Raw genomic sequence first — 109,927 nt, 5'->3', positions numbered from 1 at the left:
CAAAAAAAAAACAACCAACCAAACAAACAAAAAAATACAAAACAAACAAACGAAAAAAAAAAAACAAAAAAAACCAAAAAAACAAAAACCAAAACAGAGTGGTGGGATGCTCAGTCGATGTGGGCAAGAGCAGCCCCACCAATTTGAACTGTTGGTGGCTTCAGGCTGACGTTGGCAGGAAGGGAGCTGGGGAGGGAGCTTGCCCTTATTTCTGAATTTCGTCCTAACCCAGCCCTGGCCTGCGACCTCCCCTGGCACTTCGGCCAGGCTGCAGAGGAGGGAATCAAACCTCACGCCCCGAAGCTGAAGCAGCCTAAGGAAGGAGGGCTGCCAAGCAAGGGCAACAGCAGGGGCGGCGGCAGCGTGGGCAGTTCAGCATCTCCATATCCCTTCAAGTGCCCAAAATAAAACATTGTGTTCCAGGTTAAGTTTCCAATTATGCAAAGGAGGGGCAGGGGGGGGGGAGGGGGGAAGGAGAAAAAAAAGAGAAAAAAAAAAAAGAGGAAAAAAAAAAAAGAGAAAAAAAAAAAGAGAAAAAAAAAGGAGAAAAAAAAAGAGAAAAAAAAAAAGAGAAAAGAAAAAAAAAGAGAAAAAAAGAGAAAAAAAAAGAGAAAAAAAAGAAAAAAAGAGAAAAAAAGAGAAAAAAAAAGAAAAAAAAAAGAAAAAAGAGGAAAAAAGAGAAAAAAGAGAAAAAGAAAAAAAGAGAAAGTAAAAAGAAAAAAGAGGAAAAAAGAGGAAGAGAGCAAAAAGAGAGCAAAAAGAGAGCAAAAAGAGAGCAAAAAGAGAGCAAAAAGAGAGCAAAAAGAGAGCAAAAAGAGAGCAAAAAGAGAGCAAAAAGAGAGCAAAAAGAGAGCAAAAAGAGAGCAAAAAGAGAGCAAAAAGAGAGCAAAAAGAGAGCAAAAAGAGAGCAAAAAGAGAGCAAAAAGAGAGCAAAAAGAGAGCAAAAAGAGAGCAAAAAAAAAAGGACTTGGTTTGATTCGAATATTAGAAGTGGGTGGGTTACATCAGCTTATGTTTTACCTCTGTGTTCCTCCCCAATAAAAGTTCTTGCAACTGCTAAGCACACGATGGATCTATGCGATACCGACCCAGCCCAGCCCTGATTTCAGGGAACAGGCTATTTTCTCAGCTGCTGTGCAGTGCAGAGGGACAGGGCAGGCTCCTCGGGCAGGAGCAGCGCCGGCTTCACAATTTCTGCATCACTACCAGACGTTCTTCCATTCTCAGAAGCAAGCGATGTTAGAACGAACAGATCTTACATAAACACCCTTGCTAGCATATACATTTTTATTAAGAAAAAAAATGAACAAAATACATTCTCTCCTTATGTACATTACATACAACATAACTACATTTGTAGATATTCCTCATAGCACTCATTCATTTATGTACAGCATGGGGCTTACATATCAACCCAGAAATTATCAGAGATGATTTATGCCAAGGAAGAAAATTAACACTCCAGGCTGAATAAAGACCATCCATTTATCTGTAAAGAAAAGGGCAGGATGGGGAATCATCAGAGACCGTGGGCTCCAACATAGGACTAGTCAGTATTTGACTTGCCTATTAAAACACACACATAGTTCACAGCGTCCGTCACCCCACGGATGCTCCTTCCCAGCCCGGGGCTGTCCCACCCCTTGGTTCAGCTCTCCTGTGCTCAGGGGTCCGAGACGACAACGGCAGGACAGACACCGAAAGGAATTCAGACAGACACCGGGGTTGCTGTAGAGGTGCAAAATGCTTCAGGTCGGATGCCAGAACGGGAAAAAAAAAATGGCCAGATTGTGGGCAGGGAGTGGACACTCGCAACTCCAAGCACTGCGTAAGGATAATGAGCTTTTTGGGGACCACACAAGGGTGCAGAGGATGAGACAATGAACACTGAAGGTCCAGACAAACAAACCGTCACACAGGATCGCACTAAGAGGCAACAGCTCAAAGAAACAGCTTGAAAAAGCACCCCTAACCCAGCAATGGTGTCCAGCCAGCCAGCTTATCTACCCGCGTTTAACCCCAAGCTACCCAGATCCTGTCCACGCTATCAACTCATCTAAGAGAGAGGCTTACTGCAGCAGTTTCAAGGTACAATGTTCAAAAGGAAAATGTTTACCGAGGCTCAACACTTCTAAAAATGAGGCACGTGGCGTCTCAGCATCCAAACGCACAAGATGCCCGTTGCCACCAAGCCCACAAGGATGGGAATGTCATCTCCCATTAACTCAGAATGAAACCAACGGGCTTTAATTCTCCGCCCCGAGGCAAAGTGGTCTGCGAGGTCGGGGCCTCCAAGACTCCCATAAATGCATTTTTTTGACTAATTAAGTTCCTTTTCTCTGGCTTACGGTCTCCCCACCATCCCCTCATTTCCTGCTGTGGAGGAGGGTATGCTGGAAGACACAGCAGAAAATACAGCTTCAGTAAATAGTAACAGCTACTAATAACCAGGGCTTTGTTTTCTTTTCCACTACCCAGCCCAAGCAGCTTCTGAAGTGAAAAGTGTTTTGCACATCAAAATATCGACGGGAGGGAGGGAGGGTAGGAAGGATAGGAATGATGAGGGAGAGATGAAGGCAATATTCAGCCTCCAATGCTAGTTTGCCTCCCCAATTACCACGGCAGGCAAGAGGGGAAGACAAGCCAGTGGCACAAGTGATCTCCTCCACGGGTAGATAAAAGGCTTCTGCAGCACAAGAGTTGTCTGCACCGCCCAGGGAAGGAGAACAGGCTGTCACCTTCTGAGCAGCACGTGTTGCTGCAGGGTAAGCAGAGGTAGGAGGATCAGCCGCTGTTCAGACGGGACTATTTGCAGGAAAGTCATTGACTAAGGAACCACAGGTTGGTAAGAGTCATTTTCCCCTTTTAAGAGCCAAGTTTTTTGTCAAAACCTCAGAAAAAAACCAAAAACAAAAACAAAAAACAAAAACACTTTTCAGCCTCGAAGTGGCTTCAATGAACAGACCCTGTTAACACGCTGCAGCAATTTTCTATTCAGTGAAACATGAAGTAATTGATCGAATCCCTTGGGCAGCTAGTAACAAAGTTGGGATTTTAAAGTCTATTTTCTCCTCACTGGGGAGAAAAAATTGTCCTTTGGTATTTGGGATGTAGAGAAGACTGCAACCACTGGAGCCACTGTTGTGGTCTAGCCTCCCCACCATCATATTAATTACAAAGCAGCTAATCTCCCTTAATTTCACTGGCAACTTTCATTGCAAAGCTTAGAATATTTTTAGGTTTTGACAATCTCTTAAAACTGCCAGACCTGGCCTGACTGTGCTATACAACCTCCAGTATGTTTGAATGGTGTTAAGCCCAGCTGGCTTCCTTACAATCGCTACAGAGGGACTGGGGAAAAAAGAAAAAAGAAAACAAACAAACAAACCAACCAACCAGTATTAGTCTCTCTGGTGTCTTTGGGGTGGAGAGGGCCAAAGCTCAAGGTGAAGCTCCAGGACAAGAAGATCCTGGTACTGCATCACTTCTGTTTGAAACAGAGCCAGAGAATCCATCTTGCCTAAAAAAAACTAAGCTCCAAACAGCAGACCTAGCTGTTAAGGGAGTCTTCAAAGTCCTTCCACAAACAACAGATCACATTTTAATACCATGCTCACATGAGCCACCACTACATTATTCGCATTTCCCTTTCCATTCCCCCTGCCCTGCCACACAGCCGAAATAAACCCAACACCCCAACTACTAGCTGTTTGCCTCCGCTGCTGAAAGATTTAGGATGATGAAAGCAAGCGCCAGAAAGCTAGGACAACTTGAGGGTTGGTACCATCACCTTTTTCTTCTGTCAAAGAGCTATCACACCCCTGGGGCCACGCAAAATAAACCCTGCTGAGACAGGAGGGAAGGCTTATCGCAGCGCCCGGCACCGGGTCACAGAGGGGCACAAGTAAATAGGTGAACGCTGCAGCGTTACGCTGACAGCACACCGTGCTGCCGCTGGGAAATCAGCTCTGCTTCCCCGTCCAGACCCCACAGAGGAACAGCCCCCGGGGAGAACGATGTGAATGACAAGGATCCCTCCCTATTTCGGAGGTAGTGAGGAGTTTTTCAAAGGAAGCAACAAGAGTGGGATGACGTGACATGGAGAAACTGATGCCTCAATAACCACCGCACCACTCCAACGTTTAACTCTTCAGCAGGGACTCCCGTTAAACTTTGAGAAGTCTGAAGGCACAGCATTTTAATAGCAGTGAACACAGGGAAAGAAAAATTCAGAGTAAATGGGGGAATACCCAAGGGACCATGCTTTGATCATCATGCTGGACAGCATATATGCTAGTGATAGATTTTACTTTGAAATTAGCAGCAAACTCAAAAATCTAACCTGCTGGCAGTGCCGGTTTCGAGCTATTCGCTCGCGCCACTCTTCCCAGGAATGAGCTGCAACGCCACGCTAGAGCTGAGCAGAGTCAACTGATTGCTGACAGCACTCAAATACTTACAGTCTGCAGGTCGTCAGTAAAAGCTGCGCTGACTTGCAGCCAACAGCTGGAAGCCAAGGCAGCGTGTACCTCTGCCTGCACCAAGTATAAATGAAGATTTCAGGGTACAGCAGCGATACACTGACAGCAGCTTAAGCAAGTCTGGAGTTGTAGGGATTCAGAAGCAGAGCACTGAATTTGGATCACAGTAAGTATCCGGAGTTCACCGCCAACAAATCAAGTTCAGGTATACGAAAGCAAAGGAGACAGCAGCAATATGTTACCCTTAGGACCTGCGCTAGGGGAAGATGCTGCCTTGCAGATCTAAGACACATAGCTGGCATTATATACAACCCATGCAACCACTGTCCTCTTCAGAGGTTTATGTATATAACCAAAGCACACGCGGGTAACCCCAAACCCCATCCAGTTCTTTGGCCTCCACCAGGAACGCCAGAAGTCTACCTGCTGGCATCGACCGGGACGTTTTCTTGTGGGACTCTCCAGCAGCAATAAGCAGGTCATTAACCGGCCTTCACTCTCCAACCGCCGTTGGATCTATCGCCTACAGATAAAAGCATCTGGAGTCAATCTATCCAAGCGCTGAGCCATGTGCTATTATAAGTGTTCCAGTACAGTAAACCTACTTTTTTCCACTCCAACTTTTCATTATAATAGAGGCTTTCAGTAAAACAGATTTTGCCTCTAAGTCATTACCACAACTTGAATGATTTCCAGCATAACCTTTTCCATGACTGGATCTGATCGAGTCTACCATACCCACAGGCATTTAGATACACTAACAAGCTTCTGATGGCACATTTGCATTTCAACAATATTTACAGCTTACATACTACTATCAATCTGTAACAAGTCATATAGTTCTTAAACTCTTTCACAAAATAAGGCCCATCTCCAAATTATCATGTCTACTTAATTAAAATTAGCCAAACTCAGAGTTTCTATAATCTTTCCCCTCATCAGAACTGTGATTTTTTTTTTTTAACTGGGCCCACCTCTGTTTCTGTAATAACTACGGCTATAAAACAACACAAGCACTTCCAGAGACATATATGAACTGCTTTTACTGTCAGGACTTCATTTGCCAATACCCAAACATTCCTTAACCCCAAGCCAACCACAACTAATAAGCTAAAATGTGAAGCATATATGGGGACTCAAGGTTTCACAAGACATTTTTCCACTTCTAAAAACAAAGGTACCAAATGGAAATATATCTGGTAATTTTCACCATTTTCCCCAGCAGCAGCACAGCATTACATCAACAGATTTACTGCATGTACAAAGATGTGGAGGCATTCAAGTTTAAGGTTGCAAAGAGCTAATTCATACTAAGTGTCACGTAATAAGCTCTACAAAAGTATTTCCTTCTCAATTCTGGAATAGAGGAGGCAGGCAAAAGAATTAACAGTATTGGTGTTACTATCTACCACCCTCCTGCATTTGAAACAAGCAGCATTAATGCTAATCTTTCTTACAGTAAGAGCAGCAAGTAGGCTTCAAGTGTTTCTCCAAACACTGCTCTGAATTTATCACTCGCTGTCTGCGGCACTCACGGGTGCAGGTTTGCACAGCAGAGCAAGATCCACGTACAACTTTTTTGACAGAGAAACTCCCTTCTAAAAATTTGCACACATCAGGGAAATGATTCAGAAACCAGCTGTTCCACAAAGCACTGTGGAAAACGCTCTTCCAGAGTCATTACCCGGCTTTGGAAGGAGGCTCTTCTGGAAGAAGAAACAGCTAATGGAGACCCTGACGCTTGTGGCTGCTGATTAAAGAAATACACAGATGAAGCTATCCCGTTCCCTTGCCATTAGCCCCGTACCTCTGCAAAGAGCCTGCCGTCTTGCAAATAGGTGGGTCCAATTAATTTGCTTACTGACTCCTCAATCATGACATTTTCAGGCTAGGTTATTATAATCAGTGACCAAAAAGTTCCAGTAATTTAATTAAAACTCATCACTGCATCCTTACTCCAGTACAATCTGCATAAAGGGAAGATTTAGTATGCTCTTCAGGAAAGTTCCTAATTTCACTCCAGTTGCCACTGCACGAGACAAATACCTTAGAAAAGCCTTTCCAATTGGAAGTCTTCACAGATTTGATTTTCCAAAATGGGAGTATGATTTTGCTAATTGATGTTCTGGTAGGAACCTCCCACCTGACCTCTGAGCTAGCACGTACCTGTGTGCACACAGAGCCATCCTGGGCAAACAGAACCAAATCCCAGATATTTATTTACACAACTGGGTATGACTACCTAAACTGCACATACCAGGTGCTGTCCAGAGAAAGGGCAAGCTAAACTTTTCCAAGACCAAGTTCTCCTTTCTCATCATACTCAGCAAAAGGAAAAGATGCCTAAGAATAAATAAGTCACTAACGTTATCTTTGAAAGAATCAGAAGATGAAAACTACAACTAATTTCAGTAACCACTTGGCATCACCCTTCTGTTCTCCCTAGGATCAATATTAATTAATGGGATCCTCCAAAAAGAAAAAGGGCAAGAAGGTGGCTATAGTCTTCTCATTTTTAACAGCATCATCTAAGAAGGTCCTTCTGCCCCATGAAAACACGCTGGGTCACACGGCAATAGCAGCACCTGCTTGGAGAAGTCATTTGGCGAGAACTCTTAAGGACTTCTGCCTCATGACTACTAGGAGGGGTTGTATAAGACAAACATCAAGAAATTCACTAAATTCTGCCTAACCCAAGTGACCAAAAATCAAATCTGAAGGGCTTTAATTATCTAGGAAAATATGTCACTTGATAGGATCAACTTTGCATAAAGAATAGCTTCGTGTTTTCCAAAGAATTGATCTACTGAATAGTATCGTAAGAGCACTATGCTGACAGCCAGTGTCAGTAAAGAGCCAAACCCATGGATCTCAAAGGGATTTTTTTAAAAAAGCAGCTGAATCGGGACTGAAGTATTGATGTCTGTATAGAGTTTATCCATCCCTGACTTCCTATAGCTTTATAAAACATACCAGAACCTTGTAACTTTAGTTTTAAGGACCCCCCATCATCGTGAGTCCCTCTCTGACGAGTAACTTTGTTTTCTTTTGCAATACCATATTTACAAGTTAACACATAATTTAGAAATAAACTAGTGCAAAGATTACGCAGTGTTAAATCCATACAGAGTCACCTTATAATATAAAGCAAATATAGCATGTTTGTCTTGTCTAAGCTAAAAAGCAGTCTCTACTACAGCCTGCAAGCAGTAAGGGTGAGGTTTGAAGACTTTTCACACACAGCTTCTATAGTCATAACATTGCATGCACTGTGCTGTGAAGAATTTTCAGCTGGCTGTTTTCAGATCAAGTGGGCTTCTTTTCAGTTTGTACTCCAGTATTTCTGTAATGATCACATTTAATGCTTTCCTGGAATATCACCAGTATCTTTAAAGATCTGCATGTAATTAAATTAAAACTCTCCCTGTAACTGCTTGTCAATAACTGGCTTATTTTGAAAGGAAATTTATGCTCCACTGCTTAGAATGTTTAATTAGTTTTTAAATCAGGTAGTGTAGCATACACCAATGCGAAGAAATCATTTTGACTCCTAGCTTTAAGGACACAGAACCGGGAAAGACCCTTGGCAAAGGCACAAGAAACCTTCACTTTGGATTAACCTCTCTGGCCACAGGGTGCCTCTGCTGCTCAACAAATACTCCAAAGCTGAGCAAATAGTTTCTGCTGGTTAATCACCAGCTGTAATCCATAAACTGTACTCATGCGGGCTGAAATCGATCTGCTCAGGATAAAGGTAGGTCAATATTTGATCGTCCTGAAGTGCTCTCATTAGCTGGGATTGTCAGTCCTGCAGAAGCAACGTTCACCTTGCTCAGACAAATCATTCGTTCACACTGTGCTACAAAAAACTGAGCCAGGCGGTCAGGCTTTGCATGCACCCCCGACACAGAGGACAATGAGTTTTGATCGAATTTCTATAACACAAATCAAGCCTGACACGATGCACTGCTCACCAGCAACACCGCTCACAAAGCTTTTGGCATTCCTAAACTTCTACTGCCTGCTCACGGGGGCTCCTCCCTCTAGTTGTATCTTTTGGGATCAGCCTCATACGTAGTCAAAGGTGTACACATAAAGATTTCTGAAGAGCTTGTCTGATTAGAAAACTGTCACAAAAAGCAATTAATCATCTGACTGAAGTTGGAGAACAGGCAGGAAAAGAGATCAGTGATAAGGGAGCACAACAGCCGTAAAATTTGAAGTACTAGAGGGCTGCAGCATTTTGGCTGGTTGCATTTAAAGTGCTCAGTTCAATCTCAGTGGAAACAATACCTCAGTTGGAATATTCCCCCAGTATAGCACCGCTGGTATCCACATTTGTACCATGTAAACTCTACTTTAACTCATTAACAAAGCGCCAAAGGTAGCCCATCCTAAAGCCTAACAGTGACATCAAACTTTCCATGCCACTGGAAAAAAAAAACTGCCATGTTTCAAAGAAACAATTTCATCAGATTTCATTTACTGCACTATGTACCAAGTGTATTCTTCCACAGACATCTGATTTGCCATCCACTGAAGTATACAATGTCTAAAAACAGTCTCAAGTTACAGGTTACTTAAAAACACTGTATTTGTATAGTCCTCCCTGAAGACAAAGCAAAGCCCAGCCTCTAACACATTGTTCTTTTCTAAGTGATTAAACATTAGTATGAGTTTTTAAATTTATTTCTAACGTACCAAGACTACAGAAGTCACACAAAGAACATGATAAAGAGGCAATACAATGCAATCAAAGCAAGCAGACACTCGAGCTCTGAAAAAGACACTTCACTAACTCTTTATTTCAAGAGTCCAAATCATCTTTGCACACACAAGACTTCCATCAAGTTCAACAGGAGTCGTGCAGCCACAGTGGGTGCAGCAATGAAACCCTACCGGCATGAACATTTCTGGACATAAAGCTTTGCAGTCTCGTATAAATATTTACATCTGCCAGTTTGTACTGAATGCTCACTGACACCAAATGCAGAAAGTTTCTAATGCTGGGTATGTGTATCCTTCATTCCACTTCACAGCGCAGCACCAAGCCCTTACCTTATTTATAAAGAAGGCTTTCAGGGAGGAAGAATATATTTTCTATACATATGCATCAGCTTGCTTTCAAAGAGATTTATGCGAAAAAGGCCTCCCTCACATTCAGATCTAGGTCTAAAATGCATTTAAAAGTGAATGAGCTGCACTACATAGGAAGGAGGCAAGCTGTTCGGAGCAAATCCTCTTTACATTTACACATTGACAAAAGCACACAGAAGCATAGGCGCATGTAAACGAGGACAATCTGCTTCAGAAATCCTACACCCAGCCCGGAGTCAGGTTGCCGAGCTCGGGTGTGCGGGCGGTGGAAGGCGCGGCTGTGCCTGGCTCTGCGAGGACCTGCACGGTTTCTCATCAGAAGAGCAGAGAAAACAGAATAATCCCCCAAAAGGGGCCCGTGCAGATGCCGACTGCGCTCCCGTTTCCCAATAGTTCCTCTGAGGCTCCCACTCGCCTGTCGGGTTTAAGTGGAAGGCTCCAGAGAGCGGAAGACGGGCATGTAGGTATTCAGGTTTAGATTAGGTATCAGGTGCAATTTGACACTACTGTCAGCCCGATTCTGGGGTGAGGAGACAGGCAATTTGTAACACGCGCTCCCCTTCACATGACACAATGCGATCACGAACTCAAGACACATACATTACTATTACCTCAACGCATGCCAGTGTCCTGCCGCCAAGTTATTCAGCTGCTGAGGATGAAGTTGTAGGGTGAAGCAATACACCGTGACTAGCTACGAATGAGCCAAGAGCAACCTCCCCCCGCCCCTCCCTCCCTTTTCTCACAAAAACCCAAAATAATCCCCATCGTCTTTAATGCCAGACAACCCACAAATCTCAATTTTCCCCTACAGGCAAAAATGATCACCGCACGATTGTTTTGGTGGGTTTGTTTTTCTTTTTTCCCCTTCCCCCCCCCCCCACCTTTTCATCTTACATTTGCCAACTCAAAATCCAAAGTCAGAAAAAATATATATATTTAGTCAGAAGTATGTCAGTTACATTTTATTAACCTACTCCAAGGGAAAAGCTTCAGGGATTCACCATACAAGTATAAAACCCCTTTCAAACACCTAGGGGTTACTATATTACTTCATCCCAGCAGTCAATCAATGCAGTAAAAAAATTAAAATACTGAAAATGGATGCTTTTCCCCTCTTCCACGTGTCCAGTGATTGCTCCGTTACAGCGTGATGAGGTCCACCAGGTTGCCTTTAGGAGGGGTCATGTTGTCTGGAAAGAAGTTGACTAGAGTATCAAACAGCTGAGTTCTCTGCGCATACGTGTGGTCAACATCTGAAAATCCTGGGGAAGGAAGAAAAGGGGAAAGCAAGTCAGCGCTCACTACTTGAAACCCTCAGTTAAGCTGTGGAATATGCCGGTTGTCCATTTCGGACAGATGTTAACTGTTTGCTGCTTCTGCCTCAAATAAGTACGGAGCCCGCCAGCTCTGTCCCACCGCTATGTGTGTATACACAGAGATCATGTCACCCCGAGCCAACACTGCAATCAAAATGCCATAAAAACTAATAAGCAAACGGCTGCCAAGCTCATTGACAGTCCTGAAGAAATGGGGGAAGCAAGAGTCCTCAGGGGACTGCTCAGATGTCCCAGAAAACAAAATCTGTGTAGCTATTTTTATTTGGTGCCTCATTTCTTCTGTCCTCAGGCTTTCCTCATTATCTTCACTACTGTCTTAACCAAAACTGGTACTTCTATTGCTTGCAGCTTTTCTTGAGACAAGCTCTGCTGCTGGTACGAGTCCCAAGTCAGCGTTGCTATTTAGTCACTGGACTTGCACTGCGGACCCGGGTTGCGTCTTGGCACAGGAGTGCTGTGCAAACTCGTTTTGTTGCCTCCCAACAGGAGAGGGTTTAGTCTGCATTGTTTATCCAAATCCCCATACTTAAACCATCGACAGCAAGAACAATAGCGTGGGCATACGGTGGTTTCCCCTGCTTTGTATTACTTCAATCACTGGTATCTCAAAGGAATGCTTTTTATAATTTAGTGAAGTTACTCTTCAGTTAATCAAGGTCAACCAAGTTAATCAGATCAAGGAGGGCTTGGGTTTTTTGTTTTATTTTAGAAGCCCCACTTCATGTATCCATCCTCCTATCTGTAAAACCAACCTCCGAATAAAGCATTTGCTTGTGTTAAGAACTAATTCATGTTTTAGAACACTTAAAAGTATGAAAAAAAAACAAAACAAAACAATTTTCTGAAACTTGGGTTTTCTTTCTTTAAAAAATTCATCTTAAAGCATTAACTAAGTCTTCCAAATCACACAAGCTCAGCAGAGCTTCCTCATCCAGCAGGGCAGAGAGTGCAGTGGGCTTTTTCCTCTCCTCAGTTCCTTAGATTGGGAATCATGTGTTTGTCAAAAACTGAAGTCATCCACGCTCCTAGTGAGAGCTCGGTAACCTGAGGACACCACATCCTTACAAGAATGTAAATTATGCCTATAACCAAGCTACAGCTTACCCAGGATTAATCTCTCAACTGTTTAAAAGAGTTAACTGGACAGAATAGTGAAACGAATTATGGCTTTGGCTCAGACCTCCTGTTTCCAGCCCTACACGCCACTGTTTTATTCGCTCTTGACATTCTGCCCAAAGAACTAGTTCTGCAAAGAACAGAGCGAACCAAACTACTCCAGGAATTGCAGATATCACAGCAAACAGAGCTGTAGCCATGCTGTGAGATTCCAAAGTGACATGACAGGAGGTGCTTTATTCTGACCAAAGCTTCTGTTTATTTGGGTAACAGTGAAGCATCAGATGTAATAAGAGACAACAAATGATCCTGGTAGGCATGGGTTTAAAACCACTGGTGACAGATGTTTTAAGTATCGGACCCAGGCATGGGACACTGGTCATTATAAATAATCTCTCAAATGTCTAAGTAAGGGCATTTTGCATATTCAAACTGAAAAGGGCCTACAATATTCATATGAACTATAACATTTCATATAAAACCAGTAGAAACTAATAGTAATGATCTTTATCAGAAGGAACATACTTAGTATAATTATTCTAATACAAAAACTCACCAAGAGTGGTGAAATCCGAGCCAGACTTAAATAACGCTGAGGCAAGAAGCTGAAACTGCATAAGAGGAGGTGGAGGGACAAAGAAAAAAAAAAAAAAAAAAAAAGTGTTATTATCTGCACAGGAAAAAAAACGAAAGATTCGTAATAGTCCAAGTGGCTTTAGAGTTGCTGGGTTTTCTTTGCACAATCTTTAGAACTACTGTGCCATACACACGAATAACAGCAGCCGACACTTTCATACGAGCAATACAATTTGTCACCTTGGCAGAGCAAACTGGATGGGTTTTCCTAGAATTAGAGCAGCATTGATGCAAAGGTAGGTACTTGACTGGGAGCCCTAAAACCTAACTTTATATATATGCTTTTTTGCCTCTCTGCCAGATATCCTAGTGTAGAAGTAAACTAGAGCCTCTTCCGCACAACAACACTGCCAGGGATGAGCACGGTACAGTCTCTGATCAAGGATTAGATGGCACAAAAACAGGGTAACTGCCACAGTGCAGCATGAACTTCTTGAACACAGAGAAAGCTTTAAATGGCAACAACCTTCCTGAACCGCCAGAGGAGCTCATATCACCAGTTTACAGCAGTGCCTTTTTAACTAAAAATAAAATTCTTTGCTTGGGAACATCAGAATCATGAGTAAAAACGTTTTAAGTAACACATTCACGGCTTTATTCTCCCTTAATGTCTTCCTGATAGACAGTGAACACAGCATCTTCCTCTGCCCCTGGCCGCTGTTTTCAGTTACCCAGGCTGTAACAAAGCTTAGTGCTTTGTCATGTTTCCTTAAAGAATTAGCCAATCCCTTAAAGGCTTGTAATCTTTTGTCTCCTGTCTGTGTGTCTTTACAGTACACAGCCCAAAGGAAAGGGGAGAAAAAAGAAACAGAAGAGAAGTAAGTATGTTCAGGGAAGGAGTGGGAAGAACAGCCAGGAAGTACATATCCATTAGTTTAATTTCAATTAAAAAATGGGATCACAGACAATTTGCAGGCAACTAGGAGTGGAGAAGGTGGTGAGTAGCAGCCAATGGCAACAAGTTGCATCACATCACTCTGATTTCTTCTACGAAGCAGCAGGCCCTACGGATGGGACTTGGCAATAGACATTGTCCATTGTGACTTTCATAGGACTTTTTGTCCTTTTATACGATATTTAAGGCAAATTATCAAGGCATCACCTAGATTAAGCTAACAGGGAATGGCAAATAGGTCAAATACCTTTACTGTGGGTAGCCATCAATGGTCTGACATCAAAATGGAGCCATGAATCAGAAGTGATTCATCTGTGCCCCAGAGTCTGCATTATTGTGCGTTTTCAGTGATAACCTGCTTGACAGAACAGGACACATTCACTGAGTCCACAGACCTTACACCACACTCGGACAAGCTACCAGCACAGTAGCAGACAGGTTTCAGACTGTTTTTTCCATTTTATCCAGCTTATAATGAAGGATCAAGGTGCAATTCACATCTGCAAATCAACCTAACTAGGAAAATCAGCTATACAGAACAGGCTGGGGTACATAGGCTGAAAACACATTTAGGAGTTATAATAGATCAGCATCATCCTATTGCAAAAAATTTAAAATGCACAGAAAATGCATGAAAATGAGTAGGATCTTCAAATAAATCAAGTACTCCTGGTGTTATCAAGGCTCCCTTAGTCTCATCTACAATAAGGCAACCACTTTTGGATGCTCTGTATCAATTAGTAACGTATGAGAAAAGCACTAGAAAAAAAATCAAGTGGTCTGAAAATCAAGCTCTGTCACGAAAGTTCAAAGGAGTAAGGGTTGCAGAGCCTCCACAGGAGAATGTCCAAGGATGAAACTGCAAAAAGTTACAAATGTAGAAGGTTGCTACAAAAAGGTGAATCTACAACTAAGTTCAATAAGCCACAAAAAAAACACTTCAGCATTATCAGTTCTAACATGATATCAAGGAAAAAAAAAAATCTAAAGTAAGGACCGTAGTGCACTTGAATAAATTTTGGGAAGGCCACCATGTGAAGCTAGCTCTGGAGGTATTTAAGAACAGGTTAGAAAGATACAGGATTGGCAAACTGCAGGACTGGGGGAAGAGGTTGATTAAGTACCCTCTTGAGTGCGAGGTCTGGTTATATGAAACCAAAAGGGATTGCAATGCTACCCATGTATTTCACTGCTAGCGTAACTTGTAAGAGTTGCTTGGCTCCAAATCAGCAACGTACTTAAACAGATGCCCAGCATAAAGAGCTCCAAAAGTTCCAATAAAACCAGTGGCTAAATCTGTGCTGCTTCTGATAGCAAACGCCACGTCCTGGCCATCTTTCCCTCCCACACAATTGCCTTACGGGCCTGCTGCCAACTGCCTGGTAGCACATGAAGCCGGCTATGCCGGGACAAAGCGGGTGCCACATGCTTCAGGGGGTTCCCTTGCCTCCCCCAGCAACGCCGGCAGCCGTCCCGCTGCAAACAGAAAGCAAGCCGTGCTCAAGGCTGGGTCTCGGTCTGCCCAACTATGAGACCATATAGGCAGGATCCAGCCAGTAGCTTGCTGAACTGAGACCAAAAAGCTGTTGAAAAGACCCTCTGCCAAGTATTCCAGCCTCATCTGCACCAGGCATGATGGGTTTTCATGGCTACGAGTTCCTTTCCAGCTCCGTGGGGAAGGAATATCTTGTCTTCTTCACTGATGACACTGCACTTCAGTTACACTTGAGGTTTGCTGTTTGCTTGTTTTTAAATTATACTTTATGTATCATCTCTAATTTAAAAAGCACTTTCTGATAGAAAAGTCAAGCACATAAGAACATCAGTTACAGACAGCCTTGAGCCTAAGCTGGTTCACTCTGCATTTGCATTACAATGCCAGCTAACAGCATGATGTTCTCCCAAAGGACTCCTACTTGTTTGGTTTTTTCTGTTTGTTTTTTTTTTTTTTTTTTCCCCCCCCCTCAGTGCACAGGTCAGATCCTGCTTACTCAAGACCACGTCTCCTACACACTGTTCACAGCATATATCCAATGCACTATTTTCTTCATGAAGTTCAAACTCTGCTCTAAAGGAGGAATTAATTTCTTCATCAGTTTTCCTATCGTATTAATTGTTATCATAACAGACAGCACTTCAAAATGATTAAATTTGGGTCCCCTATTTGAAACTACCAGAATCTGATTTTTCAAAATACGCAGTATTACGCAGCAGCTTCCGAATTCACTTGCAGCCAGAAGAGCAAAGCCCTCAGGCAAATCACACCTCGGATCTCTCCCATCAGGCACCAGAACGAAAGACCCAATTAATGACCATCTAAGAAAAACTATTTGCTTAAAGTCACATAGCAACTCTGTTACATAAGCAGGATCAGAATTCAATTACCCAGCAGAAGCATCCAACTGCTTTAATGACAACACCACCCGTTTCCTTCTGACAATCCCTCTGGCTCACTGGCTTCATCCATTCCAAATTAAGCCTCCGTTTAAAAGATAACAGTTCCCTCCATTATACAATTAACTTCTCTCTTGGAGATCCAACCCACCTTCTGGACTGAAACAAGAGTTTCTTAGGGATAAAAATATATGGTTAGCTAATATAAGGCTACATGAGTTACATATCTGGTGCATTAGTTATATATATATGGCTAACTAATATAAGGTTAACCGATACGATCAACCTCATTCAGAGAGAGGCCAAATCAAGACTACATGGGTAACATTAATTCTGGCATCTTCCAACTTGTGGCTTTCATGTTTCCAATATTACTGTTCTTTTATCAGTTGTGTGCACTTGATCTGGGTTCCTACCCACAGCAAAAAAAGCAATTCTGCTACGTGGCAACCCATGCAAGTTTTCGTATATTTGCTGCCTGCCTCTGCCTTTTGTGCAAATGAAAAGGTTAACACTAAGGGGGAATGAGTAACTCCTGTTTGGGATACCCGGCAGGTTGTATGAATCAGACATCATTCCTCCTCCGTAATGTCTGTTCGACAAGTGCTCAGGTCACAGTGTAAAACAGTTTCTCAGCTTTGACCAGTTCTGTTGGGATGGTGCCTCGCAGCGTAGGCTCAAAGAAGCAAAGAGAAGCTCTAATTGTTTGAGGACGGAGCCGTCACTAGCTGAAGTTGGGAAGGCTGAACACTGTATCTGTAAAGGCTCCTTGGCTCCAAAGCCTCTGCTCCTGCAACATTCAGACTCTGAGGCTTTACAAAGAATCACAGCAGGACACAAAGAAGAGAAGCATGCTTTTCTTAGCTCCTTCCTAGAACTACTTTTCCCATTTGGGCTTCAATTTTCCCAGAAATATCAGTCTAATGAAGACTTGAACAATACTTTTGGGCCCTGCTGGCTTTATCTGGCAAATTTATTAAAGACAAGGTCTTAAGAATGGAAAGTATGAAGCAGCCTTGAACAGGGGCCTCCAGCCTCAGTCTACAAGCTAGTCAGGCCTCAAACTGGCCTCCAGGTCCTTGCTCTTTTTCATACCAGGCTCCAAGAAAAACACACTGCAAGTTTTACTTGCACTTTGTATCTGTTTTACTTCACCAGTTGTTGAATCTCAATCTCAACGTACAAAATCATCTTACCCTCCTTTAATTGGACAGCACTGGCCGTTATTTATATCATCTTGATTTCTTCTATAGCCTACTAAGAAGCTGTAAAGGTCTGGGTACTATTACTCCAGTGGTCAAGGAACACCTTTAGCTTTGTACATGATCTGCTGATGGTGCTTAAATAGCACCTGTTTTTCCTTGACGCAAGTACAAAACTTGGAATTAATTTTGATTTTCTATTTTGACTCTCCTTTTATCTTTAAAGGCTTCTAGCTGTAAACTACCACCAGATACACGTCTGTGTGTACAGGAAATAGAAGAACACCCATGCCACCAGAAATTTTTCACACCAACAAATGCCAGTCTTTTATGCAGCTTTAATCTCTCCATGAACTAGAACACACGGGCAAATCTCCATGCACTCTGGGGATCTACCCTCCTTTATATACAGTATTGGAGCTATTGATGCAGAGCCAGTAAAAAATAAATTCACTGATCAGAAAACACTGAACTAACTGAAGAGGTTTAAGTCTTTTCCAGCAGTATCAGTTAAAGAAAACTGGATCTGTGTTTGTGGGCAATAGCTGAGAAGGAGCTGGCATACAGCCTGTGGCTACTAAACCAAGCCCCCATGTGGTACCTGTTCCTCGCAGGCATCTACTTCACTTGAGAGTAATAAAAGAAAGAAATAAAACTATAATCCTATTAACATCCCTTAAATTCACAACAAAGGAATGAAAATCTGGGGCTATGTTCCTACTATCAATCATTCATGCTACTTTAAACAAAATTGGTTTCTAATGCCAAAGCAAGTTTCAAGAACAGTCTGTTTATTTTCTTTGGCATCCAACTCAAAACAGCTGAAGATACTTGCCTAACGAAGTTATAAGAGATTACTTGTATTATAAAGCAAGTAAACCTTACCTCAAAGTGAAATTCTGCCTGTAATACTATATAACACTACCCATATCTCAATCCATAAAACACAAAACCTGTCTCCAAGAAAGCTGTAGCACAAAATTGGGGATAAACCTGTTCATCTTGGTCCTTCCTAAATTTAAAGTTGCCCTAGAGAGAAGGAAAAGAACAGGCAGAAACCAATTCCCTTAAGATTTGTTGCACTAAGAAGCCTTATGACATTCAATGGCTGTAGCCAGCGCAGAGCAAGCTGATCAGATATATAGCCTTTGATATTAATCACGACGATCTTACCTACAAATAAAGACAGAGTATGTAGGTGTCTGGGCTGAGATACACAATCAAACTGCTGCTTGAAATTTGATATGGAATCCAAAAAAGCCTGCGTCAGTCCTTTGGAAAGCACAAGAGCTATTTGAAGATGTCATGCCAGAGCAAAAAGCCAACTCAATGTGATAACCGGAAGGTAAATTGACGTCAACTGGAAATACATCCAGTCAGTACCAGCTCAGTACCTGGCTCTATGCCATATGCCAGGCAGATATGTTCCAGTGTAAAAGCTTTGGAAGTTAAAGCTTTTTGACCAGCACTATTAAAAAAATTTAAAAATAAAATAATAAAAAACCAAACCAAAAAAAACAAACAAACAAACAAACCAACCAACCACACACACAAAAAAAAAAAAAAACAAACAAACAAAAAAAAAACCACACTAAGTCCAAATAAAAAAGCCTCCCAAAAAACTGTTACATGGTTTTAGGAGACCACTGGAATGGAAGCTTTAATTCGGCTGAATGGTATTAAGTTGATCCAATGGACCAGCATGACAGACAGACGCTATTGAATTTAGTTTGGATAAGGCATTGGGCCTGCAGAGAAAAGATTCACAATATATTCACTCAGCTGGACTGAGCTACCTAAGCTCATATGCTAGATCATTAAAGTGCAGGACACACTATGCTCTATGAAAAGGGATAATTATTTTTTTTATTCTGTTTCTACCTTGTGCGATAAAGCTATTACTTTTCCCCAGTATCTCAGAGAAGCCCATGCAGTCAGGTAAATTCTTCATTCTTACAAGGTGGACAAGTTAAATACTACACACTGAACAGGGAAAAATCAAATGTGGAATATGAAAGGATTTCCTGTGCCAGATGTGCACAATGTGCAGCCGTCACTGCAGTTCCTTAGGTCTGCTGGTGACAGGAGGCAGCATGAACTAAAAGGAGAGGCGCTTGCTGATCACACAACAAATGTTTTCTGTTCAGGCAATAAAAAGGCACAGCCAGCCATGAGATACAGGATCTGTTTAGGAATAAGAGGCCAAAAAGAGAGACGGCTTTCACGGGCGTGAGGGGGCTACCAGCAAACACGTATGGCATGGAGAAAAAATGAGATCAGAGAACACAGAACATGGTCTTGTAGTGAGTAGGAGGGGGAAGAAGGGGAGAAGAAAACAGCAGAGTGGTTGTATATTATAGGTTATTAGAGGTTCAAACAGGAAGAGGAAAGTGCTACCACACTGGGAAGACGGAGCATAACTGGGGTGAGCCTCCCTGAAGTATGCTGCATGGTGGGGAAAAAAAAAAAAAAACAAAACAAAACAACAAAAAAATCTCTTTTTCTACTTGAAGAAAAGCAGGATTATCTGCTATTTGTCTTCCCTATGCTAGAAATGGCTAGAAGAATGTGAAACTACTCGATAGGGACTATTTAAATGAGAAACCATCTAACAAAGAACTTACAGGCACAGCACTTAAATATTTTATTGTTTCAGATGTTTAGAGAGGCTAATCAGAATTCATGACAAATGTGATCGGTTCCAAGATCCTGTTATGAGTAAATAGTTTTCCTTAATTCTTCGAACCCTAAACATCTACACTGAGCATATGCAAGAACCATATCCTCCCCCAAAAGCTTTCAGTGTCTGTGTAATGATCTTTTTATCTAAAGTAACAAGTTAAAACCACCAGATTAAGTGATTTAGTCCAGAGACTCAGCATGGAGTAACAGCACCCATTCTCCTATCGCAATTTTATTAAAGAAGCTGTCGAATCACTTCCAATGTCATTAACCCAAGAAGAGATAAGAACCATGGCGGTCTCCTCCTCATCTACCTGTCAGGAACTGAACGCTTGCACATCTAGCTGGCTGACCCAAGTTCCATGTGGAAATCAACCACCTTATCTGACTATCACCATTTCTTTAATCCTTTTTGTAAAGCAACACGTACTGCGCTAATGAAATCAAAACAGGAAAGGGGAACAAATTCCTGGAACAAATAAAAGACCACGCCTACTGGATAATATTCAAAAGGCAGAGGAAATAAGATTTTAAGGTTAGCAAGCAATATATGTGTGTGTGTGTGTGTGTGTACATATATATAATCTACTTCTAGAAATACTTATAATCTAGAGAACAACCTCTTTCCCTTCCCCAGGGCTATTTAATAATGACAAGCCAAAAGGCAGCATGAGTAAGAGTTTCTATTCACTTTCTACCACACCACCAACTACAGGCTCGTGACATTTCAGAGAGTTTACATTGCAATTAAAGCTCCCAAAATACACACCAGTACACTGGAATTAAAACAAAGATCTAGTCTTCACTATTATGAGTACAAAAGCTATTTTATCTGGAACTGCAGTTGTAACATGACTGTTTCTAATGCAGTATGATATTCTAATGCAGTATGGAGAAATATACAATATAGTAGTGTCATGCACCTGTAGAGCTTTTCCAAACTGAATAAAAACAAGGTTTAAAAGGCTCAAAACTTTCACGAGAACAGTTTAGGTTTCTTTATCACTAAGACAAGAATCATTCATAACTACCTCTTTTGTCTCCTCGGGGTCTGAGTGATCCACAGTTACATACAAATCATTCTGCAGGTACTTCAGTGCACTAAGAGGGTCAGTCTGAGCTTTTTCTTCAAATCTGCAAAGACAGAAAACTTGAGTACAGCCATTTCCTGCAGAACTAACTACTTCTACAAAGAGCAAAACCCATCTAACAAAACCTTCAGCCCAATATTTTCAAAGAAAACAATGTTAATGACAGCTCAGCCTCATAGCTGCTAGAGTAGATGCTTTCAAGCCAGACTGAAACATGGAAGAGGTTCTTTTCAGGGGCGTAAGGGAGTTACAAGTATTACGCTCTTAATAAAAATATTCAAAAGCATATGTACAGCAACTTCTTAATACTTAAATATAAAACATTTAGTGCATTTTGTTTTCCACAGATAAAGTAAGGTGTGAGGAGCAGAGTTCAGACACAAGCAAGCCTTGAGCACTTCAGTCCCAAGGATATTTACATTCCTGACTGCGCAGAAGCATAACTGAAAGTACAGGGATGGAGAAAGTTCCCCACTTCTGCCAGACAACAGAAAAAAGAACAACAGGGGTGAGAACCCCCCGTATTCAATGAATACTGCACCTCTTGGGAAGGAGCACATGTACGTAAAAATCCCGTGCACCACCACCACTATTTTCTCATTTTCTTTTAATTAGCAGAAACTGTAACTTCTGTGAATTCCCTGAACTTAATACAGCCCTCGGAAAATGATTCTGGGCTCAGTGTCCTCAGTGAGCAGAGCTACTTCCCTGCAGCACTGAGTTGGGTGCATAATCCTAGAAAGAATGCGGTTTAAAATTATCTTTTTCTCCTATCACCTATCCGCCAAGTGCAGAATCACTCTCTGCCATCTTCTGAATCACCAATACACAGTATTAAGCCTTCCCAGGAAAACAGCTCAGACAATTCTGGATTGCAGAGACGAGGACCCTAAAAACCCTGTTCTCGGTTAAATAACTGCCTTGTATCAACTGCCTTACAGGAACACAAGATATATTATGAATAATATATTTCAGTTACCTTTAACAGGGTAATGCTTGTCAAACCGAAAGAAATCACATGGAACAGATTTGATCGTATTGTAATTTTTTTATTTGGGTCATCTGCTTGGCTATTTATACTCTAGTGGACATCTGTAGCCCAAGTTTTTAAATAGTCTAAAGATATAAATCATTTAGCCAGTACATGACATTTTGGTAATTAAGCATGACTTCTTCCAAACATTCACATAGATTTTCTCAGATGATATCACGCTGGTCTAGAGAGCTGGAATACCTTAAATAAGTGGAACTACTGACACCTTGCTCTTCCACACCTGGCCAGACTGGGTCCTCTATGGCTGACTGGTCCTAAACAAGTTCACAGGCCAAAGAGGACTGCAGCTGATGCAGTGGATTTGCAGTGTATGCAAGCCAAGTACCTGGTCCAGCACCTCAAGCTCGAGGGAATGCAGATACTGGGCAGCCAAGTGACTCCCCAGCAGCTCAGCTCCAGCCCTGAGCGACATGGTCTCCAGCAAAGCACCCATCGTACCAGTCACTATCTGGTCACGTTTGGCTCCCTCATATGGACCTCAATAAATAGGAGCATGGTGCATAAACTCCAAATTATTGCCAGACAATATGCAGCAACATTTCCTTTGAGCATAATTTAAGCAAAGTAAAAAGAAGTAATCCAGAGCTATCTCTGGAGGCTGTAAAACTGCATTTGCATACAACCATAAGTGGGTTTAATAAACCTCCCAGATTACTGGGCAAGACTTTTATTCATTCTTGTAGGTAATTCACATCTATTGCGTGACTAATCTGCAAAAGGCCTCGTCCAGCCACAGTGATTGTGAGCATAGCAATTTGCGTGCTGCCTCAGAAGTAAAGTAACATCAGTAAAAACTGACCTCAAACTCTTGGCAGAACCTGATAACAAAGTATGCTCACCAAGAATGCAGAAAGAGCTATTTATTGGCTTCAAATAATTTGCTGGGTCTTGAAAGGCTGTCTCGCTGCTGCAATTTCTTGCCTAAGGCAACATCATGAGCTTGATTTTGAAAAGCTGTTGCCCTAAATAGCAAATATAAGGCATCTCTGAAACATCCAGAGTGCAAGAAGCACCACAGCGTAGCTGAATTCTGCATAAGTGAGATCTTTCAAGCGATTCAGAATGAGAAACTGATGACCTCACCACAGTTGAGTCTCAGATGTGCAAAGGCATCCAGCCCCCAGACTTCATTAGCATCCTTGTGAGCTGTTACTATCTCCTAGCACAGTTTCAGAAACATACTCCGTTTCCTTGGGAGGTGACAGTACCAAAACACATGTTGATGAGCAGCAGAGTGAAAAGGGAATCTAAAAATTCCCCATGGCTCCCCACACAATAGCCAGATTTTTCTAGTTTTAGAGTAACTTAGTAAAACCAGAATTAAGTTAATTTTGTAGTTTAGTCCTGCACCACTGATTTTTATTATTAAAATAATTTTTAAAAAATTAAAAATAAGCAAGAAGCCTACAGACCGTCATAAAACCAACGAAGTGACATTTCCCAAAACCGTTTATTACATAGTCAAGTTTTAGCAACTTAAAAAAGACACCTTGGAAAAGAAAATTGCAAAACACTTTTTGTTTCTATACCTGTGCTTTCTTATGAGGTATTTGCAGTGTCTTAGCAGGTATTCCTTTGAAGGTCGACAGAGCTTCAGAGACCAGAAATCATCTAATCTCATCTTTGGAGAGCAGGACTTACCAGGATTCCCTCCAAATAAGTAGTGAACCTAAGCAAATGAGAGGCAGATCAAAAAGTTGACTGTGTACATCCGTTAAACAAAGACTATTTACTATGTCAGCATCTTCAGAGAAGCTTATTCTGGAGGGAGAAAACTCTGCCTTTTAGACAAGCTGCTCCATCTTATTATTAGCCTTACTTTGTCCCCTAGGAGATGAAGAAAGTTCTCTTAAACTGCTTACATTTTAAGATAATAAGAAAAGCTGCACTGTTAGAACCTCCCTCTAGCAGATTCCCAAGATATTTATAAACAAACATCCACAAACCACAACATCTCTTTCTTCAGGAAAAACCTACGAGCATGATAAACCCTTAAGCTATGAGCAGAAAAAAAAGGATCTGAGCCAACTCTTTTTGCCTTGTTCAAAATACCTGATGCAAACAATAGACAAACTGATGGATTACCAACCTTTTCTCCAATCTTGTACTCAAAGACTCCAAATTCTCTTTGTCATGAGAAAGTCTAAATTAAGGAAGCTGTATTAAGGCCTTCTGTAATTTAGGGATAAGAGGATTACACCAATATAATTGAGAGAGGACTCTAGCAATCACGCATTTCCTCTGGAGAAGAAACATTTATGTTTATTAGGAAGACTCAGAAAAAAGGGACTTTGTAGACTAACGCTCCAGCTCCGGTCAGAGCACTGTTGGTGAAGCTACACTACTAAAGCACCACAGTCCAGATGAGCTGCCTTTTCCTTGAGTCAGCAAAGACCGTTACCTTCCCCAATGGCAAGGGCCACTGGGAAAGTGAGGGGGAAGTCCTAAAGATGCTCAAAGTGACAATAAATCCAGTCCAGCATAATCTTGGGAGATGACCAACAGGCCTGTGTCCCCACATGTCCCATAAACTCTACAGAGCCTGAATTTGATTTGCAGAGAAAAGTATTTCCACGGATCGCTGGAAGGACAGATTTGTTTCACCTCAATGCAGCAGCCTAGCTGCAAGACATTCAATACACTGCCTGGGCACACAGGAAAGAGCTAACTGAACACAGAGTAAAACAGAAAGCCAGAACTGTAATGTTGAGAAGAACTGAGGAAGAAAACAACCTTATCTAGAATCAGAAGTCACAATCGTTACTGTGATTGTCTTCAGAAAATATTCCAGCAATCCTGAGATGCCAATCACGGAAATATTAAATATACCTGTATGCAAAATTCATTTCTTTTGTTCACAGTAGCTCAAATGAAGTAGTCTAACAGCCATTCTGATAGGTTCAGGATATAACACATTTGAAATGCAAGACTAGACTTATGGACAGAAGCAAATCTCAAGAAAAGTGGAAGTGTTAAAAAAAGGACTGTTTATTTCTTCACTTTTTTTTCTTCACATCATTTGGTATTTCTGACTCTGAACTGTTGATATTAAACATGCCACAAAGGGTCTTCAAATACTCAGGTTCAAGAAATCCAACAGGCTACCTTTCTCCACAGCTTTAAAAATAATCACTCAAAACAATATATTCCACATCCCACTGGTGTAGGCTCTCCTTATTTATATCAGAGGAGTTTAGAAAGGTCATTTGAACAGAGGTTTCTAAAAATAAGTCTCTTCAAAACAAGCACATCAAATAGCTCTTCAGATAAAGCTGGGCAACTGCCATGATTTAGCAACCTTCACAATAACTCATAAAATACTACACTCAATCTCATGGTACCTTGCACTTAGAAGTAAGCCATTAAAGGCAGAACAGTATTTACTGTCTATCATTAAAGCCTGTGAAGACAACAAACAAGTTCTCCATACAGAAGTTGCAACTATTTCTCCTTAAAATCCTCTTTATTCCCAAACTTTTGGGCTAGTTGGGTTTCCCAAAAATGATTAACATCCTGTGGAGTGGTAAGACTAAAGCATATTTGCCTTTTTCCATTCAGACTGTTTCAGACTAAAAAAAAAAAATTTAGAAAACGTTTATTTTAATTGCTAAATATCCGTGAAAGGTTAAGTGTGTCACAGTAATTCAGATTCACAGGTTAAGTTATGGTAACCTAATCTGTAGGTTTCTGCTTTACTGGTTAATATGCACAAAGCCTTAAGTTTACTGAGCAGTCATGTACACTACAAACAATTTTAATTCTCTTTAAGCATGAACATGTCCATTAAAGTCAGATAGTGCTAAAGAATGACAGTTGCTTCTGACATGCAGGGCAAAGCAAGGCACCTCTGTTAGATCAGATTCTCAGCAGTGATTAGTTCAAAGACATTTTGTCCTAGAAATGTTGGTAACTATCTATAATCATTTAGTCACTGAGAGGTTGTAAGATTAAGTCCCTGAGGATAATGAACAATGCTTCAAGTGTTCTCAAGTATGAGAACAACTAGACGCTTGACAACTTTGTAGAGGTTTAGTATATCCCATAGTCTGCATTTTGATTTCATCTAGGAGCTATCATGTCTACTTCACACTGACATAAGATTAGCTCAGCACCTTTTGAAGAAAGGCAGTAATTAGTTAAATGAAATTTACCCACCATGTTAACCCAAGCATTAACACTGTACAAAAACCTATCTTCGTTGTACCATCTTTGAAGAAGCAACTATACCTTAAGAGCAGTAAGACTTAAAAAAAAAAAAAAAAAAAAAAAATCACCATCTATGTATCTGGACCCTCATACCTTGTGCAACTCATCGTACACCAGCTGATGGGCAAACCTTGGGCAGGGCTCCTCTTCCTGAAGGCTTTTACCTGGATTCTCTTTTGCTGCTTGGTCATTCTTATAGACACAAGACCTGAAATACAAGGCAGTAAGTAATGATCAGTAGTATCTACTGGAAGTAGAAGGTACTGAAAGGCTATAAAAGGTACAAATGATGTCAATTTGAACTGCTTGGCATATAACACCAAAGACTTTCTTGCTTCTCTATATATTGCCTTCTATTATCCCATGCCTATTCTTAGCTCTACAAAGAAGCCCATCCAACAATCAGAGAAGGTCATTTTGGCTGAACACAGTCCTCAATCACAAGCCAAACAGGAAAAAAATCCAGAAAATTTTATGTCATGAGCTTTGGAGGTATCTTTAGATGTTGCATTATTTGCTACCAGAATTGTCAGCATTAAATACGTCTCGTTATGGAGAACACCATCTTGGACACAGTAGAGCTACAGGCCACAGACTACAGCAAAGCTAATATTTCAATCACTGATTTCCAAGCAGACTTAAGTTGTAACTGAAATGAATTTTTAATAAACAACATTCACATCTTTCAGAGTGATTGGCCCCACATCAGGACAGACCTTGAACACAAAATGCTGCCAGCTCTGGGAAGGGACAGTGGTAACCAGCTACCAAATACAATACAGTGAATAGATGAGGAGGTGTTTTCTCAGAATACTGGATGTAGCAGCTACCTGAAGTACCACTGCATGCAGCCTGGAAAGAGCTGACAGATCTAGCATGAAGACTTCGCCATCACCATTCATACAGCAGACCAGTTTCCTTAATTTCTAATAACTAATACCACGTACACTGCTATTAACTTACATTTGACTGAATCTGCTACACTGATGATGAATCCTGGCCCTGAACATTTCCTACAGGAAAGACTTCTTATAATGGCTTACTTCCCCTCACCCCCTCCACCTCCCTCCAATAAAGAAGTTCCCATAATTTCTCTCCCTCATTTGGCTTACTGCCAGGGTGTCTCTGAAGACTATGGGTAAAAGAGAAGGGAACTTCAAGGGAACTCAGTTGTCTTCAACATTACCATTCCATGGTTATAAGAGGTTATACAGTTACCTGGGAGACAGGATCGTGTAGGATTGCCTTCTAAAGAAAGTCAGTCTAGATGTCAGAAATAGCACCCCTTTCATCGACTTACCAGCTGTTCCTCACAATGTCATAAATCCAGAAGGAATTCCTTACATTCTCTTCCCGTTTCTCCTTATCTTTACTGAGCCCTGACAAGACATGGATTTCATTCAGTTCTGGATCAATAGTAGCCCTTTGAGTGAAACCTGTCATCGGAACTGACAAAAAAAAAAAAATATTACACACTGAAAACAATGGAGGATACAGGAAGGGATCCAAGCAGATAAAAAAGCATTTCCCTCCCCCTGTAATTCAACAGATTTTCTAATATCTATGATGCAAGCATGAGAATTCACATTACTACCTCTTCAGTATTCTGGGATAAAGACCATCTTAAGTTTAAACTCACAACCTAGCTTCCCCATTTCATTCTTTTTAATTACTTGCATCTCTTCATCTTTCATATAAAAACACACCCAATGGACTGTGTGACCCCAAGCCGTTTTTTAATACAACCTTTCCTGCACAATGATCTCGTTATTTACCATAATTTAAAACTGAAATGGCACATCTCAAAACAGAAGGGATGCACAAGTCGTCAGGCAAACAACTTGCTTCTCAAACATGCCCTCCAAAGCAGGGTGAGAGGGAGAAGAGGAACAAACATCAGAGGCTGACTTCTTCCCTGCTAAGGACAAGTCCAATGCAAATTCTCTTCTTGCTTTCCTATTTGTGACTTATAGAAGCACAAAAACCATTCTGAGTGCTGCTGCTTCCTAGGGAAAGGTATGGACAGAGGTATTTGGGGAAACTACCAACTCAGAAACGAGGAGTAAACTCCGTAAAGATAGAGTTAGGTGGCCCTTGCAGATATGGAGTGATTTTGTTATCATCTCATCTGTAAAAGAAGCATTAATTCAAAAAAATCTTAATTGCAAGAGCTAGGAAATTCAGAAAAATTCAGGATGAACTTGAGATTACATAGCGCACAACCCTGCATTGCTTCCTTTAGGACAAAGGTGTCAAGGAAGTTTCTTGTATTTTCTAAATAGTTGTGGTGTAATTACCAAGCTATTCTTCTGTTCCACTGTCAAATTTAGAAATATGGTGAAATACTAAGGATTCCAGAGTTTTCATCATAATTCCCCGAAAAAAGGTCAGCAAATTTGTTTGGCAGTCCTTCTTGTTTGTTGTATAATTCTCCATTTCCTGTTTCCCTAGGCAACCATCCTTCCAAAATGTATTTGTGAAGGGCACGTGATCTTTGTTTACAGATCCTGTTTGTCTCATTTTTCTTTCTGGGTCAGTTTACAAAGGCTGGTAAAGGTTCCTGGCCTTCGATCAAGATTTTGGCATGAAAAATTCTCAGAACTCTTGTATTTTGCAAATTCTTCCCTGCAATTAACAGTGAACTGCACACACAGCCTAGAAAACAAGCCCTACACTAATAAACCATTTAATATGGGTGTTTAAGAACACACAAAACGGTATTTTGCAAGCCCATTCTGCAAGAGGTTTTGGTCTCGTACTTCATTCTTCTCATTTGGTAGGCCAGGAAAGTAATAAACATCGACTAAAAATTTCTGAGCAGCATTTGGTTTTTTACAGCATAAGCCCCTACTGAACAAAATATTTAGCAAAGCCAAAAAACACAAACAATTCTTAAAAGAAAAAAAAAATGCTTAATTCTTATGTAAACTTAAGTAGAAACTGAATTATAATCAGATAATTCATTCTCAGAGTCCTGTCAACAAAATCCTTGCTTATGGTTTTACAGAAAAGCAGGAGGCAGAGTCTTTGGAGTCCTCACCACCGTAAGCCTCCCTACTTTCACCTCTGGTTTTGCCATGAGGTTTCGAAGGAAAATTAATCTAGTTTATAAGCAAATGGGTAGCAGAGCAGAGGAAAAAAAGCAGGGAACAATGCTGGCACAACAACAAGTACATACCTTGTTTTAGCTGTAAACCACAAGGAAGTTTTTAAATAAGTCTAATGAGTACTGTGAAAGTCACCCAATAAGGAAATTGGTAACAAAAAACACAATTATAGGCTAAATATAATCAATTTTTGAAAAGTATCATGTAATGTGTTTGCTTGCAAAGTCAGGGACTAAATCATTGACCCAAAAGGATTAAATTCAAGGCATATTTGAGACATTTCTGGCAGGAGAACCATCTAAATTTGATCAGCAATGCTAATGTACATGGAAAATGTCTTTGCAATCTTATCTGCTGCTTTGAACATTCAAGACCATGCCGGGTTTTCAGAAAAAAAGCATGCAAATCTTCAGAGCATTAATACCTCAGGCTCACGGAAATGAAAATTATAATCATGAGGAATACAGTTGCTATATTACTATTGATACAGAAAGCATATGAAACTTGTCTATAGAAGCCCCATCCCTCCTCCTGGAATGGTGCTAAATAGATGAATTTTTTATCTACTTTATGGTCAATTTCCTGGAGCTGAAATTATTATTTAAATAATGAAGGAGGTAAAAGCTGCCAAAGTTCAGTGCCTCTGGTTTTTTTTTTACTCTTGGTAGTAAGAATAGGATTTAGCTGCAGAAGCTGCAATCAAAACCAAACTCAAGTCAAGTGATTTCAGCCTTCCCTCAGCTGTAAATCAATCTCTTCTGGAGAGTATTTGCAATGCAGAATGTCTAGAAAAATATATTAAAATATATATATACATCCCTATATTTAGTAAGGGCCTAAGATGAGGAGCAACTTACATAAACTCTTTGGCCTATCTAAGCAACTGGGTAAAAAACATATTTAAGTAGTGTCTCAGGCTAGACAAAGTTGACATCTAGTATTTTGTAGAGGAGGACCGAACTAGAAAATCAGATTTAATAGGATTAAAAAAAAAAACCACAAGACAAGAAATTTAGTAAACAAGTCCCTGCAAATAAGTAGAAAATAAGGCAAGCTACTACACAGGAAGAGGGAGATGCTCAGATATTTTAAACACAACAGAAACATCAAAAAGATGTTTGCTAAGGAAGTCTGATCCTTGACAGAGCAGAAGGGCTACATAAAATCCGCAGGACTGACAAACACTTCCACTAGGGGGTAAGAGAGCTTCATAATCTGCAAGTGCAGCAGACTTGCAGTAAATGCTGGATATAATTCAAATGATTGCAGTCAGCACATTAGAGAGGGACACGGCCTGTAAACTTGTGAAAAATACTTGTGATATTTAGCTAACAAAATGTGCATCGGGAAGGAAATTTAATTCTGCATGGAAGACAAAAACCTGTGACGGTAACTGATTGCTTAGGATATATTTTGTTAAAATTTGAGACTCAGAGTAAAAAGTCATAAACAACAAGGGGTGAGAAGCAGACACGGTAATGCCAGTGCACGGCAAGAACTATTATTTGCAGTGCACTAGATCCAAGGAGTGCGTAAAGTGGTAAGAATGGCTCCGTGGAACTTCCCTCCCTCTTCTGCTTCTTCACGTAACTGAAGATGTAAAACAGCTTTGGAGCAAATTTCCACCGACTTGACACCTCTCCGCGTGCCCCGCAGGCCCAGCGGCCACTCAGGTCAGCCGTGGGCAGACAGCTCCAAGGAAATAAAGCAGCAACTGAAAACTTCGCCCTGGTTGCTTTGAACAAGGCACTGGCCTGACGCTCTGCGACATTAATTTGGCTCCTATGACAATCTATCAGCGACTGAAGAGGAAAAGCTGTCGAGAGATATTACTAAACACAATACAATCCCAAAATGTCTAGTAGATGGTGAATGTTTTTCTTGTGCTACTGTATTTCCCCCCCCCCCCCAATGTCATTAACCAGTCCAGGGTAGAAGGGCAGTAATTAATTGAAAATAACAGGTTTGAATCCTCTCTCCAGAACTTAACATCTTCATTTATTTTTATATAGCAAAAATGAAAAGCTCAAGGCCTCAATATCTGAAAACCATTTTCAGCCACACAGGCCTTGAGTTAGCAGCCAGTTACATAAACAAGTAGTAATTCCTGAGAAAGCCTCGATAAGATGCTGTGTAACCCTGTACAATATAATTTCCATTTAAAAGTAACTCATGGGAAAAGCTTTTCTACAAAAGTGACACTTAATCATGAAATAGGTGTGTTCCCACTACTAAAGTCCTCACTTACAGGTGTTTATTTGGTCATAGTGATCATTTCAGCAAGCTAAATATTTTTCAGCTTGTATGTGCAAACAACTACAGGTGTTTCAAGCACAATGCTGGCTGCTGTCAGAATCTAAGCAAGAAAACAGAGCTTTTACACAGAGGCAGAGTTTGCAAAGCAGTATATCCGAGTACACAGATGTGGTTCTCACAGTACTAGACGAAGTCTGGAAATTAAATCTCATCTCTTACATTTGAGGTGATAGCATAGCATGTTTTTAAACATGCTTTGAAACACAGCATTGGCAAAACAATGATGTAAAACTTGTAGTCTACAGACCACTTCTGAAGGATTTGCAAAGGATAATTAAGGGAAGCAAGTTAATTGACAATCTTTTAGTGACACCTAAATTATGAAACCCTCAGAACACGTTACTGCTAATCCCACTACAAGTGACTTACAAGTATCCTCCCTCCTTGTGATGCCTCATGATTAAAAAATTGGAGAAAGCTACATCACATGGATATTGCTGTTCACCAGAACCTGGCACCTCCCTGACATATTAATTTTAAAAAAGCAGTAGGTCAGCAAATTACTCCATACCGCTACTTGTAATCCATATAAAACTGAAGCGGCACCTCCCCTGAACTTTAATGGAGCAAACCTTGATGAGTGATAGAGATAGCATACAGGCCAGCTGTTGACACAGCAAGATAATGATTATCCTCTTGGATTTTTCATGATGAGACTGTGTTTGGCAGTCAGCCAGGGAGCAGCTAAGGAGACCATTTGAACAGTGTGGTTGTCATGTTGAAAAAGCAACAACCCAATGTCCAGTGCTCAGTTCTCTCCCAAGAGACATGAGCCTTTGGAAAAACAGGTCAGTTGGTAAACCTGAATGGAATTTCTGCTGCTATGCCATCTCTCTAAAGCATCCTTGGGATTTAGTGCCTGCCTGCTCTCCTCCTCACCTTCACAGTCAGGGGAAAGTATTTTGAGACTGGTTCAGAGAAGCACCCCACAAGATAAAGAGCATGTGAGGTCCCTCACAAAATAAAGTGCTTCCATGACAAGACACACACTGCGCACTGGCAAGGTAGACCTTAAACTGACCAAGGGCAAAACACGTCAGGTGTCACAAACAGCTTATCAAAATGGGATATTCAGACTGCTTGTCTGAGTTGGATCCTGGCCATGTTGAGCTAGCTGTGCTAACTATTTGGATAATGTTTTTCTGACTTTGTCTTGTTTTAAACCAGGATTTCCTGGATGGGGCCGTGTCGCCTCTGTCCGTGGTGCTTATCCATGAAACCCCCAGTCTGTCAGGTGCAGAGTTCCATATCTGGAATGAGCATCTGCCCCAGCAAGAGATATGGGATCTTCACTGATAGCTAAAAAAATACTTGCAGTTTGCCCGTAAGAACTACTTCACCATTAAAAGGAGCCACAAGAACTTTTAAGGTTTGTTCTCATGAATTTGGATGTTACTTGATGCCAGGGAATATAAGATGATCTTGATTCTCTTGCAGAAGGAATTTCTCCCTCTGACACCACCGGGGTCAAGGCCAAAAAGGATTATCACAGGAACCTTGACCACGAGTGTACCCATTAGCCCCTGTAGATCTGAAATGACTGCCCGTGATTAGTCATGGATTGTGTGCTAAGCAAGTCAGGCAACCTGTCAGTATATATCCTTCTGAAGACATCCGATACTGATGGCATCTTTAAGAAATTGCAAAGCAGTTAGTTCCCTGTATCAAGACCACATGTATACTTCAGATACACACCCTGGCATACACACGTTAGGTTTGGGGTTTGTTTTTTTTTGTTGTTGTTTGGGTTTGGTTTCAAGTAATTAGATGTATACAACTGTTCTAAAAGGGTACACCCATCAACATACACATTTCTGCCTCTCCCACCACAGGCTCTATTAAGCTGGACCACACTTCCCCCAGTTTGTACCACTACTGTCTGTCTTCACACCCAACTCATTATCACAGTTGCATTCTCTTTTCCTCAGTCTCATTTTGTCCATTCTCTAGCTGAACTAATAAATTTCTTGCTCCCAACAGTTACGATGCATCAGAAAGATTGCCATCCTTAAACGCTTAATTTCACCGTAGTGCCCTCCCTTTGACAAAAAAAGAGAAAACACCACGGGTTTTGATGCAATGAGCTGGAGAAAGCACTCATGATCACTGGCAAATAGCATTTTCCAGACAAAGAGCTGCAAGGTTTACCTATGTTTCAAAGACAATCAGGTCAGAAGACATTTTTAGTAGGCAAAGCTGTGTGCAAACTCATCTTTACAAATTGCACCTTGATGACATTTGAACTTTTCCCAGGAATGAAAAAACCCCACATCTACACATGCTGTAATTACTGTTCTTTACTCCAAATTAAGAAAATGGAAGTGACAGTTATCACCTAATATTCTCAAACACGTATCCTATACAAGGAACTGGTTCCAGCATCAATATCAAAGGCACAACTGAGAGCAAAGAAACACTGAACAGCATTAAGTATCTCATCCAGAAGATGAGAGAAGCAAAACCAACATATCATTGCTGTAGTTTTCTAGCATTGCAATAACTCCGTATTACTGATAATCCTTAAGCTATGCATTTTACTACTTTTTTAAAAAAAAATCTTCTCATTACTCTAATGGAAATTTTAAACAAATGCACAATTAAGTTCTTTTAGAAAGGGTAAAAATCAAAATAGCTCAACTAAGAATAGAACTGAATGCCACATGCGAGCCAGGAACAAAATGTAATCATGGGACTTTATAGGAACATTTAGGTCAGGCATCCTCAACTTGACTCATCACACCGAGCCACTTAAAACTTCACAGAGACCAACCAGTCAGGGAACTACTTTGTTCCTACAGATCAAAATGGTATATCACTACCTAACAAGAGCACAATAAAGACTTGCTTTTGGGGGTGAAACAGTGCTGTCAGCATTTGCTGTCTGAATGTAACAAGCATTTTGTTCCTTTCCTGTTAAAGTGCAAATAATTCTAGCATTTTCTTTCAAAAGCAAGGGAAACGTTCATATCTGTTTACTTTCTACACACAGGAGAACAGTAAACTGAAAATCTACTCGTGAATTAGTTTCAGTGAGTCATTTTCTTACACAGTCTACTATTCACCACTTCAGGGCCTGGGGGAATGGGGAAGAGGGCTAAATATTAGTCTCATTTGCTTAACCAAACCTTGCAGCTCATGCACTTGCTGGGAAGCAGAGCTCAGTGTCTTCTCCAGTCATAAAGCAAGCTCAGTGTCTTTAAATCTGAAGTAGACACAGGTGTCAGCTTAAAGCCACATGTTTTAAAGCTTCTGGCTATACAGAAATGTAGTTTTTAAAAAGCAATATGGCAGAATGCTAGCAATTTCATGGAAAAAAAAAAGTCTATTCTTGAAAAGCTCTAAGGACAACAAACGGTGCGTGGGTGTGTGTAGAGCACATCAGGCAGCATGCAGGCACCTTAATAAAGGAGATTGTCAACAATAACAAGCTGGTTCTTTCTTGGAAGCACTCAAGTAAATAAATGACTCCAGAGAATAAGAGCTTGGGTACTCTTTTCCCACATCGGCATAACTAAATTAATTAGCAGACAATAACTCATAACCATCAATAATTCACTTCAAAATTTCAGCAAAATTACTTGCTAAAAATTAGGACCAATCAAAATAAGGTGGGCAGCCTCAGTTCAAGATAAATTAGCTTCCTGGGATTTTGGTAACTGGAAGAAGAGAAAACAAGATCAGGACTAGATATAAATAATATGACAAATATTCATAACTTCTGTCCTATAGTAGTACACGGTGCAAAATAAATTCAACTTCTTGGCTGTATGCTGAAAATCAGGATATTTGAAACAGGAAAATGATGTGCTTATACATGTAGAAATCCTTTCTGGAAAAAAAGAACATTCTTCATGTCGTTTGAGGAGAAAAGGTATGAAATCAGTTCATGATTATGTTAGAATGCCTTTTGGGTGGTTTTAAAGTTTCTGGCATACAGAACTACACCTGGTGTTTATAGCTCCAGTGGTATGAACCAAACAGGACTGAAGCCTTGCTCCCTCCTCCTACCTTTTTTTGCTCCTACCTGATAATTTAGTACAAGAATAACAGGACAAGTCTCATCTTTCTAGTCAGCTCCTGCCAGGCAAAATAACCTCTGTCCCTCTACTCCAATTCTTTATGAGCATCCCACCTTCCTTTCCGCATCTCAAACCAAGCAGATTATTTCTATTTTATGGCATCTTTTACTTGTTAAAAACCAGGAAAAAAAAAAAAAGTGCATTCTTCTGTCCTGGTTTAAAGAAATTTTTTTTTTCTGCTTTTTTTTCCTTTGTCTTTGCTGAAGTTTCAAAGGAGTCATTTTTAGTTCTTGTTTTGCTTATTTTTTTTTTTTTCTTTTGAGGTGCTATGTGGTTTCACACATCAATTATTTGTATTGTGTTGAAGATGGTGAGTTTCAAATGACACGAAGGACAACAGAGCTGGCATAAGTTTAACCTATATACTGTGGAGTTTACTTGGGTATGTGGGGCCAGTTAGGGATGCTAACCTGACACCACAAGACACTGAAGCTGGCCTTTCACCTACTTAATATATTTCTCATTTGTACCAACGGAAAGAAAATAATATGTAGTTATACTCTTACCCATCCCTGAATCTTTCTTCGTGCCGTCTGATATGATATCCACATGATCGCTGTCTACATCATAACTGAAGAAGTCATTCAAATAAGTCTTCGATCTCTGGCCACCAAATACATATAAGCAGCGATTTTTCTGGAATGGAAAAAAAAGAAAAATATATGCCTTTATAAAGCTCAGGAAAGTATTTTGGCCAGCTGTGACTGTTAACAGCAACATTAATGAATCAAAGAGTAAGAGGTATGTTTGTTACAAGTTTAAAATCATGCCTTAACCATCAGGTCCACCAGTCTTAATTTGGTAAGTACCTTTTACTGTCATCTCCACAAAGATTCACGGGGAGCAATTATGCAGAACTGTGTATTATTCTCAAACTCAGTAAAAACTTAAGAATTCTCGGTTGGATTCTTGATCTTCTTGATTCTTGAATATATGATTTCTCAGTCTTAAGAGCTAAACCATTAAGGGCTCACAACTTCTCTGCCCCAAAAAGCCTCTTACAAATACATTTTTAAAGACTTCCTTTTCATGATCTGTGAGACCACAACACCTGGATCCAACAGAATATCAGCTCCAGAGCAACTATGAAGATTGTACATAGGTCAGTATTGTAGCCCTGTCTGATCAAGCTATAACTTCAGAACATTAAAACAGCAATGCATTTTTCAAGCTTCATATTAAAGAACTAACAGTCTTCATGTCTAAAATCCATTAGGTAACTTCACTGTTTTTTTAAAAAAATAAAAAAAAAAACACACCAAAACTAAGAACAGAAGACAGACTGTAGGAGAAACCATTCAGGTACCAGCACATCACTAAACTCAGAACAGGCAAATGGCAAGCAGCAAGCCAAGCATAACAGGTTTGTTACTTCAAGTTTGCCAACTGGGAAGTCCGTAAGAGGCAGATTATTTTTCTTTCAGATGGCTGAGAAGACAGCAGAGGACCTAAACTTTTATGACCTGTGCTTACAGAAACCTGTATTCTTACATTTACCACAGATGCATACTTGAAAAATCCTCAGGCACCTGTGCAAGATTTTGTGTGGCAATATGTTTTTCACCAGATTTTAGAGAGCCGTTTAAAACAAAAATAAAATTGAAAGCTGTGAAAGCACAATATTCACTACAAAAACTCTGATCTCTCATTTGAAAGGAAAAGAGAAATCAGCTCAGTAAATTGTTCAAACTGGTCAGTTTTGCATTGGTGGTACCAGTATACACCTGAAGGCCACAATATTAATTTTAATTCTCTTCCTCCCCACCCCCAAGTCAAAGTTTAATGTCAACAAAACTGAGGAGCTGCCATGTAAATTCAGGGCAGAACTGCCACTGCACCACATCTACCAAACCAAACATTCCTGCTTGATGCTAATCCCCCCTCCATTGTGCTATTCCACTGAAAACACCTACATGGAAACCGAGCCCAGGACATCTAATGACACTAACCACCCTCCCTTTGCCACCCTCACCCTGCAGCTCCCACCTTCCGCACTTAAGCCAACACGTAGTTGACATGCACAACTGGAAATGCAAGGGAAGGTGATTTTTTTAATACCAAATAAAATGCTATACACACCCTGCTCCCCATCAGGCTCGGGATGGAGTGCCCATGATGCTGTCTGTGCCAGCTGTTAACAGCTGCTCAGGACAACAAGCAGCAGCTGGGTGCTCAGCACAAATGAAGGAGGCCTGTGCATCTCAACACACACCCAGTAAACCCTGCACTAGTCAAGTTAACCATTCCAGTAACTACACAGGATATCTACTAAACCAAAAGCTTCTAACTTGCTCTACCAACTTTAAGAGAAAAACTCTTTAGATCAAATTGAACCATAGCCTTTGGGTCTATTTACCATTATTCAATTGAAATCAACTATTTAACATTCACCTTGCTTTTTTACTTGAAATTTTATTCAGCTGAAGTCATGAAAGCGCCAAGACTTGAATTAATACCACATGCACTTACCAAAGAAGCATCAGAATGTCAGTGAACAAAATCAAGTGAGACAACACACCACTCGGGAAATTAAAGAGCTTCAAACTTGCAAGGAAAATCAAAACCAGATGTTCTCCTCCTAGTCAGGCTTCATAAATCAAAGTATGGTGTGGATACTTACAGAATGGAACAACATACAGTGTCCTATTCGGGATTGGATATCCTCGGGTCCAGCATTACAGGAATCCTCTCTCAAAAGTTTCCATGTCTGACACTGGCAGTCAAAAGCAAACAGTCCACTGAACTGTGGTTCACTGGCTCTGCTGTCATCAACGCTGCCGTTGCAGGTCAGAATTCGGCCTCCAAAAGTATATATCATGTGTTTTTCAGAATCCATACACATCTGTAAGAATGACAGAAGTAGTTTTAAGACAGCACGTTAAGACTTAAAAATTAAGTTTTAAAATTAAACATCCCTCCCCCGCAAGTGATACCTAGTAAGTTAGACAGTACTCTGCACATCTCCTGAACCTCTAACAAATAGAAAAGAACGCGTGTCTTCACAGCTGACGGGTATTAACCTCATAAAATTATAGTGCAAGTCTTATTTCAGCTTACTATTTAATAAGCAAAAAAAAAAAAAAAAAAAAAAAAAAAAAGATGTACACTTCATCACCTAAAAAGCTTGCCTCTAGCTGCTGATTTCAGGGAAAAATATTTTAGAGTCTTTCATCAGGATCTGTAGCTAATTCTGCCAGAAAGTTAACGGAGTATCACCTTTGACAATGGCTACAGAAGGGGAAAAATTCAAAATCACTTCTAATTTACTGACCACCACTCAATTCAAAAACCAGCCTGTGATTTCCTACTCAGATTCCATCCCAAGCATGCATTTACTGTTACCCCCATTATTTCAACATAAAGTAGGGGCATAACCTGGCCAGGGAGATTTGAGGATACTGCAGCAGAAATACATTTATTCTCAAAACCTCAACTCAGGTTATGGCACACAAGAGATGCACTGCAGTGTATATCAAACAAAATTCCCTGACTCCGGGTGATGTTTTCAGACATAGTATAATGCAGAACATTACAAAACACCAGGGGAGAAGGGGGGGAAAAAAAAAAAAAAAACAAAAAAAAACAAAAAAAAAACCACCACACACACAAAAACCCCAAACCAAAACAAACAAGATAACAGTAAGATAGAGATGCTACTCAGCAAAGCCTACACAAAACACTTCTGGTGCAGCACATTTTTGTGAAGGTTAAACAAAAACCGCTATCACAGTAGGTACTGAGGGAGAGAAGAAGAGCAGCTGCAGATTGATAAAGAACTGAGGGAGGACACTCTTTCCTAAGAGACAGCAGGGAAAAAAAGAAACAATTTCAGAAGCCGGCAAACAAGGTACCCAGAGTAGCCTTGCCAGCTGACAATTTACTTTTACCTTTTCGCCAACACCTGGGAGACTGGTATTTGTTATTAATAGAACAGAAAGACTGATTGGCTTTTGTTCTGCAGACAACACATATCTTTAATTTTCAGTGTCAGCAGAAACAAATATTGTGCTGGCAAACAACAGCTTTAGTTACAAAACAGCTAGCACCAATAAAAGAAGTTCTTGAGCTGCTTTAAAAATGAGTACTGATGCACTGGTTTTTGGCCATGCTTCATAAAAATCAATTAAGAATAAAATACCTTTTTCAAGTACACAAACACCACTAAACACACAACATAAGTAAAAAAAAAAAAAAGTATTGAGTTTGAACACATGGACAGGTGTGCCTTTTTAAAAGGTAAGTACCCACTCCTCTAAGGTGTTTCAACCTCTACAAAGCAAGCTCATTGTACAAATTTTCAATAACCAATTTTGAAAGAATCCTGATCCTGTTGGCCTCATTTCAGCAGCTTTACAGTGTTCTTCCAAAGGTACCATGCACAGCTTTCCAAGTTGTTCCCCAACGCCCTCTGAGTAGGCAGATCTGCAAACCCAGCTCAGTAAGACTGATTAAGACCAGATGAACTGTGATTTGAGCTTTAATAAAATGTGTCTTAATAAAATGAATTTGTTTGCAAAGGTTTTTATGATTCTTCTGACTTGATTTGATTAGAATACCAGTAGTCAGTGGCATTAGACAACAATGCTATTAGAACTGAGTTTTGATCACAGCCTTCCTCATCGTGGCTGCGTAACATGGTACAGCGTTTCTAAATCACAGGAGGCTACGATCAAAATTGATGTGCAAACACTGAAAACTTGCACTGAGAGTATCAGTGTAGCTGACCTGATGGTCAAACACCAGCTTTGGACCTCCATCCGCTGCAGTGTCTTCACTTAGTAACATCCATGTGTTTGTGTCGATGTCATAGCGATAGAAGTCGCTTTTCAGAGATTTGCTGTTCCTCACGGAGGAATCCAGATAGCGTCCCAGCGTGTAGATCTGCCTTCGTTGAATGTCAATGCACATCTTGTGACAAGATCTGGCGCTGGGACCACTCTAATAAAGAAAAAGACCACAAAAATAAAGAGGATAATATATTTAATATTGCTCCAGGTAGGTCACTACACACTCACTAATTGCAAATAATTACTATCAGAAACTGGAAATCCTGTTAGTATTCAAGAAAATATGCTTGTAATAAGACAAATACAGGATTAACAGATAAGTATCTATATAACAGGGACATCCTGTAAGTTTTGTCCTTTAGAAAGACATCAAGCAAAAACCTCATCACATTTTTTACCACAAACTTGACCTGAAGCCTTTTTGTAAGATTCCTTAGTAAACAGACTGTTTCCCCTCTAGAAGTGATTCTCAGAGGTGTGTGAAAGCTAATTGATCTTTTAAAATAACAGAAGTTGATGCACAAGAGGCAAATTAAGATGTCACAGCCTATAAATAACTACATAGGAAGCAGATTAAGAAGTACTCTATTACAAGAGCCTCTGTTTTATTAATAGACTGTTTTCTAACAGATCATAATGAGACACTCCCACAAGCTATCATACCCCGTAATGGGTCTTTGAAGTTAACAAAAGCACTCCCTGTCCTTCACAAACAGCTATAGCCATTCCAGCCTCCATCTACAAATAAGTTTCCCCACAGTATCTAAAACTGCCATGAGTTATGATCTTCAAGACAAACACAGAGGGTCCCTGTCAAATGACGACGTGCTTATCCATCCAGGAGTGCTCAGCTTAAGTCAGAGTAATTTATTCAGTGACTTTACAACGATGCTACGTGTTACTGGGCAGCACCCTTTCTGCTTCCCAAATCTAATTTTGAGAGCCATCATATACTCGCATTGAAGCATGAGTGATATTCCCGTATTCCAAAATACTAGAAATCAAGAGGTACAAAGCCTTATTTTCAAAGGATCAGACAAACGAAAAACAAAAATCTGGCATCATGCTTACAGATAAATTCTATAGCTTATTTGGCCTTTGTATAATTTTGGCACCTTATAAATGAGGATGCCAGAACAAGGCTGGCTAGCTAACTCTGAGTGCCTGGAAGCCAGCATGAAAACTAGTAAGATTTCAAGTGACCAAAAAAGGTAAGATGCGCAGAAGTCTGAGGTGTGAAAGAAAGAAAAAAAAAAAATCTATTAAAACCTATTCAGAAATAAAGTTTATGCAATTAGGCAAAGATGCAACATAAATCACCATTTATTACAAGACTTACAGTTAAAAAAGAGTAGTCACTCCACACCAGCACAATATTTGCTCCACGTGCTACCAAATACTGCCTTTACAGAAAACCATTCTTCAGAATTATACCATTTCATGTAAAAAATTATAGTGGAATTACTGATACTTAAAATACACTGATGGAACACATTCCAGTAAGTTGGATAAAATACAAAAGGAAACGTTACGTTTTTGTAGCCAAAACTTTATCACTCATGTTACAGAATTCAATTTCTTGATTAAACAACAGTTACAGGAAACTGTTTACAGTAACTCTGACAATAATCTGAAGAGGTGAACTGAATAGTTCATATTTTGTAAACATGAAGCATTATGTCAGCAAAGATTACAGCCTTGAGGATTAGTTACTTCATGGTAATTAAGCTCATTTTCTTTCATGAGAAAAATACTGATAGAAGAGAAACATTAGCATAAAATCCTGAAATGCAGCAAAATTTCATTCACTGCCTTTGGTCACATGGAAGATGTTGACAGAGAAGGCAGCAATATACTTTATCTTATTCCTAAAAAATACAAATCAGTATCTTCCAAAAGACTCTGTTCCAAACACAAAGGGTAATTTCTTTGCATGAAAAGTACTGATCTGAGTATTCACAAAGGTTGCCCCTGATTCATAAGAAAGTAACCCCAGTAGACAGAATCCATCTCTAGTTATGCAGCTGGGACAGCTAAGGATATGCCATTGTTCCCCTGCCAAAGAGCACATATTTTCCTTGGCACAACTACCTTGTAGATAAAAGGGTAAGACCTACCTATGCTTCCTGGCTCTCCCCTCTCTGTCAGGTCATTGCAGTTTTTTAATTGAACCTGCTGATTTAAGTATCTTCCCCTACTGCCTCACCTCTATATGCTCTATGGGCTAAAGTAAATCCTATTAAAATTGCTCAAGTAACATCTCTGGCACTTTCAGGAATAAATCTCCAATTTATCAATTTCCAGACCTGCCTTGTCTTGAAGAAAAACTGTATCTTCAACTGAAATTTGTCTAAGTATAGACACCAGTAAAACACTTTGCAACTACAGTATCAGTTTCAAGCCATTGGCATCAAGAGCACGGGTACTACACTGGCTAAGTATACAACATACAAATTTCAACTCCTAAGAAATGAAAAAAAGAATTCAGGAAAATAGTATCTCTTGAGCTATGTATTGGTCACATCTCACACAGTAATATCTGCCTTTTTAAAGAGCTACTAATGGTTTTAAGTTTGACCATTTCACCTATACCGACATAGAAACTTCATCACCTCAAGTTCACTTAAGAACTTGATTTTCACCAACTTGCAGAGCCTACCATAGCCTGAACTACCTCTTGTAATAAAGAAAACTTCACCCAATTCATAACCTTTTCTCAAAGAGAATTGGAGTTATTCCTGCATATCACAAGATCACATGGGAGCTGGCAAAAGTTTCCAATTTAGTCTACGTGTTTACCAATGAGTACATAACCCCATTAAACAGTAGTACACACTGGTTTGCCATTTAAGGCAGAAAAGGGGAAAGGTCTAAATCTGTGCTCACTTAAGAGCTGTTCAGTTTGACCATGGACGTCCCTACAGTATGGATATACTTTGAAGGGGGACAGAAAGTCCATTTACAAAGACAGATACAGGCAGACACTGAAAAGGAATAAAACAGTGGAAGGCACATGTGGTTAAGTGAATCAAGAGCCCGTGGGCGGTTGCGAATGTTCATCCAAAGATGTGTACTTCATGTGGTTACAATAGCAAGCCTGTTGTTTAGAGGAAGAATGCACGGCCACAACTTGTCATGGAGAAAGTGACCCACCAAATTCAAATGGGAAAGAGTTTGTTGATTCCAGCAGCATTCAAGTAACTCGACCCCTTACAAGCAACAAGTGAGAAAAATTGACCATGATAGACCTGACTCTCTGAAACCTACAGCTGAAGAGATCAAGTATGGTTAGAGCAGGAGAGTGACCTTTTGTCCCATCCTGCCAGGTTGTAGGCTGGTTGATGTGTCGTGAGTTAACCTCCCAAGGTGAGGGGGCTTTACTAGAGATCTCTCTCTACACCGTTACTCAGATTTGGGCCTTATCACCAAAGATAAACTGCAGACACATAAAAAGTATCTTGCTGCTCCTCTAAACATGCTAACTGCCATTCCCAAACATATCTGCAGCTAATTAGGACATTTTCACCTGCACACTGATAACCATAAGAGAAGATTCAGTAAGCCCAAGTCTTTTCTAGCAAAACAGAAGGCAAATAACAGTTCTGACTAGTTTCCCTTTATCTGCTCCTGTGGTTATCTGAACTCATAACAAATCAGTGCAAGACTTCTCATTAAGCACTTGTACTTTAGATACAGTTTCATTGAACTGTCTTCAAAGTTGTTCGCACCTGCGATCGGCATTTTTTGCAGACGAATCTTCAAAAACTGACTGATTTAGTAAAGGCATTACCTCCCAAACAGAGAACATCTTAGTTAAAACAGATTCTAGTAAGTCATACCAACGACAGCGCCTAAATGATCTGAACAAACACTGGCTTTGGGGACTCTTTCCAATTCTCATCAGGAAGCTCCTGGCACACACGCTGCAGAAACCACACGTGAAAGCAGCTTGTGACTAGGCTAAGTCCTTATTCAGATGGCAAGAAGTGTGTTACGCTGCTTTGGCCAGTCCCTCCACTTATGCCAAGGCTGTGATGGCAATAGCAAAGCATTAGCATATCACATTTCTAACCTACAGGACACCAAACAATACCAAAAATTACTAAGCATGGGCACTGTTCGGTTTCTGTGGAACTCAATAAGTGCCCACACAGAGCTAAGACTAACCTGAACAAAATGGCTCTCTGCCACCCAGCACCACCGTACAATTAGCACAGCATAATAACGGCTAAGACTGATTAAACAGTATGTGCCATGGCCCCATTTTGAAGCGCTACAAAATACCCAGCTTCTATGCTCTGCTCTAATATCCTTCCTCAAACAGGTTGGTCTCCTTCTGTCTCTAAAATACAGATAAATGCGGGTGGGACGATGGGGAAAGGAAGAATATGTATAGCTAGGAGTACCCAAGACAGGCTTTCAATCTTTTAAGCACCCAGGAGCAACCAAGGCCAAATAGGATTTTTTGGTTTCGTCAGTGCTACACGAAATCCAATTGTGCAACGCCAAGTGAATACACAGTATACTTTATGAAAAGCCTTCTCAACATGCTAAGCCACTTTGTAAAATCTAATTAGAGCTTTCTTCATTTAACTTGCAAATGCTGAAAGCAATTATCCCACTTAAGGACTAACTTACAAAACGTTTTCAAAAAGCAACACAACAGCACTGAGAGACAACACTGCCTCCTTAGAATAATTGATTTGTTCCTATACAGGAGAGAAAGGATTGGGACTCAACTCCTTAGGGTAGGGTCTGCTCAAATAACTATTTATGCCAGAATCAGCATGCATCATCTTAGCAACAGCATCCTGGCATGCTCCGCTAAGGCACAAACATGATAGCCTTCATTTTTTGTTTTGCTTTTAAATAAATGTGCTATGAACCCACTTTAATGCGAACAGGGCTGCAAGAAGCCAGTTCCACTCCCCATCCCACCCCCGAAACAAAAACTAGGGGAGCTTGGCTTCGTTTGGTTATCATAACCTTTTGCAAATAAAGGGTTTTCAGTTGCAAGAAAATCTGTTTTATTCAGACTGATCCAGATGAAAAACCTCAGGAGCAAGCCTGGACCCTGCTCAAGAGTCAGGGAAATAAAAACAAAGAACAGCTGACTAATTCTCCCTTCTTGGTGCTGTAAAAGACTGAATGGAATGTGAACACTGCCTCAAGTATAAAGTTCAAAAATAAGCGTCATGAGGTAAATGCTCTTGTCCTAAAGCAAACTAGGACGAGGACATAAAAAGACACAAACAACCTACTTTGTTTCCAGTTCTGAGTGCAAGCTGTCATACAACAAATAGTCCCTCCTGCCTACACACAACTGAAGAGATTAATTGCTCTCATTTCCCAGTTTCAGAGTATAATTTATTTCCTCCTTCCCGTTCCTCCCTCTCCCCCCCTAAAAAAATAAGGGAAAGTTCTCCACAATCTTGAAAATGCAAGGAAACACATATTATTCTTGGCGTTCGTTCAAGTCTACACACTTTTTGAGATTAGAACTCATTAGTGATTTATCAATGCATCTTCAGCTAATGCGTATTCCCAAAATGTTTAATCCAAGGTGTAGCTCACAACGATTCGCTTTGTTCTAGACAAGTACTAAATTCAGTGAGAGAAGCTACAGCCATACACAAGATAAAACACTTTCATCCCATACGAGTTGCTCACAGAAGGCATCTTAAGTTTCTCATAACCTAGAGGTGGCAGAAACCTAACAAAATAATTTAATCTATTGGTTTTTTACAGTAACATAGGGCATTTTATTGCCCATCAGCCCAAAACACAAAGAAAATGAGCAGAGGCTGATGTATTGCTTCTAACGCCCACGGGATCACCCACCACATGCCAGGGGAACCAAGTCACGAGAGGGAGTGGGGTCTTGCACATTCAGTCACACGACAGGAGCATCACGACAGCGCTGGCAGCTAGAGCAGCCCAGCATGGGCACACGGCTAGCGTACGAGACCCTCCCATAAACAGCATATCCCAGCTACTTTCTCCTACTCTGTATGATGGCAGAAATCTGTACTACACGGGTCATCTGATGTCCAAGACTTGAGAACTCTCGCACTAGACTTAAACCTTTGAATGTCACACAGGGTAGACACAGCAAAGGATTAAACTGGTGTCTCAAATGTTTCTAAGAGCACGAGATCGGAGTCTAGCTTCAAAAAAAACAGATTCTGGATGCTCAATGTACACTCCATTCATTCAAGCACTCTGCAAGTTTGCCTTAAGTAAAAGCTTAAAGCAGCATATGAAGTTTAACAGTTACACTAGGTCAGCCACACGTTTCCACTCAAAGATATTCTTGACTCTATTTATGAAAGATAACAGATATTCCAACTTACTTTTACAGCTGCTGTACCAGCTATAAAGAATATTCTTTGAGAACGTGCAAGTTAAATATGTTCTGCCAATAAATATTTTGGGAAGCCTATTAAATAGATCAGAACCTGGCTAAGAATCATGATACTTAAAACTCCCCAGGACCAGCCCTGGAAAGCCATGGGTCTACACAATTTTTCACACAAAGCAGTTAAATAACTTACGACAAATATTACGTTTGGATATCCAAACATTTCTGACAAGTATTTGCAAATAATTAACTATTAATAAGTCTAGCCACAGCTAAGACAAGGAAGATGCCCTTCGGTCAGGCAGTTGACAGAGTATCTGAGCTATGGCTAATCTGCTTACAGGTACCCTCCTACAGGAGTGCAACTAAAGAGATTTAGTTGCAAAGTCCTTTCTGGGCATCTGACTCAGACATGATGGAGCAGATTAAAGTCAGAGGCAGCTTTTAGCACAGTTTTGATTCATCTCTTTAAGGTGGGAAAGCAAAAAAAAAAAAACAGGATGAAGGTCTTTTTTTTTTCCCCTCCCTTCCTAAAAGCATGCACACATTTGGAATAGTCCTAATTTCTCACTGTTGACACTTCACAGCCTCAGGCTGAGCCTTCCACAAAGAGACTTTTGCTGCTTAGACTAGAAGTAAAAAATAAATGGCCCGGTGTTCTATTTTTGACAGACTGTTCAATGAGCTTATAAGTCAAATGATTAAGCTCAGAGATCATACGACATGATCCTTATGATAGCAGTGGGCTGGATTTGATGACCTGTGCGGGGCCCATCCCTTCCAGTCCTACGTCAGACTGTTTGCTCCATCCTTCAGGGATCAGTGCAGGTTCATCGCAGCACAGACAAGCACAGACTCAGAGCAGCACATGAACACTGCTATGAAAATGAATTGATGCTTCACGTTCTATTCTCGTGACATTACCTACTGAGCATCCCAGCACGCCTGCTTGCAGAAACAACTAATTCCACAGTATTTCCGTAAAACAATCAATTAGAAGATGATCTACTGGCTCCTGATGAACACAGCTCTATAAAGTGCGCCTTATGAATGGACCCGGGAACTTTCCAACGCACCAATATTCTGCTTTTGAGAGCTGCGATGCATGAGTTTACCTACAGAGCAGAAACAACTTTGGCAACTGATGCCTGCGTTACTGCCAGTGCAGGGAGCCACATCCCTGGGTCACTGCTGAGCTATGTGCTCTCACTTGGCTTGCTCTCACACCAAGCTATCATCAAGGCCTTCCAGCAATGCGTAACACCGTGGCTCTCACGTTGCAATAAGCCAAGGCATCCTGTGATCAAGGGAATTTCTAGGCAAGTAAGTGGAATAGTGGAAAGGGGAAAAAACTCCCAGAGCTCCAAGCATGCAAACAGCATGAAATAGTTCTTTCATTTATGTGAAGCACGTTGCAGGAATGCATATGAAGGTCCTGTCTAGGCTTTAGTTTACAGTCAAAAATAAGTCATCCAGCCTACATGATTCAGCTTACAAATGCAAACAAGAGAAGCACTGAGACAATACCCTAGTACAAGACAACCTTGCGGCAAAAGAACATCAGTACTGTGCTATTTCTAACAAAAAGCATAATTTACCTGCAAACCAAGCGCTACTTACATTGATGAAGTGTGAATAAAATTGTAGCTTCTTAAATTTTAACAAGTAAACTGTTGCTTTGTTACACATCAACTGCTCATCTTTGCTTTCAGTAACACTGATGAAATATAACAGACGACCCACCACAGAACCAGAGCTTTCACCAGCTCTGAGAGATGGGCCCTCAGGACAACATCCCTCGTGTGCCGAATTTAACTAACCCCATTAACAATTGCAGGATGTTGAATGAGGTCATTTTTGCATGCATCATAAGTTCATGCTGTCCTCTCATTAGCAGTAACAATGGCTAGCAAAGGTCCAGCCAAGAGAGATTTTTCCATAGATGCCAACTATTCAGCTTAGCTACAGTCACACTTGCAGGCCAACAGGCTAGCAGACTGAAAAAAATATTTAACTAGTCATTTACGGACTGTTTAGCCACGAAGATGAGGATATAGCAAGGCTATAATTTTTTTAAGTTGCTTTGATTTTTTTTTTTTTAATTAATTGTCCTTGAAAAGCTGGCAATAGATAAACATGAAATAAGCCTAAATACTTTGACAGCCACAGGCTCTCAGATGTTTCTGAAGAAGTGAAGACAGTCTTACACTGATGACAAAGGAGTAGTTTGTACCCAGAGGTGTTAGAAAGTCACAGAAGTGGATGCAGAATTTCCTCCCTTAGGCTAACCCATGGCTATTCTGTATCTCAAGGATACAGATACTAAGTACAGTTTAACGCAGGCTTCCTCAGTTAGCTATTATAGCAACATGACAAGAGGAAAAAAAATATATATATATTTCAGAAGGGTATATTTTCAGCATTAAAAAAAAAACAGAACTGTGAAGACATGCTTTCTTTTGAACTAGAGTGACAGATTAGGAAAGACATAGCTTCCAAAATTTCTGTTTATATCACCTTTCAGCTATTCTGAGAGCATAATTTAGTTATCCAGCTGCAGAAACCGCATCAATTACCACTGGAAGCGCCAGCACACAGCTACTCTCTGCTGTGTCATAGTTTCACCAACAAGCCATCTTCGATTTTGCAATCATCTACACAGAGGAAAATCAGCCAGGAAACAGTGCAAGTACTTTCGTGGGAGGTCTGTGACACACCATGCTAGACCATTCTCTTCCATACAGTAAGAATAAGCATAACACATGGCAGCAAGCACGTGCGGAGCAGCTTTTAAAAACAGAGCACTGAAGACAAAGCATGAATGGGGCAATGCAAGGACTAAAACCCAACAGTTCCTGAATCCCACTATCAATAAAATCTAACACATACATACCCTGGAAAAATTCATGGATTAATTCCTATTAAACATACTTCTTTCCAGGTCCAAGAACTCAACATATCAACGCACTATCCGTCTTGCCAGTATATGCTCTTGAGACAGTCCAGAAACCTCCAAAACCCAGTGGCAGAAACACATTCTTAGCAGCAAAGTCCACAAATACTTACTATATTTTCAAGGATGTAATTACCCAGACAATTTAGCTAAGGATTGGCCTATGATACTACTTGAGGTTGCCTCCCGTATAATACCATATTGGGATAACTGATATTTCTTTAGGGATTTTTGTATTTGTATAGCTTGAAGAGTGTTAATGTAAAGGAAGTCTTTCACAGTCTATCTGAAATAAAAGACTCCTCCCAAAGCAAACCTGACTGATGTGTGAAGTTGCTTTCACCTTGCTGGCACGAGAACAAGCTTTCGTCCCACCTTCTACCCCCACATACTCTCCTGTCACTTTAACATCCTTTTCCCCATTATTCAGCGTGAAATGCAGGGTTCCAGGGATTCCAGCTGGCTCTTGACTTACAGGTACATATTTCTGTGCCTTTAAAACCCAAAGGGATATAAATCAGCATTCCTTACACCAATATCCATTATGTCACTAAATCCTTACCTGAAAATTCTGTAATACTTTAAGCAGTTGAACAATGTGTCATCTTCCCCGAGATGTATTCACAACCACCCTAGCGTGTCTCTGTGTACTGCCTCATCTGCAATTTACAGGGAACCGGATGATGCAACAACTTCCTAATAAAGTCATTTAAGTAAAATAAAGCTGCATTCCAGATCAGAGATCAGAGCAGTAAACTCATCATAATCTAGAGCTAAAATGGTGATTTTTATCGGAACATGAACACCACAAATCAACTATGCATGATGCATTACTTCAAGGTGTAAAAGTAGTTTACAGGCTGTACCCTTTGCAGCTGAAGGTTTTATGATGGTTTGGAAATCCACGTATAATCTGAAGGCTGGCACACACAAGCTTCAGGACTGCCAAAGTTCTGCAGCCTTCAAAACACCGTGCATAACGCATTTATTTAAGCACTCTCTTCTCTATGAGCCTGACTTCAGTATCAATATGTGAAAGAAATGGACCTACACACACTGAAACATCTGGTGTTAGAAATAACTTAAGTTTGGCTGGCCTTCTGCACTTTTTTCATGCTGGAAGAAAGAACTCCAGGCTCCTAGTGATGCAACCGAATAACTTAAGACCCAGAGCTGTTTTAAAACATGAATGATCTTTTCTTTAAAAAAATGTCAAAGTTAAAGACAAATAAACAAGAGTTAAGAGGACAGAGCTCCTTAGGCACACATGGTACCATAAGCAAACAAGAAGTTACCTTTAAAAGCTGAATACCTTTTCAAAAATGTTTATATTAAATAAATTAAATTTTTAAAAAAATAAGAGGTACTCCCTCCCTCAACAGGGTCTTTTTGTTTTAGGCTGCCTATGTGGAAGTCATTGGAGAAGTTGGTCAGGCATATCTGAAAGTCTCTAACATTTTGGAGAAAGAATACTGGCTAGAACATGTTAAAACCATTATGCTACTAAGCAGGGAGGAAAATAAACCATTAGCATGCAATATTTAGGATCAGCCTAGAATACTTTTCATTTGGTTAACTTCAGCATCTGCCGCCTTTGTCCCTACTTTTGCAGGCATTTACACTATTTAGGAAGTTGGCTCAGAGGTGTATCTGCAGTATCCAAGTTTCTATTGCAGGCTTTTGGGGACAGCTGCTTTCTCCCTATGTGCTTTTGTGGCACCAGGCATCTCATACAACTGAGCATCTGTACAACTGAAACTACTCACAAGTAGGACATGGCAGATTCAGTATATTAGATCTCAAGTCCATAAACATCACAGTATTTGAAACAAAAAACCCTCAAGTGACTTAAAGTGTCTTCCAAACTGTATCACCATCTGTGGGAAGAAGTCAATATTTGAGACTAGTTCAGTTCCTACACTTGAAACAGCACAGGGTAAAAGCTTTACATAGATAAGCTTACATACTTCTGCATCACACCCCAAAACAAAAAAAAAAAAAAAAAAAAAAAAACAAACAGTCATAGGCATCACAAGCGCTTACAAATGCATAAAATGCTTGTGTGGTAATATGACATTGAAAGCTTTGGATAAATTCATCCATGTCAACAAACAAAGAAATGCATGCAGACACCGCAGAAAGTTCAACTGTAAATACAGTAGCAGATGAAATTCACCCTGGCTCTCACTATTATAAGATCTTTCTACACTTGTCAGCTTTTACTTTTAGTATCCTGGAAAAGCACTTGGTCTTAGCAGCAAACTGCCACCTTACAATACACCGATTTTCTCAAACATTTTGAACATACTGAACGGTAGGCACTTGTTGACCTACACTTTTCTCCACTGTGAGAAAAGACTTATTCTCCCAACCAGTTAACCCATGACAAGACCTTCACTTCTACCTTTGGCAAGAAACACTTAAGTTTTTGAGAAACAGTGTCACCTAAACCTAACTCATTTACACAAGTTCCACATACTTCACAGAGCCGATTTGTGAGCAGGATTTTCCTCTAACAAAGCCAGGATGAGAATGAGTCAACATAGCATATTTACTTATCTGTACCGCAGAAGTTACTAGTTTGTGCAGTAACACACTGTTTGAAGGGAGATCCTGCATCTCATGTCTCTAGAAAATACTGAAACAAGGTACAGAAATACTAGTAACATACAAAACATGCCAACTATCACACTTCTTTTTTCTCATTTATCAAATGTCCAGAGGCATCAACATCCCTCAGCATTTTGATCCTATTTAAAATTCCACATAGCTATCAAATTACACCAAGTAAAGTCTTCCCTACAGTTGACTTAAACTGTCCTCCTGTACTAAATTTCACAAAATTCGCCTTCGAAAGAGCAAGTTGCTGCCTGGAAACTAGAAATGTTAGACATCAACATACACACATTACATTTCTCCATTAATTGACACTGGCCTAAAATCAAAATGCCCAAGGAATGACAAGGTTTGTTTTTTCAAAACTATTTATTCCCATATCCTGGAAAGGTCTAGTGCTCTACAACCGCTAATAAATTGTCTGGAGACAATGGCATTTGTCAGAATATTCCACTCTGGTCAGGGTAAAAAATCCGTAGAGGCTTTTAGACTAAACATGTTTTGGCTGTGCCTCACACCACTGGGTTCATAGAGCTGTTGCATACTCGAGCACTCCACCGAGGAGACAGAAGGGCAGAAGTTGTGGATACAGTTGAGAGCTCGTGAGCGGCTCCATGGTGCATCTCCTTGGAAGGATACAGGCTCGGAGGAGGATGGGTTGACAAGGACTGCAGGAGCCTTGCCAGATCCATACACTGAAGGGAAGGTGGGGATGTTTAATTTAGGTCTGTTTGTCCATCGGCAGCTGTGATACATATGCTGGAGGTTCAGCCCAACACTGCATGCAGGTCCTCTAGAGCCTCCTTTTTAAGACTCTAAGCGATCAGCTACTCCAGCAGTGCTGTGACCATTTTTTCCTGATGGAAAAAGGGCTATGGAAAGTTAGCTTTGACAGTCTAAAAGTTCAAAATCACAAAGGCAACTTCAAGTGACAAAGAGACATTTCTTCAGCTCACAGGCAAATTCTGAAAAACAGCAGCAACCGAGTTTACTGAAAAGGTCACACCACCTTAAAACACAGTGCAACAGAAGCTACAAGTACTTTATCCCAAAAGCATTGCTGTGTGTTACCCCAACGATAACACTGGATAAAATGCAAATTTTACCATGTTCTGTTCTTGTCCAAGCTAAATTATTGAGTGGCTAATTTAACCACTGTCACCGATTAATTAGAACAAAAGAGCTAAAAGCAGAACCAGCACAATACAAAACAAAAACAAGACTAAATTCAACTGTAATCTACCCTGAATATTTTTTAAAATTCCATGTCAACAGACATTTCCTTTGAGCAAATTGTTTGTGAACAGTTGATGTTCCTATTAGAGAAACATCTGGAGTCTTTGTTTTTGAATTTACTTCTCAACATTTGAGATTGACCTTTTAATTTCTAAATCAGGTTTTATCCAGATCTCTTTAGGAGGAAAAAAAAAAAAAAAACAACACACACTGCTGGTTTGCAAGTGCAGCAGCTGCCCCCGTTCACTGTACCCCCCCTAAAACCATGGACTATGCCTTGGCAGGTTCTCTTCTGAACTCCATTGCTGACTATATCCAGGCAGAGAGTCCTTCTAGAACTCCATTTTGAAAACACACACACATTTCTTTGCATTTTTCTCTATTAAATACACCTCTTCTTCAAAATTCCCCATACGTTCAACCCATTATCCCCTTTTTTTTTTTTTAAATTCCCCTATCTTGCTTCTTCTCAGTCCCTTCCCACCTTCCATTTGAATTTCCTGAATTTCCATTGCACTCGTAATTTTTTTTCCTCCAGGATCCCTTTATAGACACTTCATCAACTCACAACTCTTCTACTGTGTCTCCTCCACAACACTCCTTTGCATATCTCATCTTTCTCCCATCCCAGTGTTACCCTGCTAGAGGCAGGCATGAGGAACTTGAAGAGAAAACACACGCTGCTCCTGGCACTGCTGACGCTGTGCATCCCAGCCAGGCCTCCCAAGCTTTACACAACTCAACTGGATGCAGCAGAATCTCAGCAAGAAAGGAAATGAATCCTTAAAACACCAGAACAACCCACACTGGTGTGTGCAGGAAGAAAATACGGTAACCCTTCTTTGACAGAAAGGCCGTATTTCACTGTACCCCAAGCTAGACAAATGCACGCACTAAGTGGCTAGAAATTAAGAAAAGTGCTTATAAAGAGAGACAAAGGAAAGGCAGATCTAGCTGTTTATCTTTACCATACAGTCAATAAAAGAGATGAGTCCAAATTTCCCCTTTGTGCTATGTCACACACACATTCCTCCTTATCTTACGGAGGTTACCTGACAGGTAAACAGTGAGAAAAAACAGTAAAACCCATGGTTCAAGACAAAAGACAAGCAACACAAGCCCAGCCTACAGGACAGGACCCTGGTAGACTAAATCCAGCTTATGCATCATATCAGTAAACATACAAGTAGCCATGAGCAGTGATGAAAGTAATAAGAGGAAAAAAAAAAAAAAAAAACAAACAACTTACACTAAAAGTATAAAAAAAAACCTTACAAGTAAAAAAAAAAAAAAAGGACAATTTCACCTTTATACAAGCTCTATCATGATAGAAAATGGAATATCACGTTCAGTTTGTTATTGCCCATTTTGTAAAGGATGTTAGCAGCAGTAAGTGCATGACACAGAGATTTGAAGGCTGCGGGAAGTGCTGTACTGTGAGATTTTTTTTTTTTTCAGCTCAGGATATTTGTCCTACTTGATTACAACCTCTAAACACCTTTCCCAGGAAAAAATGGCAACATTAAATTGTTGTTTAATCTGGTACAGAAGCTCACAAAACAAGCTATGACAAGAAACTGGAAAAATACAAATGGGAAATAAGATGTTTTTATACTTTTTTCAATGAGTTGAGGAAGCCAACTCCTGAATTTGTCAAAAAGTGTTGCAACCTCAGACCTTTCATATCTTCAAGACGATGCTGCATGAATTTCTTGACGTTATGCTATGACAAACATGCAATGAACTCAAAATACAATAGCCACACAGAATTTTAACATTTCACAGTATACAGTAAAATGAGTTACACAAACCAAAAGTCTTAGACTTTTCTGTTACCTCCTATAACCCAAACTACATTCATTTCAGAGGTTTCATGTGTCAAATAGCGAGCAAAACAGGCCAAGGAAAATGGCTCAAATGAATACCACGAAAGCTCTTGGGATTGTGTGGCCTCTGGCAGTTATCCCCGTCCTCTAGATTTCTGTTTGTTAGCTGTCTATTTCTACTAATTTTTGACAAAAACTAAAGAAAATAAACAATTTGTTTCTGAAGCTCAACACCAGCATCAGGTCTGAAATGTTTATTAGCAAGTCTGGTTGTTCAGTCCTTTCAAATTACTTAACTCATGTTCTACTCACTGAACTGATTTTTGGTCAATCAGTCTGATCTTGAAAAATAAACCCTTCTCCTCCAGTAATCTTAACACTTCAAGTACACATCCATCTCACGTTTTCCCAACGTAAACATTACAAAAGTCTTCATAACTTGAAGATCTGAATTTTAGGGCTCTCACAGCACGCTATACATCAAACAAGCACTTCAGAAGAATGGCATTTTTCTGTGCAACAATTCATATATTATTAACAATACAGACATCTGCAGAACTTGCCTCTTTCTCGGTATCCCTGGATATACAGGTCCACTGGTTTTCCTTCACACTGTATGCCCAGAAGTCAGCCAAATCCTGAGTTCCATCCCAGCCACCAAACAAATAAACAGTTTCTATTAAAAAAAAGAAAGAACATGTTAATTTTATTTTAAAAACAAAATGCCTTTAAACAGGCTAGTACCTACGAAACATCTGGGACAGACAGACTACCAGAAGAGAAACTGAAACCAATTTTTACTTAAAGCACCACTCCCCTTTGAACAGAACCAGTCACCAAGACAAAGAAACACAGTTTGGTTCAGTAATGGAAGTTTTTAGGATTGACAGACAGACAATTCTCAAGAAATCATTTTCTATTTCTACATTTACATAAGAGGCAATCAAATCCACAGCCTTCAGATTAAAATTCAAGACAGACAAATGAAAAATGTTGAACATTTTGGATACTGTGCATTTTAGCCTATCAATGACATCTCAGCTTGTAGCCTGTTTGGTGCAAGATCTATACATTAGAAAGACTTTTGAGACAGCAGCAGCAAAGTTTTTCCGTTTAGTCCATCCCTTAAAGAAAAATTTACTTCAACTATGAAATCCTCTTCAAGGGAAATGCCTTACATGAAGTAACCTACCCGATGTCACAAAAGCAAGTAGACAAATAACGGATTTAATTCAGTATTTCAGGCCTATCTTCAGCGCCTGACACCATAACACCACAACCACTCCACGTACTGCAAGTTCGAAGGATTCTCAGACTCACTGATAAAACTAGATGAAGCCTCTGAACATTGGAAGCATTTAAGGAAGAAGTCTCTGTTCTGACATGGAGAGGTAACTAAACTGCTCCCATTATAGAAACATCACTATCTGGTCTCAAATGCTAAAAATACTTCATTTTTAGCCTGCATTAGAACACAAGAGAAAGCCAAGTCCAAGAAGAACAAGCCACTGAAGACTTGCAGAGCATTGAAAAGCTCCTTTAAAATCCACAAACCAGTTCTATTATGGAAGTAACGGCCAATTTTTAATCCAACACCAATTAAAGAGCAGGGTTAGAAGCGCGATTATAAAATGGGACTAGTCCCTGACCCTTACCTACCATCAGGATAGTGGTCATCACCATGGAAAGGTTACCCTGGTTCATTAACTTTAATTACCCTTCCTCCTGGACTCAGGGCTCCCAGTGTTCCCTGCAAAGAGCAGGTCCCTTTGTGCACATAAATTCTCACAGCTCACAAAACCCACATTACCACAACAGCTTCATTGATAGCCGAGAAAAATAAAAGATTTGGCACCAGCTAAGTATCCTATTGGGGCCTTGCCAAAACGTCATGCCTGCCTGCAAAGGCTTTGTTGTCTCAGATGAAATTTAATAGCAAACCTGAATGAATCTGATGAAAACTCAGATTTTGAAAGTTAACTAAATCAAGCTGACAGAATTAAACGGCATGTAAGCCCTGAAAGAGGAGTACAATCATACGGCCAGTGCAAACTGTGAGCATCCCCAGAGTCTGAGAGCAGCACTGATAACAGAAGTGCACATGAACAGTGTACCAAACTTACTTTTTGTCTGGACGTAAAACCCTAGCTCAAATCAAAGAAAGGCTCCATCACTATCTAGACTCAGAATGACTATTATTTTTTAGTCTTATGACATTACAGAACTACATACTTATTTTTATAGGAAGTTTCTGTACTTTAAAAGGAACATTTCTTAATGCATAAATGCATCCATTGCTGGTAATGTCAAGAAAATACTTCACTGTTCTTCTCAAGTTTGTGATTGTTCTCCCAAATATAAGGAAAAAATCATTGTTTTGTGGGGATTTTTGTTTGGTTGGGTTTTTTGATTCTGTTTTTTTTTTTTTTGTTTTTTTTTTTTTTTCCCAAGTCAAACTTCAGTCTGTTCCCCAACCAGTGTCACACCTTCTGCTCTATTTGTCAATTCAGATCACGTGTTATGGGTTATGTTTTCAGCCTGTATGCAGAGATCCAACCAGGACAGACCCAGCATGAATGCCCAGCACTCCCAGGCATTGCCACCTAAACAACATACCAGCAAATACTCAAAGACAACAGCAGACACAGGGAAGAGACCACAAACTTCCAAGCAGCAGGAGTGGGGAAGCTTGAGGGGAGCACAGCAGTCTCACATCAATATAACTACTACTACTTTAGGAGCACTAGGGAACTCAAGATGCAAGCAGTGCATCTTGCTCTGGCAGAGGGAAGGATTCTTCCTTTGTATCCAAGCAATATGTAACAGGGCAATATTGATGTTGCTTTATTAAAGCAAGCCTCTATTCTGCTTTAGGGACAGAGCAGAAGAATTTTCAAACCTACCTGCAAGGCAAGAAGAAAAACATGAAAGTGGTTATATTTATCCACAGCTTTTACCAGCTACATTTAGGAAGTCAAACTTCTCCTCCAGCATCTTAACCTTATCTCCTCCACATTTATTTTTGAATACAAATTCAACACTTTGAATTAAATATGTTCTGTGAATATTTCTGAACTGATTGCTTAGTCAAAAATGTTTCTAAAATGTCTGAATTCTTTTCTTCCCTTACTCTCTGGAAGACTAGAAGGTGCAAGCACACTCCTCAAATTATTAGAGAATGCATGTTCCCAAAAATTAACAAATTTCCTGTCAATCGCTCCTTAATTTCCATTTTTCAGAAGTATATGCAAAGCAGACTTCTCTAAACCCTGTTAAATTCCTAAAATCCTGGGGGTTTCAGTCTAGGTTCACATATGTTCTCCAAGTCAGCTTTTTTAACTTCTTTTTATTCCATCTTCTCTGTGTGGTGAAATCCTTCGTGGGATTCTGGTACAGTAGGTGTTCCTCATCTGATCAGGATGTTACGTGGCAAACTGCTAAAGCCAGGATGATAAAAGATGATTGGTATGCCTGAGCATCCCTCTTTTTAACTTCTAATAAACAGGCACAAGGAATACATTCCAATCCTGGTGACACATTTAACTAAATACTTTGGTCAAATGGTACTTCCATGTCTCTGCTGGAACAGCTCTCCATAGAATATGAAAGAATTAGGGACCTAACCCACCTCTGCAAGTCACCCGGTCCATCAGTCATCTCCCAATTCCCTCACAGTAGGGCTAATTTCAGCATCAGACCAGGTTGCACAAGGAAGTATTCAGTTACACTTTGAATATCTCCAAAGATGGGTATTTCAGACGGTCTGGACCCCTGCTCCAATGACTGATCATCTTCCTTACAATTTTTTTTTTTCCCCTAATATCTAACTGGAATTTCCCTTGCCGCAATGCATCCATTGCCCTTCATCCTACCCCTCAAAATTAGTCTAGTGACCTTCCCCATGCTCTCCCACCAGCAAGTTGAAGACAGCTCCAAGATCCTCCGATGAGCCTTCTCTTCTGCAAGCTGAACAAAACCAGCTCCCTGAGCCACGTCCTCATATATCATGTGCTCCTGATCACCTTGGTGGCCCTTCACTGGGCTCACTTGCAGGTTGTCACCATCCTTATTGTACCAGAGAGCCCAAACTGGGCACAGTACCCCAGATGCAGCCTCAAATACCAAACAGAAGAACATCATCCCTCCCCTTAGCCTGCTGACTGTACTTCTGCTAATACGGCCTAGCAGGAGGTTGGCTTTCATCACCACAAGGACACACACTGCTGACGCACATTCAGCTGTCTACCACCTTTCAAATCTTCTTTCCATGCAGTCAGTCACCAGCCTATACTACTGCACAGAGCTGTTACATCCGAGGTTCAGGACTCTGCCTTTGTCTTGGCTGAACCTCACAAAGCTCTGCCAGCAGCCCGTCAGGGTCCCTTTGACTCCCAGCCCTGTTCTCCAGGTAATCAGTCACTGCCCTCCCAACTTGCCACCACCCCAAACTTGCTGAAGGTGTATTTGAGAAGCAGTGTCCCTAGAACTAAGAAGGACTCAGCTCAGAATTGAAAAGCCTAGGTGTAAGATATCTCAAAAATCTTCTACAAAAGGATGTTACGTGCCTAGGTGGTAACCACAGATTTAGTTATCTGCAAGCAGCATTGGCCACTTTGTAAGGAGCACTTAGAGCACAATTACAAAGCCAGACCTTAAATTTTCTTGAAGCACCACATCACCCAGCTTGTGAATCATAGTTCAGTGTAGACAGTGGCTGGATATAAGTTTTTTCAGGCTAGGGCTGGTCTGGGTAGGCATGCAGTCTTTCTCTCAAATGTGAAAGCCCCACAAAGTTGTGTAACCTCCAGGATTCAGCAGCTGTTTGTGTTTCGGAGCGCAGAAGCCATCTGTGTTTTGTTTCAGAGATCGCTTCATCTTGTACACAAGTCCCATCTTTAAATATCTTATGGATAGCAGTGTTCTCCTCAGGCAAAACAGCACCCTTCTTCATGTCTGCTGCTCTCACTTCATCTTTCCATGCTGCTTTTGAACCAGCCTCATCACTTCCACTGCGTTGCCCACATATACTATGGGCACACTGCGCCCACTGCTCTGAATCTCCCACTGTTCCCAACCTACAGATTTGTTCTCACTTATCTAATGGAATGAAGTAAGCAGAACTCCTTCCTATAAAAGAAAAGGCAAAATAATGTACAACCAAAATAACAGAGTAGCTTCACCTCAGTGAGTGAATAGAGGTAGCATCCATAAAGGAGATTTCACTAATATTTTTCCTCAAAAAAATGTTTCACTTGCCAAAGAAGAGAGAAATGCAGACAAAAAAAAAAAAATCATCCTTGTTGCTTAGCTATTATTTCTAAAACAGGCTCATCAGCAAGCTTTAGACAGCTTTATCGAAATGAAATAAAAGATGAACATTTAAAACAAACAGAATATGTCACAAAACATTCTTGTTAGTTTGTGGGTTTGTTTTGTTTTTTTTCTTCTTAATAGAATGATTTCTATAGTCTGTAATCCTGTTACCAAAATAAATCATATGGCTTTATGGACTACACAGTCGTTCATATAAAATTCTGTCTGCCCTGTAAGAGGGAAAGAGACCAATTCCACCTTAACTATGGAATTATAAACCAAATGTCCAAAACACACTACACATATTCCTCTAAAGTATCAATGTTATTCCTTAAAAGTTGAATTTGGCAATCCACTTAGCCATTTCCACTGTATTCCAGAATAAGCATTGGTATTTCAAAATGCATGCCATACCTGAATTGTAAAAAGGCCTGAGAGGGCATAATCAAAGGTATGTTAATCAAGGTACAAGTGCAAGATGCCTACATCCTTGTCCAAAACTGCATTAGGGCTTAATGCATCTGGGAACACAATACTATATATAAGTCTGCATTTTATGGCTTGAATATTTCACCAAGGCCTCCATAAATAGCTGCACAGCTTTTCATGACTGACATTCAGCACACCTAGTACAGCATGTTCTTGGGTAGTTTTGGGGTTGTTTTCACTTTTGGTGTCTTGGGGATACTTTGGCTTTAATCTATGCACCTGGGTTATGCCTACTCAAATACTTCCCCTTCCTTGTAGGAAAGCGCGGAAAACTCTCCAACCTCTCAAATGGAAAACTACATGAACAGTGGTTTCCAGCTATAACCAGGAATGCCTCTTAGTAAATGTTTCTACACATGCACATCAAAACCAACTTGCTAATTCTGCCATCCACAGTCATTCCAGTCCGAGTGTTAATATGATCAAAAGCATGGAAGACATTGTGAGAATCAGTAACTCCCAATTTTTTTTTTTTTTTTTTAATATAGGAAGATACCAGGCTGCATTCTAAGTTCTGTATCCCAAAATGCCTACACTTCCACTTCCAACTGCTTTAAGAGATTTTTTCAAAGCACAAAGAACACTACATTTAATTCTAAGACAGCTACAGCAGGTATTAAGAGCATGAACATCAGATGGAAATGAGCTACAGCACAAGTTGCTGGCTGCCAGCAGAGATGCCAGAATTGCTCTTTCAGTTACTTTCAGCCTACCCACACCGGAAGATAAAACATGCTAAAAGGCAGCTTAGACCATGTTAAACTATATTCTACCTGAAATTCAGAGCATAAACAGAGTCTCAGGGACTCAACGCACTATCAGTAACTTGAGATCTATTTCAACTGCTTACTGACCTGTATCCTCTAGCCTAACACTAACACATGAGCATCCAGCAGGCTCGGTACTATGACAAAGTTTATTAAAATCTAACTTATATTTTCGTAGTCAATAATAACTGGTTATTATTTCCTTGAGGTTAATCAAGAAACAGATCCATTTATAGTTCAGTTATAGCTACAGCAGGTCTGGACATCAGAGATTAAAATTTGCTTCCAACACCTATTCTATGTAATAGGAAACTTCAAAAGACTCCTATGTATGATTTTGGTGTTTCACCTCATTTCTAAAGATTAAAGTTGAAGAAAATACTCATTTTTGAAAAGGATCTCACCCCTTTAACAAGTGCAAAGTGAACTTATTTTTCTTCAGTTGCCAAAGACTTCTGAAAAAAAAAAACAGTGTGTGGGTAAGGAAGGGAAGATGGAAGATGTCTTTGGAGGAAAGAGTGCCGCTGCTCCTTTTTCCATCAACACTAGATTTGCTCAAGGTTAGCCAGGGAGCTTTACAGTCTGTAAAACACATCCTGACACAACTGGCTAAATTCCCACACTCTCATTAAACACTAAGTATATTCAAAAGGAAAACTCCAGCAATTAGCAACAGCTGGTTTTAAGAGTAACAGCACCAAGAACTTCCCCATGTCTGTTTATGAGCCAGGGCGATTTGATTTTTTGCCAAATCAAATGGCAAAACTGATCATCTCAAAAACATTTAGGCTTTTACAAGCCTCAGTGGGCCTGGAAGCAAAACTAAGATCAATGTACGAAATAGCCAACAGAGAAACTTTCTGAAGGTATCCCACCACCACTGGCTAGAGCTGCAGCAAGAAAAGGACTAGCATGACACAGGGAGAATCCAGTTCTCCCACACTGGGACTCTACCTCTGTAGGTGCTCTCCAGCCAGTTTGTGCAAGTGAAAAAAAAAAAAATATCGATGCTTTTCATTGCCTTGTTAAAGCAGAGTGAAAACTTGTGTCAAAGGCAGAGATAATAGATAATAAGCTTACTAGGACTTAAGAAAACCAACAGGAATGGAAACAAAGACCCACACTACCCTGACTGTGCAATTTGCAGGAGGTCTAAAGGACTATCGTTTCCAAGTTGACGAGCTTCATGTTTCTTCGTCACGCCCGGGACACGGTCCCTGGCTACTTATTCACCAAGGCCACTAGAGAGCGTCCACCGCTGCTTTTGCAGGCAAACCCCAGCAACCCTCCAGCAGCACTTCATGCTCCTGATTCTCAAACCTCTTCCACCAAAAAAAAAAAAAGTTTGCTTTCATATACAAAATAACTCGAGTGCTTTCTCTAGAGCAGTAACTACACTCTGAGTAAAAGCCAAAGACTGCAGCTACTGCTGCATTTTTGCTTGTTCACTATGACTTAGCAAATTACTCTTGAAGGTACTATCCTGTCACATGCTTCAGTCCCCTCCATATGACCACAACAGATACAGTCATAGTAATGTTTTGCCAACTCCCTCAATGCCACCCTCCATTTCTCTCTGCTACTCTCACCCCAAATCCTGTTTCTCCTTTCCTAAAAACAATCCCTTTACTCATACAAATCGTTTACTTCGCAAAGATGCAGGCAGATGCATTCCTCTTTTTAGTAAGGAATGACACACCACAGAAATCTGACTAAATAAAAGCAACAAAAAGAGATAGAAAATTATGGAGAGCAACCATCACCAGAACTGTTACTTACACCCCTCTCGCACTTACTTTTCTCTGCAAGCTCTTTGAAGCAGAGGCTGAACCATTCTTTAAACTGCTGTTGGAAAGATCTTTGTAAAAAACATCTAACAAATTGTATTTAACAGGAGTTTTTTGCACACTGTGGAAATTAGAAGTCACTCCAACCAAAATACAGGGAATGTTCCAACACATCAGATCTATTGCTTGAGAAGTATTCCAAAGAGCATAGTAAGTAGCAGATAAGGGAAATTATCAACCCTAATTTCTCTTCGCTTGTTTAAGATCCTGCCCAAAGAGAGTAGGAGGGACAAAAAATTAAAACCGATTGTTCTTGATTTCTTAGTTAAGACAAGACCACAACTAAGGCATAACAGAGAATTAATAGGGAAGAAGGGAGGGGTGGGAAAGTGAGTTGGAGTCTAGCTCCAGAAAGAAAGCAAAGTATTTAACCAAACTATTAGAAAGCACCATTTTCTCCTCAAAACCTGAACTTAAGACAGTCTCTGAAGAAAAACATATTTGCATATTTATCTGAAAAATCTCTTATTAAATATTTGAGTTAAGAAATTTTGCAACTACTCACCTGTCTGAACATCTATAACCATCTGATGGCCACCTCTCATTCCTGGTCGGCTATCTTCTCCATCACCTTTAAAAAAGAGGGAGGGGAGAGTTTTCCATTGTAAGATTTTTAAATCAAAAAAAGATACAACCTCACATATAGCCTAAATACCATGGGGAAGCAGAGCAACTTCGTAACTCACCGTTCTTTAAACATTAGCACAACACTTCCTCCAGGTAGTACTCTTCTGTGAATTACAAAACTGTGCAGAGTTTTATATTGAATTATCTAGTGGCTGATAGTACAGATAGTTACAGTGAATACAGTACTCTACTGCACTTCTGAGAGCCTTGGAAAGGAGCTAGAGAGTTCCTGAAGCATGCCAGTCTGCACAAATGAGGTCTGAGCTATCTTTGCAGCTCTCCAGCAGTGAGGACACAGACAACCTTTTGCTCCCCCTTCCATCTCTCCCCACCCCAGAGCTGCCTGAAGACTGAGCAGGGAGAACAGATACTCAGACAACACAGCAATGTATCCATGGGGTGGAAGAAAAGATGTATAGATATAGCATAGCCATGTCTGCAATAATTACTTATTCTCACGTGTAAGGGAATTCTAACTGTCCAATTAAAGCAGCTTTCCAACCACTTTAGGTACCTTAAATATTAAGGACTTGTCATCTATGGAAACCAACATTAAAAAGATAACCTTCATTGTGCTGGAAGAGAAATCTGTTTATATTCATAGATAACCCTTCTCAAGAGGTTGGGTACAGTGCTCCACGTTTGGCAATTATCACCTTGAATCCTACATTTGCTGTATGACAGTGACTTTTGTATTTTGCAGTCAAGGCTGCTGCTATAAGTCTTCTCTCAAGGCAGAAAGCAATGAAAAAAGATTCTGAAGCTTACACTTACTGTATAACAGACCAAGACTTCAAAAAACGCATCTTAAATTTTAAATACTTCCTGTTAAGATAAGATACTCATTTGCCACTCTTTGCTGTACGTTTAAATTGACTCCAGGTGTTAAATTCAGTCACAGATGCAACCTATATTCTGAGATTTGTTTCTGAACTGATAAGCCATCCTTGAAGTTACAGCTAGTGCTCCTGTAGTGTTCCTTACTCAACCGGGAACCAGTTTGCAACTAACTTCGCAGACAAATACAAATTTTTCATAGATTAAACCATTCCCTAGAACAACTGTCCCAGAGGAGGCTTTCTTGCATTATTTTCTTGCTCAAAATCCTCAAAGGAACAAGATAGAACTGGCAGTACATGAGTTATATCTTAAGAAATGTCCTTACCTTTGGTGCTTTTGGGGATGATCTGTCCCCAGCGAGGTTTGTATTCTTGTTGACTGATATACTGATTGAATAAGCCATCTGTAAAACAAAAATTTTGCTGTATGAAACACTTATATTTCTACTATTGCAAAACCACTTTTAATGCAGGTAACTTCAGCCTAACTCAATCCAGTATGCTACTCCAAAGCCTTCATTTTAAGTAAATTCTTTATATATGTCAGTTAGTTTGTTAAACTTCTTAATGAACTAACTGTGTAAGCACTAAAATAAGAAGAATACTCTTTACTAGATCAATCAAGAATTACCCAGTTTTCCTGCCAGGTCATGCCAACTGTCTATAAATCTCCAGTGTGGTGTATTTAATTAAGAAACGAAACCCTCCCCCTTATTTAAGCAAAAGGAAAGCTGCCAGTGCATGTAAAATTCAACCATTTTAGTATACGGTTAGTAAAAACTAGGTCAGGCAACATCTCTGGAGCTTCACTTAAGAAGAAGAGGGAAGAAAAGCAGATTGTTTAAATACTATGATATGGGACAACCAAGGACTGGATGAAAAACAAAATAATAGTTTACATTCTCTTCAGAGAGTTAAGCAAGAAGAGAAACAGAAGACGCATTAGGTCACTGGCCAGATATGCCAAGTGCAGCATTTCTGTAAGAAGTATTAACTCCAGCACTCTCCAAGCTCCCCCTGTGCCTCCCTCTCTCCCTCTGTACACCTAACACATTTCATCTCTTCAGCGTCGAGAGGTCAGTTCCTAATTCTGGTTACATGTCATCAGTCTACCACGTAAACGTTAATTTTTTAAAAAGAAGATTCATAACACCCACACTCTTTGGGATTGCTCTTCAGTCTGCGAAGGGCTTAGCAAGCATTTGGGGAACTTGTTGCTAACTGCTCTTCAAATGTCTCCTCTAAAAAACCTACCTCACCTCCTGCAGGCACAACCAACTATTCGACCGCCAATGTCCAGCACCTTGACCACTGCTAACCTCGCTACATCCCCCCCATCACCCCATCCTCTCAAGACACAAACTCTTCATGACAAGTGTTTTTTCCGCATTTATGCATTACCAGAAAAAAAAAAAAAAAACGGGAGTTCAGACACCCAGTTTACATCACTAGTACTGTGCTAACTACCACAGGCAGACTCAGGACCTGAATGTTAAATTTACACGGTTTTGTACTGAAACGCCACGTTGCGCGTACACCGCTCAGATGTGGGATGCATTTGGGGGTCCTCAATCATGTAATATCCAAAAGCTATGCTCTCTGGTAGAATGGCACCCCGCAAACTTGCTCAGGAAGCAAGTTTTACATTCCCCAGCAGAGAAAGGAAAACAAAATTACTAAGTTGCATCTAATACTTTTTCATTCTTCCAACCCCGGTAATTGTGGCTTAGAGGTAAGAATTTAACAGACTATGAATGCCTCCATTTATTTATAGAAAATCCCTTGGTAGGCATACAGACAAAAAAAGAATAATCCTTACTGCATACATCCCTATTTATTTACAAAAAGGTAAAAATCTTTGTTAAGCATGACACAAGGTTCAGACAATATTTTAAAGTGTTTCCTGGCATCCTGTAGTTTGTCGTGACTGAAATCCAGGTTTTAATTAAAACCCAAGCCAGCAAGTACTTCCTGGGAGAGGATGAATACTCTATTTAGAGACCATCTAATAGGAAAATAAGGGCACTCAAGAGCTCCTGAAAGGTGCTGAATTCAGTCTTAAAATACAAAACTGCTTTCAACTTTCATAAACTGAGCTCTGCAAGCTTTTCAAATGAAATATTCTGTGAAAGCAGGGCAGATTTACTTTCACCTGTCTTAGAGCCAAACACATCAGCTCTCCCTTAGCATTAGGTAATTGAGGAAAGCCAAAAGTTTGCTCAACGTATGCAGGAAAGTGGTTTATTTTGGTTTTAAGAGTAGGGTTCTTAACTTCCAATTCTGTAGCATATACGAATTTGGGACAAGACACGAGAGGTTTTAAGCTTGAGACTTCATGAATTCTGATTCAGAAAAGCCAACTTCCAAGAGAACAAATACATGCGCTGCAAGAAATCCCATACTGACTCAGGCAGATTTTTCTAGCCACAAACCTAGACAGAAATCCAGCCTTTTGGTTATCATTAGAGTGTTCGGTCTTGAAGACAGAACGCAAAACCGTATTTATCCCTATGGCAGCCAATAGATAATTGGACATAAATAGCCCAAGAGGATGAATTACACCACATACGATCTGAAAGGGTGATTTAACCTCTCTCCCATGCTCAACACCCACAGGCTGCACTTGTCAAGATATGACACTTCTCCCCTACTGTGCCTTCAGCCTCTTTTAATAATGCTTCTTGTCTTCCATGGGACATTGGTTTGGAAATATTCCAGCTTGCTTCCCAGAAATGTTTCTTTCTGCTGGGAGCAGTTCCACATTCATTCTACTTGCACTGCAAACCAGCAGCAGCTTGTTTTGGAAGCTGAATCACCACCTGTCTGACACCACCAGGGAAAAAAAAGGAGGATTTCTAGGCGGATTCTGTATCCGATGCCAAACCTATTCTAGAGCACTCCTTATGTTTCTTGCCAGAATAGCACTGCTGACCAAAAGGTCTCCAAAGCTTCTGTGAGGCACTGAGGACCAAGTCTAGGCCTGTTCAGGTTTGTCAGCTGCTTCCAATGAATCAGTAGTTTAAAATAAATTTCAAGACTCCTGTAGGAAAAAAAAGTGTTAAGTGCAAGTTTTTAACAGAAGTCTTTTCCTCTGCTCCAGAGGCCTCTCATTTCAATGTCCATGTTTACTCCCTGAAATTACGGCCAAAACCAGTACTTTTATTTTGTACTATTTTCAAGCCCTTCACAGCAAGTTGTGACGCATTTTGGATGTAACAACATGAAGTTCACAGTGGTAAAGCTTAGTAAATTCTACCTCCCTGATAACTGAAGCCTTTATTTTGTCAGCCAATTACAGGTTACCTAGAAAGGATTAGGACAAACATAGCGGACAAAAACATTTAACCGGCTGAAGTCAATCAGGAACAAGTAGAAGTTGTATTAGAGTTTCTTTTTAGACAACACACTTATCTAGATAGAATTATTAAAATCTATTCACTTCACTGCCAATGGCTGAAAAATCTTCAGTTGGCATTTAGCCCGTAATTTCTGGGTGTCAGGGTTTGGTTTTTTTAAGATTTTTCCTGAACCAAAGAAAAATACTCTCAACACCTAAACAGACTGACATTTTTGTAGACACAAAAATCCTTCTAAAGAAAAACTGAAGCGGAAAACAAAGATAACACCAGATTAAAATCCAGCCATTACTCAACAATTTCCTCAAGACATGGGAGCAACAGGGAAACACACATAAATCCTTTCCAGCCTCAAAGCTGTAATATTCTCTTGCACTTCTTAATAAAAATGAAACAAGGTTTGCTTTCAAATCCCTAAAAGATACACTGCTTCTACACAAACCCTACCAGGTACTTACCACAGCCTTTGGATCCCTAGCAAGCCTTTCCCCTCCACATATCCCGGTACTACAGAGCAGCAAACCAGCATCCATACTTTCTCAGAACCGAATCCAAACGCAAAATTACAGTATACATGTCTGCCTAGAGCTTCCAGAAGAATACAACTGCTCCCCTGCATCCCGAGTTTTGGGAGCCATTTGAGACCGCAGTCGGTGCATCACAACAACTTGTTTGTCAAACAGGGCCAACTCGTCAACAGATAAACACGTATCACATACTGACACAAGAACTGCCAAAGGAGCACCTCGGTCCCCGGAATACTAATATGACACTAGCAGATCTTCAATCCATTTCAAGCAGCTTTATGTCTACAGTAGCTGCAAACAGTTCAACTAAGTAATTTGCACTCTGCATACTCTCTGTAGGAATATTAAGCAGATTTTTCTTCAATAATATAGGCCGTCTGAAAGCTATAGGAATGAATCCAAATGTGAAGTGTTTGAACCAAGTCTGTGAACCAGCTGAGATTTAGGGAACCTTTTATTTTTGAGAGGAAGTCAGGCAGCTGCCAGAGTTTCCATTTGCCCATTTTCTTAGTGTAATGCACAAGTCAAAAGAATCTGCGGGAAAAGTATGGCTGCCTGCCACTGAGCTCTCAAAAGAAATCATCTGGTGATGTGAGGTGGAAGACAGCGTTCATCATTAGCAATGCAAAAGAACAAGAGTTAGCTCTGCTAGCACTAATTCTTGACCACCTACTCTTTTTCTACATGACTAAGTCTATGGAAATAGCCTGCAAGAGATGCATCGTATTTCACTCCTTAAATACCTACCACTGCAAATATTAGCCTCTACAGAAGACATTTTAGGCTGAACTGAGTGTGCAATACCTCTGTCAACCTCATTGCACTTCTGTTTGTTCCTTTAAGGCAATGAACTCTCAGATCAGCAAGAGGTCAGAAGTTCATATATTCATGTCCAGTCTGTTAAAGAACAGTTCGCTCTTTGAACAATTTCAGGGATAATTTAAGGATCTGTGTATCTCAATTAACTCTACACTTCAACTACACTACAGGGGCCATTACCCAGGACTAATGTTAATCTGCTTTTATTTGGAAAAACAACTTATCAGAGAGGAGTTCGGTCGTAAAAACACCCACACCTTAGAGACTAAGCAGGAAGCTATGGAGACTTCACAACAAAGCTGCTAAGAAAGTAAAATGGAAAGATGCTGGGTGCTAATGAACATCTTTCATACAGAAGAGCTCAAGAGAGATGCAGAACTGAATCAGGACAGGTAACTATACAGGACTATAGGGAGCAGATGGTAGCAGTACTATAGGAAAATGTGTGGAAGGCTGAAAACATCCATTCCCATCCTACCAAGAAGGATCAAGCTGTTAAATACCAGCTACATTCAACACCTTGACTTGACTCATCTTGTACGAGTCCAGACAAACTATTCCAGATGCAGTTGCAGGTTTCTGTGGGTATCAGAAGAGGTCTGTCCTATCCTCTCCCCCATCGTAGCCCAATCAGCTCCCTGACCTGGTTTGCCTTGTAGCAGCACAAGCACCAGTGCCAGCAAGTGAGGGGCCAGGGGACACACTGTCCCGAGTAAGGACAGGATTGACCCAGTTAGTAAAAACCCGCAGTTGTGTCAGCTTAAAGCAAATATGGGATACAGCCTCAGTGTGTCGGGATAGATAGCACTTCTCTCTGAGGGGTGCTGGGAGGCAACAGCTTTAAATGGGTACAAAAGCTGAAGACAGCATAAAGAACTGCAGAAGGATGGAGGGAAGGTTAATGTATTCAAAAACAAGCAAAACCATTAAAGATGAGCACCAGAGCAATAGAAGATGTGTACAGTGACATTTAACTTCAGCTAATCAGGTGTCGGATTAAAAGGAAGCAATATAAACATGCTCATGCATACTGTTTTGTCCCTCAGAAGCAGTGACAAAACTTAATGATGCTGCTTGAAGACTCTCCTGCTAAGTTATCCACAATCTGTTACTAGAAATACTTGCTTCTGTAGTTCCTGGAACAAAAAAGAAGGGCTGATAAAACAAGCTACAGCGTATTTCTCTAGTTTGCTTAAGTGACACTGAGTTCCTCAGCCTCCAAAAAGGGACATGATTACAAGAACCAGGGAAGCAGGATTATTCACATCAAATCTGACAAGAAGCAAGTACCCATTTGTCAGACAGTACAACACAAGACCTAGAGTTTTCTACCAGTCAAGTCCTTTGTCAGTACTTCCACATCTGGAAATGCTGAGCACTGCAGACAGCAACCCCACTCTCAACATACAAGGGGAAACAGAAACACCACCTCTGCTCAAGTCCTAGGCGAAAATTGGCAGATAGAATAAAAGCAGTATGTTAATTATTAAGTAATAAGAGAAATCAACATAGAACAGGTCAAAAAATTAGGCTAAACATTTCATTAGTACCCAAGAAAAAAAAAAAAAAGGTCCATTTCTGAGGGAACTTTTTCAGCATGTTCTAAACTTCTAGTGAAATTCCATTCAAGAAATAGTTTCTACTACAGCCTGCGATGAAGTGGAAAGAGGACAGCCTCTAGGCACTGAGGAGATTAAGCCACAGCCAAGGCAGCACAACGATGCACTGATAAAATCATCACCATCAGCATATAGTACTCCTCTGGCTTTCAGCAGATCCTGCCTCATATCGATGGGCTCATCAGCTCCCACCAGGCACTCGTGTCTTTGAGAAACACTGCAAAGACAGTAACAGCCAGCCACAGCTCCCTGCTGCTTTCTCATCCTGCAACCCTCCTTTGCCCTTAAGATTCAGGAGGAAGCTGCCAGTTGCAAAATGCCCCTGCATTGCAGGAAGCTGTTCACACTCCCATCTCGGCCAACAACACTACACTGTCTCAGGAGGGCAGGCAACACTCAGGAGGGTGAGGATGAACACTGGCAACTCAGTCTCCATGCTCGTAGCTGCTCAGAGAGCTCAGCACAAGGCAGAGCTCAGCTGTTCTATCTATATAGTCAAGAAACCTTGAGCCAAAACCCGTAGAAAACAATTCGCTGCAGTTTTTAAACAACCTGTTGCAATAAGCTCCCTAACATTGTGCGTAGTTGAACAGCTTATTCACAAAAAGATGGATTTTCATGGAAGGCAAACCTTGATTTTAAAGCTATCATATCCTGAGAACCACTTTCGACTTGAGTGGTACAAACCACACTGATGTAGCCAAGCAGGTATGCTGGCATCTATTCAAAAGGTATTACAAAATGACTGATTAGCCCAGAATTAGAAAAAGCATCTCTGGTGCCAGACACCCATGAAATTGATCTACTAAGCCCCTAATTCTACTGGCATTAGACACAAGGTTCTCTTCTTATGCCAGTAGAAGTACCCCCATAAAAAGCAACTGTCACAGTCAAGAGCACCTCGGTTTTATCAGACTGTGATCCAAAACCACTCTACAGGTCTGGGAAGACACTTCAGTGTCATAGTCCAATTCTTTTTGTATCTCATTCTATCAACAGCAAGTACATATCCGCAGTTTTAGGAGCTGAGAGCTGTTTACACACAGGAGTAAGTTGAAAGTTTCCAAGTAAAAAATTAATAGTAGTTACAATGAAACCAGCTGCCAACATCCTGCTCTGCAAGGGAAAACAGGCTCTGCCTCCAGTCACTGTGACTTCTACACCATTCTCCAAGGACTATTCGCCCCATAAGCAACGATGGCATTCTCATTCAAAAACAGCTGAAAACTGCTGAAATTCCAACGAGGTGGTCAGCTCTAACCAGAAACCATGATACAGATCACCACCAAGAACTCAAGTTTTATGCTTCCCTGCTCACCGCTCCAGTGACTTTTCTGATAGTTAAGCCCACCTTCAGCTTGCCAGCCACTTACAAGAACTTATCGTTATCCACTCAAGTGCACCACGTAGTCATAGACTCCAAAAGAAGCAGTGATAACATATTCCATAACTGAATTTTCAGCCTTCATCACACACATAGTCACAAGTCCAAAAGCTGACAGTACACCACACTAAATATGAAATAGCACATGGACTAGCTAATTCTACTACTAAGTACATTAACATTTAAAAAAGTAACATTTTGATGTGGGTTTTGGGTTTTTTTTTTTTTCCAATTAATACATCAGACCCCTCTGATTCTCTTACCATTCACAGCTTTTTCTATCAGTTCTTCACAAGCATCGAAGTCTCCCTTCAATACCAGTTTGTCGTGCAGGTCTGTCAACATTGGGTGCTCCAGAGCAATCTTTGTTTTCTTCTGCAGCGACTCAAAAGCTTCAGTGTAGTTGTGCTGACGAAAATGCTTTAGGCAAAGGCGAATGGCTTCCTGTTCACGGTACTACTGGAACACAAGAAAACCTATGAGACATGTAGATTTTTCTTTTACCAGCATTGCTGGGAACTACCTGTGAACCTGCCTGGAGACAGAAGCAGGAACCCTTATATACACTGCACAAATTGCTCACTAGCTTACAGAGGAACACTATATGAAAAACATTACAAGCTGGGCACGCATTTACTTTCCAACAGTATAGAAATTGTACAACTCTGTATTATACAATTTAATAAGCGTACAAGAAGGGAGTGCACAATGTCCCAGATCTCCAGAGTGACCATTATTTCCCCCCCATCTGCTTGGCCCTGCTATTGGGAGGCCTACACGAAGTACAGTGCAGGAAAAAGCCTTCGCTATCAGCGTTACATAATTTGATTGTATGACTCTTACATAACAAAATAATTTAGAAGAGTAAGTAGGTCACAGCTTTTCTAGAAGCAGAAGGAAAAAAAAAAAAAAAACAAAACCAAAAAACAAACACAAACCAAAAAAACACCAAAACATAAGAATAGGAATACTTGCAATATGACTACTGTTCCTGCAACGGAAAAGCAGAAGGCAGGGCTGACCCCAAATCCTGTGGGTTCGCGAGTGTTTCGGATCAACGCCAGCAAGGATTTACACGCGCACCAGAGTCTTCCCTTCAAAAAATTCTCAAGCATTTTGAAGCAGAACCCCTGCTCAGGTGAGCCAAAGCTGCCCATTTCCCACTCAGCTGTGGGAAGGGTTGAGGAAGACTAGAGAAACCCACACTGGATCAAACATCCAGGCACAGAAATGTGAGGGAATTGTAAACTCTGCGTAAGAGCTACAGCGCGTGCTGTTAACCTACCAAATCATTTTCAAAGCCGCTAACAATATGTCTAAGTAACACAGATTTCTAAGTTGGTAAGTAGCAGAACTACTTATTTTAAATAGACTCTTCAAACCTAAATTCTAAGGCATTAAAGCAAAAAAAAAAAAAAATCTCAATTTTCATCTTCAACACAAACCCACTGTGGTAAAAAACAAATGTAACTTTAAGCATCTATAAGACTGATCAATTTGCAGACAAAAGATTTTACTTCTAAATGTACACCAATGCTAAAAGTGAAGTTTATGGTGTTCAAACGAACAGAATTTTTCTGAAAACCTGGAACTAACACTGACATTCAACAGAAATTAGTGCTCTTGAAATAATGGCTCTATAGCAAGAATCTCAAACTGAAGCAGCTAAAAAGAAACACGGCCATGTGCTATATTTTTAGTTCTTAATCCATCAGTATTTCACAGCTGCAAATAGCCAGAACTATGCATTTTTAGAAAATCAGTTCCCAGCCCACATGAAAAAGGCCAAGGACATGTACCGATAAAAATGCAAGACTGTGGCAAAGGAATACTAAAGCTAAAACAGAGTTTTACAGCGCAATTGGGAATTTTTTTTTTTTTTTTCTTTCTAAGAGATACCTAAGCCAATGTCTTTAAGCAAACATTCACTTACATCAGTCAAGGCCAAAACTACATTAGATTCTTTGTTGCTCAAAGGGATGGCAAGCAAAAGGATAGCTGCACACCAGTAACAACGAGCTTCTGCACTTTCCATTCCTCTAGTTTAGGCATCAGAGAGAATTCAGACAGCATATTTCCATTGAACCTCTCATGACTGAGAGTTGGCTTATAAAAAACATGAAATGACTCTTGGATGCAGGTTGGCCACTCGAAGTATAAAAGTTTGTATTTAAGTGACACCACAGTGGTACTTCAGAAGTAAAATGTAGAAATTTTTTTTTATGTAAAAAGGTGTATAAGAAGCATATAAAAGGCTCCTTTTTAAATGCTGTCATACAGGTTTAAAGAGATGACAACCCAAATAATAAGATTTGATCTGAAGCTGTAAATAATTCCTATGGTTAAAAACATAACAAGAGCATGAGACTAAGGTATTAACGCTGTCAAATACACTAGATGAATTAAAAATATTTAAGTGTTCATTATCAAAACCGAAAGTGACAGCTGTCGGTAAAATGCCATTTCTTCATTGCTAAAACATGCCCACTGTTCAGTAAAAGCAAAGTGGCAAGGCTTTCAGGAGGCAGTAGGCTGAGCTGGACAGCAAGGAAAAAGCAGAAGGAACAGAACTGAGGAGCATGTTTGCTGCTTTGAGTCTTTATTCATTACCCCCAACTCCACTCCCTTCAGGGAAGGGAGGTTTTGTTAGTTGAAGCACACGCAACAAAAAGGATGGGCAACTTTGTGTAGAACCTTCTTCTCATCTGATGTCTCAGGCAGTAAATAATTAGTAGGTTTCAAAGCCTTTGAGACTTCTAAGAACATACATGAAAATATTCACCCCATCTTAAAAGAACTGGAAGCAACAGGTCAACCTTTCTGCCTTTCCCCTGAGATTGGTCAACACATCCTCCTACACGGATCCAGCAACAGTGACCTCTCAGGACTGTGAGAGAGAACACCACCAGTGAGACATACACTCATCACCAAAAACTTGGCAACTGATCCTAGTAAAGCCCAAACAATCATGACTAAGTCTCTGCATTGCTGCTTTAGGGCTCTAAGCTTTAGAAGAACAATGCTGGCACCCCTTGAAGAAGCTGTCACTCCATACATGCTGACCACTAAAAGTGTCGATTCCATGGGATAAAGATGGAACAAAACAGATGCTGACATCATCATCAGATGGCTTCTGACCAAAAAAAAATAAAAATCAGAGCTTCCTGGTTGGAGTAACTGGTCAAAAATGCCACACACCACCATGTGCAGAGGCAGCAGAAAGAAGCACAGAAAACAACCAGCAGCTTTTGTCAACTGTACTTTTCAGAACTGGACATCAGTAATCAGCAAGACTAATGTCCACAATACCACTTTAATCATGAAGTAGCTACAGACAACTTCAACTGTGACTGTTAGTGCTGGGTTTAAATCCTCTGTGAAGAAGTGTGTGATATTGGTATAAACGCATATGAGACAGATAGCATGGCCACGAGTTTTCTTTGCCATACTGGCAGAACCATAAACTGGTGAGGGAGTCTTAGTACTACCACTCACAATCTTTACCCTCTTCTAAATTTTTCCTTCTGGAAGCAGAGATATGTTGCTCCACTACTCAGTCTTATTCAGCTGGGAAGGAAACACAATATGAATTTCATTAATTGTTCCAGAAGATCTATGCATCAAAAGCAGCAACAAAATGAATTCTGGTTGTCAGTATGCACTTCCTTCCCACAGGAAAGGCATCTGTTGCACTCAAATACAGTTTATACAAATAATGGTTAGAATTCTTTGAACTTTCTGCCTATCAAAGTGACAAATGGCATAAATCATCTCATCTCACAGCCCAGTGCCATCATCTCCCCTCTGCTCTAAAGTATTCAGCAAACAGACACTAAGAAGGAAAGATCAGAAGTGCAAAGAGCTGCAACAGGAAAGACACCAACATGGATTCTCTTTAAAACAAGATCATTTTTACACCTTGTAACAGAAGCTGCGTACGTAACCCAAATGGCTCTAGGCTCACATACAGCTCCTACAGGACTGGTGTGGTAAAAGAATGACTAATCAATAGGCAAGAGGAAGGAGAAATGGAATCTGGTTTTGTTAAGATTAATTTCCTTTCCAATACAAAGACTACTGTACTAATATTGTCCCCTTTGACTCAGTGTGCTTTTCCTTTATGTTTTTCTTGTGATGTCTACTGAGCAGGTTGGGATTTTTTTTTTTTGGAGGTGGCGGTTATAGGTTTCTTGGTGGTGTTTTGTTGTTGTTTTTGTTGTTTTGTTTTTTTTTCCAAGAGAACAAGCAGACACAATTCAAAAAGATTCACTTAAGAGTAAAAGTCAGCCATGTGGTTTGAGTTTTAACTATGCGTGTTTGTTGTTTTAATAGCTGATATTCAAGGAATGAAAAGGTCACGTAATTCCAGTAAGAGAAGTTTCACAAGATTCTGAAACTGCGAATCTTCAGACAAACAGGCATCTAAAATGCAGGCCTACCTTGCTGTACCAGTTGAGGCACGGTTGGACCACATCTGGATCATCAATGCCATTAAGTTCAACATACCAGATACTAAAATTGAAGCTAGGTCCCCAGGATAAGAGTGGAACTGGAGAAGAAAGGAAAAGGAGAAAAAGGATGCATAAACATCAACCAAGTACTATATTAGTCTCATCAGGCTATAAACAGTACTATTTCAACAGAATGCTTTTAAAGGTCACATAAAATACAGTATCTCTGACTTGACATGAGTTCTAGTTTGTTTAAATAAGCCTAGGAAAATTACCAAATACGTCACGTTAAAGTTATCATTTAAAGCAACCTGTGCTGAGCAACATTAACACAGTAGATCATTACAAAGAAGCTTGCTTTCAGCAAAAGAACAAAAATACTATCAGTTAAAACAGCTCAAAGAGGCAACACGCTTTGACATGGAAGGGAATCACGAGCATACTAGCGACAGTATTTGCTCCTCATAGTACATTTATTTCCACATTTGTCAGCAACAACTATTTTCCCTAATGGTGAAGACAAGAAGCTTGGGTATTTTACATTTAACAAAATTAGTAACGTCTGCAAGTAGTGGAGGAGGGAGGGAGGGAAAACTGTCAGTTTCCAATTTCAAAACTGTTGTTTTTTCTTTTTTTTTTCTTTTTTTTTTTCTTCCCAAAAGCTTAAATCTGTGTAGCTTTTTGGCTAATACTGTTTTTACTGTGTATTGGAACAAACATCCTTAAAGTGCCAAATGACCCATGAAACCCACTGCAGCCTCTCACCTAAGGCTTCTCTACCACGCTGTGTTAACATCTACGCTCTTGCACCGATCTACTGGTTAACCTGCAGGTTAAGACTTAGTTCTGTTTTTTGAAGCAACTCCAACTCCCAGAAAATTTGTGTGAGCTCTGACTCCTTAAAACTGCAGTGAAATCAAGTGGTTTCTTTACAAATACTTTTGTTTCCTTTTAATTTGACCGTAAGTGATAAACAGGAAGACAGTATTAGAGATGAATGAGTAGTTACCAGCAACAGCATGGAGTCCACTACTTCCCCCTTTCCACAGAAACTATTTTTGCCACAGAGAAATTGTTTGTTGTCTTTCAAACCACTATGAAATACCACTGAGATTAACTTGAACTAAGGGTTTTCTGACCCACTCCTTGAGGAAGTAAAAACCCAAATTTGTCTTAAAGCTGTTCCTGAGCTCTTAAAGGTTCTTAAGTATTTATACTTCAAAAAAGCTAGATCTATTATTTTCTGCAACATGTTTGGGCACAAAGCATATGTTCAAACACACGATTTTCTAAATTTTAAAGGATGTTTCTACAAACCTATTGCTAAAGACTCGTGACAACTTCTGGGAACAGTCATGAAGTGATTTTTAGAAAAGATCCAAAGAGACTCTGAATATGCAATTCTTGACTGATTTTAATATCCATAAGTAGGTACTTCACATGTTACATCTCTCTAATCATCCTCTTCAAACAGTTTCTTTCTACTTGGCTGTTCAGCATACAAAGCAAGATGCTTAAAAAGCAGTTCCTAGTAGGTGCATGTTTGTGGAGACAGGAGAGAAGTGAACTGCACAGAAAAACCATGAGTCACCTGTCTTTCATCCACACTGCATACGCTCTGCCCAAGAAGCTTCTTGCTTAGTTCTGCCCTCTGCACAACATGAGTGCTGCCAATATGGTACCTTAATACCATAGATCACTACTGCTTTTAAATCCAGGTACACAGGTAAATTTAATCCCAGATATCACACACATTAAGGTAGCAGACTGACAAAGTACCACATGTATCAGTAACAGTTTTGATCAGTCTTCAGACCTGAACACACAAATCAAGACCAAACTAAAGTTAAATTCGGTATTTTCTCAGCTATAAAGAATCCAAGTCTATCCATCAGCTTATTGCACTGGAACACTGAACCAAACCACAGACCATCCCAAATGGACCAAGACCATAAGTTTCCTGATGATAAACCTATGGCCCATTTCTTAACACCGAGATTACTGGGTGAAAAAACAAACCTAAAGTATTACCACCATCCCATTTCATTGCAGAAAACAGAGGTGTCCACCTCTATTTCCTTTCAGCAGTTCTTCTCAGAACTGATACCAACTTCTTCTGGAAAAATTTAACAATTCACCCTCTTATCTTGGTAGCCAACTACAGTCTGAAAGACACATCAGGATGTGTATAAGAATCTGGGTAGCTATCACCACAAAAAAATGCAAAGCCATCAACTTGCTAACACTTCCCTCCCCCCCGCCCAAGTTAACTCAGAGCTTTTAACAGTCTTGCTTTCAAGAGGAAAACATAATGCCAGAAATGGTGATTTAACATCGAGATTTTCCTGGTGCAATCATCTACTTTAAGGAAAACACAGACGTTACGTTGTATGGGGAACACAGTGCTGCACAGGCAGAGAATACTGAATTTCATCTTTTTCAACTATTATACAGAACTAGGAAAAGAAACAAAGCAGAAGAGTTGAAACTGTAATGTGATTTTTATTCCCTTGGCAAAGACCAAGCTTTCTGCTGGATCACTTCCCCATTTTTGAACCTCTTCCCCGCTCCCAGGCTACACTAAGGAGATGCCTCTCATTCTTTCTGCTGCCCTCTCCTTTTTGAAGCCTCCACAGGTGTGCTTATCTCTTTAGACAAACCTCATTTCAGGGCAGCCACAATCTAACCTAGCCCTGGAACGAGGAGACACTAAGTGCAGCATGGAAGTAGCGTCAGTCACACAAACAGCGATAAGCCTTTCTTATCAGTGCGACACACAAATCTCATTTTTATTTTGCCCAAAATTTTGATGGTAACAGCTGCCTAGGATCCTGGGTGCAACTCTTCCTTTTCTCACATCTCCCAACAGCTGGTTTTAATTTGTACTCCCCTTCACCCACTTTAGATTTCACACTACAGCCTCGGTAGACACAAACCTACTACAGGCTCTGCAAGAGCTAAGATATGTCCCCCTTCAAAAATCAGTGAATAACGAGTCCTGCAGTGCAGCTACAGGGGCCACACCTTATGCTATCCACTCTTTCCTATGCTGCTTTTTTCCCCCCACACATGCATCTTTGAGGTGGAAATACACTAAGATTAAAGGTGTTGAATCTGAAGCCTAAAGCTACCGTATTCCTCCGGTTTTTACCATAAAACCACCTCAGTACAGCTTTTTGCTGCATGGACTACAGCAATCCATCCTGAAACACATATAACTGTGCAGACCAGTTGAACTATCACTCCAGGTGCCCAGCAGATGAAAAAAATAATAAGAAGAAAATAAAAATCAATATCCTTTTAACAGAAGCAGAAGGTATTTAGGTGACTTGAACAGTTCTTTACCCAGACAAGGATGGTGTTAGGGGTTATTTCTCAATGATCAGAAGCTATAAACTACGCCCAGACAAGGACTGCAACCCTGTATGCTAGAGAGGACAGTAGCAGGGGCATTAAACACAGTGAAGTAATTGCTGACTTCTGCATCCCTCATGGACTGGCAGTAGACACACCAACAGTGTATGTTTGTAAAAATGCAAGAAACATCCATAAAGAAAGCATTGCTCCTTGCTATTGCACCAAAGCTTAAAAAAAAATCTTGAAGACTAGTTAGTAACCCCCATGACAATAACAAACTGGCATGAGAATTATACCCAGCACTTCTTCAAGCTCTTTCATGGCAATCAGTCTTTATAACACCTTCTGCTTTCAAGGATACAGTACAAAGAAAAATGTCTGTTTAGAGTAACCACAAAAACAGAGCCAGAAACAAAGCTCACAGAACTTAGACAATTCTTTAATATTTTGTCCAGATAAATATCTACCTTCTCCTCCCAAGTTCTTTAATGAGGTGCTACATGAGATGTAAAAATTAGTTGTCAAGTAGGTCAAAAGCCTGCACAACTGGGCATTTCAGTGCTAAGGATATTAAGTTGAACTAATTAAATTAAAAGTACAAGTGTTTTCTTGATAAAAGTGAAGTTATTTTTTGTCATTTCTATGAGTCTGAAACTTCTAATGCGTGAGCAATGGAAGCTGTAGGAAGCATTTTATCTTCTCACAGATCTACCCATGTCATGTTCCTCCTGCCCTGTCCTGACATATAAGCCTCACCGTTGTGTTATTAGCAGTGGTGTATAGATCAGTACACTTATCTGCAGATTTATAAAGCAAATGCCTGATGCAAGTCGCTGCCGAACTAATACCTTCCCCAACTACACGGACCTCACCGATAGCAGCAACTTTAGTGGTGTCAGTCTCTAAGAGTCCAAAAGGGCAGATTTTTGGCCTCATGTTTGCTGGCAGCATTACAAGGAACACAACACGGTACTTCAAATTTTGAGTTACTTTGGCTAGCAGTTTGGAAATTTTAACAAACTGAAAACATATTCAAGCTGTGAGCCTGAAAAATAACAGAATTTCGTAACATCGTTTTGCAGTTGTGTCACAGCAAAAAAACACTCTCACAACTTCATAAACAAAATTACGCTAGCCATCAACTAGAAGTTTTAATAACTTTTGTTGAAAATATCATTTTAATTTCTGTACTAGCATAGGAATTTCTTCATAGAAGACAGCTTCAAGAAACAAAAGGCTATAGATACAGCTAAAAAGGAGAACCCATCTCAAATCATAACTAGGGAGCAAGTGACCGTTAAATACAAATCTAATAACACAGAATGCTTATTGCTACATGAGGAACCCACCCCAACAAAACACGTCATATTTTGTTAATTAATTCTACTCGTGTCATATCAGAGAAATAAAAATCCTGGTAGTCGAAATTAATCAGCATTTCACTTTGCTAGGAAAGTTTCAACTTACTGTTACACTTCATAACATCAGAACACATTTTGCTGGAATACTATTTACACATCCAGAGAAGTAGCTTGTAATCTTCCCATTCACCCCTCTAGCCCTACAGTAACTATTTGCTAGTTTTTAGACACTGAAAAATAGTATCTCCCAAAAGCCTAACGTAGGGAGCTTCAGAATACGTTTGTTTTTTTTTTTTTTAAAAAAAAAAAGTCAAAAAAATCAATTTGGCTTTCCTGATGTAGTCAACCTTTAACTATTCCTCTGCTCCTCTTGAGGGTTCTTAAAGTCAAATGTTACAGATGCTTCCAAAAGATGTAGCCAAAAACAAAACCAATGAACAACCAATTTCTCTACTTCTCCAAGTATGGGAAACACCACAATTTATAGCACACAAATGATTACTTGGTTCCCAGCCTGAAGCTTCCAATTCCTCAGGTAAACATGAAAGGAGATTCAGAAAGCTGCATAGAAGACAAGAGCAAAGGGCTCTGAGGGGAGCCACTACACAGCCACTATCATCCAAGTCTTGGCAAAGGACTTACCCAACACTTCAAAACACTCCTAAATTCATCTAAATTAGTCAACAGGCTCTTACCTCAATTTTCTGCAACTACCTCCTTGTTCTATTTTTAACCTTAACCAGCTAGTTTAAAACCAGTCACTCATTCACTATCTCAGTAGATACGAAGGGGAAGATAAATTCACTGAGCTACAAAGAGCTGAACGGCTCTAAATTCTTGGATTAAATCCTTAAATGCAATCAGTATCACTGATGGCCAGTGTAAGACACTTGTTCTCCCTGGCCTGTATGAAGCAAGGAAGAGAAATCCTCACCTGTTCCCACCACAAGTCACAGTAACCAGCCTTCGTTAGCACCCTCTTTAGCAAGCTTCACCAGAGAAACTGGACTAGACATCTCAGGGTATAACTCCTCTTTGCCTCTGGATGCCATCTTTAGCCAGAGATCATAGAATCACAGAATGGTTCGGGTTGGAAGGGACCTTAAATACCATCCAGTCCCACCCCCCTGACCCGGGCAGGGCCCCCTTCCCCCAGCCCAGGGGGCTCCCAGCCCCGTCCAACCTGGCCTTGAACCCTTCCAGGGAGGGGGCAGCCACAGCTGCTCTGGGCACCCTGGGCCAGCGCCTCACCCCCGCACAGGGAAGAATTTCTTCTTTATCTCTAATTTAAATTTGCCCTCTTCCAGTTTAAAACTGTTGGCCCTCATCCTATCCCCACCTCCCTGATCCAGAGTCCCTCCCCACCCTTCCTCTACTCCCTTTAAGCCCTGGGAGGCCGCTCGAAGGTCTCCCTGGAGCCTTCTCTTCTCCAGGCTGAACCCCCCCAACTCTCTCAGCCCGGCCTCATAGGGTTGGTGCTCCAGACATAACGATTAGAGCATCAGGAAAAGAATCTAAAAAAGCTTCTGCTGTTGCTCTATGTGTTGCAAGCATGTTTGAGAACAAAAAATACTTCAACCTTTTTCAAACTCTAGGGTTGTCAGTGCTGGAACTTTTACCAGTATTTAGATGAATGACTTTTCTAGAGCTCTGTATAGCAATTTATAGTAGGACAGTAAGCAGCTTCTCCAGCAATTAGTTGACTCAACAACTGTATTTCTGAAAATTACTGTATTGCACTTTCATTCCCCAGGATTTAAATTATGAAGCTATTATTTCTTAGTAACAGGACTTCACTGTGTTCCAATCTAACCAGCCTAAAAGATCATGAAATGGAATAGCTACTGTGGATACTTTGCCTAAGTACAATGAAGTCACAAGTGCCAAGACTGGCACAAGTATAAGAAGAGATTATTTTCTACTCAGAATGCTGAAAAAATGCATTTACCTATCTTAATGAATCGACAGGGGAACATCTGTTCATCAATTTTATGCTTCAAGGTGAATGTTTCTTTGTTATAATCATTCTTTAAGCCACTGTGGGAAAAAATAAATAAGGTTACTAAATCTTACCTTGTATTTTAGGACTAGCTAATAAACGCAATCTAGGTCATGCCTGAAATGCGAAGCTTGTTTCATATTACTATGAATCATAAGTACGCGTGCTGGACCAATGCCTGGACTGCTATCCACCATCTTGTATCACCCTGGGAGGCAGCACTGGCTAGTGGTTTCAGGAGGGAACTGACATCAGATCAATGCTGCTCCTCTGAGCCTGTAACCCTGTTTCTTCAGCAAGAGATCTGCCTGAACCGCACTTTTCCGTTTTCAAGAGGGAGATGGACCAGCTCTCAGAATTATCACGCTGCTAAAGTGCTTTGTGATCCATTTATGGGCATTGCTTTATAAGAATATCAAATATTTAATATAATTCATCAAAAATCTGAAGTCTGTTTTTACTGAAGATGCAAGTGCAGGTCCCAAAATATGGATCTTCAATAAACTTCAGTGTAAATGAAATTACATTAGGTATCAGTAATTGCTATGCTGGTAAGACCTTTCTCCTGTAATTCTAGCAGCAATAAAGTCAAATTGCAAGACTGGTCTATCTAAAGAGGGCAAAAGGTTGGGAATGGTTGTGGATAGTTTCTCTATGGTCTTGAAGGATACCTGCAACAATGATCTTCCTGTGTTTCTCCATGGCTATTCTGCTCAACTACAGATGATGTACACCCATATATTCCCCAGAGGTGGACTTTCCTTCTGTAGGCCTCCAAAAATAGACTAGCTCTTGCTACTCATTTCTCTTGTACTCCTAGGTATTTAAATATCATTTCCCTTTCTGAAACAAAAGACTCCTTAAAAGGCCCTTGCAAATTTACGTTAGCAACTACTCGGAAGCTCTGGATAACCTAAATAGTCGAAAGGTTCTTTCTTTAGTCCCTATCAGTACAACTACCAAATCAAACTAAACAAAGGAAAACACAGGTTTTGCATTTGCTTATTGGATTTATTTACCCATTCGAAGAAAGGCAGAGCAGCTGACTAGTTCAGACCTTTACAGCTGCAACAAAGTTCTTGATGTGGGAAGGTTACTTGGGCTTTTAAAAGCTACTTTAAGTTATCTAGACATGGGAAAATAATTTCTCTTGTGCCTCGAGCACACAGAAAAAAAGCAATCGCAATCCAGCAACATTGCGCCCTGCTCTCAGCTCCTCCAAATCTCCAAGAGGTTGCTCTCCACGAATCCTCTGTGGTTAGAGCAGAGTAAGGAAGGCTTCCTGGAGCGACTGTTGGGATTGCTGCTGTCTGACCTGACCATAAACACAAGGGCAGCTAATTACAGGATCACAACCACAGCTCTTTTACACTGTTAGCCATGTGTCTGCTTGGGAGCGAAGGGGAAGTACATTTTGGTCCAGCCTTTATGACTACCATAGCTGATGAAACCACATCTTACCTGGATAAGAGATCTGTCATGTTTTCCTCATTCATCCCACCAAAGACTTTAAACTTCTTTAAATTGCAGACATGTGTTTTCTCATATTTGCCAAATGTGATACTCTGGACTATGGCAGGTCTTTCAAGTTTCAGAATCAAATACTGTGGAAGAGAGAACAATTAATTTTAATATTAAAGCCAAGGCTGCACAACACACTAAGGGATAAGCATTACAGCCTTAGAAAATCCAGTTTACAAGCCAGAGAATGGAAGCTAAGATGATCCCTCCGCATTACTGTATTTTCTTCTTTGTTTCTGGAATGAAGAAAAGTTTTTTTAGGAATATTACTTTCAAAGCAGTTCATCCAGGAAAAAGATTTGGTTGAACTTCCTACTCCTAGCATTTCTATTCAGGGTTTACATACATTCCTTCAAGTTGGATGCAAGACTTCCTGAAATCTGGCAAATAGGATCAAACTACGGAGAGTGACGATTCAAACGCCCACTACAGCCTGAAATGAAACCTAAACTGAATACACAGTTAGATAAATACAGTATGTTCCACATGCTAAGAGAACACCAAATTACTTTTCCTCTCTGGGCTAACACTATTTAACCACTGAACACAGACTAAGTTTGATGTGTGGCTAACATAGGAACCAACTGCTTATTAACCATATCAAATAAACCCAAGCCACTTAACTGACAATAAAGCAGCATAAAACAATGAAAATGTTCTCCCTTGTGAACATTTGGTCCCCCCCTTACAGTGTATGAATAGTCAGATTGTTTATATTCAGGCCGTAGCCACCAGCTTCACCAGCACTGCTGGAAGAAAAGATCTATTCCACTGGAAACGTAAATGCAGAGAAGTGCTTGCACCATTCATCAGAGATGATCGAGCACCAAGTTTATTTAACCTTCCCCTACAAAATAGGTCTCCGAGGGAGTCTGGGGACATCCTGTTTTGCAGAATACATTGAGTTTTATACCTGAAAATATTCTGTCTCATTCTCTTCCCTAACTTCTCAGAAATAAGCAGTACAAAACAAATAAACAAAAAAAAACCATGAGACAAAGTGCAAAATCACAATTACTCATCATGCTGGATTTGGTTACAAAACCCTGCAATTGAGGCTACAGCACAAGCAGATCAGTAAGGCGTTGTAGGACACCTCCCACTGCAGGCGCTGCCGGTGGCCCTCTCCTCCAAGAAGCAGCACTGCCAAACCAGGCAGGACACAGTATTTTGAGTCTTTCATCAACATCAAGTATTTGCATGTGTGCAGCCGCTTCCCATGGTTCCTGAGTAGAGCCGAGCATCTCCCCATAAAGCGCCACAGGCATCACTCTGCTTGTGCTTAAATCCAAACCTAGAAATTTATCTTTTGGGTGAGAAGCTGAACAAATTTTCCCATCCACTTAGTTATCAGTCTTTCTGCCACGACCCTAGAAAACAACTAATTCTCAGTCCAGAAGCAGTACCGGCATTGTTCTAGAGAGCATCAGGCTAAACATGTGATCTCAATGGCTGGATCCCACTAGATGTACAAAAAGCTTAGCTTAAAAGAAATACTTGTACATATAGCAGTTACAGATGATAATGCAGACTGGATAGGTACCTAAGAGAATAAGGAAAACTTACTGCCAAAGTTGTTTCCAGTAAGTCAGAATTTTTCAAAATGAAGAAAATAAACCACAATCAGCATTGCTAGGGTACAACAGAAGAATGCTTTGGTGCTTTTCCAGATTATTTTTTTTAATAAAAAATATCTAGTTTTGTGAAGAACACCATCCACCTAAGTTTCAGAACCCACTGTTAGTTTAACTAGCAGTAAGCGATGCTGTTGCCTTAAAGTACTTCCCAAACTTCAGAAAAAAGGATGAGCAAAACGATGGTCCTCTACCGAGCAAGGCAGTACTTGATACATGGCACAGCCCACTGCCAAAATTCCTATGCAGAACAGACAGTGCACAACAACAGCTAAGAACTCCTACTACACCATCATATCTTCCCTGCAGATTTCTCCCGAAGCTGAAAAAGTAAAGCTAGCATTACCAGCATCGGCAACTGCAATTCTTAATCTTGCTGGAATCACAAACCTAATGCTTGGGTCATGAAGACATACTTTTCTCAAGTACCACACAAGATTTGCAAAAGCTTGGCACAAACGTCATCCTGCATTATTCAATTCTTACCCTAAATTAAGGGAGTGAAAACCAGGACTGCAGTTAAATCCTTTATCTTGGCATACACGCCTGGAAGGGAGCAAGGCATAGCAATTACTCCACATGGCTAGCAGCAATTTCTTAAACCGACAGATAGAAAAGGAACTGCAGCTCTCCTTCCTGCTTCCACACATCCCATCACCTGCTGAGTCGTTACAGAAAAATATAAACATGAAAGCTAAAAACACAACCTTATCTGAATTCATCTGCTGCCTGATACGGAAGCAAAAGACAGGTTTGCTTTAAAACCTGTGGCCCAATACCTGTACCTATGCATGCATATTTGTATTTTTTTAATACATACACACACACATATATAAAAAGGAATTGAGAGATGTACTTCCTGTTTTTGTATACAAACACGCATTCTGCTGTCACTGTGGATACTGTCTACAAATCTCACTGATGTTGAAAAAATATATTGCCTCGAGAGTTGCAAACAGCTGGCTGCATGGATATTTTTGGACTGCTCCCAGAATTTTAGATGTGACACACTATTCTCCATAGCTTTGAAAGATGTGATAGAAGTGTACGTAAGATCAAGTGATTTATTCAACCTGGAGAGAACAAGTCTAGGAGATTTCAGACAAATACATATACCAAGACATTTGAAACTTTTCCATCCTATTGCTATAAGCAACATCATAACGTTTAATACCCAAGTACTCGTGAAGTATTCCAAGAAGCCAAATTATAAACTGAAGTGTTTGTTCATTAGAAGCATGGTGCACAGACAGTAATTGGTGTAACTGCGCAAAAACCTCAGCCAAATTGTTAAGCCTCAAATTACAACACTTACAAAAAAGATGCTACAAAACATCAGAAGAGTAAAACTTACTTCTGGTTTATGATCAAACACATTTCTAAGTAAAGATGCACAGAGTAGAGTAAGTCATGTATGGCACTTCAGCACCTCAACAGCTTTTTATGGTATACCCAAAAAAAAAAAAAAAAAAGAAATCCAGCCCTGTTATACTGTGAGCCACAGTAGATTCCAAATTTTTTTGAAGCTCTGGTCTGTGCTACCATTTGATGACAACCATATGCTTGCTTCTGCATCACACAACTGAGTGTAAATTTTATTAATGTACTTTAAATTAGTTCCTGATACAATCTACACAGCAGGATGGAAATCAAGAGAGGAAAACTGGTCTTCTCAGATGCAAAACTGAAACTAATTGTTTGGACAGTGACACTAACTTTATACATATGCTTTTTAACTGTTCAAAGTTTACATCTCCATGTCAAATACACTGGACCAAATTCCAAACTGCACTATTCAAGCTGCCTGTGCAATTAAGAGTCACATTGTATTTTATTAATTTCTTTCTCTTTAACCATTTATGCTCAAGCATTTTTTATTAGGGAGAAACTTGTATTCCATGTGAAAATAAAAGCACAAAGTAACAATATAACAGGGGCTACCCATCACTTGCAATTCAGTTTGTGGCTAGGTAAGTATTTATCCTTTTGTTCTACACATTATTAATCAAGCCTTTCAGGGGAATTAAATGTTCTTCTGTACACAGTCTTCCAAGTCAGACCACTGCTGGAGCCATCGGGATGAGCATTAATGACAGGGCTGTGGTCTTCAGCATTACCAGCCTTATTGCTTCACACTTCCTATGTAAGACTAGAACTAGTTTAAAAATAGAATAATCAGCCCTCTTCTGCCTGAATAGGTTACTACATAACAGGTTTGTTATTGAATATATAATTTCTGGGTCATTCTATTTCAAGACTCAAGAAAGATACGTAGTTTAATAAACAGAAAAAACAGCTGTCATATGTATTTCCTTTCTCTGGCACTCATTCATAACCAACTGGTAGCTTTCACAGCCACAAGAATTATTTAACTCTACCATACCCTTGAAGCTAGGAAAACCCTTTACTAAATATAGTCACGTGGCAGCATTTCAAGTGTCTAGACTTCCACTTTCATTTTCTTTCCCTTTTCAGAAAGGTTTAATAGAGACTCTGACACATTTGCTACAAAGCACAGATCTTCGTTGAGCTACTGAACATAGTCTCAGATTTTTTCCTGTTCTTCTGATTCATGCTCCTAGCAAGAGAAACGCTCTGAAAGAAAAAGGCGTCTGGAGAGGGTTTTTGTTTCCATCAACAAGGAAAGGGAATAATTCAATGTTTAGGGACTCACTCGTATTTTTACCTCTAAGCCAGCACAGCACCATCACCTCAGCAGGGAATTCCTAAACCCTTACGTTAAGGTGAGACGCTCTGATGAGACAAACACCAGCAATTAAGGCTGCAGAGCTTATTAAAATATCTCATGGCATGTTCCAGTGAGCATGACTGACATTAGTCCTTGTGTTGTGTATTAGCCCTAGTTTCAGCTAACAAAGTTGGAAACAAGGAAAGCTTTATTTTACCGAGTTTTAGTTCACTTCCTGTCTCAGATTATTATGGCTGCCCACACATTTTAACATGTGCGTCACCACAAAAGCAACCAATTTTTAAATGAAGTAATGCCAACACACAAGCCATAAAATGCTTTGCAACTTCATTTTCCATAGTATACACAATGTTTATCCTGGGGATTAAGAATCATGTGTATATATCATCATTTTTCGGAATATGAAATGCACAACTTCTAACATAAAGCAACTAATTTCCCCCAACTTCTCTCCTCACCACACTTCTAACTTGGTCACCCACTATTTCAACTGAACTTTTCCAAGCTAAGAATTCACCTGAATAACTTCAGCCATCTGCAAGAATGAGAAAGCATAAAACCTGCATAAAAGCTTTAACAGTAGTCTTGTGGCAGAATTTCAATGGGCAAGGTGCAAGAACTAGGTATTCTGAGCGAAATGCAACCAAATCTGAAGCCCTTTGTCAAGTATGAGACAACACAATTTGGAACCGTTTCTCTCTATAGACACTGAAATAACAAGAACTGCGTTCTTTGCACACAGGCCTCTTCTGCAAATTTTAATTCCCCATTCTGTCCTTCCAGTTAATTTTTCAAGAGAAGTTACACTGTGAAAAATGCTTTACATGAATAATTAAACACTCAAGTCAGAAGGATCAGAATTAGCTAAAGTACATGTTAGAGACTCTGCAAATACATCATCTCTCTCACTCAGCACTCAGGATTGGCCTTGCTGAATACATGAACCACCACACAGCATTTTATATTCTCACTACTGGATACAGAGATTCAAGTAAGAGGAATCCAGCAGGATGGCCTTTTCCACTTAGGTGGCCAGATTTTCTGTTGGTTTTGTCTTTAAATAACACAGAATAAAACTCAAATACTGTGCCAATGCCAGCTGCCATCACAAAGACTAACTTTTTGCATGTCAGATCAAAGACCTCAAATCTGGATACTTCACATATCTCTAGATGTGTACCATACAGGTCAACTGACCGGTATCTCTAGATATCTATGAGATAGGTAGGTGAATATATATGACAATGTTAATTCATCTCTCTCTTATCCAGAAAGTTTGGTTTCAGTTACTTGCTTAGCTTGCAGGATAGTGTCCAGTTCTCCAGGGTTGGACTCAGTAGTTCTGCAACAGCATCTTCATTCAGGTCACGGTCAGTACACATAAAATTGTTGCAAGACACCTCTTTAACAAGCTCATGTGGTTTGTACAGAAGTCTACCACTCTAATTACTCCCTGCTTAATCTACATGCCTGACTGTAGCTTGCATCACTGCTTGTCAGCTTTAAGCATTGGTTGGAAATATTCCAAAGCATCTTATTCCAAGAGATGCATTCCCATTCCAGTATCAGGTTTTTAAAAGCACACAATATTCATGATGGCTCAGAATATGAAAGAGCAACTTTCAGCAACAACTCAGATGACCACAGGTGAAAAACAGAATCCAGAACCACACCACAAGCCAACTTTGTCTTGTGAACAAGGTAGTCCTAAGAAAAACACATGCTTCTTGCATGAAAGGAAGTAAAGGATGCCACAGACTGGGATACGATACATGCTCAATACCCATTACCCTGCAATCAATAGTTCCTAGATAGACTAAAAGTGCTTCAGGCTATGGATGAAATTCCTATGCTGTTTATCAAAAAATATATATTTAAAAAAAAAAAAAAAAAATCAGGAGAGCAGTAGATGCACAGAGGCATCAAAAGGATAAAAATTATTAGTCTTCACAAGCAGGTTCATGAAACACATTAATGGAATAAACGGGATAGCTTTCCCTCTCCTCCTAAAAAAAGAAACACTTTTACAGACACAACAATACAGAAGACTTCATCATGAAAATCAAAATGAAAGCTTTTCAGCCGGACCAGATGACCTGCTGCTACAGGGACCCATCAGCCTAAACTACAGATTTTTAACACACCTTCACAGTATAGTAAGATTTACCTGGACAAAAATTCTGTGAGATTTAACTCATGAGGAGTACTTGGATTAAATAAGTAGATAAGCAGAAGAACTTTGCATGAGAGATACACTGTACAACACACTCTGCTTTGCATCAGTGTTCTAAGCAAAAGAATTTAAAATGACCAGTATAAGAGATATAGAATCTGATCAAACTACACCAGAGTATAAAGGTATAGATCTAGCATAAAGAGAAGGATAATGCATTTATTGGAGAAAAAAAAATTAAGCAAAAGGATAAGCATAATTTTTCTGGATAATCTAATTAATACTGAAAAAGCAAATGAGATGCTAAAATCAATACAAATCTTATTTTAATAAGCTGCTTAATCAGCAGAAGAGGTGACATTCATGTCTCTTCAAACAGTCTACATTTCTAAATGCGCTATTAGGGGAAACAAATACAACCTCCTTAGATCTAGGACTCAAGGCCAGCAATCTACAACAGCTTCCAGTAGTGCTGACAAAGGGAGACCTGCATGCCTCATTAGCAGCTTAATCTAACCATAAGGTTAGATTATTTCCAGTACGACTGTGATTGTCAAGGATGAAACATGAAACTTCCCCCGCGAAAAAGCATTTATTGAAAAACCACAAATAAACTGTTGGAAATGCAAATACCTGATGTACCAACAACCTGCATTTTACTGAGAGAAGGTAGCCTATAAAGGCTCTCAGTACAAATAGCAGCCTACATTTAAAATTAAAACTCCAGTATATATTAAGTTGTACAACACAGCTATGCAGTCACAGAGATTCAGACACTTACCTGGGGAGGATAATTGCTTTCTGAAGACCATCTTGAGGATTGATCATTGGGCTTATCCACCAAGATATTCCTAAAAAATGAGAAGCCAGAAGTAATTCAAACAACAGCCACATTGTATTTTATATCTCCAATAAGATCTGTCATACGTGCAGAACAGTAACTTTCTCATACAGCTACCTAAATACCTAGGCAGAAACTAAGCTTCTCCCCCCCTCTTTTATTAAAAATTTTCTACATCGCTATTTTAAAGGACCCATCAATATAAGCCGCCGAGCCTTGTGGTTGTGAAATGGAGCTCCAAATTGCGAAATAAAAAAAATTCAAATTGTGAAATAAATGTAAACCAGATGAATTTACGTAGGCCTAAGTCCTCAATGAAGTGGAAAAAATGGTCTCATTCACCTCAATGGGGTAAGAGCTTTTCAATACCGTTAAAAGGATGAGCAGTAAAATGTTTCACTGGCCAAAAAAACTATCCTTTACTAGTCAGACGATACTGGAACGGAGAGAGCAAGCTGCTAACCTACTTAAGCTTTCTGGAAGTATGGAAGATGACCATCTAACTCATGACAAATTTTAGCAAGTATTTTTCATGAGCTACAAGCCTAGAACAACACACAAGACCACAGAAGTTCAACTCTTCAACCAGCAAAATTACCTCCAAGTTGTTCTTACAGTTTGGAATAGCACAGCATCAAAGTAATTAACATAAATTCAGAATGTTTTTTTTCACTAGAATGAAACAGATTCATCATGATAGTCATATGAGGAACCTGCCTTCCCCTCTCCTGTAACCATGTGGTAAAAACTCACCTGTCAGATTAAAAACTAAAAAATAAAAAAATCCTGAGAATATATATAATTATTGGCGAGGTAATGATGCACCACCTGCTGGACAGGGCTTATGAGCTCTATGACATCCAACAAATCAACTCGTCAGCTCGTAAAACTTATGTAAAAAGAAGGAAGCAGTCATCAAAAGGCTTATGCCATCTCCATCTGCTGTGTAGGAGGAAAAGGACCCAAGCATCTGGATTACTACAAAGGACTAGAGGAAAAAGCACTCATATAAAAGCTCAGAAGGGAAAAAGGTTAAGTCAGAGGTTGAGCATTAACAGACAGAGAAATTAGCTCACTCTTTCCACATTGGGCAGACTAAAATCACCACACTAGCAACGGTATCCAAGCAGTCCCACGTCGTGACAAGGGAGACAGCAAGGAGCTAGACCAGGGTGGCCCCTTAAAATACGTACATTTTAGACAGCTGGCCTAGAGGCTGTCTATCTGCAGGCTTTATATGAGACACATCATGATTTTTACCCTGCACAGAAACATAAGTCAAGTTCCCTATCCCTTTTGCTAGCATCCATCATAGCATGGCATTTATTCGCACAGCAATGCCAGCGCTGGCCCAGGCCTGCAGCTGGTTTATTCACACGTCCCCAGTGGGGAAAATGTGTTTGAACAGCATATGGACATGCGCTGCCCTCCTGCTCCAGCCCCATCAGAGTAGGAAACATCAAGCCACTGGTCTGCACAATTCAACATCCAACTAAGTACATTTAGTTTGCAGAACGAAGAGGCTCAACTCCAAGAGAAAACCTGCCCCCTGTCTTTAATTATAAGAGGGACAAAATGAACCAACTGAACCAAAAGGGAGAATTTGGGAACTGATGAGACAGATTTCTAATAGAAGTCTCTAGTCTCAAAGCTAAGACACCACTAGAAACCAAAACACACTTGTTTTGAGAAGAATCATACCTGCAGTCTCCGATGCCGTGCCACAGGCAAGGCAGAAGGATAGTTATGAATTTCTTAATACCTTCTCATAGCTGAAGAGAGAAAAAGCTTCTAAACTTGAAGGAAATATGTATCTTATACTAGATACTTAAGGGACGCGAAGGCAGATAAAACCAGATAACACTGAATGGTTTTCCTCCTTTATGAAACTTTATCCCAGCATGCAAAGAAGACAATTCACCCTACAAAATAGATTTTATTTATGATGCTATTACATTTGTTTAAACATTAGATGATAAGCCCTTCATACATTGAGCAATATTTGCAGGAATTGGCACTGTTACACGGTCAGATAATACCCTGCTGGAAAGAGGCATTTTGTACCTGGGACAAATCCCAAAGATCATATTTTTAGAAATGGATTTGTTTGCCTCTCCAGGTCAAAGATCAGTTTGCCACAACCAAAGACGACCTTAATCAGTACAGCTAGAGAAGATTAAAATCCTTCTGCAGAGACGGAGAAAAGGGATGGGCAGCTCACACAAAATTAAGGCTAAAAAGAAATTTAAAATAGAAGAAGATAACAGTGTCCATACAGTTATAAATATGTTTAAAAATACATGGGTTATTAATTTATTAAGATTAAACAAACATTGAAGATAGAAGTCCATATGTACAAAGTCAATTTACCATAGTGGTTTATGAAAATTTATGGGCTCAAAAACTTGGAAGAATTCAAGTATTGCAACAGTCACGGGGCAGTAAGAAACAAACAAATGCACACCCTAATGATAGATGCCTTTTTATACATAAAGTCCTTTTTGTGGACATCACACCACTTTTACACAGTACCTGGAGGCAGGCTTTTCAGATATGACTCCTAGATCAAAACCTCTGAGAAACTTTACAAGTGAAAATTCCATTAACTCAATGACTTTCCATGTAATTCTCACAAGGCATTAAAAAAAAAAAGTATTTGCATGCCCTTGAGCTACCACAAGTACCACATAGATTTACGCAACCTTTTCCTGTGAAAAAAGGGCAACCCATTAAATGCTGTTTGAGATAACTCATAATCATAAACTGCAGATACAAGATCTAGTCTAGCATAAATCTACACCACTGCCAAACGGGACCATTCCACCCACTCGTGCTTGATCCTCCCCCTCTCTGCACCAGCAGCTATAATAAAGATTAGCATAACTAACTTCTTTAGTCAGATCGGTTCTCCAGTTCAGCTTACTACTAGTGCCAGCACAAAAGGAGAAAAAAAAAAGATAAGCAGCTGGATCTAGACTAGGCGTTCATACTCCAGTGAACTCCTAATATCACTATCCCACTGGCATGTCTACTCAAAAATTAGATGTCCTGGTACCTCTGCTGCTCTGTGAGCAATCCCACCCCACACTAAAAACTAAGCAGAAGGAGCAACTTTATTTGCACCACAAACATGTCCAGAGGTGGTACTGGTGTGCCTTAAATTCATAAGCTAGCTTCCTTCACAGCTATTAGGGTCTAAGCCTTTATTGTAAGCGTTCCCATCACTAAATAAGAGAAGTGGGTCGTTCTGGCTGCTCTATGTAGAAAGCTTTCTTGGCAGAACACAGTGGAAGTTTCTTTTTATTACCCGTGCAGATGCTGGTCTTGCAACTGCTGGAAGTAGATAATTTTTCCTTTCACCAACCCAGAAACCGTCATATCCGTTGTACCAACTGCTGGCTGATCTCTGCTGGAATTAAAGAGATGTCCCCATAGTTGGTATTACCAGAGGACTTCTCTGTGCAAAAAGCTCTGTGGTTTCAAGCATGACAATCACTAAGGGAAAGTTTTTCTTTGCTTCAGGGAGGAGGAAGGGAAAAATAAGATGACTTTGCAGAATATACTGCAAATTACGTTTAAGGCTGCTATAATTTGCATCTAACCTAAATATTTTCATGAAGCTGCTACTAAAGAAATCCATGACTTTAGGAGCAAGTCCTTAAGAATAAACAAATCCAAAACACTAGCTTTGTTTAGCACATTCAAATTGCTCCTCAGAGAGCAGCTGTGCAGAAAAGGGCACATGCATCTCCAAGACGACTTGGAACTCAAACGCTGCCTGCTCTTCTAGAAAACCACCAAGGTACCATGCCTTTATGCTGAAAAAACGCACTTGGAGTGCTATGCAAACACCGCCTGACTGAAAATGGACAAAGCTCTTTCTTCAGGTTTGCCCATGTGACTTTTTTTCTTTCATTTTTTTCCTACAACCATCCCAAAACAGACTAGGCTATAATACAGCCACCAGAATCCATGGACTAAAATTTCCACGAAGTCCACTTTAGGAAAGACTGTAAAATGAGGTGGGCCAACTATTTCAAAACACGTGGAACCATCACGTCAGCCAGCGCAAAGCATCAACAGAGGTACTCTTGCCCAGCCTAGACACTGGAATGTACACACAGTCTTAACCAAGAAAAACAAAGGGGGGTGGAGGAGGAATGAGAAAAAAAAAAAAAAAAAAAAACACACCAAAAAACCCTATTCTATGGATTTGGAAAGAACTAGAGAAGATTTTCTCCTGCAACTCACAAAAACTCAGTGCAGCTAATGCTGATTTCAAACCGCCCAGCTGCGATGTTTAAAAAGCTTTATGTAGCTATGGCTCTCCCCTAAAGTAGTTAATAAAAAAAAAAAAAAAAAAAGCTTCTTAGATTTTGTTATAAAGTTTCTCTTCTCTATCGGAAAAGTTCTCTGCTTAAAATGGCAGGAGGACATGAAGACGTGAAAACTTCCTGGCTGAAATACAGTAAAACATGAAAAATTATTACGCAGTACACAGATACATTCAGGAAACAAGTGGGTTTTGGGGTTTGAGTGTCATTTTTTGCATTTGCACTCTTTAAAACACAGGACTTCTTAACCCCACTGCTAAAAAGTACAAGAGGACCTCTTAAATAGTGAAACAGTTTGAGTTAAACACAAACACAAGCGTGCAATTTGAAATACTATACTGTCATGAGATTTGCCAACTTACTGCTCTAATTTGCTTCCATCTCCTCGACAGCAGTTTCACACAATCATCCAATATATTATAAATTCACTTCTATCAAAAGTAAAATAGCTAAACAAGTACAACATTCAAAACTGAACTGATTAATTTAGAAATCACCTTACAGAAGTATAATTATCAGATCACACCTGACTTTTTGGGACAATAAAACAGGTATCACTTAGCTCTGGCCTAGAACTAGTTCCATTAAAACTAGTTTCTCAATTATTTTTTTTCAATGAAATAGCTTACTTTAAGCTGCCTCTCATCACTGCCAGCCCAACGATATGCAAGGGACTTTACCAAAAAACAAATTGCTCCTTAAACATGACACTGTTGCAGACATATCCAGTAACACACATTACACTCCACTCCCCTCGTCTAGTTAAGACTTCTTTAAACAAGAAATTTTTGATTCATCAGTGCTTCTTCCTGACATGCCAGGAATTAAACGTTACCAATAGCGACTGAAACTGCAGCAGTAAAGTGAATTCCCAGCAAGTTATCAGAGCCTGGTAAATAACTTCTATTCCAGCGACACTCAACAACCCTAAATCACAGATTAAACTTTTGACTGTATCACGGCACTGAGAAACCCAAATCCTTAGTGACAAGAGCTCGCAGCTCCAGGTTGGTAATATCAGTATTAGCACAGCAGAAAAAAACAATTGGAGAAAAAAAAAAAAGTCAAGTATATGTTGGTAACATATACCACTTAGTAACTGCACACATTGCAGATGATTACCAGCCTAATTATCCCAACATTTAGGGATTTTAGTTTAGACCCAATTTAACTGGAAAGTGATGCTGAACCTCTAAACTTAATTACCTAAGTTTGTTCTCTCCCCTCACTAGTTTTGGTTTTTAAATTTAAAAATTGTTAGATTACTGAAGCAACAGATCTTTTCCACGTACTTAAAGTCCATATACTTTTCAAACGAAAATAACTTAAAATGCTGACGAAATCAGCAATTATAAAGACTGCTTCACCTCATCATCTTAGTGAACTGGTATTAGTGAATATAAGATTATCTGGAACCTTTTCTTTTGCCCATTTCTTTTCATACTCAGTGTTCATTTCTACACATCTAGGCCACAAGGATATTTGAAATCCAGCCTTAAGTGATCCACAAAGGACTAATTCAAGCAACAAGGCATGCATGCCACCTAGCCTATGTGAGATTCCAGAAGGTTCCCTAAACAGAAATAAATCCCTGGCTTGATAAAAAGACCAAGAATAGGATGAATTCTACCCTTCAATACTCAAGGAAAAAGACAGGATACTAGATTCTTCAGCTCACTGGATTTGTAGCCTATAAATAAAATATTGTAGTAAGATTTGCTAGAGCTTAAAACATCACCAGCCGTGACCACTTTATAACAAATTTCAGGTTTCATTTGAAAAAAAAAAAAAAAAAACACACCTCACTTCATGCTGGGAAAATAGTTTAGACAGTGTGTGAACGTAGGGATTTCTGCTCCCAGCAATCACGAGAAAAGCCACTGAACTTGACCTCCCAAATCTTCCACAATGCTGGTGGTGTAGCACACCTCAGTACTGCACTGCTCTCACTTCCAAAAGTATCTGCTTGGAACAGGGCAGACCCTTTACAAGAAGATTAGTGGAAAGCAGTGTCTAGCACGCTTCTAAGTCAGTTCCTTATGCTGTATTTTGGAAGCATCACAAACTTGGTGGAGTATTTTTGTTTGACAAACGCACAAATGGAAAAATTTTACAAAGGCTAGAAAATAGATTAAGGTCTTTCACCATTTGACAGCATTGCAACAATGCTCTTACATGCCACAATATTACTAATATTTCCACTCAACAAAGGAATCCATAAAAGCAGACTAAATCATTACATGTAAAGATATAAATTCCTAGCATAAGTCATAAACACGTCTTTACTATTCATCAGCACTGTAACTTCACACTTTGTAAAATGTTCACCCAAAACACTGATGCTTGTAAAAGAATTAAAAGCAGACCACGTTCAAAAAAACAGACTGAAGCCCCCTCATGCCCAAAGTATCATCAGGTATGGAGCTTTTTCACCAAAACCCGTCAGAAGATGTTTCCAGGTGAGACCACCTTCACTGTATTAGCTTTCCTTTCAAAATTAAGGTTCTCTCAGTAACACTGTAACTCTGCTCAGGGAACCCAGAAGACGAAATAGTGACCTGGGAAAATAAAGACATATCAGCCCGTCGTTAAGTAGTGGTTATCTGGGGAATTGCCTTACAAGTCAGAAACATTTGCCCCCAGAGCTACATTATGGAATATTTCCTTATTTTGGGGCAATAATTCATGCTAAAGGATACACCAGTTCCCAAGCCAACAATACTTAGATATCTGGCAGTTTCCAAACCCTGTAACAGAAAGCAAGTTTTTTAGGAGACAAGACGTAAAAGTTAGCAATAGCACACCGTGGTGAAAGAGGAAAGTGGAAACTCAGTCAGCAATTCCTTACTCATAGGTCAATTTACCTAATCTAATCTTTTTTCTTCCATTTTAACACTCTGTATTAAGAGCACCTTTTTACTAATACAATTTTCAGATGTAGCATAGGCTAGCAAATTAGTATTTAAATAGTTATCTTAAGAGCCAAATGCTGCTTAGAGTATGCATCTTCAGACGAGCATTCAAGAAAAATACAGGTAATGTCCTAAGCAGAGTTTTAAGTTTTTTTTCAGGTACCTTCCCAGAGCTTGAGAGTGACATTATGAACCCAGCAGTCAGTCTGGGGAGAAAAAGGGAGAGAGGACTGAGGAAAACACCACCAAATTCAAAATGACCAGTGCACGATTCTTCTCCATTATCAAGATCATGTCATTTTCCAGGAACTGCAGAGAACACCAGCAGGGGAGGAGCAAGCGCTGTTAACCAGTTTGCTTTTGCAGTTTAAATTCAGACATGCAGGCTGCCATCCTCAACTTAAATATATGGTTGTGCTCCTTGATTTAAATTGATCCAGGAAATAATTTCTCAAAGATTATGCATACTGAGTTTCAAGTAGTGACTAAAATAGCAACTACCTAAGGTTACAAGCCACGCTACATCTCCAGCACTCCCTCCTCCCCTTCCAGTAACTAGTATATTACTGAATTCAGACCCAAATGAACTTACAGTCCACTGTTCCTACAAAATTCAACAAGCCGTAGTCAACAAAGCAAAGCTACACTTGGTTTTAGAATGTTATATTAATATGCAATTAAAGTAAGTCAAGCACTGGCTTGCTTTGGAAGTTTGGAACATGCTGACCTGGAGTTAGCTGACTGAATCCATGCTGCACACACCACTTAACCTCAACAGAAAAATCATGATCACATCATAAAAATCAATGGTAGCAATAAACCTAACTGTGCATTCTAACAGTAATCTGCTAAAAAGATGATGAATGTCCAGAACAAGAAACTATATTCTCTGCCATGAAAAAAAAAAAAAAAAAAAAAAAAAAATAAATAAATCGAACACTGTACATGCTGTCTGAGCAGTAACAGCAGCTATCCCAAGGAAAGCGTGCTCTGTTTGAACCAGTGTTTTAGTCTTTAAGCAAGTAGTTACTAATCAGGAGCTAGAAAACAGTTATTAAGCTTGCACAATATAAAGCCACATACAGAACAAATGATCCATAATCTGATGATGTTAACATCTCCTATGAAAATTCTACACTCTTAACGTTCCCCAAAAATGCCATCCCAGAAAAGGTTGAACATCGGAGTAATACAGGTTCTGCCAGGTTAGTCACATCAGGGAACCAGAGCAATTAGCATTTCACCTTCATCCTTCTGCCAGCGAATAAACTCTGTCTCACCTCTTAAATAATGGCTTTATTTTAATTGGAGCTTAAAGACATTTCTTCTCATACTACAGCACTGTGCTTTTACCTGGGAAGCACGAGCTATCAGACTTCTGATGCCAATGTAAGGAATAAATAACTTCCGAATTTTATGATTTTTTTCCACTACCTCCAACCTCTCTGACTTTTTTCTTTGTCACCACATCACCTTATCTGACACTAGAGAAGCACCTAATACTTATGTATTCCATCTGTAGATAACTGGTTTCTACAGAAATATTTTGCCTTTTGAATACTGAATTCCAGCTTTCAGAGAAAAATCCTAGTCTAGAGAAGTGATGTAATCAAGGGGGAAAATGCCTGTCAGAACATCAGATTGTCTAGAAACATCCAGAAAATCCACACAAACAAGTGGGGAAAAAATATTTTCCACTGGACACCGAAAAGGACGAGAAGCAGAACTGAGACCATTTCTATGCACAGGGTTCACAGGAGGGGAACAGTCCGTCAGCTCGCTCCATTAGCCAGTGTTTGCATTCCCTGCTCATTTTAGTAAAAGTATTGATCAATACTGCAAAGACATCACAAGCACGTAATTACAGATAGCCAGCAGGTGTGCCGGTTCATCTTCCCATATCTAAAGGCAAAGCAATTCGAACAAGGAAAGTGAATTGGCTACATTAAAATACTCAAGCAAAGCTATAAATGCTGACAATTTCAGTTGAAAAAACTATGTTCGTGCTTGTATTTGCAAAAAAAAAAAAAAAAACAAAGTCACAGTTCTACAACTAGAATGGAAATAATCACTGCTATGTAACTGAAGTTATTTAAGAAACCATGAAACATAAGCAGTATGATTAAGACTCCACGGCAGCGGGTTTGGAACTAGATGATCTTTAAGGTCCCTTCTAATGCAAACTATAATTCTGTGGTATTCTACGATACCAGCGTATGGATGATGAGACAGTTCAACCTGCCAGAAAAGCTCTGAAGCTTTGCTAGTCCAGCATTTTGGTCTGCTTTAGGTAGCATTAAACTGCTGGGACCTCAGCAGAAGATATCTTCACATTGTCAAGAAAACAGCTCAGTAACAGAAAACAGAACAGAAAAAACAAACCTTTTCATTAGTCATGACTGATCTCAAATTGAACATGAGATTCTTCAAGACCTGGATGCATCTAGAACAAGATTTATGAACCTATAAGGTACAGATCTGAATCATCGGTTTCACGTGGTAGGAACAGAAACTGAGAATCACATTTCACTAGTCACAAATACATGTTTTTTCCTGTTACAGAAATCTCAGAGAACAGGGTAGCTAGAATTCAAGTTATTTTCCAGCATCTTTTTGGTTTTTGTTTTTGTTTTGTTTTTTTTATCCTTATGGACTTTACCTCAAAAAGGTTGTTACACATGTTCTCAGTGCCTTCTTACTAATGCTTCACAGTATCTTAGATTTGAAAACACATGGGAGTACACCTCTGTTTCAAAGTAAACACAATATAGCAGTAGATGTTTGGTTAGACTGGGCAGGAACTTGCTGCCACATCCTCTTAACTAAAAAGAAAAAAAAAAAATTGCTTTCTCACTCTGGAAGCCTACAAGTCACTCATACTTTACTACCAAAGTATCTTTTACTTAGTTTACTTCCCCTAGTTTGATGGAAATACAGAAGATCAGCAAAAACACACACAAATACTTTATGTGTATTGTAACAAATCAGCTGGATCTTTCTCTGTTCCACTATGCTTTACAAAAAAGAGACAACAGAGCCATCCAGCCTTCAGCATTCAATGCAGTACCACACAAGGTGTCAAAGTGGAAAAGACTGGAATTATCGGAGTAACTGAAGTCCAAAGTGAAATAGATAAAAATGGGTTGCAATGAAAATGTGGCAACCAATTAGCAGGGGGTTGCTAATGGCATTTGTCAGCTAATAAATCAACCTTATTTTATATTCTTAACAACAACCTTAGCACAAGAAATAATTTAAAATATTACCAATAAAAATCCTAAAGTCAAACCTAGGAAATACACTGATCTTCCTCTACGGAGATACCATACAGCAAAATCTGAATGACTCTGAAGATCTAAGCAATAGAAATGGGCTGAAACTTCCTCACAGAGGTACACGACTAGCATAACAGTAAAAAGCTCTTGTTACTCTCTGAAGTGAGATTTCAGCCATAAAAAAAAAAAAAAAAAAACAGTGACAGAAGGATCTGAGTGCATTAGCCAACTACAAGATATCATCAGTCATGAGTCTGATGCAACCACTAAAAATCATGGTCCTAGGATACAGTAATTTAGCATTTGGCAATAGAAGAGGATACATGACTGCCATCACACCCAGCACCATACATCACCTCTTAGTCACCTCAGCAGGCAGTTCAAACTAGAGCAGGTACAAAAACAGGCTATTAGAAAAATCAGGATATGAAGTGCATCTCCCAGAATGCAGAGCCATAACTTTTGGTTCTCATTCTTACCAAAGAAACTAAGTTTGAACAAGGGTTACTTTACATTCTATAAATTGTTTATTCCTTACTTGTCCAGAAAAAAAAAAAAAAAAAAAAAAAAAAAAAAAGCAGTGGCTCATCTCATCACTTCCTGCAGAAGACCAGAGGAGAGAGGGGAATTAAACCCAGCTCTCTCCCTCAGCATATGTCAAAAGACACCAATGCTCTTTTGTGTAGCTCATGTGAAGTGACTGGCGATTGTGGGGAAATCCCTAGGCTGGTCCCTTGTGAGACATCAGGAGCAGCCTCCCACCAGGCTCCAAAACTTTGGGGAAGAACTGCAGAGACGCAAGGAAGGGATCCAGAGGAGGAATCTCAGGCAACGCTCTGGGTTGAGCATTTTCCAAACTGGACTAGCTGAAGCCTCTCAGTGCCTTGTTGCTTCTGCACAGGCAGAGTGTCTCTGGAAACTCCAGATGTTTCAAGAACAAACTTCCTTTTGGATCAATTTCCTTCCCAGAGGTACAACCTTCCCTGCAACGCAGACTGAACTAGACACTATTACTAGACCAACTCTCTCACTTCTACTCACAGAGTTTTTAAAACAAATATCCAAGTCAGTCTTCCTGCTGGTAGCTACAAGCCAACAGGACAACTCCAGCAGTTTGAAAAACAGTAGAACTATTCTTTGGCAGACTCGAGGACAATCTTCATTTAATATTTGGAAAGGTCTTTGCAAAGATGCAGGTAGCTGCAGCAATAGTAAAACAGCCAGAAATTGGATCCAGCACTAATTAATCCCCTAGTACCGCCACCAAACACAGCACTAAAGACACTGGCACTCAACAGAAGATACTTCTGTGTCATTGCAAGAAAACTGGTGTTTTTCAATGGACTACTGATCCTAAACTAGAACATGACCAGAAAGGTCTTTGAAAAAAAACTTTTTTTTTTTTTTAATTAGAAAGAGCAGTTATCAGGTGATTTCAGCGTTCTGAAAAGTTTCAGTATCAGTTCAGCATCACCTAAGCAGATGCAATATAAGTTACTAGACATTCAATTTCTTCCCTGGACAGCGGTGATGAAAGTTTTATATTTCATAGATTTGTTTTACATTTAAAACCACACAACTACTTAAGCAGTGTGTTTAAATCACACTCAGCTGATCAAGAACACGGGTATTCTACTATGTTCCTCTTCCACAAGCACTTTGCTTTCAATACCACAGCTCCCAACAACGAGCAACGTTATTAAATAAGCAGTGTATTCCTACATACATTATGGCAGTGTCCCTCTCCTACATCAACGTTAAAGTGGTTTCTTCCTAGTTACCCTAGCAAACTTCTTTAAACTGTAGTATAACCAGAATAGTATAACCAGAATTTCTGATATCCTCCCAGAAAAGCATCATTGTGCTCCACACATTAAATACTAAGACAACTTTTAGCTCTGTCTGCACGTTCATCCCGCAGTATGTTATGTTCCTGTCCCAGCAATTTTAGTTTTCCATCTTTATTCCATCCCAAAAAAATCCAACCTCCCATATGTTTCTCTAAAAATTTTCCTCTTTCAATAATTTAATCTTGAATCACAGGTCAAAGTCTCCCCTTCCCTTTTCAGCTCTCATTTTCCTTCTCCTCCAGAACATGGGAATCAAAAGTTATCAGACAGAAAGCAAAAACCAAAGCTTTCATAGAAGACAACACATAAGCATTAGGATCAGCATCCTTCAGAGCAAGGTCAGCATGACGGACAATAACCCCATCACTGGGATTACTGAACACTGCTTAGAAGCTGTTAAAATTGTTTTTACTGATTGTAAGCCCATTTAAACAACATCTTAAAAAGCAGCTGAATACAAGGTCAGGAATTTGTAAAACACCAGCCCTACTGTAGGAAAAGGGAATTGTATCACAGCAGCCAATGACATTAAGGACTTTGGGCAGCACTGCAGGTACCACGTGAACATTAATTCCTGACACGAGTTTGTAGCGAAAAGGGCTAACAGGAGCCTTGGAAAGGAATATCAAGGAGAAAGACGGTATTATCTTTTTATACCACACTGGTGAGATCAATAACGGACTGTCACCCTTCTATTCAGGGACCAGTATTTTAATATGATGTTGAAAGGCAGAAATGCTGGCAAAACTAACTACAAGCATGACCACAGACCTGAAAGAAACACCTTAAAGTCAAGTCTTTTAACAAGAAAGGTAAACGGATTACTTAATAATCACCAAAGATTATCAGTTAGAAAAGAACCCAGTTCTTTTTAACATCTAACAAATCAAATATACAGAAAGATACAACGACTAGCAGTTTTGTCAGAAAAACTTTTTTTAAAAGGTTCACTTCATTTTGGAAAGTGGAGATAATTCACTGCATTAATAATTAACAAATAAGGCAGCCCTGTCACTTTTTGATAATGGGTGATTTAAAGATCTTTCAACCAAAGGTTATTAAATTCAGCACAACCAATGATTAGACGAGACTCTACAGCTAGCTATGACTAAGGTGTCCAAACACTGTAATCCCAATAGTCCTTCCGACCTCCAACACTGAAGCTAACTTATCAAAAAGGTGGACTGAAAATAGCAGACCTAGACCACATTAGAGTCACTCCAAGTTTTACTGTGGAGGAGGAATTTAAGAGGCAGCCTCTGGACTGCCACACAGCCAAGCCTCCCGTCCAGGACAGCTTCGCATTAGCACAGCAGGGAAAACTGATGACTGTAAAACACAACTCCACTCTCCTTTCGCCAGACCCCAAACCCCTGAGAGCACAGCGGGAGGGCAGCAAGTGACACTCCCCCCCCCTCCCCAAAACCCTGCACACAGCAGGTGACAGTGGCCTTTAAGGTGGCCCAGCGTTTCAGAGGTCAGCGGCAGGAGAAGCAGCCCAGCTGCCAAAAACCACAGCGCCCACAGGCACCTGACATACCCAAACTTCTGGGGGGGGGGGGGGGGGGGGGAAGGTTTACTTACTCTTCTCCCCACTTAACCTGGTGGCCAGCCTCTCAGAGTGCCCGTTTTTCCCCCAACCCTGGGGCCAGCTTCTCCTCTGTCCCATACCTGGGGATCATCATGTCCGTGTCCCCCCCCCCGTACACACACACACTGCCCTTCTCCCTCAACCCTGGTGCTCGCTCCCCCAAACCTGCAGCCCAGACACTCTACCCCACACAAAGTCCTACCCCCCCAAAATCTGTTCATCAACCACTCCCCCAAACACACACACACACACACACCCTCCCGTGTAGCGCTGGTGCTCAACCCCCCTCCCCAAACCCTGCTGTACAAACCCACCCCCACACACAGCCCCCCCAAAATCCTGCTGTACAAACCCACCCCCCCACACCCCCCCCTAAAACCCTGCTGACCACCCCCTCCCTCACACACAGCCTCCCCAAAATCCTGATCACTTCCTTCTCTCCCATAGCCCCCCCAAAACCCTGCTGTCCACCCCCTCTCCCCCAACACAACCCCCCCCAAAATCCTGCCGTCCACCCCCCTCCCCCGAACACAGCCCCCTCAAAATCCTTCTGATCGCCCTCTCCCCCCAACCCAGCCTCCTCCAAACCCTAATCACCCCGTCCCCCACACAACCCCCCCCCAAACTCTGCTGGCCACCTCCTCCCCCACACACAGCCCCCTCCCCCCCCCCAAATCCTGACGATCACTCCCTCCCACCCAGCCCCCCCCCCAAAATCCTGACGATCACTCCCTCCCACACAGCCCCCCCCCCCAAAAAAAATACTGCTGACCTCCCCCCCCCCCAAAATCCTGACGATCACCCCCTCCCACCCAGCCCCCCCCTCAAAATCCTGACGATCGCTCCCTCCCACACAGCCCCCCCCCCAAAAAACACTGCTGACCTCCCCCCCCCCAAAATCCTGACGATCACTCCCCCACACACAGCCCCCCCCCCCAAAATCCTGACGATCACCCCCTCCCACCCAGCCCCCCCCTCAAAATCCTGACGATCACTCCCTCCCACACAGCCCCCCCCCCCCAAAATCCTGACGGTCACTCCCTCCCACACAGCCCCCCCCCCAAACCACTGCTGACCTCCATCGCCCCCCTCACCTTACGGCCCACCCTCCCCTCCCCAACCTCGGGCTCTCAAATCAGCCCAGCACCCCCACACACAGCCCCCCCCCCCAAAAAACACTGCTGACCTCCCCCCCAAAATCCTGACGATCACTCCCCCACACACAGCCCCCCCCCCCCAAAATCCTGACGATCACTCCCTCCCACACAGCCCCCCCCCCCAAAAAACACTGATGACCTCCCCCCCCCCCAAAATCCTGACGATCACCCCCTCCCACACACAGCCCCCCCCCCCCAAAAAACACTGCTGACCTCCCCCCCCCCCAAAATCCTGACGATCACCCCCTCCCACCCAGCCCCCCCCCCAAAATCCTGACGATCACTCCCCCCCACACAGCCCCCCCCCCCCCCCAAAAACCACTGCTGACCTCCATCGCCCCCCCCCCCCCCGCCCCATTCTGCTGCCCAACCTCTCCCCGCCCCACATCGCCCCCCTCACCTTACGGCCCACCCTCCCCTCCCCAACCTCGGGCTCCCAAATCAGCCCAGCACCCCCACACACACACACCGCCCCCCCCCCAAAAAAACACTGCTGACCTCCCCCCCAAAATCCTGACGATCACTCCCTCCCACCCAGCCCCCCCCCCCAAATCCTGACGGTCACTCCCCCACACACAGCCCCCCCCCCCAAAATCCTGACGATCACTCCCCCACACACAGCCCCCCCCCCCCCCCCAAAAACCACTGCTGACCTCCATCGCCCCCCCCCCCCCCGCCCCATTCTGCTGCCCAACCTCTCCCCGCCCCACATCGCCCCCCTCACCTTACGGCCCGCCCTCCCCTCCCCAACCTCGGGCTCCCAAATCAGCCCAGCACCCCCACACAGCCCCCCCCCCCCCCAAAAAAACACTGCTGACCTCCCCCCCAAAATCCTGACGATCACTCCCACACACACCGCCCCCCCCACCGTCCAGGCCCACATCCCCCGCGCAGGCCGCAGCCCAGGCCGCAGCCCAGGCCCGGCCCGGCCCGGCCCGGCGCGGCGCGGGGCGGGGCGGGCGGGACTCACTCGGGCAGGTAGGTGGAGGAGAAGCTGCTCCAGCGGTGCAGGGTGTAGCCCAGCACCCGGCTCTCGGGGCCCGCCGGCCCCGCCGCCGCCATCTTGTTGTCAGCAGCGGCAGCCGCGGCCCCGGCAGCGACCGCGGGGGGCGGGGCCGAGCTCTTAAAGGGGCCGCGCGGCCGTGAGGTGTTTCTGAGGTGGGGCGTGGGGGCGTGGGGTTCCGGTGGGGCGTGGGGGGGGGGGGGGGGGGGGGCCGGAGGGTGATGACCCCCTGCAGCTAGAGGGGCGTCTGTGGGGCTGCGCTGGGCTGTGGGGCTCAGGGGGGTGCCCCGTGGGGTTGAGGGGGGGGGGGGCTCAGGGAGATGTTCGGGGGGGCTCAGGGGGGTGCCCCGTGGGGCTGAATTGGGCTGTGGGGCTCAGGGAGATGTTCCGTGGGGCTGCATTGGGCTGTGGGGCTCAGGGAGATGTTCCGTGGGGCTCAGGGGGACCCCTCGTGGGACTGAGGTGGGCTGTGGGGCTCAGGGAGATGTTCCATGGGGCTCAGGGGGGATGTCCTGTGGGGCTCAGGGGGGTGCCCCGTGGGGCTGCATTGGGCTGTGGGGCTCAGGGATATGTTCCGTGGGGCTGCATTGGGCTGTGGGGCTCAGGGAGATGTTCCGTGGGGCTCAGGGGGACCCCTCGTGGGACTGAGGTGGGCTGTGGGGCTCAGGGAGATGTTCCATGGGGCTCAGGGGGATG

General features: G+C 40.7%; 1 protein-coding gene across 1 annotated transcript; it reads right to left on the bottom strand.

Moving 5' to 3' along the window:
• Positions 1-10,528: 10,528 nt before the first annotated feature.
• MKLN1 (muskelin 1) lies at positions 10,529-109,323 on the bottom strand. Its single transcript, XM_042791933.1, has 18 exons — positions 109,199-109,323; positions 93,050-93,119; positions 85,692-85,834; positions 84,180-84,268; positions 77,502-77,611; positions 73,326-73,518; positions 65,684-65,761; positions 64,397-64,462; positions 56,039-56,151; positions 40,422-40,634; positions 38,317-38,538; positions 36,203-36,332; positions 27,495-27,642; positions 26,288-26,402; positions 23,518-23,657; positions 20,875-20,977; positions 12,591-12,645; positions 10,529-10,843 (listed from the first exon to the last, which is right to left on the bottom strand). The coding sequence occupies exons 1-18, from the start codon at positions 109,288-109,290 to the stop codon at positions 10,722-10,724; spliced, it is 2,202 nt and encodes a 733-aa protein (XP_042647867.1). The 5' UTR covers positions 109,291-109,323; the 3' UTR covers positions 10,529-10,721.
• Between the last annotated feature and the right edge of the window lie 604 nt (positions 109,324-109,927).

The sequence above is a fragment of the Tyto alba genome, unplaced genomic scaffold (assembly GCF_018691265.1).
Source record: "Tyto alba isolate M040663 unplaced genomic scaffold, T.alba_DEE_v4.0 Super-Scaffold_2, whole genome shotgun sequence".
In the NCBI taxonomy this organism is placed as follows: Eukaryota; Metazoa; Chordata; class Aves; order Strigiformes; family Tytonidae; genus Tyto; species Tyto alba.
This window is presented reverse-complemented; position numbering and strand designations above follow the sequence as displayed.

Bases quoted from the DNA above. Each gene is read 5' to 3' on its own strand.
- MKLN1 (XM_042791933.1), bottom strand. From the start codon at position 109,290: ATGGCGGCGGCGGGGCCGGCGGGCCCCGAGAGCCGGGTGCTGGGCTAC. The intron at 77,612-84,179 runs GTAAATGCATTT...TTTCTTCTCCAG, and splicing joins CTGTCGATTCATTAAGATAG to TTCCACTCTTATCCTGGGGA. The intron at 64,463-65,683 runs GTAAGGACATTT...TCTTTTTTAAAG, and splicing joins CATCCCCAAAAGCACCAAAG to GTGATGGAGAAGATAGCCGA.